At 39.9% G+C, this 144,179-nt stretch overlaps 4 protein-coding genes, 2 long non-coding RNA genes and 4 other non-coding genes across 12 annotated transcripts; 3 read left to right on the forward strand and 7 right to left on the reverse strand.

Moving 5' to 3' along the window:
* Positions 1–662: 662 nt before the first annotated feature.
* Positions 663–12,338, reverse strand: bbs2 (Bardet-Biedl syndrome 2). Its single transcript, XM_022204694.2, has 18 exons — positions 12,199–12,338; positions 11,573–11,707; positions 11,067–11,294; positions 10,567–10,692; positions 10,237–10,299; positions 9,584–9,661; positions 9,270–9,374; positions 8,927–9,013; positions 8,634–8,769; positions 8,331–8,470; positions 7,493–7,622; positions 7,206–7,377; positions 6,905–7,034; positions 6,670–6,789; positions 6,012–6,149; positions 5,191–5,303; positions 4,698–4,846; positions 663–2,294 (listed from the first exon to the last, which is right to left on the reverse strand). Exons 2-18 carry the CDS (start codon positions 11,687–11,689, stop codon positions 2,188–2,190), a joined length of 2,139 nt encoding a protein of 712 aa, XP_022060386.1. The 5' UTR covers positions 11,690–11,707; positions 12,199–12,338; the 3' UTR covers positions 663–2,187.
* LOC127535023 (uncharacterized) lies at positions 2,230–8,589 on the forward strand. The gene is made up of 3 exons (XR_007943659.1): positions 2,230–2,352; positions 2,885–2,962; positions 6,888–8,589. It is a non-coding gene; the product is annotated as an uncharacterized LOC127535023 (long non-coding RNA).
* Positions 12,339–12,370: 32 nt separating the features above from the next.
* LOC127535024 (uncharacterized) lies at positions 12,371–22,564 on the forward strand. The gene is made up of 3 exons (XR_007943660.1): positions 12,371–12,442; positions 13,667–15,776; positions 20,397–22,564. It is a non-coding gene; the product is annotated as an uncharacterized LOC127535024 (long non-coding RNA).
* On the reverse strand, positions 14,442–14,513 carry trnap-agg (transfer RNA proline (anticodon AGG)). Its single transcript has one exon. It is a non-coding gene; the product is annotated as a tRNA-Pro (tRNA).
* On the reverse strand, positions 16,601–16,672 carry trnap-agg (transfer RNA proline (anticodon AGG)). The gene has a single exon. It is a non-coding gene; the product is annotated as a tRNA-Pro (tRNA).
* trnap-agg (transfer RNA proline (anticodon AGG)) lies at positions 20,794–20,865 on the reverse strand. Its single transcript has one exon. It is a non-coding gene; the product is annotated as a tRNA-Pro (tRNA).
* Positions 22,565–27,269: 4,705 nt separating the features above from the next.
* trnap-agg (transfer RNA proline (anticodon AGG)) lies at positions 27,270–27,341 on the reverse strand. Its single transcript has one exon. It is a non-coding gene; the product is annotated as a tRNA-Pro (tRNA).
* Positions 27,342–41,192: 13,851 nt separating this feature from the next.
* LOC110968840 (neuronal acetylcholine receptor subunit alpha-7-like) lies at positions 41,193–73,544 on the forward strand. Its single transcript, XM_022218844.2, has 10 exons — positions 41,193–41,383; positions 43,232–43,371; positions 48,791–48,835; positions 52,367–52,476; positions 55,638–55,717; positions 58,273–58,440; positions 63,110–63,304; positions 66,385–66,471; positions 67,194–67,303; positions 70,949–73,544. The coding sequence occupies exons 1-10, from the start codon at positions 41,329–41,331 to the stop codon at positions 71,531–71,533; spliced, it is 1,575 nt and encodes a 524-aa protein (XP_022074536.1). The 5' UTR covers positions 41,193–41,328; the 3' UTR covers positions 71,534–73,544.
* Positions 73,545–77,003: 3,459 nt separating this feature from the next.
* Positions 77,004–109,719, reverse strand: LOC110968838 (GRAM domain-containing protein 2A-like). 2 transcript variants are annotated; one of them, XM_022218840.2, is made up of 12 exons: positions 109,556–109,718; positions 104,378–104,491; positions 96,683–96,740; positions 92,019–92,091; positions 90,384–90,487; positions 86,350–86,448; positions 84,785–84,856; positions 84,542–84,601; positions 83,797–83,932; positions 83,624–83,717; positions 79,997–80,098; positions 77,004–77,861 (listed from the first exon to the last, which is right to left on the reverse strand). In XM_022218840.2, the coding sequence occupies exons 2-11, from the start codon at positions 104,479–104,481 to the stop codon at positions 79,999–80,001; spliced, it is 900 nt and encodes a 299-aa protein (XP_022074532.1). In that variant the 5' UTR covers positions 104,482–104,491; positions 109,556–109,718; the 3' UTR covers positions 77,004–77,861; positions 79,997–79,998. The 2 variants fall into 2 exon arrangements, with proteins under 2 accessions (XP_022074532.1, XP_022074533.1); XM_022218841.2 differs by lacking the exons at positions 84,542–84,601; positions 84,785–84,856 and having other exon boundaries at positions 109,556–109,719.
* Positions 109,720–111,145: 1,426 nt separating this feature from the next.
* Positions 111,146–120,942, reverse strand: LOC110968836 (carbohydrate sulfotransferase 1-like). Of its 2 annotated transcripts, none has more exons than XM_022218837.2 (6): positions 120,661–120,942; positions 118,564–118,943; positions 116,040–116,253; positions 115,703–115,929; positions 113,655–113,872; positions 111,146–111,855 (listed from the first exon to the last, which is right to left on the reverse strand). In XM_022218837.2, the coding sequence occupies exons 2-6, from the start codon at positions 118,903–118,905 to the stop codon at positions 111,519–111,521; spliced, it is 1,338 nt and encodes a 445-aa protein (XP_022074529.1). In that variant the 5' UTR covers positions 118,906–118,943; positions 120,661–120,942; the 3' UTR covers positions 111,146–111,518. The 2 variants fall into 2 exon arrangements, with proteins under 2 accessions (XP_022074529.1, XP_022074531.1); XM_022218839.2 differs by having other exon boundaries at positions 120,556–120,942.
* Between the last annotated feature and the right edge of the window lie 23,237 nt (positions 120,943–144,179).

Genomic DNA, 144,179 nt, shown 5'->3' on the forward strand with positions numbered 1-144,179 from the left:
CTCTGGATGCAATCAAACTGAAGTGAAGAATAACATTAAGAGGATTCTGACCTTTAGAAAAAAGCATTTAATACAAATACTAATTTCTTTTCACCATGATATGCGGCTATATTAAAAAAAAAACTATGTGAATGTGATAGAAATCGAACTCTTGCGACACTCTTCTAACCATAATAATTGCCAGACACTTCACCAAAACAAGCCTGATTAATAGAGACATTACATATTAATCTTGAGCAAAAAACTAAAAAGTGATTGCTGGGGTTTAGTTGCAAAGCGGCTGCCAGTATAAAGCAGCTGTGACCAGTGAGTAACAGAACCCCGATAAATAAATATGAGCACCAGAAAACCACTCTCATAATGTCTTTAAAACATATCACGCCTACATGACTAGTTGGGTAACATTAACATCTGTGCTGCAGTTTTAAAGAGACATTCAGACCATTTATAACAGATATCCAGAGTGAGAAAACAAGATAAAAATATCTTTTAAAAAAAGGGGGGGCGGGGGGGACAGTCGTCACTGTATTTATGCGCACTAATTCTAGCTCACGTATTCAAATCCAACCAGAGGTACAGTTTGAATAAACAGTTGCGCAATTTTCTGGTAGGAAAATCATCTCTTTATGATTCCGCAACAAACTCATGCAAACAGCAACAAGTGTTTAAAATTTAATTTAATCATAATTTCTGACACAAACACATGTAAATTACATTTACAGTCTCTTGAGTATAATCTACAAAAGGTAAACAAGTTAAACCCACAGCATCGGTCGTCTGGTACATTCATGAATTTAAAATAGTTCTCTTTGGCTACAAACACCACACACGGACACACAACAGTTGGGAGCAAAGGCTCGAGAGTAGGGATCGACTGATATGGATTTTCCAGGTCCGATACCGATGTCGGTTATTGGTAATTGAGTATGGCCAATAATCGGTATTTGCTAGCGATACACATTAAATGCAATGATTTCACGGCATGTGATAGCTGAGAACCCATCTTTCATAACTAGGCTTCTTCTTTAATAAAGATGACTATACCTGAATATGTAAAATAAAAATAGTGATTAAATCCTCTGTTTATGTGGGCTCAACTGTGATTGATTGATCAGTTTGTCTCCCGGAGTTACGTTGGCTTTTCTTTGTGATTTTCTGAATATTTCTCTGTTTTATCACTTATATTAATTATTGTTTACCAGGCTAGCCATTGGCATAGTCTCAGCCACTGTGAGAGAAGCTAACTTCCTGGTTCGTGACAACAGCTTGTGCTTCTTGTTCTGTTTTTACTGCTTGAGAGACACAGAGTGAAACAGACAAAGACAGGAGGCTGCGTCCAACCTGAAGTAGCGCATTTCAATGATGAATCATCGGTCCATAAAAATACAGATATCGATAATCGGCCACGACAATCGATCTATCCCTACTCGAGAGCAAGTGAACAATCAGGGCCACAAGTGACTTTAATGGCACGACTCTCCGAAGCTGCTCGCCGTCTCGCTCCAGCTGTTCTCTCTCTAAACATCACTGAGTTAAACAGTCCAGCACATCGTCATTCTCTCCAAATGTTCGCGTCTTCGTGGAAACAGTTTGGAAGGCGTCTCCGAAGTTGAAACATTTTCTCAGACAAATGTGCAACATCACCTGCGACGCCTCCTCTAGTACATTTAACAGGCATCAGGCTCTACTCTTCCTTACTGTCTTTACTAGCGACGCTATCAGGCAGCCGACTGCATGTGAGTTCTGTGTGTGTTTTGGTCCTGCAAACAGATCCGTCTCTACCACTTGCACACACACCGATGTTAATTTTGACATTATTTACTGAGCTAAATCAAGCCCTTCCAGGCAGCCGCACTGCTACGCGGAGATGGATGACTATTTCACAACTGCACTAAGTCCACGGTCAGCATTTTGTTTCTCTGTCAGCTAGCAGAATTTCAAGTTTCAAGGAGCTGGTGCCAAATGTTGCTGCCAGGCTGTTGCTAAGTCATGGAAAACTTGGATTAAGGCTGCAACAGTGTCCCCCTTTCCTTTTCACGGTCCTAGTTCTTGTTTCAGGCTCGTCGTCCTGGTGAAACATCCTGGCTGGTAAACTGTGTCCCGTTATTCATGTGGTGTGCCTGCGAACGTCTCTCTGACTTTTCAATCTACCCGTTGGTTCCTGCATCCCTCCTCCTCGTTCCAGCCTCAGGAGGATGCAGTGCCGGCCCTCATGATCCTGAAGAGTGCGTTGACGTTATTGCTTTTGATGGCGTCTCGACAGGCAGAGATCACTTGGTTCTTGGGTTTACCCACTGAAGAGAGAGATGAATAAACGTACAGTTGGATAATTCACAATGAGCAGAGTGCCAGGTATGTAAGCTCAGACAACAAACAAAGGCTTCCTAAAATTGGTTTCAAGCTGTGAAGTTTTGCTTCCTGTCATTTGTTTCTGAAATTGGTATTAATGTGTTTTTTTTCCCCCAAAACTTAAAGTACTACACCATGATTATATGTCGACAAAAAAGCTACAGCAGACACTGAGAAAGAGGCTTTTAAATCAGACAGGTAGGATGTGATTCCAGTCTTATTTAGGAGCACTGTAAAGTATCTGAAGTTCATTTAGATCAGGAATGTCAAACATGCGGCCTGCGGGCCAAAATCGGTCCGCCAGAGGGTCCGATGTGGCACGCGGGACGACTTTGTAAAGGGGAAAAATTACAGAGAAGACATTAACTGCAAATTGTATATTTGTAAAACTAGAAATTTAAAATAATTTCTACACATTGATAAGTTGTTTTGATCATACAATAAATACTAGATTGTTCATTGTTCTTTTGTTAATTTGTGTCTGATTTTTGTCATACTTTGTCTTGCCTTTGTTGTTTTTTCTCTTCTTTTGCAGGGTTCCCACTCTTTCCCCGAAATGATTTTCCAGGACTTTTCCAGGACATTTCCAGTCGGTACAGACACACGTTATCAGGTAGGAGGACGTAGGAGGTGAAGTGAGCGATGTCACCGTGACGTCGCCATCATACGCAGGCGGACTTTTCGCAACAGAGACTTTATCTGTGTTGACCATGGACTGTATTCTATGGTGTTGACCGGCGTCATCGACTGAAAGTTTGATTTCAGACATGAAACGCTCAGCTGCACCCTCAACTGTTGTGGGAAGATGTCGTTTATGCGGACGCCACCACACACCTCGGCAGTGAGGGGGATGAAATAATGTTTCAGTAAAAGTGCGGGTGTCGCAACGCCCACACAACAGAATTCCTAATGTTGTTTTCATTCCCTTATTTTTATCAGACAATAAAACAACTGTGAACTACTGAGTGAAACGTGGCCCATACCTAATAAGCCGCCGCTATGCCGATATCAGAGTTGTGTTTCATCTCGCAAGTTACAGCCAACTCAGGGGAATGCAAATTTGATTGGCTGGTAGCGTCACATGGGGCGCTGCGCCGGCTCGAAGCAGAGAAGCGCTATTTTATATATATTATATGCCTCAATGTTGCCCAGAAAATACGATGACAACACACATGCATGCGCATAACTTGTAACCCGTTTGCATTGACAGGGGGAGGATAAATATTTTTCCAGGACAAGTTAACCGTTTCCTGGACATTTGACCTTTTTTTTCTCATTTTCCATATGTTTTCCATGACTGGAAAATTGGTCAGTCATTTTCCAGGTTTTCCAGGATTTCCGGGACGCGTGGGAACCCTGTTTTGTCAGATTTTTGCCGTTTGTCTCATGTTTTTATTATTTTGTTTCTCATTTTTGTTGTTTTGTGTTTCCTTTTTGTCTCGCTTGTGTTGTTGGTCCTTTTTTTGTCATCTAGTGTTTTGCTTTATTCATTTTTTTGCGTATTGTTTTTGTTGTTTTGAATCTTTTTTTGCCTCGCTAGTGTCGTTTGTCCATTTTCTTGCTGCTTTACTACTTTTCTGACTAATATTTTGTCTCTTTTGTTTTGTTTTGCGTCGTTTCTCTCACTTTTTATCATTTTGTTTCTGGCTTTTATCATTTTGTGTCTCATTTTTTGTCATTCTGGGTCTCATTTTTGTAATATTTTGTCTTGTTTTTTGTCTGACTTTTGATGTTTTGATCATCAAGTAAAATACTATATTGTTCAGTTTCAGATGACTAAATGTTTTGTGCCTTTGTAGACACACTGTGATCTGTAAGCTGTAATGTGTAAATGATAAACTGAGGCATAATACTATTGAAAATGAACTTATTTTTGTTAAAAAAAATTCAGGTTGTTCATAATGCTTTGTAAAAAGATTCCTGTGAACATTTTCAGGATGTACTTTTTTGCACTAAAACAAAGGAAACATTTAGAGCTGTGGTTATTCATTCATAGGATATTCTGCTGTGATTTTACTGGTCCGGCCCACTTGAGATCAAATTGGGCTGAATGTGTTTAAAATGAGTTTGACACTCCTGAACTAGATGATTAAATGATTTCTCTCAAGTAAGCAGACATAAAGACAGGACATTCTGCACTTACTGTGATATTTCCTCAAAAAAAAAAAGCTACCTATGGACAGTATTGACCAGCAGAGACAATCCCAGATATACACCTCCTCCCTCCTCTACACTAAAGCTCAACTTAAAACCCATGAGAAGTTAACAGTACTGCTACAGTAAGAAGCTGTGGTTGTTATAGCGTGTTCGACATACAGGCATGCACACACTGACACACAGTGGCCTACCTCGGAGTCTGCCAGCACGCTGTATTGCCTGGTTGACAGACTTGAGGCAGGCCAGAAGAGCGTTGTGGTTGTTGGAGCGGATTTTGTATTCGTTGATAAGGTCCCTGTTTAGATCGTACAGCTCTCTGTAGCGCTTCTTCATAGTTGTCCTACAGAGAACAAAGGAAACGTCATACTCAAATTAAGATAAGATACACAACATTTCTGATTCAAACACTGTTTGGATTGAGAAATCAACAGAATTTGCAATATAGTAGGCATTTTCACCGCACATGTTGCAGTAGGAAAAGCAGAAGTGGAACTAATAGTAATACTAACGACACTGAGTGTTACTGGAAGTCTTTTAGCTCATGAACAAGTGGAAGTGGCTAATCCAAATGGAATGCAGCCATCATAAATATTATGAACTACACATGTGGTTTTTCTACAGTGACATGTTCATATTGTTGCAAGTATTACGAAGGATTACTCAGTAAATATCGTGCTAACTCACATGTCACCCATAAGGCGAGCATCCTCCGCCTGCACCAGCATGTTTCTGATGTAGTTGGAGTGATCGGCCATAGCTGCAGTTAACTTCTGATGGACGGAGTGGAACTCATCCACCTACGACACACATGTTTACGACTCAGTATTAATACACAGAATCAAAAACACCTTCCAAGTGTACTTTAGAAGACAATAAACAGGGCTACTGTACGAAGTCGAGACATTTCTTCCACACTAGCTCATTTCACCACAGCACTGCAAGAAATAATTGGCTGGTAATGAGGGGAAAACATGACCTAACATTCAGGGTTATTAAAAACGAATGAACCGATTTCATTATGCAAGATTTTAAGAAGCAAAAGCAATAGAAAACTCCAGCCCCTTTCACAAGTATTCTACTCACAATCAACTTTTATTTGATGTTTAAGGTCATCGAAGGACATCGAATAACAACAGCGATCAACTCAGTGGATCGTGATATGCTGATACGTGTTTTAAGGGAATTCTCTTATCGCATTGATGTTGCCTGTGCTGCAGGTGGTGGCCACACTGAACACTTGCAAGACAGGAAATAAAAGTTGACTGTGAGTAGAATACTTGTGACTTTGCTGATATTTTCTATTGCTTTTCCTTATTAAAATACTGTGTAATGAAATCGGTTCATTCGTTTTTCAAGAATGATTATCTCACTTGACTGCTCTGAGCTATGACAAAGTCCTTGTGAATAAATTCTTTTTGCACTCCATTGTGAAGCTGATCATAAACAATGTATTGGACATTTTATGAAACTGGCTACATGAAATGCGTGACTATGAGAAGTCAAACCTCGGTGAGTGTAGTGCGAAGCTCCTCGAAGTATGTGGGGAAGTCTGCTTCTGCTGACAGGTCCTCTATTGCCAGGAAGGAAGCGAGTGATTGGACAAGATCTCCTGCTAAGTCAATGTCATCTGTTCTCAGGGTGATCTGATCAGGCAGATTGGAAATATAAATTATTTAACAGAGTTACATTTGTTGATTTAACAGAAATAGCGCCATTGTAACTTTGTGCAAATAGATAAACTTATAAAGAAAGTACAGCTCTAAGCTAAATTAATACAAGATGGGTTTAGTGTTGTGCAAATGATTCTATTTTTAGCTACACAGCACTATGAATAAAATTCATTACTCTCAAGTGAATAGATATGTAATCAAAGTGGAATGTAATGTGAGAACTTAAATAAGTTGACGGCATTGTGGGTAGTAATGTTAACGTAAGCAACTAGTCCACTGAGTTCATTTGTATATCCAAAGCTTATAAATCACAGTGATTTTGTGTATACAAGTGTACTTCAAGGCACAAAGCTCATGTATTTCATTTCTTCTGGTAATTTACAGTTCAATTTTGCTCTTTAAAAGTGCTGGAAAAGTCAGTATATAACAATAAACAGCCAATAATGCTGAATTCATTTAAAACTAAGCACATGGCTGTTACATTTGTGTGTACCTGTCCATTGCTGGCCATGCTGAAGGAGAGTAAACCCCCTCCTCTTAGTGAATTAAAGGTGACATCCGGGCTGTCAACTCCCTCTGGAAGCAGGAAGTTCTGATTCAGCCACATTACCACCTAGAACCAGATACAAGCGTTCAATGCACAGCTTTCAGGAAGCTATCACCTCCTAAAACTCAACAGAATCACTCTTAAAATTGTTCTCCCTCCCACAGATGTCCTGACATCCTACCCTTTGCGGTCGGTCATTGATGCTAAATGTGACCCTTCCATTGGGCAGAGCAGCTGAGGAGTCAACCGTGATGTCATACATGGAGAAACGAGGCAGCTGACGAGTGATTTCAAACACGTGGAACTGGGTGCTGGAAAGAGGAAAAACAGAAAGCGCAGAGATGAGCAGCAGAAGAGCCAGAAGACAGAATAGCAATGTTATCGTAAATGTATGGGGTGGAAACTGCAATGACTATAATCTTGACAATGCAGCATGATTTCACTGACTGTTATGACAGTTATCTTTCTCACACATATCCTACCTAGTTTTCCCTCCAACAAAAGCTTTGATGTGGAGATCCACCGGTATATCTTTCGGGGGAACGATGGGGACTCGGATACATCCTGACAGGTTCTGGGCACTGGGGTGGACAACGTGGCTTTCCCCCTCAAATATTCCCTCTGCAAAGATGAGCACTGCACGGATAATGGTTTCTGGAAAGGACAAAGAAAAGAATCGGGCACTTATTAGTGAATGCTCAATCAGATCGTAACTTATCTATATTTGACAGGCTTAAAATTCTCAGCTCAGATGCGAAAAAAATTCTACCATTTGGTGTTGAAATGCTGAGCTCCACATGAGCCTTCTGGGTTTCTGTGGCAGGTTTCACCGACAGCGCTGTCTGGAGCTGAGTGTTGGCTGGTATGACACCCACCCCGCTGTTGGTCTCTGACACACCCTGAATTAAATATGACAGTTTGTGTGAACGCTGGCATGAAAGAGCGTACGGATCATTGATGAATCCTGCAACTATCTACAATACATGAAATCTGATATTTCTCAAACACAAAAGGATTTAAAGAAATTGCATTAATGAAACCAGTAATTAAAACTAAAATAACAAACATATTCAACATAGCTGAGCTGAAGTGCTATAGAAAAGAAAAATGGAAAAACCTGCAGCCACATAGGAATAAAATGGAAGGACATTACATTAGACGGACAGATTTTGAAATTTCTTTGGCCCTATAGCATGTTATGGTTTATTTGTTCTAAAATTATGGGTAATGAAGGTTTGAACTCTGGCTGACTTGATTGTTTACCTTTTTAAATTAGTAAATAAATGATAAGCTATGTGGTTTGTTAAAAACTGCGGAAAATATTCACAAAAATGTAATACTACAACTGCATGTCTCAAAATGATATAAAAAGTTCAACTGAACCAGTGAGTGACAAAATAAATAGAAGCTCTCTCTAAAGCATCTTATGGACATCTTGAATTTAAACTAAAAGGTTATTAAGTGTAATCTTCCAGAGACTATGATTATCCATAACAAATTTCATCACGCACACATAACAAGAACTCCAAGGTAAGAGGTAAATCTACACTCAAGGCATAAAAGCCTCCTGATCCGATCAGTCTTTCAGGATGAATACGTATGTGCACCTTGGCATTCTCCTCATAGTTGCGGAGCTCAAGCAGCAGATTCTGCCTGCGCTGGCTGAGCTCTCGAACAAGATCCTGTTCAGCACTGGAGTCCATGAGATTCCCTTTCATGTCCTTACTGGCTGGCAGGTAACCACGAACTAAGGAGACACACACACATTGAAAAGCAATGAAAACAGCCTATTCTATGTTGAAGAGTTCTAAGCTGATTCTTCTAAATTATGGACACAAGTTTATTAAACTTTTACCCAAGAATGAATGTGATTAGCCATGTTCGACTTTTTCCACACACAAACAACTCACCCTCTCCCTCTGTGGAGGTGCAGATGAGCTGCTTCTGTCCATCCAGCCTGTAGTCTCCCTCCACCACTCCAGCCACAGACGAGGAGAAGTTGTCTTTGAAAATGACCTCACCTGTGCGGTCGCTTCGAGCATCAATCTGGAACAAACAGGGAATGTGATCACAGAATAGATGCAAGATGGAGAAACTACAGAGGTCTAGGTCAATGCTGTTCTCAAGAATCTAATGTAATATGACATTCCTGAATTGTAAGAGGTTGTTTTGAGAAAGAAGGTCTGCCAAATCATGCACTGACCTTTCCATTGGACCAGCCAGTAATGAGCTCCACAACCCCATCAGCATTCAAGTCAAAGGCATGGATGCTCATTGCATGATTCTTAGACTGAAGGAAGCAGAAAGAAAATATTACAAAATAATAACTGGAGACAACATTATTTATATTCAAGCCGTGGGTAAAGTCTAAAGGTTGAGGAGTCTATCAATATATCAAAGGAAATGAGACAGAAACACAAGAAACAGAACAATGACTTTTAGAGAAAAAAATCTGATAAAGAAAAATGGTACATGAAAGATGCCTGTAACCAACAAATGCAAAGGTTAGATCTGTATTCAAAAAAATACATAAATGGGTATGATACCTTGATCCTCCAGTAGCGGGCAGTGCGGTCATAGACTCCAACTGTGCCATTGGCCAGGGCATAACCAAACCTGCTGCCATGCATATGGCACAACGATGTAACTGTCTGTGTGGAGAAGCACAGAGGAAACAAAAATAGAAAAGTGTTATTCTGCACTCATGTAGCAAAACACAGACAAGAAAATCTACAACATATCACTGCCACCAGTGCAATGATGATAATAGTTATTATTCCTAGACTGCTCCTTCCATACAACATTTTAAAACACAGCAGTCAATGTCGATTCATTTACACATTTGGACGCATCTTTTTACCTCATTTTCAGTCATCTCTGACACAAGCTCATCCTCTTTGAACACTCTGATGTCAAAGTCCTCAGATCCTACCAAGAGCTGCAAATACAATATGAACAGTTTATTATATTTATATAAATGACTCTGTAATTGCATTAATAGCAATAGTTTCAGCTATAGTAATATAAAATTGATAACACTATTAAAGTAGAGACCTATAGGAAGTAGGGATGTGCGGACTAGTCGTTTAATCGGTTAATTGTCGACTCATTTATTAAACAGTTAGTATTTTACTAGTCGGTTAAACGCGAGTGTGCCCCCCCCCCAGATTGAAGTTCCAGATGTCCGCCATCTCCTGGTGTACAGTACATGAGGTACACGAGGCAGTATATTTGAAGCTATGGCTTGTTATGTTCAGCAATGTTGATTGTGGCAATATTGCGACTTTGGCGCTTAAAGGGTTAAATTGCAAGTTCAATACTAATTTCCGAACCGACTAGTCGTTAATTTTATTGGCGACGAGTCGGTTCGGAAATTAGTCGAAATTCCCATCCCTAATAGGAAGTATGTATGAGATAGAAGGAAGACAGAAAACAGCTGTCCAGCTGGAATCAGGTTATGGCCATGGAAGATACTCAGAATGTGTCTCAGACTGCCAGCTAGCCAAGACTCACCTCATTTTTTCCATCTCCAGTGAAGTCACAGAGCACCAGAGACCTGACATTATCTCCAGTAACCTAGCAAAAAGATACTTCTTGATTAATACATCCCACAGAAATGTTGATTCAAGGAAGAACAATTCTTGACAGGGCTCGGAGTGCAGCATACTTTTTCTTTAAAGATGCCAAAACAAATAAATTGGAAACCACTGGTGAAAATGTTAGATGAGATCTGTTACTATTTAATTCCTAATGAATAACAGCTAGCTGTAGTCACTTAAAGAAATCTCTTTTTTATATATTAAACTGAAGTGCAATCTGAGTTCATAGTGTCTGAAGTCTTACTGTCCAAAAGTGGTCGTTTCCCACATAGTCAAAGCCTTGCAAGGCACAGTTCCCTCCAATGATGGCAAGAGGAGAAGGGATGTCCCCGAGTTTCCCCAACACGATAGCATTGGCTCCATCGGCCACCTACATCCACACACAGCAGAAACAAGGTGTTGAAAGTCAGGCCCATTCTCTGTGTAAAGCATTTATACTTTAATCATTTTTCAATCCCAGATTTTAATGATAGAGTGCAAATGCTTAGCCCAAGGACCAGAGAATTAGGTTCTGACAGCCAGCTGTTCAGTGTTAAACACAATTATACATTATATATTCATTGTTATATTTTTTTAACTAAAAGACAATGTATTCATATAAAATCAACAGAAAACCAACTGAACTTGAACATTTTTCCAGTTTCAATTTTAAATAATCCATTATATGTCATTTTCAGATAACAGCATCGATGGGACAAATCACAACAATCATAGTTAGCCCTTATTTTTCTCAGCTTCACTCACCTCTCTGTAAAATATATCAGCATTGTCATGGACATCATAGGCCAACAGATTGGTTTGGGACCCCACTAACAGTGTGTCCCCGGTGGTATTTGGTCCCAAAGTTCCTGCAGTCAAACAAGTGACTGCCTGGTTGATGTTGAGCAAAGAGATGTCAGAGTCCTGTGTGCTCTGGCTCAGCCGATGAGCCACAGGTCTCTGACCACGAGCATGAGGGTTGTGGATAAAAACCTTTTAGTGAGAGAGAAAGTTGGGAATGCTGAAGAAGTGCAGAGAGAGGAGGATCCCACAGTGGGGAAACTGGCTGTTACAGCAGCAAAAACAGTGCAAACATTTAAGGACTGCAGTACAAAAATATGTATGTATAAAATAAGTATGAATGGTATTGCACATATTTTTTGATGAACAGAAATACTCAATATTGCACAGATTATACACAAGTAGAAAAATAACAGTATAGCATATGTTCAGAGTTATGTTGGAACAGTGAAAAAATTTCATTCACTTACCTTTCCGGCCTGTGTGGCTGCAGTAAGGCATGGGTGAACTCCATCAAATTTCCCAATAGTCACCATGCGAGGGTTAATCTTGTGGTTTAGCTTCAGAGTGAATATGGGGACCAACATGGTGCTGATTCTATAACCCTGATCACACAAGAGTCAAAAGATACAAGCCGGGGGACAGTGTGAGGCAAAGTACTATTTCCCTTCCTTTCAGATAATCATTTAAACACTGGTAAAGTAGACTTTCCTGCACATAACCGAGTGCCAATGCGTGATTTTGCCACACTAATGTAATTACAGGCTTTACCTCAGCCACCCAGTAGCGAGTTCTGTTGCCTAGCAACACAGAGTAGGAAGCTAAAGCTTCTCATCAGGCTAATCTCCCCGTCGTTTCCTCTACAAGAATGTCAATTATACAACAAAAAATACTGCATCTGACTTGTTTGCATTTTCGTAAGTCTTGCATGAACACCATGTAAGATATGAAGCTATCGAAAGAAATAAAATCGTGTATATTGCACAGTCTTGTAAACCTAGCATAGTTAGCTAGCATTAGCGTCGATGTCTGGAAACAACTATAAACTACTACAGACACTACAACAAAAACATCACTACTTAAAAAAACACCGTACCACGTATTGCAACTGAATTCTCCTCAAGTGTAAATGGTGGATGTATATAAAAACGAACCAGCCAGCTAATGGGCTAGCTGGATAAGACGACAACACACCGACAGATCCCGACCAGCCTCCTCTCTGCTGTCTTAAAAAAAAAAGGATTCTGGGTAATTTTTTACACAGGACTGCCAGGAGAGCAGGGAGGAAAGTATGCTGACTCAAGCGCTACACGGTAGTTGTGAGGAAAATGATTGATCAGGTGGTGAAATATGACACATTTTTACCCAGTATTACAAAATAAACAGGATAAAATTACAGTAGACTTGTAATCTGCAGTAAAGAATGCCTAATCTTGACAATGGTACAGGTCTCCTGAAGTGTTTTTGATATTGCAATTTTTAAAAAAAGTGTGAGGATTAGGCTCCAGAAATACTGGATCTTACACTTTTCTTAATGCAACGCTTTTATGTAGACCCTTATTTTGTTGTTAATGCCTTCTCTTTAAATCCCCTCACCTCAGCTTTGTCTGTCTGTTGGTTCTGTTACACCTGTAGCACACCTGGTAGTCATTGTGTGTAAATATTTAGTGATAATTGGTCTCCAGTTAAGAACAAGTTTTTGTGGTCTGGTTTAATTTTACCATGCCCCAAAACTCCACCTAATAAAGCAATACGTAATAACGTTAGAACTGGCCTGAAGTTGAATTAAATTTGTCACATTGGAACAGAAAGAAACCTCATTTTGTATTTAAAGTGTTACCAAAGAGGTTTAAGAGGTTAATTATGTATATGAAACTATGGTCCCAAGACCTGACATCCTCAGTCCAGAGGATGTTGTGTTGTGATCTTGACAGCAAGAATGGGCTTCAAATGCTTCTAAGGTAAATTTAGGTTTACTCATATATATGTTATCATTTGGACAGACATATACACACAGATGCTGAAACTCTCTTGTCTATTATGGTTAATTAATGTCAATGCTAATGAAATATGCCCAGGACATTTAACATGTTGTTTTTTATAGTTTATATGTTGTGGAAAAGCAACAGTCTGAACTGCATTTTTGTGTTAAAATATACCGCAGTTTGCTTTTTGAAGATTCAGACTACTACACAATGTTTTGGCAATTTTATTCAGAGCATATAGTTGGTCGCTCGGTAATTTCTTTCACTTAAATTAAACGCTTTCACCTGACAAAGCATCACAAATCAGCCTGTTGTATCATCCTAAATGTGTGGCTTGGCAAAAACCTTTACAACCAAGAATCATTTGCAAAAATGTAATATGTAAAGAAATGATTTGTTTCGTCCAAAATATGTCCAAACCCAAACACATTCACTTTGACATTATGTAAAATTCAGTCACGCTGAGCTGCGAATTGTTATATTGGGGCAACTGGTGCAAGTGAGCAAGTTTTTTTGTCATTTGTTGCATTTTCTGTGGACTGTATCTAAACAGTTTTTTGTTGTCATTTGTCATTGTAGACAAGCTGTTGGGATGTCAGAGGGAGATTCAGCACCGACGAGGTCAGAACTCTTGTAAGATCCATGTAAAGCAGTCCACTTAAAAGCAGGGGAGTAAAATCCTATTCCATTCTTCACTGCCTTTTTGTTTGTCTCTGTTACAGTCATATTATTTTCTGTACTCCTTGGGTTGTTTAAAAGTCACTCATTGTCATAATCAGCACTGTATTTTTTCTGTGTTTATTTATGATACCAGTATGAACACATTTTATAAGTGTTTTTACTGAAAGAACTGTTTGGTCTGTTATTAACTTGGATTAATAGTATTTATCTTCAAAAATTTATGTAACACATTTGAGAACCCATATCCTAGACAAGCCCGATGTGGTCCATTTAAAAATCTAAGCTGCTGTGTGTGATTCATTTCTTTAGATTGTTAATATATTGTACAGTGAAATTATATGTTGAATAATATAGTAAAAGCCTGATAATGTAACATCTTATTTCAATTCCAGTGCTGTCTCCTGCAATTTCTGCCCAGAAGTGAATAAAATAATAAAATAGTTGGTTGGATAGTTCTCTGAGTGAACTCCAGTGCACTTGGATTTTAGTTTAATGCATTAATAGTGAAAATAGTAAGCAGCATAACTGATCATGTAAAAAATCATGAATAGCAGCACAAGTTCAGGTTTTGTTCAGTAGAAATTCATCGACTGCGGTTATGGATTTTTATCTTGTGTTAGGAATATTCTCCACAGTTGTTCATCAGCTCTATGTGACCCCGAAGGTGGCAAAAGGGCTCGTCCGGGATTTGAACCCGGGACCTCTCGCACCCTAAGCGAGAATCATACCCCTAGACCAACGAGCCTCCATACTGTGTTGTTCACATCTGCAATTCTGTGCAGCAAAGAGCTGTGTTTAAATTGTTCCAACTGATGATGTGGCAAATTGGGGCTCCACTTTTTGTCTAATCAAACAGCACCCTCTGGTGGTGTTATATGTTTTTCCTGCAGTGTGCTACATGCTACACTGAACTCTAAAAAGTTCCTCCCCACAGACATCCTTAAAACACTCACAGATCTATACACTGAACCCACATTGAAGTCTGTCATATTTTCATGTGACCCAGGAAAGCAGGTCTTTACCTTGACTTGAAACTGTTTACCTTGGAGTTTGTCAAAGTTGTTGCTGCTGACAGCAATTCTCTTGTCAGATTTAGAGTCAATTATTTCCTGGCTTTCGTGAATTTTGAGTGTACTGATTGAACCCAGGGCCTCTTGCACCCAAAGCGAGAATCATACCCCTAGACCAACAAGCCACCTACAGGATGCACCTCTGTGTCAACAACATGTTCTTTCAGGGTTGACAGAACATTTCAGATTGTTGATGTGGTATTGCCTCACATTCCATCTCATAAACTGGCACCCTGTCAGCATGGTTCGTTCATGTCATGTGAGGTGTTTTGACACAACAATCAGGTCTAATTTAGTAGTGTACCAAACAATACAAAAAAAGTGCATTTACAGATAATAGTTTTTTTGTAGCATTTATTTTGTGCACTCTTTTTGAGACAGAAAACGTAAGATCTACTCAAATGAACTTAGGCAATACTGAACATAAAATGTACAGTGCAAAAACATCAGTTGCTGAAGAAACAGGGTCAAAGAAAATATGTGTAATGTTTATAGTGCGAAGGTTAACGTGCAAAACAAAGTGAGTGAGATTTGTCAAGAATGGAATATCGTAGGGTCTGTGATTAAACTCTACTGGCCGTGAATGTAGCTTCTTTTTTCCTCTTTATTGTTTCTGCTCTGTTTGCAGTGTTTGCTTAAGTCTCAAATACAGTGTGTCTGACAGGGTGTGATGAATAAGATTCACTTGAAATTATTATAATAAAGAAAACTTCTTGTTGGCCACAAGTACACTTGACATAAAGACCCAACCAATTCAACAACTAAATTCTTTCATTTTTTCATACACTGTTTTGTTTTCATTGTTGTTGACTCAATGTTTTTTATGCATTTTTTATTGTTGTTATAGATAAACTATAGGGATGTCAGTGAGACGTTCAGAACAGAAGAAGCCAAAGTCCTCATGAGATCTATTTGAAACACAGTCCTCTTAAATGCAGGTGAGTACAGTTCTATACCCTCATCTCTACCTCTTTCTGTATCTTTGGTTTAATCACATTATTTCTCTCCTTATTCAATGGATTTTTTTTAGTTTTATTGATCATACTGATAGGGCTGCACAGTTGAGTAGTGGTTAGCACTTTGGCCTTGCAGCAAGAAGATCTCTGGTTTGCGTCCCGGCTTTCCCAACATCTTTCTGCATGGAGTTTGCATGTTCTCCCTGTGCATGTGTGGGTTTTCTCTGGGCACTCCGGCTTCCTCCCACAGTCCAAAAATATGCTGAGGTTAATTGATTACTCTAAATTGTCCGTAGGTGTGAATGCAAGAGTGATTGTGTGTCTGTATATGTAGCCCTGTGACAGACTGGCGACCTTGTCCAGGGTGTCCCCTGCCTTCGCCCGAGTCAGCTGGGATAGGCTCCAGCACCCCCTGCAACCCTAATGAGGATAAAGTGGTGTATAGATGATCATACTGGTGTTTCTTTTGTGTTAGTCTGTGATAATGGAGTAATTTTTTAATCGAAGTTCGGAAGAACTCAAGGTACCTGTTGCTCTGTCATTAGCTTAGTTGTGGTTGAAGGTTTTAAATGTTTTGGATTAACTGGTCAGAATCACTTCACCTCTGTTACTACCATAGAAATTAGTACATCTAATTAAATCCGGCACCACTTTATTTAACTGAGGTTTCAGTTCAGCATCTTATGTCACTGTTCCACATTCTGACAGTCAGAATCCAGTTCATCTGAAACGCTATTTTTGTTTTGACGCAGTAATCGAGACATATTCAGGGAGCAACAATGTTTGAGACACATTCTACACAGGAAGGGCTCGTCCGGGATTTGAACCCGGGACCTCTCGCACCCTAAGCGAGAATCATACCCCTAGACCAACGAGCCACATACATTGCTGTTCACATCTGCATTTCTGTGTGCAAAGACCTGCAATTGAAGTGTCCAAAGTGGTGATGTGGCGACTTGGGGCTCCACATTTGATCTGATCCAACAGCACCCTCTGGTGAGGGATTTTATGGATTCACCTTGCTGTGCATTATAACATTGAATCCTAGAAAGTTTGGCCCCAGAGACACAGGAAAATGTATACATTGTGTTTGTCTAGGATTTAAATGTGGGACGTTTCACAACTTATGTAGAGTTTTGTAAACGTGCATCGCCGTGGTCCAGCCCTGCTGTTCTTCCCAAATCTTGCTGACAAGTTCCATATTGATTTCAACCTTTACATATCACAGTTTGAGTATTTAAGATTTTGTTTTTGTGGATGGAACTTTTCACACCTATTCTTGTGATTGTAGGAATGTTTTGTATTGCAATAGACTCTTGACGCTAGACTCAAGCGTAGACTGATTAGAATTTGGTGGTCAAATGAAAAACAAGCTGATTTCTTGTACCGTGTTCATATATCTTCCATTTTATGTGTAGTATAGGTTGCACTTTGACAGCTACTGGGAATCTGACTAGCTATGGCAAGTTTCATGCTACCTTGCTCACAGCACAGTTGTAAATCCCAGCAACTTGAGATTTCCGTTTGAAATTAGTTGTTCTGTTCAGATTTCTGAAGTTAAGGTTCGTCCAGGATTTGAAACCAGGAACTCTCACACCCTAAACGAGAATCATACCCCTAGACCAACGAGCCGCACTTAAAGTTGTTCACATCTGTAATTCTGTGCTGCTAAGACCTTAAATTGGATCTCAAAGTGGTGACGAGGTGACTTGGTGCTCTACATTTCACCTTGTCCAAGAGCACCCCTGGTGGTTAAAATGTTCTTATTGCTTTCTTCATGCTGCAGTTTAAATATCTATGTACAATTTTCTGATCTTGGCTGCTGAGATGCTGAAAAAGCTTCACCATGACAAGGTGTGATTGGTAGATGAGATCTGGATGAGATGCTGAAGGCTCAGGACACAGTTGGGATGTCTTGGCTGACATGTCTCTTTAAGTGTCAAGAAGAAGTCAGGGATAGTCAATTTGCTCATTTATTGTATTCTATCTATATAAAAACGTCAATTTTGAATTTGTTACAGATGAAGTCCTTACTATAACTTGGGTAAACATGGAAACAGAAAATACATCTCAGAAATATGAATTTTGAGGACGTTTTGTTTCAGTTAAAAGTTTTTACCAGTCTCAAACCAGTTCTCCACGTAGGTCATAAAATTTTACGACCAGTTCTTATCAGATCCTGCTAAAGGGTAGGCAACATGGTATTCCTGGGGGAAGGAAGGTTAGGTCTGGATAAGTGTTGATTAAAAGAAAACATTCACAGCATAAAGTGAGAGTCATTGTCTTTCAAATGGTCCTTTCAAAGTGTTAATGTTCTACAGGGAACTCCATCCCTTTGCAGGAGGTCTGAATGTCCTTATTTACTATAGAAGAAACATTTAATCAGTTTTCTCCAGAAACTGGGGGTTGTTGTGGCAAGAATCAGATGTCCTGCTGTAATTCAACCATGGCATTAATGGTGTTTTTCTGTAGGGACAGGAAAGAGTTCTGGACCTGTCCAGTATTGCAGTTTGATGTGGATTCTAGACCCCCATCCTAAGAGAGTGTGTTCTTGTCTAAGTTGTAATCTCCTGTGGCATTCCAAAGACCAAGCATGTACGCTACAGTATCATGTTCAAATATCCTCCATTTTTGTGTGTAGCATAGGTTACTCTGTAGCAGCTACTGGGAATCTGACAAGTTTCATGCTACCTTTCTCACAGCACAGTTGTAAATCCCAGCAATTTGAGATTTTAGGTTGAAATTAGTTGATCTGTTCACATTTCTAAAGTTAGGGCTCATCCAGGATTTGAATGCAGGACCTCTCGCACCCTAAACAAGAATCATACTCCTAGACCAACAAGCCACATATGGAGCCATTCGCATCTGTAATTCCATGCAGTGAATTGCTGCAATTGAACTGTTGAACCTTGGTGACAGCTGTATATGCTCCCTTTATATAAACCTCCACACTTCATATGTCTGTGTAGATTTTCAGTCATCCATGGTAATCCCTTTACCTTCAACAGACATCAACTGGACTTCTAGTTTAGATTCTCTCATCCAAGAGGCTTCTTCACTTGTAACTGAGTGATGAGGAGTTACAGATTTTTAAAGTAGCTTCAGTTCTTCAGTTCACATGCCTAATGGCCCATGAATGATCCAGGACTCATGTACTTCAAGTTGGGAATGTTTGTGAATCCAGGTGGTCCAACAATAACGACAGCAATCATGGTGGTGGATCTGCCAGTTTACAACAGACATGAATCTGCCATGTCAAGAGTGACTCAATATGTTAATGATAGTGAAAATTTTTGGAGAGAGACCTTATCACTGCATTATAAGTGCTTCATAAATGCTGTTGTTGACCTCCCCGTCTGTTTAGAGATGGCTGTTCCAACTTGACATAGATGACTTCCGTCACTGCTCTCTCAAACCATCTGTCCACTCTGCGGTCTAAGTTCATGTCTCTGCCGAGTGCCGTGATAAACCTATGTACAAAAGGCAGTCATTCACCACTTAAATGTAATCATACATACTGTAGTAGCAAGTACAAATATACAAGTACAGTACAAAAAAGGGTATGTAGGGATGAGTGGTGTAATTACTACAATCTGAAGAAAAACATATAAATTATTGTCTTTTTGTTGACCAAGTGTTTTTTTTTATGTTATTTAAGTGTTATTATAGATAAACTATTGCAATATCTGAGGTAGATGCAGCACAGAAGAACATCTTAAGCCAGGAGCTGGTCAAAGTTTCTCAATGCAAGCTACTTAGAGAATAGCTACCTATGACAAGGTTTGTGCCACTTTTGTCGCAACTGTGTTGAGAAACCCTGCAATTAAAGGTTTTCAGTCAAAGTTAATTGTGATGTGTAGATTCCTGTAAGCTTGAGAGGTCAGAAGTAGGGCTTGTCTGGGGTTTGAACCCAGACCTCTTACACCCTGAGTGAAATCATACCCCTAGACCAACAAGCCACACATACAGCTGATCATATCTGCAATTGTGAGCTCCAAAGAGCTGCAGCTGACCTGTTCAAAGTGGTGATGTGGTGGCTTGGAGCTGCATGCTTTCTCTTTGTGTTAGACACGCCACTGAACCCAAGAAAGTTTGGCCACACAGATGTGTACACATTCTTATATCCAACACTGGGCTCCAAAAGTCTTGAAAAATAGGTGTAGTTTCAACCTTAGTTTTCTGTGTGTGGAAGATTTTTAAATCAATTTCAGAAATGGGATACATAACATTGACAGGTTCATTATTCTGTTACAGTGATGGCATTCTGTTAATTAGACTTATGAGAGTATTTTAGAAAGGTCTCAACCTCACTACACAACGTCACAAGACAAACATTGTTCTTGCATTTATTTTAACATTGTCGACCAATGTTAAGCTCTGCTTTTGCTCCGTGTCAACTATCAATCAACTACCTTTTACAAAACATTATGAACAACCTGAGACAAAAACAAAAAACAACACAAACAAGACAAAATAGATACAAATGGCAAAAAGTAGATCGAAAGGACACAAGAAAATAGCATTTTACTGTATGATCCAAATAACTTGTAAAGGTCTAGAAATTGTTTCAAATTTACATTTTTTTCTCTGTAATTTTTACAGATTGATTTGAGGTGAAACAGACGGCTTGTCCGGGATTTCAACATGGGGCCTCTCACACCGTGAGCGATAATCATACCCCGAGACCAACAAGTCACACATACATCTGTTCACATCTGTAATTCTATGCAGTGAAGTGCTGTAATCGATCTGTTGAAACGTGGCGACTTGGAGCTCCACACTTGGTGGTCAAATGTCAGTACAGCTACAGGTGATTTCTCGTTGGTATCATGTTGAAATCCATTTTGTTTTTTATGTAAATCGGATTCTTCTGTACAAGCTCCTGTGAATCTGACCAGCTATGACAAGAATTCTTTTTGTCACAGCACTGATGGAAAACGCAGCAACTTAAGGTTTCACTTGAACTTAATTCTGTTTAGATTTCTGTGAGGTTAAAGAAGGGCTCGTCCGGGATTTGAACCCAGGACCTCTCGCACCCTAAGCGAGAATCATACCCCTAGACCAACGAGCCACATGTGCTGTTGTTCACATCTGCAACTGTCTCTGCAAAGACCACTAATTAAAGGGTTTAAATGGTTATGTGGCAGCTTGGAGCCGTACATGTGTGGTCCAACAGCACCCTCTGGTGGAGCACTTCCTAGGTTAGGTTTACAGTTTTTTTTACAATTGCTTAAACACAATTTTGAAAACAGGGCTCGGAATTTCAAAAGACTACACACAATTAGCACAACCACACACACAGTATGGAAAACACTTCAGATCTTGTGCAAAATGAAACACTATTGTGAAAACTATATACACCTTTATAAAAACCATACTATGTTACCATATGAAACACACACATTTCATCAGGCTTAGTTCTGTTTGAACCAGTTACACACTGCTGTGTTTAACTTAAAACACTTTTGGCAGTTCTACCTCTGGTATCTCAATCTCAATTCTACCTTTGGCAATTCTACCTCTGGACCTCTCAGTGAATAGATTACTGTAAGTGAAGTACACAGAGAAAGTGCAAATATACAACATGGTAAATTCAAACACATCACAAGATCAATGCTGCAGACTTTTGAAAATATGATTTAATTTTCTTCATATAACCACATTCAGTCAACATAGACAATCACAAGAAAACATCCCAACACTGTAAACCCACAAAATAGACAAATAAAAATACTGTACTACCAGTACAGGTTAAAATATGTAAAGAAAATGAAGAAAACAAAAAGAAATCTGAGTAAAATAAATTAAATACTAAACATCTCTCCGCCTAGCTGGATCTGGCCAGAGAATTTCATCTACATCACAGGCAATATCTTCGTTGGCAAGAGAACGTGGGAAGAACCGTCTTGAATGACGGATCCATCCTTGCACAGCTGCAGCGTCAATTTGGTCACAAGCCTCTTCCATGGCCTGAATGAGGGGCATCTGAGTCTGGGGCCGGAGATCATAAACTTTCCACCGCCATGCAGAGAAAATTCTTCGATGGGGTTTAGAAATGGAGAGCATGGTGGAAGGTATAGGACTGTAAACAGTGGATGGTGCTGAAACCAGTTCTGGACCAGAGCAGAGTGGTGGAATGACACATTGTCCCAGATGACAATGTAGTGGATCTGGTGCATTTGGTTATTTACTGGGAGGAGGTTGTGCAATCTGTCCAAAAATCTGATCATTTGATCTGTGTTGTAAGGGCCCATATTGGCATGACGGTGGAGGACCCCATTCAGGAAAATGGCTGCGCAAAGGGTGATGTTACCCCCACGTTTATGGAAATAATTTCCTATCATAATTCAAGAGCATTATAAAATTGATTTGAGGGCAGCATTTATCGATTTCATTCTCAGATTTCGTGATATTGTCTCTCAGAACTCTGCTCTCGCGCTCAAATTTGCTCTGCTTGTGCTCAAACTGTGTCCTCGCTCTCGGTTACGATGCTGCTCGCGCAGATTTCTTGCGCTCAAACTCAAACTCTTCCTCTTGCTCTCACAGAACTTCTGCTCACGGATCTCTCTGCTCTGCTCTCGGATTTTTGTGTTTCAACGCTGTCAACCAATAGAAGGCCAGCGAGCTTTGACCAATCACATTATCCCTGTTTGTATACGGGTGCGTTCGCTGTTTTTCCGAGGAGCGTCGCATAAGGGCGTGCACTCTTTCAACAGGTTTTATCCACTCCCTACCTCCGGGGCTGTAATAAATGTGATGTCTTTTAATTTTTTGACCACTGTTGGAATAAAATATCATTCAATGCATACAACAGCGTCCGAGCTTCTCATTAAAATGGCTATATTGTATAATAATAGCGGCATCGAACACTGCTCTTTGAGGTGTGCTGGTGGAGAAAACAATGACGTGATCTTATTTTGTGTTTTTTAATTGTTGTTTTGTGTAAAAAAGATAAATTGTTCACATTTTCTGAAGCTGAACTCAGATTTTCACCTTGTTTTTTTAAAAAATTCTGAAACAGAAAAAAAACATTCTAAACAGAATTGTGGTGTCATCAGGGCAGATAAGTGCAGCTTATAGATGATCTGTAGTCATTCTTCAGCAACACTGAGAGACACATCCACACGTTTGGGACAAGAGTGATTTGAAGACGACCAAAACTTGCGCATTCAGCAACTCTGAGGACTAAGCTTCATCTCAACCTCTCTGAAACCAGGAAGAGAACATCAGACTGAAACATGTCATCGTGGCCAACTTCAGACATCTCTGGTGCATCAGGTAAATGCAGCTCAACACTAGCATGGTGATAAACGTGTCCTCTAAATGTAGCAGAGGACAGAGCAGCTCCAGGTCAGGTTCTTTATGGGTTCTCTGAAGAAAATCCTGGAAAATCCTGGTCTGTTTTATTTAAGAGCAGCGTTTGCTACAGATTGTTGTTCAGATAAAATGAAAAAAGTAGAACAAAATAAGAGCAAATTAAAATATTAAAGAAAAAGGGAATCCACAGTTTAGTTGTTACTTCATGTGTCCTGTTGTAGAGCTGTAACTTCTAAATGTGTCACTGCAGGGTTTTCATATAACATTTTATTTCATGTGTTTTTAAGCATTATGTCTTAACTTCAGGTAACTTCACATTATAGAAGATACTGTAAGGTGATTATTTATGTTTTTTATCTGAATTTTAATGCCATTCTTTTTTGCCTGCTGCAAACACTGCTGTTTTTTATGTTTTGTTTTTTTTGGTTTGGGTTTTTTTCTTTCTGGAACCTGTGCCAAAGAAAGTGGCTGCAAAGTTTGGTGTTTCTTAACTGTTTTTGCTGTATTTTTTCATATTTTTGTCGTGTTTTGTCGGCTGCTGATAGAGGTTTTTGCTGAGAGAAGAGTTTATTTAAGAGAGGAGCTTTATTTTCAGTGAGACAGAACAAATCTACACAGCAGCATCCAATTCAGTGGGTATCTTAAGGTGTTTTAGTGGTTTCCATGCTGGTGCAAAGGTGAAGGCTAGCAAATGTAGATATAAGCCCTTTGGTCATGATGGGAAACATTAAATCTCTGCCAAACAAAAGCGGTGAGCTGGAGACACTGGTGATGACGGTTAAAACATACGGTGAATGCAGTCTGCTGTGTTTTACTGAAACCTGTTTGAATCAAAACATCTCAGACTCAGCTGTGAGTCTACCTGGCTTCACCCTCATAAGGTCAGACAGAGATGCTAAAGCTAGTGGTAAGAAGAAAGGAGGAGGTCTGGCTTTATTTGTTAACCAGAGATGATGTAACTCCTCACACAGAACTGTTCAGGAGAAGTTGTATTGTCTAAATATCAAACTGTTGGCAGTAGCCCTTTGGCCATGTTATGTTCCACAGGAGTTCACTCATATCATAACAATACTTGTATACATCCCACCCAAGACTTGGTTCCATGTGATGTTTTGCATGATCCTGTTGCTAGGATACAGACTCAACATCCTGAGCCACTTGTAATACAGTTTTTCTCAGTATCTTTAGTACGTCTTTCAGATCAGAACTGAAATTCTCGAAACTTCTTATTCAGTCTCCACATCATCGTGTCTCTGGTTCACATCAAAAATCAGTTTCTCATTTCTCTGAACCAGTTGTAAATGCTTTGCTTCATCCATGAAATGATTCTGTCCAATTCTCTGCTGTTTCCTGCATTATCAGCTGCTTCTGTCCTGCTGATCTAAACGTATTCTAACGGGTCTCTGTTGAATAGTCTCACCCCCACAACATTTAGCATTAGTTCATCACATCAGTCTTTACCTGCAGAACGGTTGAACAGGCTGTCAGAAGATGTCAGGATATTTCTGTACATTTCCACTAGACTTTCTTTCTAAATCTGTCCTGAATTGTTAAACTGCTGTCAGATGAATCTTGACTTTCTCTAAGTGTGAAGGGTTAGAGTTTTCTGAAATCGCTTGAATGAGTTCAATCTTTTTTAATCAGTTTGTTCAGACGCCTTGCATCCTTGTTCTTTATACTGCCTCCCAGCAGACTGCAGCATAAAACAGGACACCTGCTACCACAGACTGATAAAACAGCTGCAGCATCTTACTGCACATGTCCAGTGATTGAAGGCAATAAAGTCGTCTCTGGCCCTTTTTGTAGATGAAGTCTACGTTTGAAGACCAGTCTAACTTATTATCAAGGTGGACATCTAAATATTTATATGATGTCACCACCTCCATGTCCACAAGTGTTCAATGGATGAAGAGGTTTGGATCTGTGGAAATCTTTGATCATTTCCTTTGTCTTTGAGGCGTTGAGTAGCAGGTAGTTTTAGTGACTCCAGTCACTGAAGGCATTTATCAGTAGATGGAGGCCATTCTTACAAACATGGATCATCCACTTCACATCCTCAGAGAACAACAAAACATCAGTGGACGGCTCCTGTCCCTGCAGGACTGTAAGATTCAGAAAATCTTTCTACCATCAGCAATTAGACTATTTAATTAATTCTAAAGTAAACAGATGAGACCAGACAATTGAATTTCCCTTCAGGGATTAATAAAGTTATTGTATTTTTGCTCTAAATGTTCCATTTAAATTACAGTAATCAGATTTGAAGTCAGTGGTTTGACGTTTATCTGATCTCTCTTATTTCAAATGTGTTCTTCTAAAAGGGTCAGACTGTCATCAGTATTTGATATATTTCTAGCTAATGTTCATGATGTGTGATTGAATGGTCCTCACATGTTGAAAACATATTTTTCTCCACAGTCGCACCAACAGCACCTGAGGTCCAGCTGGGTCAAACGCTGCTCAGCAGCTTGTCTCGCTACTTCGTTCTGGACTTCATTGGTGAAGGCTGCTTTGGAAAAGTAGCCAGATGCTGTGACATGGACACCGACAAGACAGTGGCTGTCAAGATCATCAAAAAGAATGATTTTGCCCAGGACACCGAAAAAGAGGTACAAATTTTGACTCTTTTTGATTGTATTTCCGTACTCAGGTGTTGAATTCTCCAGCAGAATATGCACCATGAGCTGCTGATATTTTCTCTTCATGTAATGTAGACTACATCCTCCTATTTTCTCCCCAGCTGTCCATGTTGAAAGCGATCAGTGTCCTCAATCCAGACCTCACTAATGTGGTCAAGTTCTTTGAGCACTTTGAACACCTCGGGCACAACTGTCTAGCATCTGAGATGCTGGACAGAAGTCTCTATGACCTGATTGAGGAACAAGACTATCAGCCATTGTCTCTCCAGGAGATCCACCCTATTGCAAAGCAGGTTTGTTAGATTGCACTATAGAACCAATCCTCTATTTTTATGCTGATCAGTGAATATAACCATAACCCTACCTCTAATCCTGCACTGCAACATGTGGTCGACTAAATCCCAAACCTGTCCGTTCTTGTTTTGTCCCTGCAGCTGATGGTTGCTTTGGACGCCTTGAAGACTCTTGGTATCCTCCACGCAGACATCAAACCGGACAATGTCATGTTTGTCAATCTGCAGGACCAGCCCCTCAGGGTCAAATTAATCGACTTTGGTCAAGCCATGTCAGCCTCCAAAATCCAGGCTGGGCTGGAAATTCAGCCATGCGGGTACAGGTGGGTTCCTCCTGATTGGCTCAGATGTTTTTCTGGATGAGAAGTCTAAACTTCCACCTGATTCCGTTTGTCCTCAAACCTCGCCAACAGATGTCTCATATTTGACTCTTGTCTTCCTTCCTCAGGGCTCCAGAAGTTGTCCTGGGCCTCCCGTTCACTGAGGCTGTTGATGTGTGGGGTGTGGGCTGCATCCTGGCCTACCTCTACCTCGCTGACAACTCCTTCCCTGTTGACTGCCTCTATAACACCCTAAGCGAGAATCATACCCCTAGACCAACGAGCTACATAAATGCATGTACTCATTTGTAATTCTGTGCTGCTAAGACCTTAAATTGGATCTCAAAGTGGTGACGTGGTGACTTGGGGCTCCACATTTCACCTTGTCCAACAGCACCCCTGGTGGTTAAAATGTTCTTCTTGCTTTCTTCATGCTGCAGTTTAAATATCTATGTAAAATTTTCTGATCTTGGCTGCTGAGATGCTGAAAAAGCTTCACCACGACAAGGTGTGATTGGTAGATATGATCTGGATGAGATGCTGAAGGCACAGGACACAGTTGGAATGTCTTGGCTGACATGTCTCCTTAAGTGTCAAGAAGAACCAATTTGCTCATTTATTGTATTAAAATTGCACTGTGACAATGGCATCAGTGCCAGAACACAGTATATGTATTGTACAAATAAACTGCTTTGCTGTTTTATGCCTCCAACTGTGCATGTCCATCCAGATTTGACCTTAAGGTGTCATGACCTGTTTGACTCTTTTGTGCCACCTGGCATTTTTGAGAGATAATGTCAGTTAATTTTATGTGTTGTCAACACACTTTTATTTTAAGCAGTGAAACACATTTTGGTACTGATGTGAATTTCATTGCCGTTTGATTTCTGCAGTTATTGAAGTTGAGGGCTCGTCCGGGATTTGAACCCGGGACCTCTCGCACCCTAAGCGAGAATCATACCCCTAGACCAACGAGCCACATGTACAGCTATTCACATCTGCAATTGTGAGCTCCAAAGAGCTGCAGCTGACCTGTTCAAAGTGGTGATGTGGCGGCTTGGAGCTGCATGCTTTCTCTTAGAGTCCCTATATTATCAGAGTATCGACATGACAGGTCCAAAAAATTTTGGTCACGTGATCTATAGGCGCCATTTTGTTTCCTATTCATGCACGCCGGGTTCAATTCAATTCAGTTTTATTTATATAGCGTCAATTACAGTCAAATCGTCTCAAGACGCTTTACAGAACCCATATGCCTGACGCCCAGAGCAAGCCCAAAGGCGACAGTGGCAAGGAAAACACCCTTTTAACAGGGAAGAAACCTCGAGCAGAACCCGGCTCTATATAGGGGGGACCCATCTGCCTGCTGGCCGGGCGGGTTGAGAGGGACAGAGGAGGGCAAGGGGGAGGGATGGGAGGAGGGGGAGGGATGGGAGGAGAGGGAGGGGTGGGAAAGCAAGGAAAACACAACACACATTTGGATACATGTATGACAGGATATGTGACACAGACAAAGTATAAGCTGACATTGAAAACTGACTCATAGTTTACTCTGATGATGTACGGCTCTGACATTAAACATACTACATATATAGCTAGCAGTAAAATTCAAACAGTATGTAAGTTAGCATAACAAGTATAGTGAAGGCGATGCAGAGTTGACTGGTGGAAAAGGGGAGTTGGAAGCAGAGGGCTGGAGGAAGGTCAGCAGCAGCATCCCACAGTGGACATGATGGAGACTGGACCAGTTGGTGGAACATCGACCACAGATCTGAAGCATCCAGCTCTGGGACCAGGGACACTCGGAGAAATAGCACAGGGGGAAACAGAGTGAATGTACTGCAATAACGGTATACATATTAAATGTAAAGGTAGACAGAGAAGGGCTCAGTGCGTCAAGAGAAGTCCCCCAGCAGCCTAGGCCTATAGCAGCATGACTAGAGGCAGAACGAAGGGACGTCCAAGAGGGAGTCAGCTGTGCAAATGAAGGCTGAATCCCAAACCGCCCCCTACACACTCCCCCTCCACTACCGAGTGTCACTCCAAAAGAAGTCACACTCGCAGCTGTGGAGTGCACCTATTATTGAAGGGGGAGGGTATAAATACGATCGTCAGGAATGGGACGCCCTGTCGCCTCACCGGAAAACGGAAGACGTCATCGCCATGGTAACACAAAGACGCCTACTGTGCATGGCTGTAGCGCTGTGGTACAGGATGCAACTAACAAGGATCGCTGCTGCTTCCAGAAGACGAAAGCGTCCCACTTTTTTCACTCACATGTTTTCCAATCCTATTATCTGGTATTTCAAATCCAACAAATGAATAAATGAATTCTGTCAGTTGTGTTCAAATTTTAAGGTGTCAGGGGGTGCACAATTAAATCAAACGTCAGCAGAGAAGAAGATTTATTTCTTTTGATTTATCTTTTTACACCACTCTTTTTGTGATGTTCTGTCTGTGTGAAAAAGGCGTGGGAGAAATAATGGACGCATGTGGAACTCACATCAATGTGTTTGTTTCCTCCTCCATTTCGACGTTGCACTTCCTGAAAAAGTTGTCCAGAGTGAGCATCGATGCAGACTCGCTATTTAAGGGCTGAACAGTCCACTCCCCCTCCGCACTACGCGGTTTGAGACGGCCCTTAATATGGAGGACCCTCCGCGGGAACGCGCAAACGGAGGGGTAGTGTGTAGGGATAGTGTGTAGGGTGCGGTTTGGGATTCAGCCGAAGACACACGCCGAACCCCTGTGGGTCACCCAGTCAGCCCCAACTATAAGATTTGTCAAAAAGGAACGTCTTAAGCCTGGTCTTAAAAATAGAGAGGGTATCTCCCTCCCAAACCCAAACTGGGAGCAGGTTCCACAGGAGAGGCGCCTGATAACTGAAGGCTCTGCCTCCCATTCTACTTTTAGAAATTCTAGGAACAACAAGTAAGCCTGCAGTTTGAGAGCGAAGAGTTCTACTAGGATAATATGGTACTATCAGATCTTTAAGACATGATGGAGATTGGTTATTAAGAGCTTTATATGTCAGAAGAAGGATTTTAAATTCTATTCTGGATTTAACAGGAAGCCAGTGAAGAGAAGCAAGTATAGGGGAAATATGATCTCTTTTGCTAACTCCTGTCAGTACTCTCGCAGCAGCGTTTTGGATCAACTGTAGATGTTTGAGAGAGCTATTTGGACAACCCGATAATAAGGAATTGCAATAGTCAAGTAACAAAAGCATGAACTAATTTTTCTGCATCACTCTGAGACAGGATGTTCCTGATTTTTACAATATTACGCAGGTGAAAAAAGGAAGTCCTACAGACTTGCTTTATGTGTGAGTTAAAGGACATGTCCTGGTCAAAAATAACTCCAAGACTCCTCACAGTAGTACTGGAGGCCAATGTGATGCCATCCAGAGTAACTATTTGCTTTGAAAGCGAGTTTCTAAGATGTTTGGGGCCAAATACAATGACTTCAGTTTTGTCTGAATTTAGCAGTAGGAAGTTAAAAGTCATCCAGGTTTTAATGTCCTTAAGACAATCTTGCAGTCTAGCTAACTGATCAGTTTCATCTGGCTTCATAGATAAATACAATTGTGTGTCATCTGCATAACAATGGAAGTTAATACAATGCTTCCTTATAATATTGCCTAAAGGAAGCATGTATAATGTAAAAAGTATCGGTCCTAAGACAGAACCCCGAGGAACTCCATGATTAACTTTAGTATGCTCAGAAGAGTTATTGTTGACATGCACAAACTGGAACCTATCTGATAAGTAGGATTTAAACCAGTCCAGTGCTGTCCCTTTAATGCCAATTGAATGTTCTAGACGCTGTAATAAAATTTTGTGGTCGATTGTGTCAAACGCTGCACTAAGATCTAACAAAACAAGTACAGAGACTAGTCCATTATCTGATGCTATGAGAAGGTCATTAGTAACTTTCACCAGAGCTGTTTCTGTGCTATGATGCACTCTGAAGCCTGACTGAAACATTTCAAACAAATTATTCCTTTGTAAGTGTTCACATAATTGATTTGCAACTGTTCTTTCCAGAATTTTAGAGAGAAATGGTAGGTTGGATATTGGTCTATAGTTAGCTAACACATCTGGATCTAAAGTGGGCTTTTTAAGCAAAGGTTTGATGACAGCAACCTTAAAAGCCTGTGGTACATAGCCTGTTACTAGAGAGAGATTAATCAGATCTAACATTGAAGAATTAATTAAAGGTAAAGGTAAATTCTCCTTGAAGAGTCTAGTTGGGATAGGATCTAAAAGACATGTTTTCCTGTTAACGTTGTTTACACCGCAGAGAGTAATTCTAGGTCTTTTTTCGCTTCCTAAATACCTGAAAAATGAGGAGCTGTTGTGCCTTTGGGTGTGCAAATCGATCGGAGAAGGGATTCCACGTGTTTAGATTTCCTAGTAATAGTGAAAGAAGGAAACTGTGGGAAAATAAAGTCCAGAGAGTGGGATGGAAACCGACTTCATCATTGTTTATGTGCCAGGTTAGTCCCATGTATGTACTTTCATGTTATGATGTATGGGTGAATGAAAGATAGAAAAGTTTGATGTGATTTTAGGCAGTAGTGGTTATTTTGACTTTGACAATTTTCATGCATGGAGATGCATGAACCCCGTTAAACTTAAGTGGCCCGTATGTGCAAACGTATTTTGCTAAATTGACCAAAGCTGCAAACTCGATGATAGAAACATTATACGCCCATAGAAAGCTTAGATTCTCATGAATCTGCCAGTATAAACCACTTTCAGATGCGATTACCACAGCGGGTAATATAAACACATTTGTCCAACAAATAACGTAAACAGCAAAACTCACCTTTGAATCCTCATAACTAGTCGCAGATGAAAATATTCCACAAAAAACGGCCATAATCCAACCTTGGACATCCACACAAAAACAAGCCAGTAAAATATTTTGTCCAAAACATGTCTTGACAATACACAAATAGCTAGCTTTCGTGAATGTGCACCTCGCGCTGCGCATCCCATATTGAGTGAATGGAAACAAAATGGCTTCAAATCCCCAGTTGTCGCTACTCTGATAATATAGTGACTCTACTTTCTCTGATCCAACAGCGCCAACAGCTTTGTGTTAGACACACCACTGAACCCAAGAAAGTTTGGCCTCACAGATGTGTACACATTCTTATATCCAACACTGGGCTCCAAAAGTCTTGAAAAATAGGCGTAGTTTCAACCTTAGTTTTCTGTGTGTGAAAGATTTTTAAATCAATTTCAGAAATGGGATACATAACATTGACAGGTTCATTATTCTGTTACAGTGATGGCATTCTGTTAATTAGACTTATGAGAGTATTTCAGAAAGGTCTCAACCTCACCACACAACGTCACACGACAAACATTGTTCTTGCATTTATTTTAACATTGTTGACCAATGTTAAGCTCTGCCTTTGCTTCATGTCAACTATCAATCAACTATCTTTTACAAAACATTATGAACAACCTGAGACAAAAAACAAAAACAACACGAACAAGACAAAATAGATACAAATGGCAAAAAGTAGATACAAAAGGACACAAGAAAATAATATTTTACTGTATGATCCAAATAACTTGTGAAGGTCTAGAAATTGTTTCAAATTTACATTTTTTTCTCTGTAATTTTTACAGATTGTGAAGTGGGCCAGTTTTGGCCTGCCGGCTTGACTCGCCTGTGTTAAGGTTTGAGGTGAAACAGACGGCTTGTCCAGGATTTCAACACGGGACCTCTCACACCCTGAGCGATAATCATACCCCGAGACCAACAAGCCACACATACATCTGTTCATGTCTGTAATTCCATGCAGTGAAGTGCTGTAATCGATCTGTTGAAACGTGGCGACTTGGAGCTCCACACTTGGTGGTCAAATGTCAGTACAGCTACAGGTGATTTCTCATTGGTGTCATGTTGAAATCCATTTTGTTTTTATGTAGATTTGATTCTTCTGTACAAGCTCCTGTGAATCTGACCAGCTATGACAAGAATTATTTTTGTCACAGCACTGATGGAAAACCCAGCAACTTAAGGTTTTCACTTGAACTTAATTGTTATCTTTAGATTTCTGTGAGCTTCAGAGGTTAAAGAAGGGCTTGTCAGGGATTTGAACCCCAGACCTCTTGCACCCTAAGCAAGAATCATACCCCTGGCGGTACCTAGAGGCCACTCGTCTGCACACGGGGGGGGGGGGGCAATCGCGTCACCCAAATAATCCTTTCTTATGAAAACCACTCACATCGCCTGTTCAGTCTTTTCCAGACAAATCAGAGCCACCCGATCATCTTTCACCCCCTGCACTAATCTGATGCCCGGAATCATATTTTGCCCCCGTCTAATAGGACGAACGCATCAACCAATCGCGCGTTGGCATTCAAATCCCCCGTCCCCGCCGCCGGTTCTGTGTGTACGTTCGAGTAAACTGATGGAGAATTACAAGGCTGCTGAAAGCGGCAAAAAACAAAACAAAAACAACTCGAGAGATTAGGTAAGCATGTCAGTGTCTAAATTCACAGAAAATATGCATTTTAGTCGCTGCCTGTATGTAAATGTAAGTGAAGGAATGCTAATACTGTTACGTCTGTGGCATTAACTGTTTTTCTAAACAGAACGGCAAATCAAAGTTTTGCTAGTCTGACCAACTGTCCGGATAATTCGGACAACTATGCTGATGTGTCTTCAATTACATATGTGTTATGCATGCTAACTTACACACTTACTCATCCCTGAAATATACTTGTGAATTATCCTTTCTTTCTGATGTCGCCATACTTTAATTCGGTGCTGTCATGGATTGCCGATTTGAGATATAAAGAGCTTTCCATGATTGCTGTAGCATATTAATTATTGTTTTCTTATGAAACTGCAGGCTGCAAAGGTAATACATTAGCCTAATTTGGCCGTTGCTGCATATCACACATTTTTGATTGCTTGACATTTTGCCTTGTAGCACTGTTATTTCAGAAAATGGCTTCAAAAAAGACACACAAGGCCATGGATGACAGAGAGTGGCTATCTCGGCTGCTGAGGTCATTTTCCACCACAGGAGTCTGGCCATCAAGTGCTGGGAACAGGTCTGCCCCCAGGCAAAAAAAAAATGGCATGACCTCTATCATAAGGTAAGATGAGAGACCACAAATCCCTGACACAACAACTCCTTACATACTTTTGTCAAGGTATAGTCAGAGAGCAACCAGCATGACAAGTCTGCCATATTCCACAGGTTCCTCTTGCTCCTGGTGCTTCATCCACCGCCACTGGTCAGAGCTCGCATTCATCCACGAGTGATGTGTCAAGTCCAGCACACATTTCATCTGTGGTAAATTTGACCTTCAAATACTTGTGGGAAGTGCTAACAGTTTTGCACACAAGAGACTGGCCATAGTCAGTATAAGGGCAAAATATACTGCTCAAAAAAATTAAAGGAACACTTCAAAAATCCATCATATTTCAATACAAGGAAAAAACAAACTGGATATTAGCATTGATATGGATTGGATAATGTGTTAGGAATGAAAAGTGTCACATTGTTTGATGGGAATGAAAACTATCAACCCCCCAGGAGGGCTAAATTCAAGACACCCCAAAATCAAAGTGAAAAACTGATGTGGCAGGCTAGTCCATCTTGCTGAAATTCCTTGGCAGCAACTCAAAATGGTATTCAGTAGTTTGCATGGCCTCCATGTGCTTGTATGCATGACTGACAACGCTGGGACAAGCTCTGAATGAGACGATGGATGGTGTCCTGGGGTATCTCCTCCCAGAACTGGACCAGGGCATCGCTGAGCTCCTGGACAGTCTGAGGAGCAACCTGATGGTGTCAGATGGAACAAAACATAATGTTCCAAAGGTGCTCTATTGGATTCAGGTCAGGTGAGCATGGGGGCCAGCTAATGGTATCAGTTATTCATCCTCCAGGAACTGCATGAGTTCTCCTACCACATAAGACTGGGCATTGTCGTGCACCAGAAGGAATCCAGGACCACTGCACCAATGTAGGGTCTGACAATGGGTCAAAGGATTTCATCCTGATACCTAAAGGCAGTCAGAATGCCATTGTCCAGCCTGTAGAGGTCTGTGCGTCCCTCCATGGATATGCCTCCTCACACCATCACTGACCCACCACCAAACCGGTCATGCTGAACAATGTTACAGGCAGCATAACGTTCTCTATGGCTTCTCCAGACCCTTTCATGCCTGTCACATGCGCTCAGGGTGAACCTGCACTCATCTGTGAAAAGCACAGGGCACCAGTGGTGGACTTGCAAATTCCTGTGTTCCATGGCAAATGTGGGCACTAGAGGACGCTGGGCCCTCAGACCTCTCTCATTACATCTCTTTCTGATTGTTTGATTAGAGACATTCACACCAGTGGTCTGCTGGAGGTCATTTTGTAGAGCTATTGCAGTGCTCATCCTGTTCCTCCTTGCACAAAGGAGCAGATACCTGTCCTGCTGATGAGTTGAGGACCTTCGACAGCCCTGTCAAGCTCTCTCAGACTAACTGCCTGTCTCCTGGAATCTCCTCCATGCGTTTGAGAATGTGCTGGGAGACACAGCAAACCTTCTGGCAATGGCACGCATTGATGTGCCATCCTGGAGGAGTTGGACTGTCTGTGGAACCTCTGTAGGGTCCAGGTATCGCCTCATGCTACCAAAAGTGACACTTACCCTAGCCAAATGCAAAACTAGTGAAAAACAGTCAGACAATATTAGGAAGGAAAAAAATGTCAGTGGCCTTCACCTGTAAACTCATTCCTGTTTTGGGGGTTGTCTCATTGTTACCCCTCTAGTGCATCTGTTGTTAATTTTATGAACACCAAAGCAGCTGAAACTGACTAAAAAGCCCCTCAGTTACTTACTTGACCGGATCAGTATCCCACATGTTTCACTGATTTGATGCAACACTTAGATTAAAAAGTGTTCCTTTAATTTTTTCGAGCACTGTATATTGCCCAAATACTGAGACTGTAAGCAAGGAACAGTGACTGAACATGATTAGGCAGAAAATAAAGCCACTGAACCTCTAATCATTCTGTTGTTGTTTGCCTCTGAGGATTGTTGCTGTGAAGGAAAGGAAGAATACTTCAGGATTTGTAAAGGTATAGTTAGGTAAACCTTCACAAATCCTGAAGTTTTCTTCCTTTTTTCCTTTAATAATGTGCATATGTTAATGTTTCTTTGAGTGTTAGCAGTTTTATTTACCAGAATGTATCATTCTTCTAAGTTTTTGTAACATTTTTTGTTGTTGTTGTTTTATTTATTGTAAAATAGTTGTAAAATATGTCCAGTTATGTGAAATTTCAGTGACATCTAGTTTCAAATACATCTAGTTGCATACACTGGTGTGTCATCTCTCTTCTTTGTTGAAACTTTAATGGCATTAAATCTCATAATGTCAACAACAAATGTAAATCTGACTACATAATACAGATAGCATGTGGATGACTTTAGTTCCATTACAACAATTAAATCACCTACATTCTTTATTATAGTTCTACATTGTTAGTTGTAGTTGTAAGAATAAGCAATTTATGAGTGGTTAAAGTTTTAAGTCATTGAGAGAACTTGGAATTCAACACCTAAACACAAATTGCAATTATTATCCATATGGTTTTGAGCGGGATTCGAACTCACGCCAGGGTTTTTTCCCCCTTTTCTTCTTCCCCCTCTTCCCCCTTCTTCCTCATCTGATACGGACAATTGTTCCCCACCTTTGGTGCAACAAGCCACATGTGCAGCTGTTCATATGTGCAATTCTGTGCTGCTCAGACCTAAACTTGGACCATTCAAACTGGTGATGTGGAATCTTGGAATTCTGCATTTCATCTGATCCAACAGCACCCCTAGTGGAGCATTTTATATGGCCACCGGGCTGTGTTCTAGATATGATCTCCATCCATCCTCTATACACCGCTTGGCTGGCGAGAATCTGAAAGAAAGAAGAGAGTCCATGTGTGGATCATTGCAGGGAATCCTGAAGGAAGCAACTGTGGGGATCAGAATCTGGAGGAAAGCAGGGGTATGACAATCTATGGTCCAGCAACGAGTGAGTGAAGGAATGAGATTTATACAGCTGAAGGTGTGGTAGTGGCAGGTGTCCTGAGTGAGCTCATTTCTGCAGCTGACACTCATTGCAGTAATCAGCAGGTAGCAGCGTGAGAGTGAGACAGGCAGAAAGACAGAGGGAGCCAGAGGTACAAGACAAGGAGAGAGACCAGAGAGTGAGAACAATTTTGTTAACTTGGACACAATACGCTCTTGCTCCTTCAAAACTTGGAGAAGTGCATCCTTCGCGTTAACAGTCCACTCCTCCACCTCGGCGACTCGGTTCTCCACCTCCTCCACCCGAGCCTCTGTGTTCTTAAGCTCTGCCCCGATCTCGCTCAGTTTCAGGTTAACTTCTTTAAAGTTTCCGATCTCTTCCCTCACGTCACGTTTGATTGTCTCGCAGAATCCGCTCAGTTCTTTTTTCATGTCCAGATGTCCTGCTTTTATGTCAGCACGGATAGCATCTATGCTAGTTTGCAGAGCATCCATTGTAGCTCGCACATTAGCATCATTTGCGTCGACGTTTCCTGTTGCCATATCTTCGTTTTTCTCACTGTTTGTACTCGTTGTGGTCTTAGCGTTTCTTAGTCGATATTTCCCCATAGAAGTATTCACGGGTATCAGCACATATATTGCTTTAAAACAAGGGAAATGTCGGACCGCTCTGGGAGCTCACAAACTACACCACTGACCAGATCGCCGCCATACCCGGAAGTCTCTGTATCAATTTTGATCATCCTACGTATATCCCTTCCTACTTGATCTGCTGACCTCTAACTCCACAACTGAGCAGGGGACTTCAGACTGATCTTCAGTGCCAAGTTTGATCATCCTGACTTCAGCACTTGCAGAGATATCTGACCGGACATACACACACACACACACACACACATACATACATACTTACCCAGCCAGCCAGCCACATACTGAAGCGAATGCAGTAACCGCGCTGACGTACGTCAAGCGTGGTTAATGACATAATTTCAATTAATGTGAAACATGCGGAACAGGCTATTCGAGCATACATTACATACTACCAGGTATGGTTGTAACACTTTTTCAGCACTTTCAACTTACTGAATTTCTGAGCTGGAGGTCTCCAACTTTAATACCACATACCCACATTTGTTCACTAAAAAGGCACCAAGTCAAACCTCCGCACGAATATCCCAGACCTGATGAGGTGATGTTAAATACAATGGTGATCCTTTGTTACAACCTATCCCACTGCTGGGGTAAGTTGTAACAAGTAGCCAAAAAAGAAAAAACAGTGACCACACCCTGTGATAGGCTTCAACTGAAATAAAATTCAGTTCTACTCTGGTCTCCAGTGACTAACCTGTCATATGCTTACCTCACGTGGCATCAGTCCATAATACAGATCTGATGCCTGAGTCAAATAATCCGCTAACATTTCCTCTTGCACCTCAGAGAAAACTTTGTTGCTGCTCAAGTAACCAGCAATGGGAAGATCACTGGACCAGGTCTCTCATCTTCTGTAGTGATTTGCAGTATCTGCTCAGTGTTTCATGGCAGATCCCATGTACCTTTGCGACTGATCGGACTGATTTGCCCTTCTTTGTGACCTCATCAGATGTTCTTTTAAAAACATCTGCAGGCACACCTCTGTCAGTCTTTCTTTCTCACTGCCTAGGCGTTCTGTAACATGATTAAAATCAAGACAGTGTTCTTAGTGGTATGAAAGGGGATGGTTGTAATGCTTTTTACACGTGTGTTAACACCCACCCCACCAATGTCAGCCACTGTTTAGCTAGATGTATTAGCATCGTGGGTTGAAATTAGCAGGGGAAAAATGCATCACATTTTGCCTAAGAAACTACAATTTATTCTAATATAAGTCACATGGTTTTATCTGCAATAGTGCAAGTACTAAACAAAATATAGTGTTGATCAAAAAATTTACTTTCTTACCTCAAAATCATTTTTTCCCTCTATAGAATCTACATGCACCTGTTTCCCACCTTAACGGTCACTGTGTGTGATGGGGGGAGAAATGGGTAAATACTGAAATGATCATGAGACTTCCATCTTATCCCTGATTAGAGGAATTGGTGGCATTACTACTCTCCCCATGGTCTCCCTACTGTGTATACTACATATGCAGACTATATGGGCAACAGTATATAGGGTGAGTATTGTTAGTGGAACACTGCATTCTGTAACTATTTACTGATTCATCCCATTGTCTTGGCACATAACTTGACATAACCATATAAATATGAACCTCATTAGCAAAATATATAGAAGAAAAAAAAGAATCAAACACAGAATTACTAAAGCCAAAAATTCTAACTGACACATTCAAAATTCCGTCATTTTAATTCAATTCAATTTTTTTTATAGAGTGCCAATCACAGGTCTAATTGTATCAATACGCTTTACAGAACCCATATGCCTAAACCATTTTAATGAGTTTCTTAAGGTAAAGAAACAGCCTACAACACAATTATAATTTTGGTGTTGTAGGCTACTTGCATATTTAAAGATGTGTATTGTCAAGTCCACCTCTCTTTCTGTTCAAAGGACGCGAGGACAACTCAATTCAAGTTTCCAACTCAAGCTTATATTTTCCTTTTAGTTGGTTGGTCGTGTTGCTGCATTAGGTTGTAAACCTTTAAAGACAGAGAAACAAAGTTAACACCATCAAACACAGAACTACGAAGTTGACATATTAACCATTTAAATGAATCAATCACTTAAGCCTTTTAAAGCAAATAAGGAATAATCTATTTTTATTGAGTGTCCCCATTTTAAGCCTTTTAAATTGAATAACAAATAATCAACATTCTAGTAATGTTTAGTAAAGTTTTAACATTTAATAGAACATATATATTCTATATTTTTGATTTAACTCAAAATGAAATATCTTACTTCAAACTCATTTGATATAGAATCAGTGAAATAAATGCTGCAGTGCCTTCATTAACCAATCACACAGCAGTGAACATAAACCTGACCATATCAAGACACATTTCAGAACACCAAGAAAGCAAGTAAACATTTCACCAACCATTGGCATCTTTGGACTGAATCCATGAGTGGACTTGGATCTCCGTTGTTCTTTCCTTGCTTCTTCGCCTCTGAAGATTGTCTGAATGACCGACCTTCCCCCAGTCCCTCCCAGGTGCTCTAAAACAGTGATGACTGATCAGGTGTCAAGCATTTCTTTGCTGCTACCGTTGCATTCTGGGAAGTGTAGTATTTAGTCCCATGTCCTGAAATTCAACTCAACATCCATGCATCCATTCTCTATACACCACTTTATCCTCATTAGGGTCATGGGGGGGTGCTGGAGTCTATCCCAGCTGACTCGGGCGAAGGCAGGGGACACCCAGGATAGGTCACCAGTCTGTCGCAGGGCTACATATACAGACAAACAATCACTCACATTCACAACTACGGGCAATTTAGAGTAACCAATTAACCTCAGCATATTTGTGGACTGTGGGAGGAAGCCGGAGTGTCCGGAGAAAACCCACGCATGTACAGGGAGAACATGCAAAGTCCATGCAGAAAGATCCCAGGCCCAGCCCGGGATTTGAACCGGGGATCTTCTTGCTGCAAGGCAAAAGTCCTAACCATTACATCACTGTGCAGCCCTGGTCTAATAAAATAACAACAATAATAAATGACTATATACAGAAGTACTATACTTATACTAAGCACTTCATACATAAGTACCAGACATATTTTGGTACCACGTCATGCATTCTTAGGGAGTCTGATTTTAAATATGGAGATAGAAAGTTTTCTTAGTGAACAATTATTTTATTGACACGTGTACAACACTGATGGAGCATGAAAAATCTTTGCCGATTACACCTTGTCCTGATGTCCTCATACGAGTGAAGCTGAGACGGATGAGAAGAGGAGGAGAAACCTGTCACCTAATCATATTTAACAGGAAAACATGTCTACAGTTCGCTACTTAATCACATTTAACCTGAAAACCAGTGGAAAACAACACCAACACAGCAGCTTTTATAGTGGAAGAGCACGCGGTCTCTAAGACCAAAGAAAGTGCATCAGGTCAGCAGCACAACCAAGAACAAGCTTGTCACTTTGTTTGACATTCACAGGATTGTGCATCATTCATTTGTCCACCAGTCTCAGACTGCCAGTGTCTAGTTCTACTGTATGCAGTGTCCTCAGGCATCTGAGCAGAACATTTGTTGCAAATGACCTGAACTGTGAACATTCCTGCCCAACCGTCTTACTCACCAGATTTGGCTCCCTGCAACGTCTTCCTGTTCAAAATAAAATCAAAATTGAAGAGTCATTATTTTGACATAGTGGAGGTGATCCAGCACACATTGCAAATATTGCTGGATAAACTTACAGAACAGGACTTGCAGAGAGTGTCCAAACATGGCTGGAGTGCTGGGTAAAAGAAGACCACTGTGTCGGTGATGGTGGTGAAATATATATCAGATATGATATTTGCTTTTTATGGGCACAGTCTCAAAAATTTCTGATCCCACCCGGTAACACCTAACAATAATCCCAACTTAAACATACTCAGCTTTGGTCTAACCTAAATTTAATTTAAGCCATTTTTCACCCTAAACTCAGTGTGTATGTGGACTTGCAATATGTACCGAGCAGTAATCCAGTCCACACAATGTGACAGCGTAAATAGGTTCATGTTCCATGCAAGTACACACACATGCCTCTCTCTCCTCAGTGAGTCCAGCTGCTGAATCTTCTCCTTTGGATGATTTTGTGGCGGGCGGAGCATCCCCATCTCCCCCTCAGAGCAAATCCTCCACTGATTCCTCCCCTTCCCCTCCCTCTCTCTCGCTCTCTCACTCTGTCTCCAGTATTTGCCATTGGCTCAGGAGGAATTCTGGTCACTTTCTCATCTCTGTGACTCTCAGGTTCTGAGGATGGATGCGCGGATCTTCACTTGGCATGTCTTGATGCTCTGCTGCCTCATCCCCGGTAGGCTCAGCACACACACACACACACACACACACACACACACGCGCACACACACATACACACACACACACACACACACACACACCTGCACACTTATGTGGGTGCTTCTGTAGCTGAGAACACTCACTCGCCTTACTCCTTCCATTAACCTACATTTACTTTGAACCTGTAACCTAAAACTAAATCTTCACTGTCAAACAGACTAACATCATAGTCAAAGAAAAAATATTCACTCATTGACCACACCAGTATCATTTTATAACCATAATCTGTAAATGCTGTAAATGCATTTTTTTTCAGTATTCTTAATATTATTATTGTAATCACACTATGCTGCCATGAGATTTTAAAAGGTGGTACCGACATTTTTAGGCCTGATACCCTAAATGTACATTAATACTGAGACACTTTTACCTTTGGCTGATTGGAAAACCTGCAATCACATGATATAAGAATGATTCTATTATTCTCTCCCCTCTGAATTATTAATTAACCTAAACTCTATTAACACAACAGCTTTAAAGGCAAAACCTAACTTACTGACTCTAACCAAAACATGAATACTATCTGATGTTGAACACTTTTTCAACTACGAGAGATTTTAACAGAAGCTGGACCTGGCCCCAAACTTCTTTCTTGAAAACTTAAATTAAAAATGAAAATAATTCTGCAATAAGGAGACAGATGGGCAAGCTGCACAACACATGAAACTGCCTCGGACTGATGGGCTGGCAGTACTTTTAAGCGTAGCAGCAGGGTTGGTGTGAGTTGATTGGAGGTCTACACCGTGGAAGCCGGTCCAATCAGGCATTAAATCGCAGGAGACAAAGGCAGGAAGAGGCAGGGACTGGTACATGCAAGTTTTCATACACACTGAAGCGGCACAGCACAGGATATGTTCTCGTTTTCTGATCATTCTCTGTAAACCATATACATATACATATATATACACACACACGACTGTTCAAAATTTGGGATCACTTAGAACTGTCCTTGTTTTTGAAAGAACAGCATGTTTTTTTCCAACGAAGATAGCAGAGATGTGGTAAATGACTATTCTAGCTGGAAACCGCTGATTTTTTATGGAATATCTACATGGGGTACAGAGGCCAGGAACCATCACATCTGTGTTCTAATGCTACATTGTGTTAGCTAATCAATTGAATTCTATTCTATTTTATTTTTATCGCACCAATTGCAATTCAAATTGTCTCCAGACATTTTACAGAACCCATATACCTGAACCCCCAGCGCAAGCCCGAAGATGACAGTGGCTTGAAAAAAAACTCTCACCTTTAAGGGGAAGAAACCTTGAGCAGAACCCGGCTCATATGGTGGGACCAATCTGCTGCCGGCCAGCGGGTTGAGTGGGACAGAAGAGGTAGAGAGGGTCAAAAATTGTGTTGAAAGACTAATGATGATTAGAAAACCTTTGTGCAATTATGTTAGCACATGAATAAAAGCGTGAGTTTTCATGAAAAACATGAAATTGTCTGGGTGACCCCAGACTTTTGAATGGCAGTGTGCATACATATTTTTGTATCCTGTTATCCAGAGAGAATCTCGGTTGTTCACCAAAGAGCACTGAGTTTCTGGATCACTGACAAAATCAGTGTTCTCCCACTATCAGGTGGATTGTGAGGTTTGGAACACAGAAGAGATTAGGCATGTCCACTGAACACCAATAATCAGTTTTGCACTTGTGGATTTTGGAGCAAATATGCAGCTAGTAAAATGTGAGGTGACACATTTGTGTAAGGTGTACACTTATTTGAAGCACTGATAAACTACATTTGCTTTAGTTAAAATGCAGTAGCTGTTGTGTGAGCTGTATTGTTTTCTCTGCAGCCTCTCTGCAGGGTGTGTATCAGCGGCGTCTCTACAAGGAGCTGATGAAAAACTACAACCCATTAGAGCGACCAGTCAGCAATGACTCCCACAGCCTGACTGTCCATTTCACCTTCAGTCTGCTGCAGATTATGGATGTGGTAAGACCACGCACAGGCATTAATGCAGAATTTTTGAAACAACTGACTGCATCCAAAAAAGTTTAAGTGCCATCCTGATGGTAGTTCCATCACTCCTTCTATCTTTGGTCGGCCATGTAATAGGAATACTGTTTTCTGTTATTATATCATTTTCGTTGCACTGATGACTATTAAGTTTTCCTGTATTATTAGGTGAGCGGAGAAATATCCTGGCTCTTGGTTCTCAAGTTGACTTTGGTTTGGTTCATATTTGGTGTTAAAGCAAACAGCAATAACAGATATTAGATTTTAAAAAAAAAAGATAACTCATGAGGCCAATGCTGGCCAATCACAGTTCTCGTTGTCTTGTTCATGTGTAAGTAAAGGTATGTTACGATTCCTTAACACACAGCCAATGTATGTCACTTAACTGGTTGCCAAACAATCAATTATTCAGCTGATATAGAGCAGTGCGTACTTTTAGTTGAAACGGTGCTTGTGTCTACCTGTTTATGAGAAAATTCCCTTTCCCTCTAACTTTGGTTTGTGCTTCAGCAATTTTTCATATATTTGCCAGCTCGGCTCTGTCTTCATGCTGTTCAGTGCTGAGCAGGAACAGTGTTCTGATGAAAAGATGTGCCTTCTGCTGTACCTAGCTTGTTTGCCGGTCCTGGTGTCCCTGGGGCCATTTGCAGAGCCTATACTAAGTTTTCACATCTTGTTGTCTTTAAACCATTCATGTGTAGCTTTGACGATATGCTTCAGGTCATTGTCTTGCTGTAAAATAAATCTTCTCCCATGTTGCAGGTTTCTTATAGACTGCATAATTTTATTCTACATCCAGATCCCATGGGGGTTAAAGACAGTCATATTTTGCAAAAAAAAAAAGAAGAAAAAGTGATAGACACTCGATAGGGGTAATATGCAAGAACAATGAAATACTGCTGAAAATATAGACAAACTGTTCAAATGCTTTCATTATTCATCATTTCTTTGTTTAATGTGGGTAAAACAGAAACTCCACTGAATCAGTCTGCCATATCATGTCCGTACTTATCATCTCATCACATCTCACTCACTGTTCCTCAGCTAATACGAGTGCCGTCCAGTTTTTTGTCAGAGCTACTGCTCTACCGGGTATTTCGTTTTTCTGCTGACATCATCTAGATTTTTTTCCTTGATATCAGGTTGTGTGTGCAATCTGCGTTAATCATAGTCTTAGAAATAGTATAAAAACTGAACCTAACAGCACAGAAATGATAGAGCTGAGCTTTTTGTGAACTTTCCAGATACTACTGTCAAAAAATAGACACAGAACACAAGGATTGCGCACAAAACAGCTCTACTTCGGATAGCAAGAAAAACAACAAAAACATTAAAAATGCTAATTAGGGTGGGGAGGCTGTGGCTCAGACGGTAGCGCGGACTGTCCATTGATTGTAAGGTTGTCAGTTCGATCTCTGGCCCGTCTGCATGTCCTTGGGTAAGACACCGCACCCCAAATTGCTCGAGCTGGCAGGCAGGCACCTTGCACAGAAGCTCTATCACCACTGGTGTGTGTATGTATGAATGAGAAACACTGTAAAGCATTTTGAGTAGTACTAAGGTAGAAAAGTGCTATATAAGTACAGACCATTTACCATAATCATTTAAAGGGGCAAATAAAGATTTTGTGTGTTTCATAGCATAAAAAAAAGTTAATATATTTTGCGTGGGCTTGATCAATATCAGTGACTCAGCCTGGACATGGCTGGATGCTGAGGGCTTTGCTTTTACAAACTTTACTCAGTAGACTTAGGCTTAATTACCTATTCAATATTTCTCATATTACTTACTCAGTTTTGTATTTTAAAGTTAACTTTAGAGCACCTGAGTCAGTGTAATTCCTTCATCTTGTTCTTGTTGTATTTTAAGGAAAACTGAGTGCTTTGTAGTTTCTAAACCTTCTGAACTTTATTTCCAGCTTTATTTATTGTCACATTGTCACTGTTATTATCCGAGATTTATTTTTCCTAAAATGCGTAATAACCCAATAATCGCAGTGCAATTATTTTTCCACACAACAGGACAAAATGGGCAATGTTCAAATTGAAGACGTTTGAAAGGTTTGCTCATGTAAGACTAGTAAATACATCTCCTAATAAACTTGGTAACATCTCCAGTGATAGTATGTGGGCCCATCAAGTGTTTTCTTTCAGCTTCACACATCCTCACCTAGCCCATGTCCAAGAAGCATTCATCCATTGCTTGGCTTTTCTGATCCCCGGTCATTTTGAGGCTTTCTCCACTGCCTCTGAAGCTCCTAAGATGGCTTTATTTCTTACATGCATCTGTGATGTCCAGGAAGTTGTAGGCTTTGCACAGTGATTTTCCCACAAAGTCCGTCCCTCCTGCTTCAATGGGCCAGCACCTTGCACTCTACCCCTGTCTGTGGCATTCTTACAGCAGCACTGCATGCTTCTTCTTTTTTCCTTTCGATGACTTCCTCCATCCACTCCTCTGGGCATTGTAAGCCCTAGCATGAGCACCAAGAACCTGTTCAGAACCTGAACAGCTTTAGATGTCTTGGAGACCTGCATAATGTCTGGTCGAGGGCTGCACTACTCGTTGACTTTGGAGAATTTGACTTGGGTTCCCAGGTCCACTCTCTTCTGCCTGTTATGCGCTGATTCAAGAAGGACTGCGTGGGCTTTTGGTCCTGGATTTGGATGTTGTCCCACTCATGCAAAGGTGACCCCGCATGTGAATTAGAAATGAATATCAAATTAAAGTTGTCACAATAATACAAGATAAGATGCTTGATGTTACTTGGGATGTGTATCACTCTAAAGTTGTTTTAATAGGTTTCTGATGTATGGAACCATATTCTGCTGGTGAGGTTTAGACATAGTGCTGCCAGGTCACCTTTTCCTTCTTGTGCCTCTGTAATCAGTTGCATTACCACTCTACTGTGTTATAGGCAACCTGTAACTCCTGGATTTCCCTTTTTTTGCATAGAGGTGTTGATCTGCTGGTTCTTCAGGAGGCAATCTGTCGAGCATTGGGGAAAAAATAAGAAAACAGTGTTTTTCCCTTATAAATGAGCACCAAGGTGATCCAAAATTGTTTTATGTTAGTTGAGTTATCCTCCTTTGGAACTCATACACCTTCTGCAAATCTCTATTGTTGGGCTATCTTCCTTTTCTTATCCTCAAGATCCTCTCTTGGGACACATCTTGTACACCAAGTAAGACACTCTACTGGGTCCAGATGCAGAGCTGGCTCTGGTAGCCTTAATAACAGCTTGAATTTCTTGGTTCTTTGGTGTTGAAGTCAGGGTTTGGTCTCATGGATTGATCAAGGCTTGGCATTCCTACGTCTTTTCCTCTAGCTGCATCACTGTAGTGTTACTGAGATGGTTTGAGCCTACATGGTGGCCACTGTGTGTCTGTCCTTCAAGTTGTTTGCTATATCCAAGTGGATTTGCTAGGAGGGAACAGGTTTCCTGATTCTTTCTTCAGTTTGCTTCCTGTGCCACTCTACTCTATGGAGAATTATGGAGAGTTTCTGTCTGAGGATGCTAAAGAGTTCTGCCAGCCTGGTCTTCTCCTCCTTAACTGCTTTTTAAAAAATTGAATCCACAGTTATTGTCTTAGTTGCATGATCTATTCTGCCCTGTGACTCTTAAAGCATTGACCTTTGGTACCATCCTTCTTCACTATACCAAATCTATCTGTTGCGAGGCAGATAACTATAGTTGTCATTGCTTTAAGTCTCCTTTCTGCTCCTCCCTTGGTTGCTTCCAGGATGCTTTCCAAGTGCTTGTCAAACTGCCACAGCTCATTACCTCTACTGTCTGGAGGCCATTTAATTTGTAGAGGTAGTGTTTAAGCTTCTGGAGCTTGCAGGTTATGGGCACTGAGGGCACTGCTTGTTCTTTTTTATTTATTTTATGTATTTATTTATAATTGCTTTGCCATGGTGTAAGACATTTGGCAGCTCAAAGTTTTTGTTATTTTTTCCACTGATTCCACAAAATAAGGCATTATTACTGATAGACTTACCCTTAATTATATAAGTTCTTTTATCTCCTTCTGATTGTTTGTTTTGTTAGTTATGTTATTTATATGCTTCTATAGAGAAGTACTATTACCCTTTGTATTATCTATCAATTTACTCTAGTAAGATACTTCAGATTTGCATAATTCTTGTACCTCTTTATTTCTGAAGCTTTTGTGCATTAGGTGATCAGTTTGAAGTTTAGAGGTTAATGATTTCTTTAAAGCAGTCTCACATCTTCGTCAGTGTTTTTATTTCTTTGTTTAGCCATGGTAAGTTAATCTTTTGTTTTCTACATTTGAACATTCATTCAAAATGTTAAGGCTCATTTAATGACTGCAAAGCTAACAACAAGAAACAATTTAAGTAATATTTCCTTTCATTTGACACTCAATGAATAAACACATACAGTTCTAATGCACCGTCTTTTCAATCAGTTTTCCAAGGTTAGCAGCAGAAATCATTTTCCCAATCTGTCATTTGAATCAGATTTATTTAGATCATTTCTATGACACAGTCGTATACAGTATTATTAAAACCTAGCTACAACGTAATTGGTGAGGACTATACCTGACTGACTCAACATGTTGCCCTCCTGACAGTCATTTGTGTCAAGCTAAGTACACATCTCCTATGGAGTTCACCAGTTATCTGAAGCACTGTGTAATTATTAGACCCGAGATGAATTTGAAAGATATAATTACATACAAGCACTGTATTTAGTGGCTTCAGGTGAACTACTGACATTATTGAGTCTCAACCTTCCTTTAGCACATTTTCTTCATACTGCCATGCATTTCTTAATTTCATCATAAAATGTGAATCTGACCGTCTTATGATATTTTAGTTTAATCACCCACTACAGTAGTTCTTTTTACTGTTATTATTTACTGCTTCATCACTGCACTTTGTTGACTAATCATTCACTTCAAGGAGAAATCAGGAAGCTGAAAATAAATACTGATGATTTGATGTGCTACATTATGGAACTAAGACACAAATGAGATTATAAACTGAAGATGATTGGAATATAGATCTTATTCTTATCCTCCACTTTCCATCTTAACGCTTACTCTTTTCAACAGCAACTTGACCAATGCTAGGCAGCACAGGTCTGCAACTACAATTTAATGTAGTCAGAGGTCATCCTTAGGACTTATGGATGGGGATTACAGACAAAGATAAAAATGCAAATGTATTTCATTCAGAAAGTCATTTTTTTCTTTCGCTTTAATGGCTTGTAAGTGGATGTACTCCTTGGTCCTGTTTGGGAAACAGATGAATACTTTTAAGAGCTTTTGTAGAAGTTCTTGTAGAAAATCCTCTTTAATCCTCAGATCAATTGTTGGTGGGGAAAAAAATTTAAGACACTGACAGTTTTTTGATGTTTTTCTGCTTTTAGGACGAAAAGAACCAAGTACTGACCACTAACATCTGGCTTCAACTGGTGAGTTTTCCTCTGGATTAGCAGACTTGAGTTCCTCTGTGCTTTATTCACATTTCTATCTTATCTATGCTCATAAATATAATGTTATTAATCTTAGCTTTTATTCAGATTTTTGTGTTTTATATGGAAGCTTAATTTAGCAAAATGAAGCAAAATCTGTAAGAGGTACAGAAACATTGTAAAAGAAAAACTAACCACGAAGCATTAAAAAACACAAACAAGCAAAAACAGATACTAGATCAAGTGAATCTTATATAATGAGCTCCATGATCTGAATTAGGAAATGACTTCAGGGTAACTTAAAGGACAACACACACTGCTGGTGAATTGTGAATGTCAGAAGCCCCTTACCACACAATTTCTATATGAACACTTAGGAAATGGAACACTTTAGTCCAATTTTTTCCCCACTAACATACAATAACTTCCTGTGCTGTTTGTTTGGCACATCTGGACATGACTTTGAGTGATTTTCAATTAGCATGATAGCGATTGCACTTTAGTTCCTTTTCTACATTCTATGTTTCCAACATATGAACTGTAAAGACGAAAAACTTGAAAAAAAAAGAGATGTGGCGGAGATGGCCCGAATTTTCAGATCCATTCGTCTGGTCTCCCAGAAGCAAATTTTGCACACTGCCTTCGTTTTTGTCTTTAGTTAAACTGAAGATTTCCCAAACAGTGGAGGTCTTCAGCATCTTGTCTTGTGTTTATGCAACGAAGTGAAGCGTGACGTCAGAGTCGGCAGCCACCTGGCCATTCGGGTGGTAGTAAGAAACACGAATGGATGAGCCGAGATGAGCCTAACATGGCAGGATGAGCCGAAGTGGGCCGAAGGCGAAGGGAAGAGACGAGCTGTGAATATTCCTATTTTCGTCTGGGGGGATGAGGGGGTGATTGATCACATTGACATATATGTATATGTCATAGACATATGTGTATATGTTTATTTGACCACACGACGGGATGAGCCGATATGAGCCGATGTTGGCCGAAGGCGGAGGGAAGACAGTAACGCCAAATATTCGTTCTGCCGGTAACGTCCGACCGGGGGGGTGGGCGAATATTCGGATACCAAAATTAATATCCGGATACCACCGTAGCGAACAAATATTCAGATATTTGGGATATTCGGGCCCAGCCCTAATTGCTTATTCAGTCTTTGAATTTAGTTTTTCTGGGGAGAACGAAGTTTTTGTACATGGTGTAAAAAAAGAGCATTGAATCAATGTATCATCAAGTGCTTTGCTGATGTTTAAAAAAGTCTCCCAAGGATTTACTTTTATTTTTCAGATTGTAAGCAGAATTAACTGCGGTTGTCGGAGTAGTTTTCATCCCTGTTTCTATGCTAAACTAAGCTAACCAGCTGCTCTAAACATAACAGTAGTCTCAATCTTCTTATGTAAGTCTCAGTATTATAAGTGCATTTCCTAAAATGTCACTCTTTTCCTTGAACATGTTTTGCATTAAGAATGGCTGTGCTCATTTGAAAAGTTATGTAAGTACCCATGACTTAGTACCATCAGCTCAATTGTCTTATCAGCAGTATAAAATATATATAAAATATAAATCCAGCCCCCCTCTGCTGTCACACTGCTTTCCTGGGCTCTTGATTCAGCTACAGAAGACTAAACCTGAGTAACTGTGTGACTCTGGAAAGAAAGACCAAGTAAAATAAATTCAGCTTTATTTATTTAGGGCCAATTACAATTCAGATTGTCTCAAGACGCCTTACAGAACCCATATACCTGAACCCCCACACAGCAAAAAGTGGAGTGTTGATTCAACTCCCACAGAGTTAATTTTAACACTTTTTCAGGGTTTATATAGCTCCACACTCTAAGCCGTAAGGTGACAGTGGCAAGAAAAAACTACTCCCTTCTAAAGGAAAGAAACCTATAAAACACATAATAAATAAACGCATGCAGCCACATCATTCCATCCTTCTTTCAACTCTGTTTCCAGAGACTGGAGGAACTGCAGAACTCCAGCTCTGGTACTTGACCCAGAAACATTTGCTGTGTTGGAGGAAAACTCAATCCAGATGGCAGCGAAATGTGCCTCTGTTTCCACAAATACCCTGTACTGTCTCTTGCTTGACTTGCTCTATGGGAGGCAGCACTTCCTGCGCTTTTCCGCTTTACAACTTTCTGATATGAACTGCTGCTTTTTCTAAGTTCACCCGAAGTTAGTCTCATTCAATAAATAAATGCTTTTCTTTGTCTGTCTGGGAATTCACTGAGAAAGGTTCCTAAACCCATTTTACACATCTGTCCAAATTTCATTAGGTTTTAAATCAGGTTCTCTGGAATGTTTGTAAAATGGTGATGCAATAATCCGGCCAATTCTGCTTCTCTTGGATGGAAAGGTTGGTTCTTCCCTGGAGGTTCGGTATTTCCTCTCTGCAGCGGGACCAACTAGTATTTTGGCTTGATTTGATTTGGCATTCATCTTTCCTCCTCCTCCTGTTGGAGTCACTGTGGGCTTTTCTTTTGAAGAGGATGAATGTCTTGAAGCAAGAACAAAGATTTATGTACCAGGATTTAGATTTCTTTAATGTCATAATGTTACTGCAGCTCTTGGAATTTTTTTCTCTCAGCAAACTACCGAATTTTGACACATCGTAAGAATAAAACACCTCGGTATCCACATTTTGGATACTATTTGAAGGGGCTGAGATAGGGCTTCTTTTATTATAGTGACTAAATTATTTCCCTGGGTATGTTTCTTATTTACAAGCTGTTTGAGGCCAGACATATATTACTGGTTAGAAAATCGATACATAAGATAAAATCGATACATAAGATAAAATATACAAATATCATAAAATAATATTTAGAAAAGAGAAGACTACTAAAGTTTGAATGTTTAGCAATAATGTATGGTATCTAAAAAAAGTATCCACCACCCTTAAGAGTTTTCCTGTTTAATTGCTTTTCAGCTTTGAATAATGTTAGACTTATTTTGGCTTTTTGACAAAAATTTACAAAATAAAAGACTCTTTCATGTGAAAATGAAAACAGATTTATACAAAGTGATAGCAAATAATGAACAAATATCATGACTATACATTCCAGCTACATATTCTCAGCTGGATTAGGGTCTGGGTGCTGACTAGGCCACTCTAGAACAGTCTCCTAATTGTCTTTAAAACATTTCATGTAGCTTTGGGTCATTGTCTTGATGGAAAATAAATCTTCCTCCAAGTAAGACTGCATCAAGCTGTCCAACAGAATTTTCTTGTATTTATTTGCATTTATTTTAGCCTCCCCTTTACAAATCTTCCAGGGCCTGCTGTTGAGAAGCCTCCCCATATCATGATGCTGCCACCACCATGCTTCACAATGGAGATGGTGTGTTTGTGATGATGTTGGTTTAAGTTGAATTAAGCTCATTGTTTCTTTACGAATAATTAAAACCAAATGTCAATTTAGAAATTAGTTTTAAAGCACCTCAAATGATAATCTGTTACAAGCACAAAAGACCAAAACAGTATATTATTAATAATGTTGTGTATATTTGTGTCTGCAGTACTGGACAGATTTCTACTTGCAGTGGAACATGTCTGACTATCCAGGTGTAGCCAACGTCAGGTTCCCTGACAGCCAGATCTGGAGGCCTGACATCCTACTGTACAACAGGTACTTTCCCCTCACTGTTGCAGACTAACAGAACCACCCACTGAGATTTTTTGCAGTTAAATTAAAGGTTGTTGTTAGAGGTACGGACCCGTACCTGTAGCCTGTGGCCTACGGATACGGCACTTTCCATTTGCCAATCAGATACGCGAGATCTGGTCACGTGACTCCCGGTAGACGCTAGCGGTATGGACCCGTAGCATCGGTACTACAGGTACGGACCCTAAACCTAACCCGAACTCTAACCCTAACCTTTGCTTACCTTTCAACAGTTTGCAGTGGTTAGCAGCTTCTTGACTCGCGAGACTCACGTACGGGTCCGTATCTGTCTGGCAAATGGAAAGTGCCGTATCCGTAGGCCACAGGCTACGGGTACGGGTCCGTATCTGTAGACACTACCTAAATTTAAAAAAAAAACTCAAATTAGCTGTGAAAACACAGAACATTTTAGGAAGAACAAAGACAAAGCTTAAATATTGTGTACTTACAAACCAACTAAAACATACAGGAAGCATATAGTTTAGGTCTTTGTCACTTTGGTCCAATTTGTCAACACAACAAGCAAGAAGAAGCTTTGGTACACATGTTGAGAGTGGAATGTCGAAGTGACTGTCAACTGCTTTGAGTTGCGTTTGTATTTCTAATACTTTTTTAAGCTTCTTAAATCTTGTTTTTACCTTACATTGTGAGATTTAATCGATAGAAAAACTGGAAGTAATGAAAACTCAACTAAACTCAAACATGTTTTGTACATTTGAAAATATAAATGTAAAATATAAAAGTTTTATTGCCTACACCAACACAATAATCTCTCTTCATCCACTCTATTAGTCTATTACAGAGCGGGTCAGAGACTTGACAACACACTGTGAATGAATACTTTGAAGACAATAGTTTACTTACAATATTTAATCTACAGAGATACACAAGGAAATGATTAACATTCAATGAGAAATGAAGTTCCCAAAATGGCAGCAACTAGACAGACAATAATCGAGGGCGACAACTGACGTAAGCTAAATTACAAAATCACAGGATTAAATTAGAATTATACAGGAATACAAACAGTTCTTTACACAAGCAGACAGATTGAATCTTACAAGCAAGGCTACTTATTAGCAACTGACCAGAACTTGGTACCACCAAGCTAGGAAACCCAGATGGGACAAACGTGCACTGGGAATGGACATGAATTACATTACGAACGCAAAGAGGGCAGAATAATCGTAGTAGAGGGTACACTGAACTACAGGTTGACAGAATTACTAAAATGAGGTCAAACTACGAGAGGATGAGCTACCCAGCTGGCAGCTGGGTAGAGAGAGAAGCTAATGGACTGTGGATGAAGTGTGGCATGTGAGTGGCTGTCAAGTGGTGCAGGCCAGGTGTGGGTTTTGGCACGGAAGATACAAGACTGCCGACTAACTCAAGCTGGAAGCCATGATGTAGAGACGTTGTATTTTAAGTTAATTTAACAATTAAATAGTTCCTTCTCACAAAGAAAACACCTGAACTGGCAGCAAAACTGGTCTCAACACCTACAATTTAGTTAAATAAGAATTAAGCAGCACAACACAACAACGAAGTATGCTGGTAAATAAAGGACCACGACAAGAGATTCTTTTGCTGTTCCAAAGGTCAAGGATGAACTGCTTATTTATTTATTTATTTATGGCATGAAAATTCAGGTCCCTATCTCTAAAAATCGGCTGTTAAGTTGTCACAAACAGCATAAAATTCTTATTATTGCTAGCTGCATAGCTGATAATTGCTGCAGTTGTTTGAAATCACTTGTTTTTCTGAATGTTTGTCCCTGGTACATTCTCCATAATCCTTCAGCATACATTTTTAACTTCTGATCTGTAGTTCAGAGAAATTGTTAGTCTGACTTGTCTTCCTTACATGTAAAATGTCAGAATAGAAAAAGAACATCGGGATCAGGTTGTCTCCTGTTGGAGTCACAATGTTTTGGTAGAAATCAGTAAATCTGAAATCAGTTTGTCTCCTGGTGGATTGAGGATGTTTTGCTTCGCGGCTTTTTTTATTTTCCTCAGTTCTGATTCAGTAAACAAGCTGAAGCTAAAGATAGGTCCTCTCCCTGTTAGAATTATTACCTCTCTGTTAACACATCGGAACGACTGACTGTGGGAGGTTCTCTGCTGGACGCTGATGAGCGTTTCAGCTCATTAATGAAGCAGAGTGTTGATCCTCGTAAGGGGAGGAGGGGACAGGATCCCCAAGGAAATATTGACCTGACTGCTTTATATGGGGGTGGGGGATGAGGATTTCTGAGTGCATGAGTGTGTGCATATGTGTGTGTGTGTATATGTATATATGTATATTCACATTTTTTTCAAATAGCAATTTTTAACACAATAAGCAAAGGTTTTCAATTCAAATAAATTTGGGTTCATGACTGAATCAATAAATCAACATATACATGAACTTAAATAACTAAAATGTTTATGTTTCATTTATATTTATCTGCACTTATCATCTGTCTTCTACATTCATAGATTATTGCAAACTCAAAGTCCAATTTTAGCAATTATATTCAACATTTCAAGACTTTTTGTAAACTCAAGCACTTTCAGTATCTTGAAACGTGGTCTATTGTGGGCTGGCTACACTGTACCAGGACCGTCCTGACTAATGGTATGTCGCATTGCCTGGGAGCTCATTTGCATAAAGTTGTTGAACTGAAACAAGGAAAGACTCAGCAGCTTATTTCTTGCCTCAAATGCTTTCAAAAATACTTTTTGCTGAACAGTTGGTAATAAAAGAGAAAATTGGAGACCAAGTTACCATGTTGGGCCAATTTTTCTGCACTGATTCACTCTATTGCAGTTGGCAAACAGGCTTTAGGTGCATTACCGCCACCTACCGGGCTGGAGTGTACAACAGTGTTACCAATGTGCCAGAAATTAGGGAACTGAAAAAGGTGCATATAAATGTGTTTTTTTCTTAACGCGGTGTTTGTGTTAAAGTCCCAGTATTTATGAACATTTAGAAAAAGCCCATCACTTTGGTCAAGTGAGGACATCTGTACATTGTATTTTTATTTTTCCGTGCAATCTAGTAAGCACTTCTTGCACCCTTATTTCTGACAGAATCATGTGTCAATGATAGACCTTTATTATTGAAGTCTCTATGTTTGTTCGCAGTGCTGATGAAAGGTTTGATGCCTCATTCCACACCAACATCCTTGTCAACTCCACTGGCTACTGCCAGTACCTGCCACCAGGTAACATGCTCACAGGTCTTTCCCACTGCTACACACATCCCTCCTTACACTAAACAGACTCATTTGATCGGCCTTTTCCATGGTTAGATTAAGAAACATATATAGTAGATTAAAATGGAGAAAAAACACTCAACAGACCAATACATTCTTTGAATGGGAGATGTGTTTATGGGATTTGATGTCACGGTCAAGACTGAGCTATCTCAACAACCATGGTTGCATTGCTACTTCATCAGTTTCAGACATGTAACACCCCAAAATAATATACAAATATTTTAGCAATATACTGATTTAATAAGTGATATGAATAGAAGTAAATGTTATGCCTCCTTAACATAAGCATATTATCACTCTCATTCTTACCATATTAACATGCTGATGTTAGCATTTAGGTCTAAGCGTTGATGTGCAAAGGTTCACACCTCACCTCACTGACAGCATGGCTGTAGACCTCTGCTGAATGCTGCTTTGGGTTCAAATTTATATTGACTCCTGCAGCATTGGCAGTAGTTTTAACATGACTGTGTTATCAGTCGTCTGGGATTATGGCCCCATGAACCTTGATGGGTGGTCCAGACAAAGAGTTGTTGGTAGCTCCACTTCATTTTCTAGTATACTGTTTTGAGAAATTCTGGGCCAACTGAGACACTCATTTTTTACATTTCTATATCAAATGGGAATTATACTATTTTTGGTAAAATAAAGGTACATCTCAACAAATGTGAATATTGTGACCAAGTTCATGCTTTTGTAACATAACTCAAAAACTTAAACTTGCATGTAATCCATATAAATTACACAAAAAGTGAGATATTTCATGGCTTTTAGCCCATGAAAATCAGAAATCCACTATCAAAAAATATGAGGACACTTAAAGTAAATCACTATTCAGATGGTATAAATAGAGTGTATCTCTTGAAATAGTTCAATAAATACACGCACAATCATGAGGAAGACTGCTGACTTGAAAGTCATCCAGAAGACAACCACTGACACCATCAACATGAAGGATAGATTTTAGAAGGTCATTGCTGAAAATACATGATGTTAGCAGAGTGCTGTATTGAAGCATATTAATGGAAAGTTGACTGGAAGGAACATTCACAAATAATAGTGATGACTGCAGCCTTGAGAAGTTTGTCAATAACAGCTGGTTCAAGACCGTTAGAGAGCTTTAATAGAAGGACTGAGGCTGGTGTCAGTGGATCAAGAGCCACCAAGCACGGTCGACTTCAGGAAAGAAGCTAAAACTGTCACATCTCTAATATCAAGTAATTAGTGAACCAGAGACAATGTGAAGTCCAGTGTGAAGTTTCCAGTCTGTGATGTTTTCAGGTGTCATGCCATCTGCTGGCTTCTAGCCAGAAGATTTTAGAGAACTCCATGCTTCCATTTGTAGACAATCTTCATGGAGATGTCGACTTCCTTTTCAGGACTTAGCACCAGGCCACAGACCTAAAACTACTACCAAATGATGTGCTGACCACAATTTTACTGTGCTTGATTGGCCAACCAAATCACCTGACCTGAACCCCACAGAACCATATGTAGTGTTTGGTCAGAAGATAATGGCGAACATCCGACCTAAAAATAAAGATGAGCTAGATGCTACTATCAAAGCAACCTCTTTTGTCACCTTTTTGTTTTAAAATCATTTGCACACTCAGTGCACAGCCTAATGGGGAGTGAAAAAATCTGTGAGAAAGTTTCTCATTGCTTTACAGGAGGAGACAGACAATATAAATCTGCAGCTTGATCAGCAATTTAGATGCAAACCAATGGATGTTGAGAAAAGAAAGGAACGCAATCAGTTCATCAGAAATGAATAAACAATCAAAGTTGTAACAGCTCCATTTCTACTGACAGCTGACTTTGATTAGTGCGAGTTGGAACAGTGGAGAATAATGCAGACAGGAATTCTTTTTAGTTCGATAAAGTCCTTTATTGTCAGTTTCGACAAACCAATTGAAATAGGCACCACCGGACATACATACGTGTTTTTTGTAGACATTTTTGTTGACAAATGTTTTTAATGTTAAACAGCGCCATTGCATTTAATATACCTGCACCTTCAGATCAATCATTGTTTCATAACATAAATTCATACTTTTTTGGTATATTAATGTTAGAAAGAATCTTGTGCTGGATATTTGTAATGATTTTAAATGTAACCAATGAGGAGTTAAATGTGGTGACAAAAGTAAGATGTTTGGGTCTCATCATCAAGAGCGATCTACAGTATGCGTTGATAACATGATTTCAAATGAAAAAAAATATGCTGATGTGCAAATTTCACTGAGCACTTATTAGAAACCTATTGTACTCCACTTTATGCAGACTCCTTGTGGTGCGGTTACAGTAAAGAAAAAGTGCAAAAGCTTTAGGTGGTATTTAAAGATACACTCCAAATCTTGCTGAAATTTCCAAGATGGACAGATTGACATATTTTTGTGACTAGTAGCTCTGACTTTCAAACTGTGTTGAGGAATTTTATATACAAATTGTAATAATGTACTTTTTTATAATCAGCATTCATCTGAATGTTCTTTTTTCAGGAATATTTAAGAGCACTTGCTACATCGATGTCCGTTGGTTTCCTTTTGATGTGCAGCGCTGTGATCTGAAGTTTGGCTCGTGGACATATGGTGGCTGGTCTTTGGACCTGCAGATGATTGAGGTGGATGTCACTGGATACATTGCAAATGGAGAGTGGGATCTTGTTGGTAAGATGCATCAGTAACTTTCCGCATTAACAACATGAGGCTGGTAGGATTTTCATTGGTGTTGCATGAATAAAATACTAATTTTGCTGATTACGGTTTTCCTTTTGGAAGTTCTTCACCCAAGAACACATGGGCATAAACTCCCATTTATCCACAAGAACATTACTTGATGGTTGAATAACTTTTGAACCCTTCTTGTTGGTTCCTCTACTGTCATCACAGCACAATCAGTTTCTGCTGAGGCACACCCATGGTAACCACAGAGTCAACTCGGCTGGTGGTGGTGATTTTCTTGCCACACTTTGAGCCCCTTGATAACAATCAATCATAACTTGAATTCTACAGCCTGTCGGAGTCTTGTTGCTGGCTATGTGCATCCCTCTATAACCACAATGTACTGTTTTCTTGGGGCAACTATTAGCAGGATAATCTACCATGTCACAATAAACAAAACTTGTGTCATCTAACTGGTTTTTATTATGATGATCTTATGGAATCCTTGAGACCAAGAACTGATTCTGTTTTGGCTGTCTTTTCTAGCATAACTTGTAGCAGTCAAGCCCTTCCAAAATGAACTAAGTAAACCATTTCTGCATGGAGCTGACTTTGTGCATGGAACGTGTGGTCTTTTTTAAACAGGAAGTCGCCAAACACAAAATCTTGGCACAAAATTGGAGGAAAATATTTACATTTCTTTCATTGGAACTATGGATCATGGAAAACAGACACATAGTAGATGCTTTTGGCCACAATGTATACTTCAAGTTTGCCTAAATCTGCATAATGTATACAAAAAAGAAAGAAAAGAAAATACGCTTGGTCTATCTACTCCACAATTAACCACACTTACTGATTTCCTAGGAAAAACCAGGACAAAACTTTTTTAGACTCATTTCGCAGTGCGATTGCCAACTCAGACAAGTGAGTAGGAGCAAGTTTGCAGCAAAACAGACAAATATTTTTAATTAGTTTTGATAAAGTTTACATTTTATAGTATTTTTCCTGGCAGTAGAATTTTTTGCTTGAGGTGAACACAGAGCAACAAGCAGCTCAGAGGCAGGTGAGCCAGTCTGCTGTGGAGAGAAAATGCTTCCTATCAGCGTTCCCATTTAGCTTTACTCTGCTGTTAATTAAATCATCCTGCACTGCTTAGCGTGGTGTGCTGACTGAAGGTGGGAGCTCTGCTGCCACCATCGCCTTTGGGCCATTTTTATACTTCAGGCTGCTCACAAATGTCACATCATCCAACAAAGCGTGACCACTGAGTGACATTTATATCAAATTGCTTTATTGCTTAGATTGTGTTCTGAAACAAACAAACAATGAATAAACAGATTGAAACTAAAATAACATGTTGGACAGTAAGTGTGGACCTCAGCACATTGGAGAAGAGACATCTGAATTGATTCCTATATTTAAAAATCAGACTTAACTTTCTTTAACCTGTCGAGTCCTGACCCTAAATTTTCTTATATGTAGCTTGAAAATGGGAAAGAAATTTTAAAAAAGATCCCGAAAGTGCAGCATGAACAAAAAGCAGTGATCAATAAAATATCTGATGTGACATAATAAACAGTATTGAACTAATTGTTTTGTTCAGCTACATAATGCTAGCCTAGCCGCGCTAGACAACCCACGGCAACAAATTTAATTCTCTGCCAGAGTGGGTCTAGTTACCCTCCATAAGGCTCGAGGCTGGATGCTCCTAAAACTGGCCGGACGAATCACCATGAAGTGTAGAGTCAGAAGGCGGGCGTAACTAAGTGACGACAGAGGCGCGACGATTCTGACAGAAACAACCGGCGCACAATAAACAGTTATCTTTCGACTCGGCTTTGGCCACAGCCCTTAAAGATTTGAAGCTAAAATTCAACTTGAAAGATAAACAAAGGACGGCACTGAAGTGTTTCATTGAGAAGAAAGACGTATTTGGACTTATGCCGACGGGATATGGCAAATCCTTAATATACCAGTTGGCTCCACTGGTTGGGAAGCTAATGGGACTTAGCCACAATCCGCCGGTGCTCTAGGAACTACGTCAGCCTATTCGTTGCTTTGATTGGTTGTATACCTACCCAATTGCTGCAGAGGGATTTGATAGACAACCTTTTAGTCCGCCTCCCTCCCTATCGAGCTTCCCTAGACCCTTGTGCCGTCAGAAACATGAGTCTAGCGTGGCTAGGCTAACATAATGCCTTTATAGTATACTGAAAACAAATTGTACCTCAAAGCTAAGCGGCAATTGTTATACATTTCAATTGATATTTTTTCAGTTCAATGTATATATATATTAGTGATTCAGATTAAACAGTGTCTGCAGATGACCCAACAGATCAAAGCACCAGTGGAGAACGGATTGCCTCTCATTTCTGCATAACTGCTTTTGGAGAATGATGATTGCTGGATCATCCACAGTCTCAGGGGAGCTAAACTTCCTTTGTTTGTACTGGCTGATGTAGAGAATGAATTGGAAGAAATAGCAGAAAACAAATGCCAGCCTCCTGCGGAGATGCTGCTCATCCAATGGGCTATTGAAAGGGAATTTAATTAAAAAATCTCAACAGCGTGTTTGCCATTTACTGCTTTCCATCACCTAGTGGAGATTAAAACCAATGTAGTGAGCAATGAAGCGCTGTAGCAATGCACAGGCAAATGCACTGCAGCCAAACAGCTCGAGAGCAGAAGACTAAATGGGAGGCAGGAAGCTTTAATTTGCTGCTTCTTCCAGTGATCACTCAGTGAAATAACCAGAGATGGAGAATGGTGGATGGGAAGGAGAGAGCTTCCTGAAGGCAAAAACCATTAATTATCAGTCATCAAAACGTAAGTGGTCCACATGGTCCTAATCACTCACACATACCATATCTCTGTATTCAAGTGGTCATATTAGGCAGAAAGGGGTCAATTAATTTTGGTGATTACTTATCTTTAACTTTATTCTAATAAAGAAAAACATAAAGTTGGTGGTTTTTTGGGTTTGTGTGGAACTCATGTTTTAACTTTATTGAATATCACAACAGCAAAACAGTATGTGGACTTTTTACTCACAGCAAGAACATTGTTGTTTTGGAATCTTAAGATATCTTGCAACTGAAGAAATTGTGCAGATAGAAAGAATCATGAGTTTATTTACTTTATACTCATTTTTTTCCATAAAATATTGCTTCTATTTATACTTTGATTTAAAAATGTATTTTTTTTAATTGAAAAACTTTTTCACATGATGGTAATAGTGGACTGAACCAATTTGCTCAGTTTAAATTTTCTTTTCTTTATTTCTCCCAAACTGGACATTTCTTATTTTAGCAACTAACAGTAATAGAAAACATAGTATTCTTTGTAATTTAACTCCAGTTTCATTGTTGTTCTGTGTTGTGTTCTGTGTTTATGCTGACTTTGTAGCTGGCCAGAGACTGCAGATGAATAATAGTCTCTTACATAACTCTGGCCTTCTTATAGCAGTGTTTCATAATCTACACCGTCCTTATTAAATACCAATTATACAATATTAAGAGATTTTTTGTGATTTGCAAGTGAAGAGACATCTGAAACTAGAGTAAATTTTGTTGAAAAGTAGACGTGTAAATTCTGTGATGACCACATTTTCAGCACATCCTGGACAAATGTCTTGACAAACATGGTTAAATGTAAAACCCTTCACATACAGTACTTAGAATGTTTTTTTTTTAAATATATTGTATGTGTGTGTGCTGGGCGGGTGTGTTTTTACAAGAGCAACATTCTGACTTGTCTACTTCTGACATAAATCAGTTCGTCACAGTTTAAATGTTGTACACCAGGATGATTTAATTTACATATCAAAAAATGTCACTCCATACTTCCAATTATAAAATGCCCGGCCAACAGCATGAGCATAAATCATCAAAAATTATTAGTTGCACAATCCAGTACTCACATAGTTTAGAATTATCTAATCTAACTATGTCAACCCTACAATGTTGGGCCTACACTGACAAGGAATTCTAAGTGAGACTTAATTTCACTTTATTGTTTTTATCTGGTAAGACTGCATGATGCATGTGTGATCTGTTTCCACAGTTGACTGCTTTTGATTGGATGTTGCAACAGATGGTTCTTGGTCAACAGTTACTAAGCTAGGACATTCCTCATGTTGCAACAGTGCAACTTGATACAATACATCAACTGGAAGAAAAGTTAGTTGTTGCTGAAAACCTTATTGACCCTTTGTACTCCTTGTACTAGGACCAAGCCATGTCCATTATTTCAACACAACCCAATGCCATTTTAAGAAGGTGGCTCAGCGTGACATACCCAAAGAGGAGGCCACAGGGTGCTGCTGTGGAAATGGATGTAGCATTGCTGTATTTCTGTTGTATCAAATCTTGTAACACTGCAGTTTAAAATTATGTTGTTTCTTATGTGGTGTTGATCCTCATCCATAAACTATGTGAAAGGGTTATGGGGTTCTAACCACAACCTTACTAATAAATCTGTAAATAGCTGCGAAACCCAGCCCTGAGGGCTGTACAGTCCATGTTTGGGCTTCATCATAAAATGGAATAAGCCAAAGATATTAAGCACCCGCAAAAGTACTGGCTGTCAGTAGATTCAGTTTAGACATCATTTTAAGATAATGTCTGTGTGTCAGAGGTGATTCTGAAAGCCACTGTGATGGTATTCTTTGCAGAGGTCCCTGGACGGAGAAATGAGCGTTTCTATGACTGCTGTAAGGAGCCGTACCCTGATGTGACCTTCACTGTGGTGATGAGGAGGAGGACGCTGTACTATGGGCTCAACCTCCTCATCCCATGTGTCCTCATCTCCACCCTCGCACTTCTTGTCTTCCTGCTACCTGCTGACTCTGGAGAGAAGATCTCCCTGGGTGAGGACTCAGCTCCCTTTGGTTGTAAAATATATACTTTATTGATGCAGATTAGTTCTCACCTTGCTTCATCAACAACTACTCCAACTGTGAAGCTTTTTACAGAATCTTCTAAAATGTACATGATTGACTGCCCCACCTCCTTCCGCTGGGCCTTCTTCCCATGCAGTGATGAGCCTGGCCTGCTGACATTCCAAAACGAATGGTGCTGAGGAATTCACAAAGCCATAAGAAGAAAAAGCTTTTGGAAACTTGTTTCTGTTTAGCTTATTTGAATTCTAAATTGGTGCATGAATGCCTTCATTTATTACTGCATTATCATGCCTTGCATAGGGACCTGCACTTGAAAACATAGCAAAATTTGTTTAGGTAAAGGAATAGGTTTACAGGAGGTCCTCGGTTTACGACATCTTCGAACTGCAGAATTTTGTGGTTACGTCACCATCTCTTATAATTTTATCAAATCAAATCAAATCAACTTTATTTATATGGCACTTTTCATACAGTAGAGTAACACATAGTGCCTCACAGAGGATAAAAACAAAAACAGCACAATACAAAACACTGTGAAAAACCCGAAACCTTCCACCCCCCACAAATATACACACAGATACACAATCACATACACATTCACACACATACGTAGACATACATTTTATTAAGAAAGTCTTGTTCCATCATTCCACGTATGGTGATTGTGACTTTAAAACAAATTTCATGCAGGAACTGGTTGATGAGCGGAGCGGACAAATACGCCGTCACATGGTGTTGTACAAGGAAGTTGGCTTTGTTTACATTCGCCAATTGTACACCACATACATCACAGTATGTCAGTTGTGACTTACAGCAGAAATCACGTTGCATCACGTTGTAGGAACGGAATTCAGACATAAGCCGAGGACCCCTGTACAATTATATTCCTTAATATACTTTAATAATAAAAGACTGTTTATAACAGCAGAAAAATAAGACAAAATAGATAAAATATTTGAACTTGTGGAAAAGAAATCCAATAATTATTTTTATTTTTATTTATGTTAGACAGAGATCACCTACAGAATTGAAGATTTACTTAAAACTTATGTCATCCCTGTGAAAAAGTAATTGCCCCCCCAAACCTAATAAGGTCCTTTGGCAACAACAACTACAGTGAAACAAACATTTGTTCCAGCTTGTGATCAGTCTTTTACATCACCTTGGAGGATTTTTTGCACTCTCTTCTTTGCAGAATAGTTTTAGTTTGGCTACATTAGATGGTTTTCAATCATGAACAGCCCTTTTAAAGTCTTGCCACAGTATCTCAACAGGATTCAAGTCCAGACTTTGACTTGCCACTCCAAAACCTCCACTTTGTTCTTTTTGAGCCACTCTTGGTGGATTTGCTTGTGTTCCTTGGGTCGCTGTCATGCTGCAGAACACATTTGTGTTGAGCATTAGGTCATGAACTGATGGTGGATATTCTCCAGGAGGGTTTCTGATAGAGAGCGTAATTCATGGCTCCATCAATGATGACAAGTCGTCCAGGTCCTGTGGAAGCAAAGCAGCCCCAAACCATCACACTCCCACCACCATGTTTTAATGATGTTCTTCTTGTGGAATGCATCACTGACTTTACCCCAGATGTAATAGACACGTCTTCCTAAAAATTCCACCTTTGACTCATCAGTCCAAAGGATGTTATCTCAAATGTCTTGGGGCTCACCATCTAGAGATGTGTTTGCAAATGCCAGACAAACCTTTCTGTTCTTTTTGGTCAGCAGTGGTTTGTGCCTTGGAACTCCCTCATGGATGCCATTTTCTCCTACTGTCTTCCTTATTGTGGAATCATGTAGATGGACCTTAACTGAGGCCAGTGAGGTCTGCAGTTCTGTTGATGTTAGTCTGGGTTATTTTGTGAGTCCCATGCTCTTGGAGAAATGTTAGGAGGCCAGTCACTCCTGGGACGACTCCATGTTTTCTTCATCTGTGGATAATGTCTCTCACAGTGGTTTTCTGGAGTCCCACAGCCTTAGTAATGGCTTTGTAACCCTCCAGACTGATGAATGTCAATGACTTTGTTTCGCATCTGTTCTTGAATCCCTTCAGAGCGTGGCATCATGTGCTGCTTTTTGAGGCCCCTTAGTGACTTCACAATGCCAGACAGGTTCTGTTTAGTGATGTTTAGATTCAACAAGTCTGGCAGTCATCATATGTGAGTGTGGCTGGTGAAAATGAACCCAACTGCCAAATGAATTTGGTAGACTGATAGCTAGGAGGACCATCATTGGTACACTGCAGTTTCAAGCTGGAAATAATCTTTCATGGTGTTGACTGCTGATTTCATTCATGATGTGCCATGCATATGAAACACCGTATAGATATATTTACCAGGTAAAAAGCACAGGATTTCTTTCTGAGCAGTTTTGGGGTCTGTTTGATGGCTGCAGTAGGTATTTCAGATGGTCGCTTCCTCTGCCGAGCCCTCACATGACTGATGCCTCATAATCAACACTAATCAGCAGTAAAGCATCCTGAATAGCTGCCAGAGGGCTACCAGCTGCAGAGACAGAGTGTCTTTCACTGGCAATCTGTTTTACACACTTTATCCAGTCTGAATGTCAAGAGGGCTTTCACTCTTCACACCACAAAACTCAGCTGACACTCTTTTCTGCCTCTTATTGACCTAGCAGGTGGAGATTCAGCAGGACATTTTACTCATCTTTATTGTAAAAGCACACTTCAGAAAGTCTGATTTACAAGAAAATAGCAATAAATTGTGACCCTACAGAGGATTAAGTGGTGTATAGATAATGGATGGACAGATGATGAGTCACATGGAAATATTCGGAAGATTGAAGACATTTTTATGCAAATCTTCATTTTAACTTTAACTTCCTTGAGCTTAACAGTTGCTCAGTACTTTAAAACATCTTGGGTTTCATTTAAAACCAAAAAGGGTGAAACCATTCCAGTAAAACCACAATCAAATTATATAATTTACATACATTTGCTATCAGTTTGCCTCTTCTGCATGTTGGGATCCTGATTTTAAATCAGATTTTTTTTAACCTAAGATATAATCAATCACTTTCTATATGCAGGTATCACAGTGTTGCTCTCGCTGACAGTCTTCATGCTGCTGGTAGCTGAGATCATGCCTGCAACGTCAGACTCTGTCCCACTCATAGGTGAGTCTCACATTTGAGCTTTATCATTTAACATGAAGTTGTAAACAAAACTTCAAAACCATGTATATCATGCCAGTCTTGAGACACCTATAACTCACAATTTTCTATGATGGACTGATTCAAAGAAATGTGTCTTGCAAACTGTACCAATTCTGTCAAGAGGAGTGGTCAAATATACAGGCAGCCACTTGCCAGAAGCTTATGGATGACTAGTTGATGTAAAAAAAAAAATGGCCAAGGGACTTTTAACCACATAATAGCAATGCTTTTTGTATATTTTCACAGAGCAGATTTTGAAATATTCCTAGAAGACCAAAAGTCAACCTATGAAAGAACTAAAATCCATGATTGTTTCTGTGACAATGATGTATACGTTTCAATGATTCATGAAGTTACAGGAGTAATTGGAAACTCAAGACTGCTATGATATACATGGTCTTTATAAGTGTATATAAACTTTTGTTCACAAGTAAGGTATTGGTGTTTAACAAGCTGCCAACCAGCCAAGCTTACAGTTTGGAGGAACATACTGATCTTTGCCAGCTAAATGCAGAGGTCCTACCCTCACATCCCTGGGTAAAACCCATATTTACAGGTGAATTGCTAATCAACAAACACGACACAACAACGTGTAAAAAAAACCAACGTGATAGCTCATTAGTCCTGATAACTGAGCAGCATAAAGTTCCTCTGCATAATCTGTTGTTTTTTTTTTTCTTTAGCGCAGTACTTTGCAACCACCATGGTCATTGTGGGTTTATCGGTCATCGCTACAGTTCTTGTTCTGCAGTATCATCACCATGACCCTAATGGAGGGCAGATGCCACAATGGGTCAGTCACTCCCCCCTTTTCTCCTCTCGACTTTAATTATGCAGCTGTAATGTGCTAATTTCTGTTTGAGGAGTCCAATATTGTCTCTACGTTGTGCCGAGTCAGCTGTAATGAGCTCACACACACACACACACATGCACACACACACACACACACACACACACACACAAACACACGCTTCCCTTTGGGAGTTTGAACAAGAGAAATTCCATTAAAGTAGAAGTAGTAGTTTGAAGGTTAGAGCTCTTTCCTGTGTGTGTGTGTGTGTGTGTGTGTGTGTGTGTGTGTGTGTGTGTGTGTGTGTGTGTGTGTGTGTGTGTGTGTGTGTGTGTGTGTGTGTGTGTGTGTGAAGGTTAAGTGCATGGAGGTGACTGCCCTGTTCTACTATGTGTTATGAATGTGAATGTTGCTGCTGTGGGTGAGTAGAGATGCCTGTTAAGCCGTGAAGGTAAGGCCATGAGGCTGAAAGGATAAATCTGTCTGCCTCTGTGAAAAGCAGAATCCAGCAGGTACAGCATGTTTCCAGTTTCAGTGGAGCTTCAGAGCAGAAAATATTTAGGCAGTCTTCAACATCAGAAGACAATTAATCAGGCCCTCAAAATCGACATCTTTCTGGGGTCATTTTGTACCATCTGATACAACTTTCAACAATCATTCAGGTCCCCCGTCATGTGTCACCCAACCATTACTCCTCGGGCCAGATTTATCCTGACATTTTAGAAACTTAAAAACGGAACTGCTGACCTCTCGGTCTCAAGGTTGCTTCTATAACCTTTCAGCCACAACTACTCATGCAGAAAATGTAGCAAGTTCTAAATGTAGACGACCAAACGAATATTTGACAATGTTTACTGATCTGTAGATAGAATTTTAATAATTCACTTTCATTCTACAATTTCAGGTCAGCCAACAGTGGGAGCATTTGAAGAAACTTGTGTTTAAACGTATTTTAGGTGATAACGTACAGTACATAGAACTATTAACAGGTTTGTTCTTAGGTGGCATCTACAGGGTGACCCAAAAGTTTGGAAACAAATGAAAAGTCTATAATCCAAATAATATGTTATTTCAATAAATCAGTACCACAGATGTATTCAGAAGAGTAACAGATTAGTGTAAAACAAACATATTTCAACATGCTCATGTTTGTTTCTTATACAAAGTTGTGAACGTTTCCACCAGCTGGTTACACTGGTATCTTCTGGAATGTATCTTCATTCATGCATATGAAGGTTCCTCAAACAGGCCAGTAAATGTTGCCTCATAGTACTTTTGGATGTTTAAAAAAATTAAAACTGTCAGATACTTTACCATCAAGAGTTTTGAAATCTGACACTGATGGCCTGCATTTTGAAGTGAAGCTCCAGCATACCTGGACCTTATGGTTCTATTCATTTTCTTCCGAGTTATTGCACTCGGCAAATACTATGCTTTTAACTTATTTTATTATGCTATGACAAAAATGGGTAAAATAAGAGTGAATTCATGCACCCCCAACTCAAATAGACACTGCAGTTAAACTTTGTTTCCAAACTTTTGGCTCACCCTGTACAAATGATGTATTCTAGTGGATTTCTTTGTGGAATTCCTCTATTTTCTTGTACTTAGTTTCTCTTGGATATTAACAATGGCTCCATTGCGTCATAAATAGTGTTGTTAAAAATAGTAATAAAATAGCATAATCAAAAATGCTAATGATCTTTTAATTGCCATTTTTCATCATAGCAACCTGCACAGTGCAGTCGTTATTGAATGATCTGTCTCTCTGACAACCTCAGCTGCGCTAAGAGGACAAGTATTGTAGCCAAGATAACTTTCAAGCCAGGGTAGTTGCTATTTATTCAATTTTTATTGCCACCTTTTTCATATTTGGTCGTAAAACGACGTATGGGACAAAATGATGTTGGCGTTAATTAAAAAGTACCCAATTCACAACCATAACTGTATCTATAGAATTGATTCGGGGGGAGAAATGAATATCTGTCGTACATTTCATGATAATCCATTTAGCAGATGTTGAAATACTTTAGTGTGGACCAAAGTGATGGTCCTAAAAAGCAACAAAGGGAAAATGTTTGATACTTCTACACAATGATTCTCTTCTACTGCTTCACACATTCTTGTGAACATGATGCATACCAGATATTTCACAGTTACATTATTGGAAGAGATCATCTGATTTAAAAATGTTATTTTTGGTGAGACCAAAATTGAGCTTTTTGGCCATCAGACAAGACGTCATGTTTGGCGGAAACCAAACACTGCACATCACCAAAAACACACCATCCCCACTGTGAAGCATGGTGGTGGCAGCATCATGCTGTGGGGATGTTTCTCAGCAACTGGACCTGAAAGGCTTGTAAAGATAGAGGGCAGAATGAATGCTGCAAAATACACTGAAATCCTGGAGGACAATCTTTTTCAGTCTGCAAGAGAACTACATCTTGGGAGAAGATTTATTTTCCAGCAAGACAATGATCCAAAACATACTGCAAAAGCTACACAGGAATGGTTAAAAAAGAACCAGGTAAATGTTCTGGAGTGGCCGAGTCAAAGCCCAGACCTCAATCCTATAGAGAATTTGTGGCTGGACTTGAAAAGGGCTGTTCATGCCCGATACCCACGCAACCTGACAGAGCTTGAGCAGTTTTGCAAAGAATGAAGCAAAATTGCAGTGGGCAGATGTGCAAGACTGACTGAGACCTATCCACACAGACTCACTGCTGTGATTGCAGCCAAAGGTGCATCTACTAAATACTGACTTGAAGGGGGTGAATAATTATGCAAACAATTATTTTCATTTATATAATTTTCTTTCATTAACATTACTTTATAGAAATCTGTTTTCACTTTGACACTAAAGAGTTTTTTCCAATTTTTTTTTGTAATAAAAGCTAAATTTTATTGACCATGATTGATTTATGAAAGCAATAAAAGGGTAAAACATCAAAGGGGGTGAATACTTATGATAGGCACTGTAAGCACAGAACTTTTATACTGTTTTGTCATGAAGATGATGGAAGGGCATAAGGCAAGGGCCTCTGGTTTTCTTGTGACTTCTGACTGTCAAGAAAAGTTCCTCGGTCAGTTCCACAGATGAAAGCTCTTGTTGGTTTACACTTTAAAAATAACATTTTACTAACAGCAAAAGTATATTTGAAGCTACCAGTAAGTATGGAGGAGGGAAAGACTTTAAGGTGAAGACAGTTGGTAGCTGGACCAATGTCATACTTCATAGCCTTTATTTTATGATTAGAATGTTGCTCTGGTAATAAATTAAGGCAGGCAAGTTTTCCACTTTAATATAAGAGATGAGCAGAACTACTGTCCCAGAACTCTGGGACAGTAGTTCTTCAAATTGGATTTGAATCAGACTTTGTGAATGGAGGTTGCCATTTGTTGCTAGTGCAAGTGCTACATAAATAGGGGCTATTAGATTCCTGTCTCTCCCTGACTGCACTACAGTAAAGATAAAAGCATAATCTTACAAAAAGTCTCAGACAGCTGAAATGAAAACAAATGCAACGAACTTTAGTAACCATTAAAGGCATGATTTTATTACACAGGTACGCATGAGATTACCCACTGAGTACAGCTTTTAATTACGGTACCTTTTTTCTTCTTGTTTTTCTTCCTCTTCTTCAGACCCGTGTGATTTTGTTGAACTGGTGTGCCTGGTTCTTAAGGATGCGGCGTCCCGGTGAAGCGAAGGTTCGTCTGGCATGTCACAATGCTGCCAAGCATCAGCGTGGCAGCCTGTCCAGCCTGGAGCTCAACATCAGCCAGGGATCACTGCGACATCACCCACAAGTAACCAACGGCAATCTCCTCTATGTCGGCTTTCGAGGTGTGGAGGGGTTGCACTATGGCTCACCAACCGAACCAGAGCTCCTCTGCTCAGGGCTAGTGAGAGGCAGTGTTGGCGGTGAAGAGGACGTGCTTCGAACAGGAGGTGGGACCGGAGCTGGGGGACGGGGACTGGGGGCGGTTGGTGGCTTGCCGGTGGAGGCAGAGCTGAACCAAATTCTGGAAGAGGTGAGATACATTGCTGGGCGTTTCCGCAGCCAGGATGAGGAGGAAACGGTCTGCAGTGAGTGGAAGTTTGCTGCAGCAGTTATCGACCGGCTCTGTCTGGTGGCGTTCTCTCTCTTCACCATCCTCTGCACCATCGGTATCCTCATGTCTGCTCCCAACTTTGTGGAGGCCATTTCCAAAGACTTCTTTAGCTGAGGAGGACTAGAAGAAGTGTCTGCTGTCTCTATTATATTATTGTCAACAAATCCCATGTGCAGACCTACCCCCATGTGTTAGTTTGTCTCTCAGTATTTTCTGACTTTCCTACTCTTTTGTGGTTCTCGGCTTTAAACTCAAGCAATTTTTTTATTAGAGATGTCCACCTTTAAAACACCTGACAAATATATAGCTTTTGTATTTTTTAAGGCTCAATTATATAAGATATCAACTGTGTACTTTCAGTGCAAAATCAGCCAGCTTTAGTGTATTTTCAGTGGTTTCGCTGTTTACTTCCTCTTTACCATGAACAACTACTAGTTAGGTTCAGATCCCATTACTTTTTCTGTGATTTATTAGGTTTGGTTTTGTTCTATCTTGTTGTATCCTTCCAACAGCACTTGTCTGATTGCATTCTTTTCACAATTCTTTTCATTATTCATTTATTGAGTCAGTCCTTCCTTAAATTTCGGATTTATGTCGTCATGCATGCAAGCGCATACACACACAAACAATCCCTGTGGGCCAGTTGTAAATGATGGGGGAGAGAAACTGGAGAGTTGATGTATCATGAGAACAGCAGATCAGAGACCATCTGGAAGTCAGAGAGGTTGGAAAGGACTGATGAGTGTGGTTTGAGAGGGCGGTAGACCACAGCCATAACTAGCTGTGTAGGACCGGAAATGCAGCAAAGCCAGGTGTTCAAATGATAGAACAGATGCTGGTCTTTATGTCCTCTCTGAGTGTCACAATGATGCCATCACCTCGCCCCACAAAGCACTGGTTTGTTGATGTAGGTGCATCCATTTCCTATTGTTAGATTGAGTGACAAATATTCCCATGGTTTCCAGTAGAGGAGGTGTTTCAGTAAGACAAATTCTGATTTATTGTCCAATAAGAATTAGCTGAGGTTCAACAGTGTGCTCATCTGACTACAGTGATGGAATGGTTTGACTGGTCTGTGAATAAACAAACTTACTCTATGGATGGCTCTATGGATGTGTCCGGGTTGTCATAGGATGGTTGGTTTTTAGTGGAGAGGCATGTAGGGTTTAAGTGATTGTTGAATTCAAGTAGTGATGACATGAAGTATTTCACTGCCAAGCCAGCTCAGGATAATATAGCATTGAGCTCAGAAGTGTGCCACAGACCTGCTGACCTGAATGACAAACATAGGATAACACATAGCATATGATGTAAAAGGAGATGTAGAGAGTGAAGATGTAAAAAGAGGATGCCTGCTGGTGGAGGTGGCGGGCAGGTCGTCATGTAAATCTCTGGCTTGGTGACAGGAGTAGTGGAAGTGTGAAAGCAGTCCAAGCCAGCAAAAGGTTATCATGACAGGGAGGATGGTTAAAGGATTGCATCGTACCCCCTTCCTGTTTGCACATCTCAGTGATAATGTATTTCAGAAACCCTCCAGTTATCCATGTTAATAAATGCTTATGTGGTATCTATTGTGTTGAGATACGATCTTAATTGCTAGCAAGCTTTGAGTGGCACTAGTAACAAGCAATAAAAAATTACTTGCAGAAGGCATTCATCTACACATGAGCTGAATTTGCCTGACTTGAGCATGCTGCTCGCAGGGTAAACTAATTAAACTACTACTTAAACTTATCCAGATACACAGAAAGCTGTTCTGTGAACATTTGAAAGGATGAACAATTGGAAAATTAGCCACTGCAGACTAATGGGAATCAATCGCACAGACAATGTATATGCCATTTATTATTTATTGGAGATGCTAGAAGACCTTAGAGGAGCACTATGTGAAAGTGTAGAAGGAATATTAAACTAATTAATTTTTTCACTCAGTCCTGCCAGTCAGTTATATGTATTTTTTCAGTTTGATAAACACATTGATATACTTGTACTCTCAGTATTTTATGTAAATGTAAAAATATTATAAATGTTTGTAGATGTATTCCTTCTCAAAGTGTGATGTCTGACCAGGTTGTGAATTCTGGATTAAACCTGAATGATTTTGAATAAACAGTTTGTGTGCTTACTGAGGTGGATCATTCAGTTGAACACTTAACATGTTCAGGCACAGTCTACTTCCTGTTCATTCTGTTGTTTTGCAGGAAGTGTATTTTCCTACACATGATTGCCATGCCCTCTGCTCCTGTCTAGTTGTCAACTCTGTCTTTCTCTTCATCTCTAGGTGTGGTTATGACTAGTTGTCAGTGCTGGGTAGGGAGGGGTAAAGACAAATGCATGGGGGCTGGATCACCTGATTTCAATTATCTGCCATATATGCCATTAAAGAAGTTTAAGCTTTCATTCCTTGCCAGAACATAGGCTTTGTTCCAAATTGTACACTTTTTCTTCTTACTTTAGCTATGTACTATAGCTGCCTGCACATAGTACATACTGCTTCGTGCCATATGCATACAACTGGGACATACATTGTCACTTAAATGCCCAAAAGATTGTGGGTTAGAATGGCCAGAAAACCACGCTGGATTGCATATACTGCACCAGATGTAACTGGATGTGCTGGTATTTTGGGCATTATATTGTGGAGAATGGACTTTAGAGCTACACTGACAGCATTGTCTACAGATGTGTTGGCTCTGACTGCGAGTGCATTTTACTATTCTGATGGGCCAGTTCAGGTTGGCTTTTGCCGATCTGAGGGCCAACATGTTGCCAGATTTGATGGCAGCATTTTTATGCTCTTAGCATTGCTTACACCACAGTGATCATTCAGTGTTTCACCAGCGGCTCCCATGTATATTTCTGAAAATTTGGCTGTGACTTTGCTCTTTGTTGCAGAATATAGCAACTCTTAACAGATAAGGCTGTAGTACTCTGTCAATGGGTGAGGTGTGCTGATTGCGGTGCGCCGACAAAGCACTGGATTTCTGGAGAATCAAAGCACCTCTAAAGTCCATCAGTAACTACTACAATTACAACTATTTTAATGACAAATTGTAAAGTTGGTGATGATGGGGGATTTTCTTGCACAATCTCTTCTCATATTAAGTATTTGTCTTTCTAGCAAATGTGCACTTGGTGCGCTAGCAGTACGTACAGTGCAACCAGAAAGTATTCATACCGCTTCACTTTTTATACATTTTGTTATGTTGCAGCCTTATTCCAAAATGGATTTAAAAAGATTTTCTCAAAATTCGACACACGATATCCCATAATGGCAAAGTGAAAAATGGTTTGCAAATTTATTAGAAGTAAAACACTCTATAAAACACTCTTTGCTATAAAACTCAAAATTGAGCTTAGATACATCCTGTTTTCAATGTGTTTTCATTGATCATCCTTAAAATGTTTCTCCAAATTCACTGGAGTCCACCTGTTCAATTGATTGGACATGATTTGGAAAAGCACACACCTGTCTATATAAGGTCTCACAGTTGACAGTGCATGTCAGAGCACAAACTAAGCCAGTCAAAGGAATTGTCTGTATCGTCTGGGGAAAGGTACAAAAACGTTTCTGAAGCATTGAAGTTCCCAAAGAGCACAGTGGTCTCCATCATTTGTAAACAGAAGAAGTTTGGAACCACCAGGACTCTACCTAGAGTTGGCCGCCTGGCCAAAATAAGAAATCGGAGGAGAAGGGCCTTGGTCAGGGATGTGACCAATGACCCAACTGTCACTCTGACAGAGCGTTCCTCTGTGGAGTTGGGAGAACCTTCCAGAAGGACAACAACCTCTGCAGCACTCCACCAATCAGGCCTTTATGGTAGAGTGGCCAGATGGAAGCCACGCCTCAATACAAAGCACATGACAGCCAGCTTGGAGTTTGTCATTAGGCACCTAAAGGACTCTTAGACCATGAGAAACAAAATTCTCTGTTCTGATGAGACCAAGATTAAACTCTTTGGTCTGAATGCCAAACATCATGTCTGAAGGAAACCAGGCACTGCTCATCACCACCTGGTCAATATCATCCCTACAATGAAGCATGGTGGCGGCAGCATCATGCTGTGGGGATGTTCTTCAGCAGCAGGAACTGGGAGACTAGTTAGGATTGAGGGAAACATAAAGGCCACAAAGTACAGAGAGCTACTTGACGAAAACATACATGCGATATTTGAATATTTAATTTTCAATAAATTTGTAAAATTGTCTAAAATTAATTTTTAATTTTGTCATTAGGGTATTGTGTGTAGATGTTTGAGGGGGAAAGTATTTAATACATTTTGTAATAATGCTGCAACATAAAATGGGGAAAAAATGTAGCAGTATGAATATTTTCTGGATGCACTGTGCAGTGCACGTGGTCACAAATTCTAGGCTGTATGCAGACATCTGCCACAGGGATGTCATGGACCCTCATAGACTTGGGTCGATGACAGAATTTACACAGACGTGCATTTGTGGAGAGCATGAATCACCTTAACCTGTTCTTGTGCAATCATTTTACCGTTAGTCTCTCCAAAATGAAGTATCAGTAAGGTGTTACTGCATGATCACAGGATTTTTGTAACATCTGGGCCAAAACATCTGAACATACATCATTTAGATTTGCTGATGAGTAATTCACCACCTGTATGACAATTTTCAGCATTCCACACAGACACAGGCAATTATTGCTTGCGTTTGAGGAGCTGTAAACCTTGAGCAATCTTAAACTTGGCTCCTGAACTGCAGAGACAATCAGACAGATGGAAGAGCAGAGAAAACAGCACAGGAGAAGAAGATGTCCTGAGACTGCTCTGATAAAAAGCAACAAAAAGCTCATTGGCTGTGAGAGAGTGTATAACTCAATCAATATTCTTTCTGTCTGTGTAAATGGAGGGGAAATTATCTAGATTGTTCTCTGGAGAGACTGATATCCTTTCCTCTTAAACTGCATGCCAATTCTAATTTGGCCTGCTGTGGAGTCTGAGTCAAGGCAGAGTGAGTCCTGTTGTTATTCGCCCAGCACTCAACCATCACCCAACTGTCAGGACAGCCAGCAGTTCCTCTAAGGTAAAAGAAATCACCAGCTGCTCTGAGTTTTTCTTAGCCTGAATATATTCTGAAGCCAAATTTTATAAAAAACCAAACATTTGGATGGTGAAAAAGTAAAAAAAAAAAATCATCCACTACCATGCAGGAGGAAAGAGCCAACAGACAGAAGCACAGACAGAAAATATGCCGTTAAAGAGCACTTCAAATGATACATCTACCAGGAGCAGGACCCATATTAGCCATGTCTCTTCTCCGCTTTGAATGAAACTGTAGTAGAGCATCAAAATTTTGTACTATATTACTTATGACGTATTTCACCTGAGCAATGACTTGACCTGCTTGCTCATGTCTGCTGTTTTTCAGAGATAGATATTCATTACAATGCTCTGTCCTCAGCTAACATTTCAACTGTAACTTCTGCAACTTTTTCCTCACACAGCTGTTCGTGTCAAGAAAATAAAATTGGGTCATTTTAAAGCTAGAATATCTACAAACAAGGAAAAACAAGAATGCACATTTTATCAAGATGAAAATAATTCAAGTCATGAAATTGCAGTCCAAATATTTAATTTGGCAAAGAACTGACAAAGAAAGAAAGAAATTGTAAAATCGATCAGAGTCTACGACCATCTACGGCATTACTCGCAGACATAATGGTTTCTGGCAACACAAAATGAGGGTAAACACAAATTCAGCTATTGCTTCCGCACATCGAACATTTTACGACAACATATGAAAACAGCTACTGAACCTACTGTCGCGAGATTGGACTAAATACTGTTACATTCAAATTGTGTTAGCGCATGTTTATGTGACTCAGAAAGTTTTTCTCTATCCGGGAGAGATTTGTGTACATATAACTCCCTTTCAGTAATGTGCAAAAGTTTTAAGTAGCAAAAGTAAAGATGCTTTCAAAAATATTGCCATTAATTATTTTAAATTTATCAGTTGACTTCCTCCTGTAAAGTACAGTGAAAAGAGAACAACTAAATCAAAACGTTATTTGTTGTGACCGCATATCTTCATATAGCACTAGCTCTCCTAGGGTGCATGTGTTTCAAGGTAGGTTATTCCAACCTGCTCTGTCAATCTGTGAGTTTAAGCTCTGTCTCCTGTTTCTACATGTAACCCCGAACTGAAAATTTACAGCACTATTTTTCTTCAGACCTCTGACCTTCATTTGACATTGCCAAAGTCAAGGGTTAATATACTGTTTGTGCTGACTATTCACACTTTTCTATGGAAAGTGGAGTAAAGCCACTGATGGCTTCTCCTGAGAGCATCTCTTCTCACCATCTCATTACAATGGGAATCCCGTATCAGTGCAGATGTTCTCTTCGTCTCCTGATTGTTTTCAGCATCAGGTTTCTGTCCTGCAACTGGCCAATCAGAAGGCGCCTCCTCACATCTGGAAAATCATTGAAAAGCAAGATGCATATTTCTGTCAAGTCAACATTTGCAGGTTTTTATGAGACCAATAAACAATATGGATATTTTTTGTTTATGGAGAACTTCTATCTTTAGAAGATTTCCAAATAGTTGTTTTAATTTCCACAGCTGCTAAGTACTGCATGTTGAATAGTGTTTTTAAAGATGGTAATTTAAAAATTTTCTTTACAAAAAAATAAATAAATTCTTTACAGTAAATCTGACGATGTAAGTACTAAAAATGTCCATGTCAGTTCTACCTATTAATTAAATGAACTGTCACCCTTGGCCTGCCTTTAAAGGTTGGGTACACAACTCTATGTGAGAACAAGAGTCAAATGCCCATATTTATACTGAAACACATTTTGCTTGAAGTAGTAGTGTAGTGCATATTTTCCTAAATTAATGTGAAATTCCTTGTTTTTGTTTCTCCCCTTTCACTGCAGCTAAACAGGAAATACAGCCCAGTAAAACAACAGCCTGTTTACTTTATTATGTTTGCCTGGAAAATCCAGACTGACTTTATTTATGTATTAATATAAATACAAATAAAGGCAGTCTGGCATTGTGATGACAGGAGACGATTTCAAAAAGGAGGGGCTAACGAATGCAGCTTGAACGAGAAAGAACCAATCAGCGTAACACGGATGTGACGCACAAACAAATCGACCTTGAAGTCCATGTAGTCCAAACAACAATGGCATGCAGCCGAGAAAGCATCGCGGTGAATGATTACTGCCGTTTTTGTCACAAAAATCAGCCAATACATGGGGTACTCTCAAGTACAACACTTATTTTTGAAAAGGCTACGCAACAAAAGACTCCTTCCAAATGATTAGCGGTGTTAGGAATAACTTTAAATCGGAGACAAACCAAGTCGGTGCGTATGTGTAAAAGTTGCTTAAATTTACTCACACGTTTGGAATGGGATTTTCCTCTGTACAAACAATGGCAAGAAGCTGAAAGTAACGAGCCATCCACTGCCTCCTCATCGTCGGAAACGTCAAGTGAAAAGAGGCAACGACTAACGCCATCCAAAACGCCAAGAGACCACAAAAAGATTCGCTTTGGCCCCCCCTCCTCCTCCTCCGGCGCTGAATCCAGGCGCTGAAGATGACGCAGCATTAACTCCCGCCTCCCGTGCTATGATTGGTCGTACCAAACTGTCCCGGGAGAGAAACGCGATTCAGTTCGCCCAATGCCAAACTGAATCTCCTGTATCTCCTAACATGGAGATAGGAGATTACATGGAGATTCAGTTTGGATTTTCCAAGCTATTATTATGTACCTTTGGTATGCCAGTTGTTTGACTTTGCCAGTTTGCTCATTTAAATTTTAAATGGCTATCTATAAATTTTGTCATTACATCATACATAATTTACAATTTATATACCAATGTTAACACTGGTACCTCATGTGTGCACTCTTTAACTTCTGCTTTTGCAAAGACCAATTTTGAATTATGGACCATGAAGGCATCTTTGTTTAGAGCCTGCTCCTTCAAGGGACTGTTGAGGGTTAAGACTTTTTGTTAAAGGTTAAGGGGATATCAGTCTCATGTCTATGCTTTCATTACAGACCTAGAGTCATAATGCTTCCAAAGACTAGACACGGGTAGAAACAGCTTCTAGTGTGACTCTGTCTAAAGTAACACAACTTGCCCAAGCTCATTAATTAACAATCTGTATTTCATTATTTAGTCGGTTCACAAACAGAAATAAAAAGAGTGGTTTAAAACGTTAAGACTGCATCTCAGGACTTTCAGCAAATGCATTTGATAAATCTACCTTGTTTCAACTTATATGTGTCATGATCTCCATTTTAACCCCCTCTCCTGTCAGAAGTTCAATGTTTGAAGTGTAGGTGAACAAATTGCATTGCTAACATTTAGGAGGTGGGCACTTCAGTTCCCCTGGCACCTACTGCAACTTTAACAGCTTTCTCTGTGTAGAGAAAGAGTTGCAGCTTCCTAAAGTCTTGTTGTAAGTTTTGGCATCAATGAGCACGAACTCCTCCACTTTGTCCAGATGTGTCCTATTATACCAACAACCACACAGTGATAGTAACCAGGTACAGAACTGCAGCAAGGTGAGCAGTTAACTCATATTTGTGTACCTCTAGCTCAGTGTTGACTGGCTGTTCAGGAAGCTGAGTTGTTGCTCCAGACGACAAACTCTGAAGGCCAGATAGCAGGACGACAGAACCAGCAAGAAGACACTAAAAGACACAGATTTAGTGAGACCCTGACATCACTCTGAATAAATAAGCACAGATTACATCTAAAGTCTTGACAATCTACAGAAACTATCAACCCAATCTGACAACATAGTTGTATTGCTGGAATTTACTTAAAATAATGAAGTCTGTTTAATGTTAAATGCTTAAAAATATTCCCAGCAAAACGCACATCATTTTAAGACAAAATTGTTTGTTCAGCAAAGGTGAATGATATTTCTGATATCTGTTTAAAATAACCTTTATATCAAGCAGCACAAATACTTTAGGTGTCATGTTTTATTAATATAGTGAATGTCCATTTCTATGCACAGGGATCTACCATATACACACGTGGACAAAATTGTTGGTACCCCTCAGTTAAAGAAGGAAAAACCCACAAGTCTCACTGAAATCACTTGAAACTCACAAAAGTAACAATAAATAAAAATTTATTAAAAATTAAATAATCAAAAACAGCCATCACTTTTGAATTGTTGATTAACATAATTATTTAAAAAAACAAACTAATGAAACAGGCCTGGACAAAAATGATGGTACCTCTATAAAAGATTGAAAACTATTTGACCAGAGTGACATGATTAACTCAGGTGTGTCATTTAATTGACATCACAGGTGTTTCCAAACTCATAATCAGTCAGTCTGCCTATTTAAAGGGAGACAAGTAGTCACCCTGCTGTTTGGTGAAAAGGTGTGTACCACACTGAACATGGACAACAGAAAGCGAAGGAGAGAATTGTCCCAGGACATCCGAAAAAAAATTATAGACAAACATCTTAAAGGTAAAGGCTATAAGACCATCTCTAAACAGCTTGAAGTTCCTGTGACAACAGTGGCTCATATTATTCAGAAGTTCAAGACCCACGGGACAGTAGCCAACCTCCCTGGACGTGGCCGCAAGAGGAAAATTGATGACAAATTGAAGAGACGGATCGTTGGAATTGTATCCAAAGAGCCCAGAGCAACCTCCAAAGAAATTAAAGGTGAACTCCAAGGCCAAGGTACATCAGTGTCAGATCGCACCATTCGTCGTTGTTTGAGCCAAAGTGGACTTCATGGGAGACGACCAAGGAGGACACCACTGCTGAAAAAAACTCATAAAAAAGCCAGACTGCAATTTGCAAAAATGCATGTTGACAAGCCACAAAGCTTCTGGGAGAATGTCCTTTGGACAGATGAGACCAAACTGGAGCTTTTTGGTAAGGCACATCAACTCTATGTTCATAGACTCAAAAACCAAGCATACGAAGAAAAGAACACTGTCTCTACGGTGAAACGTGGAGGAGGCTCAGTAATGTTTTGGGGCTGCTTTGCTGCATCTGGCACAGGGTGTCTTGAAAGTGTGCAAGGTACGATGAAATCTGAAGACTATCAAGGCATTCTGGAGAGAAATGTGCTGCCTGGTGTCAGAAAGCTTGGTCTCAGTCGCAGGTCATGGGTCTTCCAACAGGACAACGATCCAAAACACACAGCCAAAAACACCCAAGAATGGCTGAGAGAAAAGCGTTGGACTATTCTAAAGTGGCCTTCTATGAGCCCAGATCTGAATCCCATTGAACATATGTGGAAGGAGCTGAAACATGCCATTTGGAGAAGACACCCATCAAACCTGAGACAACTGGAGCCGTTTGCTCACGAGGAGTGGGCCAAAATACCTGTTGACAGCTGCAGAACGCTCATTGACAAATACAGAAATCGTTTAATTGCAGTGATTGCCTCAAAAGGTTGTGCAACAAAATATTAAGTTATGGGTACCATCATTTTTGTCCAGCCCTATTTCATTAGTTTGTTTTTTTTAAATAATTATGTTAATCAACAATTCAAAAGTGATGGCTGATTTTGATTATTTAATTTTCAATAAATTTTTATTTATTGTTACTTTTGTGAGTTTCAAGTGATTTCAGTGAGAATTGTGGGTTTTTCCTTCTTTAACTGAGGGGTACCAACAATTTTGTCCACGTGTGTACTTTCCTAAAAAGAGGCACAGATGTGTCAGTGTTCAATTAAAGGCTACAGTCAGACATTCCTTTCATCTAATCTTTGCTCCTCCCAGGCAACAGTAAGTCCCCTAGGTGAAACTGCACCAAATCTAGAGGCAAGTGCTGTCTCAGTGACAAACTCAAATAACGAATATCCCTCCAGCTCTGTTTTGAATGATCTTTGACCTTAACAGACCACACAAACATAAATTATCCTTACACTGATGTTTGCTGCAGTATATATAATACTGACATACTCATAGACATAAGGATGTGTGTTTAAAGGAGATGAAAGTATTCAGATCAGAAGTTTTTGTTTTAAATACTCAATGCAGTGACATGCCTAAAATATCCATCCATCTATTATCTATACACCACTTAATCCTTATTAGGTCTGGAGTCTATCCCAGCTGATGCAGGGCGAAGGCAGGGGACACTTTGGACAGGTTACCAGTCTATCACAGGGCTACATATAGAGACAATCAATCACACTCACATTCACACCTACAGACAATTAAGAGTTACCAATTAACCTCAGCATGTTTTTGGACTGTGGGAGGAAGCCAGAGTGCCTAAAATATATTTCAATAATTAAATTAAAGTTACTTCTGATGAATTAGTTATGGAATTCCACAGGCTTCTGTGTTAGGACTGATACTATTCACCTTGCACATGCTTCCCTCAGGGAATATTATTAGGAAACACTGCAAAAATGTTACCCAGTTATGTTTATCTGTAAAGCCTAAAACGAATCAGTCAGTCAAATTCCAGGACGTAAAGGCCATGATGATTTGTAATTTTTTTTCCTTTTCAAAATTCAGACAAAACAAGAGTTTGGAACCTTGGTTATTATTATTATCAGTAGTAGTATTCTCAACTAGTACATATCCTTTAACTCATACATAAAGCAAGTCTGTAGGGCAGTCTTCTTTCGTCTACGTAATATCGTCGAAATCAGGAACAACCTGTCACTGAGTGATGCTGAAAGCTGGTCCATGCATTTGTAATTTCTAGGCTGAACTATTGTAATTCCATGTCATTGGGATGCCCCAATAATTCTCTTAAAATTTTCCAGATGTGTGGACTAGTTTTTCAGCATCACTGAGACAGGGTGTTCCTGATTTTGACAATATTACGTAGATGAAAGAAGTCTGTAGGGCAGTCTTCTTGTCTTCTTGCATGTACGTGATATTGTCAAAATTTGGACAAATAAAATTACTCCATGGAGGTGAGAAAATATTTTATGCTCTGTTTTTACATTATGGACAACCAAATCATTAAAATGACACAGCTGTAGTATTCTTTATTACGTGTGGCTGTATGAATATACTGCTCATCCAAAAACACATTATAGAACACTGTGAACACACCTCAGATGTTACAACCACACTGTGCTTTGTGTCTGTGTTTTTTGGGTGTCTTCTGGAAGTCCTTTTGATGATGTATTTAGCAATTCTGGTGGTATATTTTGAGTTTAGTACTTTTGAGTTCGATGTTTTCTGGATTCTCTGGGCAATGTGGGACTCACAGTAAAATGAATAGTTTCAGTAGCTGGTACTCCATCTGTCCCAGTTCAGGGACTGGTTCCGTCAGCATGCTCTTTTCCGTTTCCAGACTGCTGTCTGCACAGACAAGAAGACACAGTTTAGTATTTCCCGAGGGCTTTCCTGTGACTGCAGCTTGACAGGTGGGAAGGCCTACTGGTCAGTGTTTGAGTGCTGAAGGGCGTGTCTGTGGCAAGGCTGGGGGACGAGTTTCCAAGCAAGTCTGGGAGGGAAGAAGAGACAGCAGGCAGTGATGGTTTCCTTCCCCACTTCAACAACTCTGGATACTCATCCTGACAGAGATAAAGAGCCATTTTATTAAAACACCTAAATGGCTGACGATTTTTGTAATTTTAATCACAACAGAAGAGCATTATAGTGAGCTACAATCTCTTACTAAGTGTAAGCTAAACATCAAAACAAAGAATATTTTAGGGCAGTTTTTCTTTAATTTTCATTAAACAATACTTAATGTATCACCTCTCCTTGTTTGCCTTGTGAACAGTTAGTGCATCAGAAGTCTTTAGATTTGTCCTGAAAGCTACCAGCATTACACTACATTAGCGAAAGGGGTCAAACTGTGGACCTCACATCTCTGGGCTCCAGAGACTGAACCACTAGGAAGAGAGGAAAGACCTCAGAGATGAGGGATGTTCCCCCGTAATTCTGTCCGTAATTCATATCTTGTTGTTGTAAGCGTCAAGGAACCAATAAAGAAGTTATTTTATTCATTATATATATATTTTAATTAATCGGCTGATTAATCGGTTATCAGAATTTTTTTCTGCCAAACACCAGACTCCGCATTGGCCTCAAAAAATCCATATCGGTCAGGCCCTAACAGTTTTATTTATGCTGTAATTTTCCCGGCAATGTATGTACTTCATGAATGTGATTTTTACCATAGCTAGAGAGCTGGGCTCCTCCAGGAACTGTTTCAGACTGAGACTCTTTCCATTCACCTTAAAACAGAGAAACAGTCAGGGAGAAAATGGAATGCTGGATATGTACTATGGGATAAACAGGACATATTGGCGTCTGTCTATGCCATTTCAGCAATTAAAATTTTTCAAACAAGGCTGACTAAATTCCTAAATTACCTTCTTGCCATCAATTGATGAGAAAAATAAATATGTCCTACAAACCTGGAGGTGAGTGCAGATCCTCCTAAGAACATCATAGACACTGTCTCTGGACAGCAGGGACACAAACACATACTGAAGACAGACAAAAAGAGGATGCTGGTCAGAGTCCACTCTGTCCTGTAAAAGCAGTATGTAGTAAAGATGGAGTAAAGCTAAAGAAGTGTGCGTTTTAAAGAAAAAAAACATAAAATTTAAAAAGTCTGAGAGTGTACCACACTGGTTCACTGTCATTTGCTTATTTTTCAGATGCTATTCCATCAACACATGTGACTTGACATTTAAATGCCAAAAAAAATTTTTTTTAATGAAAATATGTAGTAGATATGTATATGTGTGTGCTATACAGTCAGGGTTTTTTAGTACATCCTATGGAAATTGTTGTCTTTTTTGACATTCTACACTCGACAAAAATATAAACGCAACATTTTTGTTTTTGCTCCCATTCTTTAAGAGATGAATTCAAAGATCTAAAACTTTTTCCACATACACAATATCACCATTTCTCTCAAATATTGTTCACAAATCTGTCTAAATCTGTGATAGTGAGCACTTCTCCTTTGCTGAGATAATCCATCCCACCTCACAGGTGTGCCATATCAAGATGCTGATTAGACACCATGATTAGTGCACAGGTGTGCCTTAGACTGCCGAGTGCTGAACGCATATGTACACGTATTTAAAGACGATGTAAAGCTATATGAAGTTTCAGTAGAACCAGTAGTGGACCTTTCAATAGGACAATGATGCTTTAGAAATGATTGTTTCATATGATTGTTAATACGGCAAAAGCTTACATTAGAGCTTATATTGGCTAACTTGACAATGGTAAGCCTAACAAACATTGCCAGTCTGTCTTATCAATAGGTAGCAGCTAGAACCACCCAATCAAATAGTGGCAGTATTACTCTAATGTAGGGAGTGCAAAGTGGGAAACAACATTTAATGGTTCACAGTGGTTAGAGTTGGTGTAACACACCATGCCACATGATTAATTGTAATTTCATTATGCACATTTTTGTAGATGAGTTGTCAGACAAAAAGACCGTGGGTAATTATTAACAATTGCAGACTTACAGGTTCATGGGCAAGTGTATTTGTTTTCTTTATTTTAAAGACATCGAACACTATAGCTTTTCGTCTTGGGCAATGGGTATTTTTAAAAAGACTGTTCAATCCTGAGGTGTCATGGTTTGTACACAGTCTACCACACAATACCTGTAGACATTGAGATTTGCCATATAGTTACCTATGAACAGCCACAATTATGTATCACTGCACGTCTTGCAAAATAAGGCTGCTGTCTGTAATGTTAGTCTTTTTTGTGATCTCTGGTGTTTACTGTAATACTTATGGCTTATGGATTTTGTCCTTTAATATGACACCTCTAAAAAAAAGTGTCAAATGCAAATATCAGAGGCATGTAAAATATCCATTACTTCAGAAATGTGTGCACTGTGTTATAGAGTTATTATGAATGACAAATATTGTGGCTGCAACCTTTTTCTGCTGTTGTCGATGGAGGTAGTTCCAAATATTTTGTGCTTGTAGACTTTATAACAGCATACCTTCTGTCCTGTGTCTGTGGTGATGGCCAGACCATTTGGCACCAGGCCAGCTGTCTTATGCTTCTTCACCAGCCGAACTGACACCACAGGTATACAGACCTGATTCGGTTAAAAGAAATACGGACTAATTTCAAGTCAGAGAAAGCGCCAACCTTAGAAACTCGATTTTGTACCGTTCTTAAGCAAGGCACAACATGAGAAGCACTATTTTACAAAAAGTAAATGACAACAGTATAATTCTACTGTGATTGACTGACAAGTAGTGATGCTATTTGGATATCTTCTTTAACTTGTACCCTAAACCATCAGATTACATAACAGATAAAACAAATGTCTAGTCCAAACAGAAAATGTCTTCAGTAGAGTCATATAGTGATCAGTTATGGCAGGGGTGTCAAGATCCGCTCCTGGAGGGCCACTATCCTGCATGTTTTAGATGTTTCCCTCTTCCAACACACCTGATTCAAATGATCAGGCTCATTATCAGGCTTCTGCTGAGCTTGATGATGAGCTGATCATTTGAATCAGGTGTGTTGGAAGAGGGAAACATCTAAAACATGCAGGATAGTGGCCCTCCAGGAACTGAGTTTGACACCCCTGAGTTATGGATATATGAAGATTGTGGTTAAATGTCTTTACAGTTGACCACTTCTTCTTCTTTTCCTTTTGGCTTTTCCCTTCAGAGGTCGCCACAGCGAATCAATTGCCTCCATCTAACCCTGTCTGCTGCATCCTCCTCTCTCACACCAACTACCTTCATGTCCTCTTTTACCACATCCATAAACCTCCTCTTTGGTCTTCCTCTAGGTCTCCTGCCTGGCAGTGGGAAACTCAGCATCCTTCTACCAATATATTCACTCTCTCTCCTCTGGACATGTCCGAACCATCTCAGTCTGGCCTCTCTGACTTTATCTCCAAAGCCTCTAACATGTGCTGTCCCTCTGATGTACTTATTCCTGATCCTATCCATCCTGGTCAGTCCCAGAGAGAACCTCAGCATCTTCAGTTCTGCTACCTCCAGCTCTGCCTCCTGTCTTTTCCTCAGGGACACTGTCTCCAGACCAAACAACATGGCTGGTCTCACCACAGTTTTGTAAACCTTCCCTTTCATTTTAGCTGAAACTCTTCTATCACACCTGACACTTTTCTCCAACCGTTCCAGGCTGCCTGTACACGCTTCTTCACCTCTTTTCCACACTCTCCATTGTTGACCACAATGCCCATTACTGTGTCACTTGAAGGTTTCGGGCACTGTGGAGTGACTCAAGGCCTAGCTTCTCCTGTATCTCACTGGTGCAGCTCCTGAGTGATGGGGTACTTGCACCATCTGTCCAGTATTCCATGCTTGTCATTTTATTTCCATTGTTGTGCACTTCCCTCCAAAAGTATTGGAACAGTGAGGCCAATTCCTATTCCAATTTTTGTTGTAGACTGAAAACATTTGGGTTTGACATCTACATAAAGATGAATATGGCACAAGAGATAAAGATTTCAGCTTTTATTTCCAGGTATTCACATTTGAATTTGATACATAACTTAGAAAATAGCATTATTTGTAGAGAACCACATTTTTAGGTGAGAAAAAGTATTAAAACAGGTAGACCTAAATAGATTGTTTTTGGGCGTTTACTCCCTTCAGTCTGTTGTTTAGAAGGTAAAATGCAGTTCTAAAGATTTTTAGTCTTGAGATTGACTTGGCCAGTCTAGACCCTTCCACTTCTTGCCCCTAATGAACTCCTTTGTTGTCTTGGCAGTGCGTTTTGGGTCATTACCTTGCTGCATAATTAAGGATCTCACAATCAGATTGGATGCATCTTTCTTTAAATTGGCAGACAAAATGTTTCTGGAGACTTCTGAGTTCATTTTGCTGCAGCGACCATGTGTTCCATCATCAGTGCAGATTAATGAGCCTATCCCAGAAGACGCCATGCAAGCCCAAGCCATGACATTACCTCCACTGTGTTTCACAGATGAGCATGTGTATACACTGAGCAGATCCTTTCTTTCTCCAAACTTTAGCCTCTCCATCACTTTGGTAAAGGTTCATCTTTGTCTCATTAGTCCACAAAACTTTGTCCTAGAACTTTTTAAGCTCATCTCTGTACTTTTTGGCAAATTCCAGTCTACCCTTCCTATTCTTCTTGCCAATGAGTGGTTTGGACCTTCTAGTGTGGCCTCTGTACTTTTGCTCATGAACTCTTGTACGAACAGTAGATTGTGAAACTTCACCCTTTCCCTCTGGAGATGGTTGCTGATATCACTAACAGTTGTTTTAGGATCTTTTTTAAAGCTTTCCCAATGTTGCCAGCTGCTGCCGTTTTCCTTGGTCTACCCGTTGGACGTCTGTTACTTTGGTCTTTAACTGGCTCACTTTTTTGGAAGGGAGTGCAAATTCAGCAGATTTGAACAGAATTAATTTAACTGATCATAATTAATGGGTAAACCTGGATTGTTAGTGCTCATACCCAACTATAACTTTACAACAACCTGGTATATGACACCCAATAAATCAACACATAAGGAAGGAAGCCAAAGTACATTCGAGGCAGAGGATGACTGCAAGACTGATGACAATGACCTTGCAGGCAATAGTAATTAAGCACAATGAATGCAACCGGCAAGGTGAGACTGTGGAAGTGCGGAAATCAGCAGACAAATAATCATAGAGCACAAGGTGAGTACTGGAAACTATGGAGCATTTTACTGAGCTATAGAAATGTGTGTGCTAAACTTAAAAAAAAAGTGTGTGTGGGGAGGGAGAAGCATGTGTGTAAAATGTGTCTATGGGAAAGTCAGAATGGTTAGTAAAAAAACAAAGACAGTTTAAATATAGGTGTTTGCTCGACATTGCTAGAGTTGGACCTTATTGGACTACTTTCAGGATATTTGCTTTTACCCTGAAAAGGAAAAGCCCCAATTGGACTGCAGATTGGGTTAGGGAGGCAGACGTTTTCTGTACTTTTAAAATTAGGTTCATAAATTTATGAACTCATGAATACATGAACTGACATCTTCAAGCACCCATATTACGCTTTTTAGGTTTTCCTTTTGCATTACCAAGTGGCTGTATTTTTTTCATGTAAAAGCTTTGCAGATGTGACCTTTCAGAGAAAACATTTTTCCTTCCCCCTGCCATAAACTCGACACTTTAAAGGCATTATGGAGGATGTTTTTTTTTTTGTTTAATTTGTCTGATTCACATAAAATGAATATACTGACCTTTAGTGGACTTGTATGTATGGTTTCTAAAAAAATAAAAAATTTAAAAAAATAACTGTGGACATGGCAGGACCTGAAAAACATCAGCCAATCAATGCGCTCGGACCGAGGCGTTTGGTTTGCTCCCTTTCCTGTCAATCAAAAATCTTCCGGCTCAGGCCTAGTTACGTAGATTACGTACGCCTTGGACTTACGTGTTTTCTGTATGTGTTGCTTTGGTATAGCTTCGTAGTTAGCTGGCGACTTGTTTTGCTCATCTTTTTTTACATAATGGCAGATAAAGATCCAGGGGGACCCAGCTGTAAAAGACAACTTCACGAGTGCTACGCAAGTTTCTGGAGGGGGGCGTTTCTTCGTAAATGTTAAGAGGGGGGAGGTTAGAGGGGGATGAGGGAGAGGTTGTATGTGCGCATGCTATGTTCAAAGTCGTAGGAAATTAAATCTCCTCTAATGCCTTTAAGTCCAGACTTTTCTGCCATTACTTACTTCCATTCCCATGCAACAGAATTTGTATAACGCTAGGCAGGAAGTTTGTCCCACTTCTGCTTACTCTGTGTCTCTGCCTGCACTCACAGATCTGGGGTTATGGTATGTAAGTAAAGCTTCGTCAGGTCAGCTAACCAGTCAGAGGAGACTGGGCTTTTCAGTAAGGTAGCGAAAGCAGAGCATTTCAGACAGAGGGTGGGCAGAGGTGCTGTAGCAATGCACAGAATGGCAACATGTTTCTTGAACATTACAGCAAAACATATAATAATAATAAACATATTCAATATTATAAACATTTATATGTGCACCATGTGTGCTCTTCAACTCACCTTGATGTCTTTACCAAACAGGTTTGCATAGAAACACAGCCAGTTCCTGGATATGTAGAGTCGTCCCTGCAGCAGGATGTCTCTCAGCAATGCACAGGAGTACACTGCAGAGGGAGAGCAAGAAAGCAGAGAGTTTCATAATACCAACAGTCAGAAATGCATCAAAGAGGGTATTGTTTAATGTATGTATGATGCATTTTAAATGATGATCATATAGTAAATATGTCCAGTATATATTTGTGAAAACTTTTTTACAATCATAAAAAAGTAAGCACAGATATTTGGCTTTTTTGATGTTTTCACAAGCCAACATCTCATCTTTGATAGAGTACCTATAGATAAAATTCTTACACATGAACAATACTACAAGTAAATTTAATTTGTTGATTAATTTCTTCAATGAAGAGATTAATAAACATTAAATTGAATAAATACAATGCATTTATAGATGTATGAGGATTATCTTCGATGTACTTCCTCCTTTAAAATCCACCACAGGCTCAGAAGATTGACTAGGGAGTAGGGATGACCACAGCCACCTCTAAAATCTCATTTGACACACCTGGAGCCACCTCAGATCCGACTGGTCAAGTTCATTCACTGAAACACCACTATCCAAGTTTTAGTGAATGCAACTATATAGTGTCCAATTGCACGTGAAAGCAGCATTAGATGACTAATAGCTATGATCTGCATGCATAGTTAGCAAGTCTTCAGTTGACATAGGTTAAAAAAAAAAAGACTGAAATCGCAAGAAACTTTCATATACAGTATATAACAAAAGTGAGTAAATCCCTGCGTAATACCACTCAAATGTCAAATGATTCCAAATTGTTTCACCTCTTAATAATTATATTGTTTCTAAGTGGATAGGTAGTGTTTGCTTGTATAAATAATGGAATTGCCTTTGAGACACTGTCGTAATTTGTTGCTAATTTTTTCTTGTTGAAAAATGGGAAGCACTAAACTTGGCTACTGTTTAACACCTGATATATACAACATATATTAGTTTTCCATTTGTTTTATATAAAGGCATCACTTCATTTTAAGTCACTTTCTGTTTGCCTTCCTATCTGACTCTGCAGAGAAACACATGGTTCATGAATGCACTTTGAAGCATCATAGAGGAAATGGCAAAAGTTCACTATTTAACTTCAGACACTGTCCTCATTAGCAATGGCTTACCTTGCTGTGATCGTTATGGGACGATCGGCAGCTGTCTGTCTGTCTGTTAGCAACATTACTCAAAAATGGATGAACGGATTTGGATGAAATTTTCAGGGAAGGTCAGAAATGACACAAGGACCAACTGTTTAGGTTTTGGAAGTGATGTGGCTTATAGTCTAGATCCATGGATTTGTTAAAGATTTCTGTATCATTGTGAGATAGCAGCATGGTGTCACTGTAACTATGATAACAAGTGAACATTGTGGCAGCTGCCAGCTGACAATCACATGATGGCAGTCCTACTGAAATTTGACCGCTGCAGACTTATCCGTCAGGAATCATATAGTCAAAAGTTTACATGGAATGTGCTTTCTTTTTTCACATGACTGTATATGAGCCGAATCAGGTCAAAGTGACAAAGACAGTACAGGTGGGGTAAAACATCTGTCCTGTCCAATAAGTTTGTACCTTTCATCAGGATCTCTTCTTTAGGAACAGTCTGGAACAGTTTGTGGTACTGAGAGTTGTATTTGCTGACAGTCTGTCAAGGCAGATAGTCAAAAACAGAATTAGCTGCATGTTTCTGCAAATATATTAACAATGGGCCCAAAAGCCTGAGACTACAACATAGACTGTATATATAGATGGACGTAGCATCTGGCTCCAGAATTGAAGCAAACCCGGAAGTGTCAAAAACTTGCAATATCACGCCGTCCGCTAGGGTTGGCTCCAAAAAGCTTTTGCTCCATAGATCCCAATTCGTTTTTGGAGAAAATAAAATTTGATAGACTGATTTTCTACAGCTCAGGATTTTTTCCCCGTTAGTTTTCATGGTCAAAATGAGAGACCAGGTGGCCGATCTTAAAATAAATCAATACTGAATTTTAAATAAATCGTTAAAGTTGGCAGAGCCAGGGGGCGTGGCTATACTTGATAGACAGCAACAGAAGCCTCTGCGGTAAAATGTGGGTGGGATAAGAGAGTCCTCAGCCAATCCTGCCCCTAGTTGCTCTCCGGTCCAGTCTGTTTGACGCTTTTTACGTCACTGGCTCCAAAAAATCCAAAACGGTGACCAGGAAGTTGCAAAATCCGGGCTTCATTTTCTCGGCGTTGAAACCAACGGGTGACGTCACAGTTAGTTTACGCCTGGACTACAAGTGGAGATGCTTCTTTCATTCAGTGAGAATTTAATACAAAGTGCTTCAACATAAATTATATATCAACTTACAACTGAAAAGACGAACTATGAAAAATGCCCACAAATTCGAAAAACCCCAAAATATTAGTAGTGAGTCGTGTTTAATTTAGTGCATTCCTGGTTTTAGTGTGGTGTATTCACCTCATGTGGGAACAACCACCAAGACAACATGGACTGGCCTTCAGTTTAGGAACATGGCTTTAGTTGCATCTCTACACGTGCCCAATTTTCATACAGTCATTGGTCACCTCTCCGTAGTGGATAAATCCACCCAGGGGTCACCCAGGCAAGTTCATGTTTCCCATGAAAACTCACTTTTTTCATGTGTCAACATAATTGCACAAGGGTTTTCTAATCATCAATTAGTCTTTCAATACCATTAGCTAACACAATGTAGCATTAGAACACAGGAGTGATGGTTGCTGGAAATGGGCCTATGCAGATATTCCATTAAAAATCAGTCATTTCCAGCGAAAATAGTCGAATACCACAATAACAACAATGTCTAGACTTTATTTCTAATTAATTTAAGGTTATCTTCGAAAAACAGCTTTTCTTTCAAAAATAAGGATATTTCTAAATGACTCCAAATTCTGACTGCTGGTGTACATCTAGTGGACTTGTTCAACATTTTCATCGTTGTCCACCTGCATCTGAAGGATAAGGGACTTTCCTTTGAGGACAGTAAAGTACACATTTTGGACAGATGGTTCGAGAGAGGACAGAAGGAAGCCATCTATGTCAAACTGAACAGCCATCTCTAAAAAGAGAAGGTAGTCTGACACTATTTGCACCTATGACACAGTGTTCAGATCTCTAGGCTTGCGCTAGCCGATCGCCACAGCGCCATTGGCGCATCGTTTTGCTGGATGGCGCAGTCATTCTGAACCATGTGAGCCACAGTGGCGCTCTATTTTTCTTGTAAAAAGCAACAAAAAAGGGTTCGACTTACTTTTTCTTCAAAACACCCGAGCGATAATATAAGAAAAACACTTTTTCTCTCGGCAGGCGTTGGAAATGGTTGGAGCCACCCGAATCTTGATCACGGGCCTGGGTCATGACCCGCTCTCAGCCAATCACAGAAAAGCATGCTCTTTTTATTGGGTCAAATCTCTGAACGGTGCGCCACGAGGCGAGTCATTTGCGATCAGGAAAAGCGAGAAAGAGGAGGTTTTAGTTGAGTTTATGCTACAGTTGTGAGATATGGTACATAGTAAGGGTTGAAGAATTGGACATAGGAGGAAAAGAAGGTAAATTGGACATGAAATCAATAATTAATTGATCATGAACATGTTTCAGGTACAGGTTTTTAAATGGCCAAATGCATATATACATGGGAATGTGTCTTCACCCCTGACTGCCTGTTTTTACGAAAAGAACATTAAATTTGGATCTGAAAGTTTAGCAAAATGATATTGACTCACACTTTGTGATGATATTTATATTCAGGACTTAGACTTAAACATTTCACGTTGTGGTGGTGGTGGTGTGTGTGTGTGTGTGTGTGTGTGTGTGTGGGGGGGGGGGGGGGGGGGGGGGTCGTCGTCAAAGACCGCCCCTGCAACCCGAACATTCACATATATGTTTTTAAATACTTTAATTGCAGCATGAAGCAAAGCAGTCTGCAAGACTCCATTTTTTCTGCTATCACTGACACAGAAATTTGTGGCTTTTTTGGATCATTTTTATTATTATGAGTGAGCCACAGTGGCTCTTCATTTCAAATTCCTAGTGCAAGCATAGGATCTCTCCATGTGAAGTTTTTCAGTCATTATTATCCTGAGTCATTCCTGTCATGGCAGATTCACATCCTTCGTTGTGTAAACCACCTGGTCTCACAACCATTGACACCCGAACACAGGTGAGTCCTTGGTTGTTGATGGGCCATTAGCTATATGAGCTGGACTGACTATATACATCTCCCCATAAGTCATCTGGAACTGAAGAAGCTGAAGGTGAAAAGCTTTCAAGAACTTAAGAGATGTCCAACTGCTTTTTTTAAACTGAAATTCTAGTCATTACAATGACCAGAATGACTAAGAATCTTCACAGACAATATGTACCTTGGTAATTTGTCAGTTTCTTATGATGCAATATAATGCGTTTTATTATTACACTTTTGTTGCCTTGTTTTGGAGAGATCACATTCTAAACACTGGATATGTTAATGCATTTCATTGCTAATGTCACAACTGCACATACAGTAAAACTCCTAATCTTATGTACTTTACAACTAGGAGAGATATGAGCATCTTATTTTCAAGGTTAAATGCAGTGTAGACATGATCGTGTTTGTCTCAGTCAACTAGTGTTGCAGTATAAACACATAGTGAACAATATTGTGCAGAGTTTGGTAACATGACAGCTGAGGGAAAGAAGCTGTCCCTAAAGCTGAATGTTCTGAAACACACATTTTAAGCACTCAGCCTCAGAATTACATCACCGCCACATTTGTTGTTGAACCTTGCACTGCACCATTAAAATGCACACTTGTGGACTCAAAAATCAAACATCCATTTGTACTCTCAGACCAATGTCTTGTAAATCTGATAGGTAGTAACCTAATGTACCGATTTGGTATATCAATATCACATCTACATGACCTCAAAGTCTCCAGGCTACCCCTCACATCTCAGAAGGTGAAACACAGCCCAGAGTCATTGCAGGGAGCCTATAAGTGATCTCTGCTGCCATCTGGTGGTGACTCAGTGACACTGTACTGAAGCTCCAGTTCCCATGCCTACTGGTTCTTTAAACTGCACAGCACATTATGACAGGGTCCAGATACCAAGTTTGAGGAAGCATTGCATAGACAGCAACAAAAGGTACAAAGACTGAAAATGGTATTTGTTGTATGTATAAGGTCTGCTGGTTCTGTCTCTGTTTTCAGATGATGCTTCACATATCACCAGGATTTGGGAAGATGGCTCCACAAAAAACTGACCTGGACTAACCTCTGTCACACAGCGAGAACGGTGATGTACACTACCAATCAAAGGGGTGGACACACCTTCTCATTTAATGGTTTTTCTTTATTTTCATGACATTGCAGATTCTCACTGAAGGCATTAAACTATGAATGAACACATATGGAATTATGTAGTAAACAAAAAAGTGTGAAATAAGTCATAAGTTCTGTATTTTAGATTCTTCAAAATAGCCACTCTTTGCTTTGATTATTGCTTTGCACACTCTTGACATTCTCTGGATGAGCTTCATGAGGTAGTCACCAGAAATGGTTTTCAGCTTCACAGGTGTACCTTGTCAAAGTTAATTTCTTGCCTTCTTAATGGGGTTGGGGCCATTCGCGGTGTTGTGCAGAAGTCAGGTTGGTACATAGTTGACAGCCCTATTTGACAACTGTTAGAATCCATATTATAGCAATCAGCTAAGGCAGTCCATCATTACTTTAAGAACTGAAGGTTAGTCAGTTGGAAAACTGCAAAAACTTTGAATGTATCCTCAAGTGCAGGCACAACTTCATATGTTTCTTTGATGTTGCTTTCAACCCTATTCAGCACAATATGACCTCTCATTGCACATTTAATATGCACACTATATACACACTAAAAGTTGAACTTAAATTGCAACCCTGACAAACATGTCTCCTCTGGCTGGAGAATTCTTTGATTTTCTCCAATTTTGACAGCACACATTCTTCACAGACAGACACTGATTTAATCAGATTACACATTTTACATTCAGCTACTGGTAGTTGTTAATTCAACAGATCATCCACAAAAACATGCACACAGCCCTTAGAATGTTCTCATAGATGAGATACACAGCAGAAATGTCCGACTTTAAAAAAAAAAAAAAAAACATTTATAAGGACTCCTGATGGTCTGTTATCTCTGGACTAAAAACTGCTATGAGCTTACTGTGTGTATGTGTTTATATAGGTTATTCATTTTATGTTCCTTGAGGGACTTACTGATCCTCTGTAACACTTCTTCACATCTTCATAGGACAAGTCGTCAATCAACTGCAGCCTGCAGAACACATTACATCAAATTAGATTCCTCAGAACAGAGAAAAACTACAGGTTCTCGAGGCAATTGGGTCACTACTGCAAAAGAAACAAGAACAATACTAAGAGAGTAGGACTGGACCAATGTGGCTTCACAGTTCTGATATAGATATAGATTATTTATCATCAAGAAAGAAAGCTAACAGATTCACATTGCAAGGTATATGTTTACAGCATGTGATAACAGCTTAGTCCAGCACTCTTCATGCTCTTCACCATGGACTGTGTCCCCACCCAGTCCTCCAACACCCTGATAAAGTTTGCCGATTATAATAGTGGTAGGCCTTTTCAGTGGAACAGAGGTAGAGAAGGTGGACTCAGTCAGATTCCTTGTCATGCACATTACCAAGGATCTGACATGGACACTTAACACCTCCATCTGGTGAAAAAAGAGGATTTTCTTCCTGAGGAAGCTGAAGCAGGCTGGTCTAGCTCCCCAACTGCTCAGAAACTTCTACAGAAGTACCATCTAGAATATCCTCTGCCAGGACTGCACAGTGTGGTAGAGTGGCTGCACAGCAAAGGACAGAAAACATTTGTCCCTGGTGGTAAAGCTGGTACAGAGAATCGTGGGAGCTGAACTCTCGGACTTAGACTCTGTGTACACCAAGCACATGCAGAGAAGAGCATGGGCCATCTGCATGGACATCAGCCACCCAAGACACTCCCTGTTTGTCCTGCTGCCATTAGGGAGGAGACACAGTCCCATCAAAACATGGACTACTAGGCTGACTAAGCTTTTTTCCCCAGAGATGTTGCTTTCATTATACAGATTACACCACCCCCTTCCCTCTATCCCGCCCACAAACATGCACAACCCAGAGCTGGAACCCTTCACCCCGCTGCTTTCCATCAGAAACTCACTGATTGACCATAATCATGTTTATGTGCATTAACATCTCAAACTAAGCATTTTACTCACATCAGACACTTTAAAGCAGACATTGCACTATTACACTCTTTACACTCTTTTATGAATAATCATATTTATTGTAAATACTTATTTTTATACTTGGCTTTTGTTTTTCATATTTGTTGTACTGTGTTATTTTTTTGGAAGTGCCAACAAAGTTCTGTTGCAGAAATGCAATGACAATAAATATCCTTGCTCCTTAAGACATGAAAGGCAGTGCAAAGCTCATCCATAATACTCAAACCCCCTTCCAGCACTTGATGGTACAGGTGATGAGGATGGAGGGGCACAGTGGGCTCCAGGGTTAGCTAATTGGGCCTGCATAGCCACAGCTGTGTTTCGTCTTGCAAGCAGGCCATCCATTATCCTGCAGTCTCTGTCAGGGCAGGTGACTGTGCCCAGAATGGAGCTGCTGGTGTATTTAATTGTTTACACACCAAATTCCAGAAGTCAGGCAGGGGAAACACTTGTGCTGGTGTCAGGGTGCACATCCACATCCTCCACAACCCAGTAGGGATGAACACTCCACAAGGTTTTAAAACAGGGCGGCATTCAGAATACTGGTTGCCTTGCCAATAACCTCCTTTAAACTGCAGGCCACAGGACAGGTCATTCTCTTTGGAAGAAAAGAGGGGGGCACAGACACTGAGGGACTAGCAGACAGGAGTAATAAGGAAAGAGTTTTATTGAATCAGAAAACTACAAAAATACATAAACGGAGAACGGAACAGGGAGGGGACAAAACTAAACCCACCGACTACTAACTTACACTATGAATTCAAAAATGGAAAACACAAACACTGAAATAATATAACAAAGACGGAGACGAGAACGGGGCTACAGACTGGAGACAAAAGCAGGGCTAGCAAGAATCCAAAAGCAGAACCAAGTCCAAGTGAGTTAAAGCCAGAGGAGGGGGAACAGAGTCTGTGAAGGCATGTAGGTCACTGTGGAGATGAGTCTTTATGATCCGTCAAGGTATAGCTGAATGAACAGGGCTTAAGTAGTGAGGAGAGCTTGTGGGCAGGTGAGCTGATTATGGCAATGTGAGGCACCTGCAGAAATCAGCTGAGTGCAGGCAGGTGTAGCAGGGAGAGCAAGAGGCAGGGACGAGTGACAGGGAGAGAGAGAGACATGAGGGAGCCAAGGAGAGACAGATCAAAACAGATAGAACAGATGAGGAATGAAAGAGAAGGAAAGAGGGAAAAGGAGGAAGGGCAAGAGCGAGAACAGGATCACAACAGAGTGCTTTGCCAAGGCCTTCACTCCCCTTTTTCCCCTAAATGGCCTCCATCTTGTTTTTTTGCTTTTTTTTTTTTTTTGAAGGGCAGAAAAATGGGGGAACCTGCATACTTTACCCCCAAACTGAACCTCTGTGGTGCCTGCAGGCAATAAAAAAATACCCATGCAAGACTGTGAGCTCTTTCCAGGTAATAGTGCACGTTGGTGACCCAAATACAGCACACACCTATCATGGCCATCCTTCAAAGTATGGAAACATCACAACCCACACATAAGTAACAGTTGAAAAACCCTTACAGACAGTCATACCTTTTCAGGTGGTGGGGACTGGCAACTATGGTGGAGGTGCTGATGTTTGAATTCAGTTAGCTTCATGCTAAGGTAGCTTTGTGGAATAACTTGCCTAAGCTAACGAGGCAATATGCGACTTCAACACAGACCACCATTAAGCCCATTAGCTGCACCTTAACAATACACTTCAGTGGTGTTCTGGGGTCGGCAGAGAGACAGTGACATCTTTGTTTTGCTTCGGAGTGAAACTTTTGAGAAAAACAGGCCAATTAGTCAGGTCAATAAATAAAAATCTACCTAAAATTAAAAAAAATAATAAAATGAATAGTGGAATGCCAGTTCTTTATGAACATATCATTGCAGAATCCTTACTGCCAGGTCATGTTTCTTTCTGACGCAGCCTATCCAACAACCAGCTTTCAGGAGTTACTTTCATAAATCTGCCAACTGAATGACACATGACACACATAGCCAATTTGTTGCTTCAGATTTCATGGTCTTGTAAATGGGGCCATGGTAGGAAGGGGCAAATCCAAGTGAAGTTCATGCAGAAAAAAAAAAAGAAAGAAACGGCAAACGTTGGCCACAATTCATACCACATGAGCAGTATTGACTGTGTATGGAAGAAATGAACTGCAAATAAGGGCAAAATTCCCATCACCCACTGGTTTTAGTTTGGCACAGTGAAGCATGAAAAGGTCGGTGCGTGTATGCTGCTGGGAGGCCGACATGGTTTTCTCTCATGCGCAAACAAGATAAAAGAATTAATTATGCAAACTGATTCACCCTGTGTGGGAAAAATGGAGCAGGAGAAGCAGGTTCACACCAATGCAGGCAAATTAGAAAATTGTTTAACTGACATTTCTAAAAGAGTACAACCTGCAAACACATTGATTCTTAAAACCCGATTTTCATGTATTTCAAGTATTTGTAATCAGCAAGTGCCTCTCTGTATAGCAGTTTTAATTGTTACTGTTATCTTTCTGCACTGAATTCTGTGGTGGAAACACATTTTGACAACACAGTCCAAAGTCTGGTTGTAGTTTAAAGACCCACCAAGGAAGATTTTTATGCTCGTAACAAAGTCTCATATTAATGTGGATGAATCTTCGTTATTTACACTTATTAATGCCCCCATTTTCGATTCATGAATCATTTTGGTTTTGTAAATATTTGTGTTTTATTAATTTTTTGTCAACTCGTCTAGAATTTCCTGTGAGAGACGGAGCGATTTACAGCAAATACGGTGCGCTGACGGAGCGTAGCAGAGCGGAGCTAGTTGTTTTTAGCAGTAGCAGAGCGGAGAGTTGGTTGAGAAGACGGCACACATGGAGCGCAAAAGGAAGCGAACGGAGCAAAGTCTGCAAGCAAAAAGGTTGTCAGATCGACAACGACGCAAAAGAAAAGTTCATCTTGGACAGGCATTTCAGAGGTGGAGAGAATTCCGGGAGCAAAAAGGAATCAAAACAGATGCCAAGCTGGCTGTGCTTCTCCTAGACAGGTACGTAACTTTAGCTCTTTGTAAGTTTGATACAATTCTTTTGTCTTTTGTGTGTGTTGCTTGCGATGTGTGGTTAGTAGAGTATGGGATTAGTTTGACTGTGACTGGTTTAGTTGACTAACTCCACCGGCTTTCCTGAGGCTCGCTCGCTTGTTTACGACGGTTTGCGACAGTGTGCGCCGAGGCTCACTAAAATCTTCCTCGGTGGGTCTTTAACAGTTACATTTTAAATACTAGCAAGAGAGGTCATCACTACAGTATCCTCTCTTCACTGGCTCCTCTTAAAACAGACAACTTAGAATCCTCACTTGTGCAGACAAAAGCTCTTAATGGCCAAGCTTCCTCATATCATGAAGACCTTATTTCACCATAATATCCCAATAGAGCACTTTGCTGTCAAAGTGCAGGCTTATTTGTGGTTTCTTGAGGTTCTTAAAACAGAATGGGAAGCAGAGACGTCAGCTATTCTGCTCCTTTCCTGTGGAAACAGCTCCCAGTTTTGATTCAGGTGTCAGGTCCTTGCCTCCACCTCTGCTTACCTGCCAGTCTCTCCTCCTCTCTCTCTGTCTCTCTGTGGGCCTGTGTGTATGACTGAGATGCAACCCAATCAGCAACAAGAGAAACTCACCTGCTTTCACCGAAGCACTCCATTTCATAAAATCCTGGTTCAGACTTTCATTTAGTGCTAGATCACCTTTCTAGACACTTTGTTCTTTCGAGACACCTGGTTCTCTGGTTCGTCCTCCCATCACCACCCTGAAAATTCTTTGGATTACTTGCTGCCCATTTCAGTTACAACTCTGTCAGATTCTTTCATTCTGAACACACCAGCTGGATCACCTGCCTGCTTCAGCCTCCCACATCTCCCCTGGATTCGCCTTGGTGTATCCTCCATGCAACATTTTTCTTGTTTCGCTTTTAGTCCCAGGTCCTTGCTTTGTCAGTAATTTGTTTCACACTAGATTAATAGCTTGGTGTGTTTGTGATAGTTAGTGTTGTGTATTCAGTGTTTCTCCACTAGCTTTTGTTAAGTTAGCATGCCTGTTTACCCTCTCTAGCTCACTTCCCTGGTTAGTTTGGAAGGTCTCTTTTCAACCATTGTACCTAGTAGTTCCCTGTGTTATTTGTTGTTGTTGTTGCTGTTTTTTTTTAATATGTATATAGTATAGTAGTTACAACACATTTCTAGAACAAGATAACAGACTGAGTGGAAATCAAAAAGAGAAGTGTGTGTTTTGCCCGTCATCAACCCATATAATCCGCTTTTACTAAGGTTTAAATTCTATTTTACGGTGCAAAGTTTTACAGACTGAATAGTTTCTGAGTTTTTACTAAATAAACTTTAACTAAATGGAGGGTTTGGGGCTGTGTGTCTATTTGTGAGTTTAACTGGACAACAGCTACATACATCTTCTTTGTCTCATCAGCCTTTCAGCCTCTCTCTGAGCTCTGCTGCCTGGAAACGTGAGCTAACTGCATGTGCAACAGGCAAGCACACTCAAACGAACACCGACTGTGTTGTGCAGCCATTGCTGCAGCTTGTTTAGTACGTGACATGAATACCAGAGCAGTGGCAGAGACACTGAGTCTTTCCTTCTCTGTGGATCATATCTTCTGCATGCTGGGTTATGTTGAAGTTTCATTCCACAAAGTGAAAATGTGGATCTTTTTCTCCCCGTCATATGCATCAACACACATTCTCAAATGTACCAGTTGAGACTACTAGTACATCGTCAAAAATAACTGAAATTCTGTTCCCATGAAAATTCTGTTCTTTTGGGACTAAACATTTCAAATGAACAAGCGCTTTCTCTATGTGTAATGAAACAAAAGTTATCTCGTTGCTGGCAATATTTATTTTTAATTCTATTGTCATCTCTGAGCTGACCAAACAGCTGATCATGCTGGAACGCGCTGTTCCAAGACTGTGTGGAAGTAGCAATCAGAGGAAACACACAATCTACCAGAGCTACTCCATCAGCTATAGAAGATTCTGAAGGTGATTTGTCAAAAGGGGAAGGTTGCAGACCAGTGGAAGTGCGCTGAGGGACTTTGTATTCCCAAAGGGGAAAACTCGAATCAGTCTCCTTTCGAAAGGCAAAAAGGAAGGCATTTTTCAGCATTGTCTCCAGAAGACTGACCTAGTTTCTCACCGAAAAACAACTACATTTCTCAGTGCAGAAAGACAGGATTCCTGGAGTTGCTTGGAGCACACTGCTGCAGTCACACAGTTGTAGGCAGTACTAGTATGTGTCATGCAGGGCACCAAAAGATGTGGGTGCTATCTATGGATTTGATATTCTGAATAACTAAATTATTAACTCTAACCAAATTACCAATAGTTAGGTTGAAGGATTTTGGATTTCTATTGGCAGCATTCACAGTTATGTACACTTGTACTTAAACCAGCAGATACAAGGGAACCGAAGGAGCAGTGCAGGCATTTACCTTCCAAAGGAAAAGCACCATTTAAATCACACAAATAAAGTAATCTGTCAGCTACCTGTAGTACTTACACAGCTCATCAGAGAAGCTTATTAAAACAAAATTGGCCTTTATGCTCTATGGTTGGACATAGTCAAGCATTTGGGACAATACCACACAAACTAGTTGAGCTTGCACAATGCCATGCACCACATTCCCCACAAGATCAAGGACCTAATCTTGAATTATTATTAAAATTTTAGGTTGAGAACCACTTCTGGGTTAGAAAAATTTAGATTGGCATCAGCTTGGAAAGGAATAATAACAGGTTGTACCATCTGTCACAACAACATTGATTCCAGGGAGCAGGTAGATCCTACAGAGACTTGACAAATTCCTGTGATCCTTTAACTTTCAGTTTGGAGAAGAGGAATAAGTCATGGGCGAGACAAATCTAGTGAGTAGTATTGTTGTAGGGGAAAAAACTCTGCATTATCACGGCGCTGTGACTGGGCACATAGTGTATTGGAACAGATGCTTGCCTTTTGCCACCAGGCCACGTGTACCAAATGTTTACTTCAGATGCCTAAGGATTTTACAGTGGAACTCTGTGTTGACATACTGACCCTGAGAGAATATTTCCTGAATTCCTGAAAAAATTACAAATGCGCACCTATTGGTAGTCACGAAAACGTGTAACATGGGTCATGCTGCTAACTCATGAGTTACTACTTAGCTATATTGCACTCATGCAGCTGCGTCACGTGCCATACTTATGAAAAGGTATGAACAGTCTCAAAAGTTTTTGATCAGCCTTCATTAGTCCATTTTCTGTGCACTGCATGTTTTAGGACATGAAAATCATTTGAAAATTTTGAAAACTTGCAGTCATACCAACTACAATTTCATGACTCAATTGCCAGAGATTGAAGGAGCTCACTACGTCAGATTGGAAAAATTAACAACAAAATGGAAGTTAATCAGCTGAAAACAACTCACACAGCTGTGCTCGCATCTCTTCCACACTTGTTTCATTTTTTGGGGGGCATTTTTCTTTTTCTGGCAACGAATAATTATACCTTAATTTTGCCTCTTATTTTGCCCCATAAAAGCCAGCCAAGCCACTTTTTGTTTTGTTTTGTTTTTTTGGGGGGATATTTTTTCCCCAAATTCCTTCACTCTATATACGGACTATTTAAATTTATGCAGTTAACATACAAGTTCTTACCTGAAGGGAAAGGGGCAGTGTCCATCCTCCTCCCTGGCAGGTTCCACCTCATGATGGGGCAGAACACCAACATCATCACTCAGTTCCAAGTTGTCTGACATCATTATAATCAGCCTGCAAATTCAGTGAAGGCAGAACCACATTACATCACAACAATTACTCCATCGGTTAAAAAGCAGTAAATATATAGATGTGGTCAACATCCAGCGAGAAAACAAGTGAGCAATGAGAGAAGATTCAACTAGACCACCAGTGTTTTAAACAGATAGTAAACAAAGCAATTACAGGATAACGTACAGCAAAAATCTTGTACACAAAGGACTGAAGCTTCCTCAAGAAGCAGAGCCTAGTTCATCTCTTCCTGTATTGTATTTTAACCTGTTGTCAAGATGGACGTCAAGGTATTTCTTTTTATCTCTACTCTACTTTCCAAATCCTCTACAAGAATGGAAATATTGTTTAAAGTCATGTCACTTGTAAAAACTTCAAAAATCACAAATGATCATGATAATTACTGACAAGGAGGTTTCAGAGAATCTTTTGACGCCAATCTTGGGAACAAAATAGAAGTGAACAAAACACGGACTGGTACAAAAGTAGATCTTGTACATTTAGCAAATCTTTGGGGATGTCTGGAAGAAATGGGCAGGGTCTGTACCAACAGATATAGCTCCATATAAGCAACACAGGAATATAGAACACTTAATGCTTGATGTCCAGTCAGTGAGTTACATCACATCTATTATAGCACCACCATACACACGTGGACAAAATTGTTGGTACCCCTCAGTTAAAGAAGGAAAAACCCACAATTCTCACTGAAATCACTTGAAACTCACAAAAGTAACAATAAATAAAACTTTATTGAAAATTAAATAATCAAAATCACCCATCACTTTTGAATTGTTGATTCACATAATTATTTAAAAAAACAAACTAATGAAATAGGGCTGGACAAAAATGATGGTACCCATAACTTAATATTTTGTTGCACAACCTTTTGAGGCAATCACTGCAATTAAACGATTTCTGTATTTGTCAATGAGCGTTCTGCAGCTGTCAACAGGTATTTTGGCCCACTCCTCATGAGCAAACAGCTCCAGTTGTCTCAGGTTTGATGGGTGTCTTCTCCAAATGGCATGTTTCAGCTCCTTCCACATATGTTCAATGGGATTCAGATCTGGGCTCATAGAAGGCCACTTTAGAATAGTCCAACGCTTTTCTCTCAGCCATTCTTGGGTGTTTTTGGCTGTGTGTTTTGGATGGTTGTCCTGTTGGAAGACCCATGACCTGCGACTGAGACCAAGCTTTCTGACACTAGGCAGCACATTTCTCTCCAGAATGCCTTGATAGTCTTCAGATTTCATGGTACCTTGCACACTTTCAAGACACCCTGTGCCAGATGCAGCAAAGCAGCCCCAAAACATTACTGAGCCTCCTCCATGTTTCACCGTAGGGACAGTGTTCTTTTCTTCGTATGCTTGGTTTTTGAGTCTATGAACATAGAGTTGATGTGCCTTACCAAAAAGCTCCAGTTTGGTCTCATCTGTCCAAAGGACATTCTCCCAGAAGCTTTGTGGCTTGTCAACATGCATTTTTGCAAATTCCAGTCTGGCTTTTTTATGAGTTTTTTTCAGCAGTGGTGTCCTCCTTGGTCGTCTTCCATGAAGTCCACTTTGGCTCAAACAACGACGAATGGTGCGATCTGACACTGATGTACCTTGGCCTTGGAGTTCACCTTTAATTTCTTTGGAGGTTGCTCTGGGCTCTTTGGATACAATTCCAACGATCCGTCTCTTCAATTTGTCATCAATTTTCCTCTTGCGGCCACGTCCAGGGAGGTTGGCTACTGTCCCGTGGGTCTTGAACTTCTGAATAATAAGAGCCACTGTTGTCACAGGAACTTCAAGCTGTTTAGAGATGGTCTTATAGCCTTTACCTTTAAGATGTTTGTCTATAATTTTTTTTCGGATGTCCTGGGACAATTCTCTCCTTCGCTTTCTGTTGTCCATGTTCAGTGTGGTACACACCTTTTCACCAAACAGCAGGGTGACTACTTGTCTCCCTTTAAATAGGCAGACTGACTGATTATGAGTTTGGAAACACCTGTGATGTCAATTAAATGACACACCTGAGTTAATCATGTCACTCTGGTCAAATAGTTTTCAATCTTTTATAGAGGTACCATCATTTTTGTCCAGGCCTGTTTCATTAGTTTGTTTTTTTAAATAATTATGTTAATCAACAATTCAAAAGTAATGGCTGTTTTTGATTATTTAATTTTCAATAAATTTTTATTTATTGTTACTTTTGTGAGTTTCAAGTGATTTCAGTGAGAATTGTGGGTTTTTCCTTCTTTAACTGAGGGGTACCAACAATTTTGTCCACGTGTGTATGTCTGACATGGGTCTTTTTTTCTGAAGAAAACTTTGACGGCTGATGTATAATATTTATTCAAGGATCTGTTAGCTTTGATTTTTCCATCATTTTTAGTTGTAGTCACAGAGTACCGATAGTTTAGCCTAGCCGCGCTAGACCACCCACGGCAACGAATTTAATTCTCTGCCAGGGAGAGTCTAGTTACCCTCCATAAGGCTCGAGGTTGGATGCTCCTAAAACTAAGTGACGACAGAGGCGCGACGATTCTGACAGAAACAACCGGCGCACAATAAACAGTTATCTTTCGACTCGGCTTTGGCCACAGCCCTTAAAGATTTGAAGCTAAAATTCAACTTGAAAGATAAACAAAGGACGGCACTGAAGTGTTTCATTGAGAAGAAAGACGTATTTGGACTTATGCCGATGGGATATGGCAAATCCTTAATATACCAGTTGGCTCCACTGGTTGGGAAGCTAATGGGACTTAGCCACAATCCGGCGCTCTAGGAACTACGTCAGCCTATTCGTTGCGCTGATTGGTTGTATACCTACCCAGTTGCTGCAGAGTGATTTGAAAGACAACCTTTTAGCCCGCCTCCCTCCCTGAGCCTTCCTAGACCCTTATGTCTTAAGAGTTGGGTCTAGCGCGGCTAGGCTACCGATAGTTTTTAATGCTGTAAAACACTTTGTGGTGCAATTTCATTGTATGAAAAGTGCTATACATATAAAGTTTGATTGATTGATTGATTTATCTTGAATCTAGAATTGCACAACATTCCATATCCTGACTCTGGACCTAACTGTGCAGCTCCTTACTAAACATTGTGTTTTGTTTGTGCTGCTGGAGTGCAGAGAGCCAAACACACAGAAGGAAACAGAAAAACGCATACTGTGACTCAAATATTTTATAATTTGTTCTTTGTTATGTTTATAGGTCTATTTGTGTTTGTAATTTGCATGTGCATTTGTTCTTGCTGGTGCGTCTTGGTCAGGTCATGTCTGCAAATGAGAACTGGTCCCCAAACATTTTCATCTGGTAAAATAAAGGTTGAAAAAAAATTCAAAGCTAAAACAGCAAAGCCAGGAGATTGTGCATGTTCAGAACTGCTAGAGTGAGCAGAGGCAGAGTGCTACATGTTAACTACTGCAGCAAAGAAAACCACAAAGGCATTAGAGCAAAAACACAAAGTTGATGTAGTAAGTTGATGATTAGAAGTCATATACCTCTTTAGATAACAACAACAAAGTGAAAGAAGCTCTCAGACTGGGAATGAAATTCTGCAGCTGTTAAAATGAATGAATTTAGGTTGTAGACAGAAGTAAATTGGTATCATTACTGCAGTAGCATCAAACTCATACTCCTGTGTGGTCTATGCAAAATATGTATGTGTGTTTGTAAATTCTACTTTTTCAGTATCATGTGCTTCAAATGGGTAGTTTGGCATTTTGTCTGGGGACAAAGACAGAATGATGAATTCTGATAATTTCAATTGGGAGCTAACAGTAATCAGAGAAATAACGACACCTTCAGACAGCAACCCACACACTGAAAGTGACAAGTAAAAGTAAAACTTAAATCCCAGAGGAAATCAATCAGAGCAATCAGCGTGTAGGTTAAATCATAATTGCCATTTTCATACACCTGGATGGCATAGCTTTGTTTTCCAGGAATAAGCACAAGTGAAGGCTCTTTTGGAAAATCACAGACTCTATCTTGCAGGACTCTGATGCCCTCTGATACTACATAGAGCTTTGCACCGGTGATTAAGGCTCAGATCTTGTGCTCAAGTAAAACCAGCAGTATCAGTCAGTATCAGCGGTCATCTGGTAGAAACTAACATCCTGCATTCAGAATCATACTAAGGTACATCAGAATTAGTAATTAAATACTAGTGCATCTTAAAAATGTAAAAATTGTGAAGAAATTTTATTTTTTTCATGTTCCTTTTTTTAAATTTTGATGATTATGGCTTTCAGCTCATGGAAATCAGAATTAGCCCTTTACTGAACTCACCCAAAAGACACACGGTATTTACAAAGTTAGAAAATAATTTCCTTAAACTGAAAATGTATATTTTTAAGATACTGTATTTCTGATTATCACGAGTGTTACAAGGCAAAAGAATCAAATTTTTAAAATAAATAAATACAATTATAAAAATATTTCTCTTTACAGTGAATCCGGAATGTACAAAATTTCCACTTTCTAAAATAACTAATGGCAAATATTTAACATTTCTTAATGATGTTTATTTTTTGAGATGCACTAGTATCTGCAAACCAAAGTGTACAACAAAATCCACTCTTTTAATCATTTTCATTACGGAATTACAAAAGTGGTAAAGGAAGTAATGGGTGGAACTTAAGGCACAAGCAGAAAACCAACATAAAAAATATATACAGCATAACATACACACTTTGGGAATAGAATATTAAGCTTTGTCTAACTTTGTGAGACAGAAATATAGTGTCCATTTATTGTCAATTCAAATTTGTACAGAGAGTTATAGTTGCCACTGCTATGATAATTAGCTGTGTGCAGTGCTTTAAAAAAGGGGAGTGAAAGTTCTGAAGCTAGAGCAACTTACTCTTCATCATTGGTGGTAAACCTAGGGAGCAAGCCATTTATTGATCCAGTCTGGAAGAGCAAGGAAAACTCTTTGCAGTCTACTAACACCTCGATACTGGTCCTTCTACCAATGCAACTGTCACTCAGGATTCTTACTGCAGCGTGTAAGTAACAGCATGAAACAGTACTCCCACTACCATCACCATGCATATTAATTAAAGACATGGTACCTGGGAGAGATCTGCAGTCCTCCATCAGTCCATCAGTGCAGCAATCCAGCAGAGTGGCTCTGTCAGCAGCAGACCTGCTCCATCTGTGGGATCCTCCATACAAGCTGAGACAAGCTCACTTCATTTCACTGCTTCATGGAGAAAGTGACTTTCAAAATAAAATCTCTAACATGCTCAGACTGAACAAAAGACAGGCAGAGCCTCCTGGTGGCAAATGTTCTTATGACAGCATGGTGAAGACACTATCATGTGCTAATCCTGATAACAGTGGCCTTACCCTAACCAACCTTGCCAAAAAAAAAAGAAAGAAGCCTTCCCTCCACTACAGGACACGTACATCACTGGGGCCACAAAGAGAGCACACATTACCAAGGACCACACCCACCCACAGCACACACTGTTCACACTTCTGCTGTCTGGAAGGCGCTACATGAGTGTGAAAGCAAGAACCACCAGACTTAGAAACAGTTTCCACAGGCTATCAGGCCAGAAAATCACTGACCCACCTGCAATATATATAAACAGCGATATTTTGCACATATCTCCTGCCTTTGCACATGTCAACACCTGTTCACAGTGACAGTATTGTATCGTTTGCATGACAGTGCTGCACAAGATGCTAGTATTTGCACAAATGGTTAATCTATGTTTATCCTATTTTTATTCAATTTTATTTTATTTGTTTTTTCATTTGAATGAATTGAATTCGCAAAATAAGAATCTTGTCACTCAGGGAAACGACTTAGTTTCTGCTGTGTATATGACAATAAAGTTGTTGAATCTTGAAATCTCACTCTCCTTGCCACGCCCTTCACACAGAACAAATTGAAACAGCTTTGGCCTTCATTTTTATCACACGTGAAGTCATTCTGAAGCAGAAACCTGCTGCGGTGTTTATGATTTTTACACGCTATAAATGCTGCTTGTGAGCTCAAATGCACACTTTTACAAAATATGTTGTCTCCTCTAATTCCTTCAAACAAAATTAACAGAAACAGTATTGTTTTTTTTTTTCACCACACAGACAAAAAGAAAAAAAATGGCATGGCAGTATGAATAAACAGCATCCCCACGGTGCTGTGTGTAGTAAATGATCATACTTTGATTGCACTTTACTTCTGCATTAAGTAGCTTAAACATGATTAACAAAGTCTGATTTAAACATTAGATCTCACCACCCTGGAATGCCATAGCTTGGGTTCTTAGTGACCTTGTACTATAAAACACTCTGTATTACACATTCATTTCTTCCAATAAGTGAATGAAATCACAGCATCAAGCGCAGAGCCATTCAGTCTGCATATCATAAGAAACAACAGTCTAAAATGCATCAATTACCAGACCCCAGAGAAGTTAATAGGAGAGCCCTCAACCCTGATCCAGTGGAGCAAGGCATGTTTTGCCCTACAACCATGCTGCAATAACCACAAGCACAGGACAGAGCTCACTCACTGTGCTGACTGCTTTGGGTTCGAGAAATGCCACTCTATGAGAAGTTAAAGCAGACTGTGTGCGAGACAAGACAAAGCCTTAAAATAAATCTGCACCAGGAAATGTAATTAATCATTTCATAAATGACAAAACCAAGCATTTCAGTTATCCATTTGTACTATATTTATTGCCTTAATGTGGTTTAATTAAGACAAATGGTACATGGGTTAAAGGCCTAAAAACGAGTCAGTTGTTTGGTCAGGAAGTAAATGAACAAGATAAATAAAATGAAAAATAAATTAAGAAAATTACGCCTGACCACCTCAGGTCCCCAGCCAACACTGATGCCAGGGAGGATTTCTGATTGTTTGAGAATTTTTTATTATAAATTTAAATTTTAAACTGATTTCTCCACCACAAACAGAGAGAATATCAGATCACAGCTTTGTTTACATAGCTCTGTTCCAGAAACTACAGTACTATCCAGTCTTGGTGGCTTCTTAAACCCACACTACATGATGTCGTCATGAGTTTAATAAAACGGGAGGAACCTCCTGTCCTGCACTAAAGAATGTGAGAGGTTTCTCAGTTCTCTGGGATGGAATACTGTTTTGTATCCAAGGAGCCCCAGCAGTGGCTGACAGGCAGTCTGGGTATAAACCACCATGTCAAAGGATAACTTGACCCTCCAGTTCTCTGCATTCGCTGCAGAGTCCCGAACTGTGGTGAACTTCTGCCGGGATGACAGGTCACTGCTGCCACGGGTGTTGTTGATGATCCAATCTTCCACACTGTGATCCAGAACCAGACCGAGGAAGCTGTAGAGCTCCCTGGTCTTTTCAAGTGGAAACCTGGCCAAGTCTTCATACCTAATCAAATAAGACAGCATAAGGGAAACAACAAAAAAGAGAGAAGAAGCCACAACAACAAATATCATCATGCCCATAAGTTGCTTGCCAAGAAAATGCAAACACATCATTGTACATGCTAATTTAAAAAAAGAAGCAATTTTCTAAAAAAAAAAAAAAAAAAAAAAAGACAGCGTGCTAACAAGAAGATGGCTACTATGACTTTAAGAGTGCCTATCATACATAGTACCATAATTTCCGGCCTATTGAGTGCACCTGAATATAAGCCACACCCACTAAATTAAAAAGAAAAAAGTTTTGTATATATGTAAGCCACACCTGACTATAAGCCGCAGGTGTCCACGTCCACATGAGATATTTACACAGAAAGATTTTTTTAAACTTTTAAAGGGGCACCGAGGAAGATTTTTATGCTCGTAACAAAGTCTCATATTAATGTGGATAAATCTTCGTTATTTACACTTATTAATGCCCCATTTTCGATTCATGAATCATTTTGGTTTTGTAAATATTTGTATTTTATTAATTTTTTGTTGACTCATCTAGAATTTCCTGTGAGAGACGGAGCGATTTACAGCAAATACGGTGCGCTGACGGAGCGTAGCAGAGCGGAGCTAGTTGTTTTTAGCAGTAGCAGAGCGGAGAGTTGGTTGAGAAGACGGCACACATGGAGCGCAAAAGGAAGCGAACGGAGCAAAGTCTGCAAGCAAAAAGGTTGTCAGATCGACAACGAAGCAAAAGAAAAATTCATCTTGGACAGGCATTTCAGAGGTGGAGAGAATTCCGGGAGCAAAAAGGAATCAAAACAGATGCCGAGCTGGCTGTGCTTCTCCTAGACAGGTACGTAACTTTAGCTCTTTGTAAGTTTGATACAATTATTTTGTCTTTTGTGTGTGTTGCTTGCGATGTGTGGTTAGTAGACTATGGGATTAGTTTGACTGTGACTGGTTTAGTTGACTAACTTTGTGGCAAAAACACTGTGTGGGTATTGGCTAATGTAACGTTAGCTCGGAGCTACCGAACGTTAGCTTTGACAACTCGGTTTTACAACATTAGACCGCGGAGTCATTTACACACGTTATTGTTCAACAATGATTTCAACTCCGCCGGCTTTCCTGAGGCTCGCTCGCTCGTTTACAACGGTTTGCGACAGTGCGCACCGAGGCTCACGGGAAATGTAGGCAACACTACATTTCCACTAAAATCTTCCTCAGTGCCCCTTTAACTAAATAAATGTTTGCCTGGAAGACAGCAGTAACACGGGACTGAAACACATCTAGTCCGTTCTTCCCACTGCCGACTCCAACATCTCACCATTAGTTCATTGATGCCAAGCTAACGTGCAGCAGCTCTATTTCCTTCTTCGGCAGGCAGATCGATTGCCTTTAACTTAAAAGCTGCATCATATACATTTCTTTGTGTGTTTGCCATGATGAGTGTGTGTGCATGAAGCGCAAAATGACCAATCTGAAGAATTTAGTGTGTGTGCGCTTGATTTGATTGATTTAATTCGAACAGTTTCATTGGTCCACTGTGACCTGTTTGGTAATTTCATTCTGATGTGACGAGACTAAACATATTGTCAGCATGAAGCTCGCCGGTAAAAATCTATACATTAGCCGCATCGTTGTATAAGCTGCAGGGTTCAAAGCGTGCGAAAAAAGTAGCGGTTTATAGTCCAGAAAGTACGATAGTTACAAAAAAAAGGCAAACTGATTAGAATGGTTCATCAGAGAAGGGCTAAGGTTACCTACTGTAAACATAAACTGTATGTCCACAATTATCTTTGTTCTTCATACCTGAGCAGCATGTACCTCCCTTTGAGCCAAGCGGGTCTGGCCAGGCCTGTTGACACAGAGCGGAGGAAATCCTCACACACTGTATTGATCTGTCCTAGGTCCAGGTTGTGGGGTCGACGTCCAGTTGCTCTCCACAGACGCCACAGCCGGTAAGTATCTCGAAATGTCTCAATACGAGAAGCCAGGATGCCACGTGGATCTCGAACAAGTTGGACCACCTGTGAAAAGGGAATGCATTTATTACAACATCAGCCACAGCACAGATGTCTGAATGTCTCCCTTCACCAGAATGTCTTTAAAAGTCTCCAGGTAAGCTCCCAATATCAAGATAAAAGACATTATTATGAAGTTATGCAGTATGAAATCAATCAGACAGACCAACCCAATGAAATCATACCAGCCATAATGCACACAAGCTAAGTTCGATCTAATCAGAATTCAGTATGTTGCATCAATGTGTCTGCACATGTGTTGTCTCTGAGGAAATACAGTTATCATTATATGTCCAATCTATACCAATTTAAATTCATTGATTGGTCATCTAGCCCTCCACCACTCAGTCTACAATGCACTCATCTAGTGAAGAGATGTTAAGTGCTGCCTCGTGACACAGTGGTACAATACTAACCAGTCAATACAATAATCAGTCACTGATTAAAGCAGCTGCTCGCCACATCTGTCATCGCTGAATGTGCTGTTTGAACCACCAAACAAGCCTGTATTCACTGGTGGTGTTTTTCTGGAGTGAAAAGCAACACCATATTTTAGTGCTCTGACACAACATTTAAATAACCTTAAGTGAAAATGTGTAAGACAAAATGTATTCTCAAATGAACTGAGAAATGTCCATACAGAAAAATTACATAATCGAACTGATATTTGAACAGTAAAAATATTAGACGTGATCACTGTAAGATACCATATATATACCGGGCTTTGCAAAAGTTCTGTTACACGGTTTCATGATCTTTAGAGACGTTTACATGTCGGAGTGAAAAATTCCATTAAATAAACTGAAAGTTCTACCTCATAGGCAGGTGTTCTTAATACAATTTTTTTCTCCGGTGAAGTTGTATCAAGATGGAAGTCAAAAGAGTTGAGATATCTGCTCTCCTTTTGGGCTCCTTCCTGCTCTCCTAACAGCCCTGGTTTCCCTTGTCTCACCTGTCAAGTTGGACCACTAGACCTCTTCCTCACTAGGCCTGCCGCCATAAAGTCATGATTCCTGGCATTCCTCCATTCCACGGCGGCATATGTCTAGCTGCGCAGCCATCTCCGCCACTCGCCTTCACTGCCTGCCTCTCGTCCCCAGTTTCCCCCTTCTCTGCCCATTTGTTCAGCTAAGTTCCCCACTTGCATCCAAGCCTGTGCAGTGTAGATATTCTGGCTCTTAATTCTGTGATGTTTACTTTCCTGACTTGGTGTTACTGTGTTCGGATTTGTTCAGTGTTTCCAGCCAGTTACTTCTAAGTCTAGTCTATTGTTACTCCACTCTCCTAGGGAGCTCTGTCATTCCTGAGCTTCATCAATCCTGTTTCAGGTTAGAGTTCATTACTTCCTGTTGTAGTTATACTATTGTATATCATCACAGGCAGCTATGCTTGTAGTAAGCAGCCAAGAGAAACAAAAGACTATATTAAAGGACATCCAAGATGTCCCACTTCTCCAAGGAAAATGTGTGCTGGTTGTACAGCAGGAGCCCGTAACAAAGAGACAGATACATGGAAATTTAAGTGGCAGGTGGGAAAACCAGTCCCATGCGGTTGTAGCCTGGCCATACTCTGACCACCCAATGTATAAGGTTATAACCTGTGCGCAAAGATGGCTCAGAACGTTGCAACGGCTTATGCCCCTGCTGCCAAATCTCACAACTAAAAAATTCAAATTAAGTCACTAGTACTCACTTTCACCATTGCCTGACTCAAATTCAAATTGCAAGTCTCAAGTCAAAAGCTCTGACCTGGACAAATAAAGTACAGCACTTACTTGTTCTAATTTAGTATAACTCAAATAGTAATTAATAATTATCATTGTAATTATTTCTCTACCTTCAAGTTGAGTCTTGGGTCTTCGATCAGCGCTCTGAGATCAGTGATTTGTGGAATCCGGACCGTCTTAATAGCTGCATGGCGCTTTGCTCGACAGGCATCGGCAGCCAGTGACACATTAAGTGGCCCACATTTCCTCACACACTCCCCCTCATCCGCCAGCACCAGGCTCTGCTCCTTTGGGTCCAGAGAAGCCTCGCATACAGGAGGGGAGCACAGAGAGCGGCCTACAGACAGGACACGAACAAAAGAAGAAGCGGTGACAAAATAGCAATGCATTGCAAAAACAGCTGCACACCATGAAGAAATGAACAGAGTGCTGACACATGTCTCTTACTCGCTCCTCGTCTGAACAGCTTATCAGTAGAGTGATTGGCAGGACGGGGTTGTATATAACTTTCCAGGCTGTTAAGGTGACAGTGGTACAGTGACCTCAACAGGTCTCTGGCAGCTCCCAGCATCGCCCTCCTTTCAGCCAGGTTTCGACTCTGCGCCAGCCGAGGAAGCAGTGCCAATTGGACGTGGTACAAAGGTTCAAACAAGTAGAAGACCTGTGGTATAAGAAAAACGAAAATAACAGATAATATATAACCATTACAGTTTACTTCCACTCACAAAACTGCAAACAGAATTTTCATGGGGGAAATCAATAAAACCACAGAGCTTTCTGAAAATATACCCAATGTAATTCAGTGGTTATCACATTTTGCCCGCATTATAGTATGATCTGTGCATTGCTGCATTTTCAGAAAATAGATGCAAATCAGAAGCAAAATCCATTTTTCCTGGTGTCTGTCTAAAGCTTACATAAATAACCTATCATATGATCTTTCTGCCATTTAAAATAAGTTTCTAAATCTTCAGTTTTCATAAGTTTGAAAATTGATTCAGTGTCACAAATCAAACACTGACTAGGCCACATAAAAGTTATCACATTTTATCTATTGTAAAACTACATTCCACTTTGTGATTACACATTTTTATTGAATTATGTTGCTGTTGTCTATTCTACATATTTGTAAAATCAAGTTGAAAAATATGTGGTATTGTGAAATTTTAAGGTTTTACATTGAAGGCTGTCAGTGGAGACATTTTTTTTTATAATTGTGTGAGGGAGATTATCTGGAATTTGGTGATATCAGACCCATGATGGTGTATGACACTGTATGACTGGGAAAAATAAGAGCCATGGCCTATCAGATATACATGTCAGAAGAAGGGATATTAATTTGTCTGCAAAGTGGGTCCACAGGGTCTATGTATTAATAAGGTGTGGTGTTGATATCTGCTAATCCATGTAATCGAAAAATCGAAACAGCTTTGTGACATGTAAAAGTGATGATTACGTCACGGACTGGTCCTCCTGAACGGCTATCTTATGTCTTTGGCATGTGTTTGTAGATGAAACTGGAAGTCGGTGGGGTCAGATACACTGTTGTTTAGGAATTTAGTATTATTATAAGTTGTCTTTTCCACTTCTTTTTTTTTTTGCAGTTGTTCAACATTACATTTCAGTCTCCTGGCTTCGGTCGGTTTTTCATGAACCTCTTTGAATGGGTCGGTATTTCTTATAATGTTCGGCTCTGTAAGGGTTTGTATTAAAAACAAATTCTCCAGAGAGTGAGCAGTTCAGCCTCAAAGACGCTATTTTTGGAAAGTGGTAAAACAGGGTGTGTTCCAATATTCTTGGTGGTATATTATTTAATATGCCAGAAAACAATCTAGTATGTTTCAGCACACGGTGTGCCGAATGCAGTATGTCACAAATACTGTTGCATTTTGCAGTAAGCAAGCCAGCATGCTTTTGTGGCCACTCTGACACGCAATCCTCTGAGCAGTAATGTCACATAAGTCTCTCATGTGAACACAAACAAGCATTAGCTGCTGGGAGTGCACAGGCAGATGACATTAGAGATGCGATGGACAACTGAGGAGGACACGATAACATGACCAGGTTCCGAGTTGTATGCATACTGCATCCAGCAGTTAATACTTCTTGAGGATAGTTATAGTAAATGGTAAATGGTCCACACTCATAGCACATTTGAAACTTAGCAAGATTCTTTTTCACTCATAGTTACCTCCACCAAGGAGGTTATGTGACACCCGGCGTTTGTGTGTCTGTCTGTCTGTCTGTTAGCAAGATAACTCAAAAACGCCTGGGCAGAGTCACATGAAATTTTGAGAGGATGTAGACTATGGTAAGAGGAAGAGCTGATTTAATTTTGGTGGCAATCCGGAAAGGATCCTGGATTCTGGATCACTTTGAATTTTTTAGTATGTTGTCCAAAATATGACAAAAACATCACAGGTTAGTATGTCTCCAACAAATTGGAACAAGGTGTCCAGACAGCTCAACTGGTTAAGAAGGTGATTCGTAAACAGAAGTGTGTCAGAGACGCAGGTTTGATTCCAGCTTGCTGTGTTAACCAGTTGAGCTATCTGGACACCTTGCTCCAATTTGTTGGACGACATACTAACCTATGATGTTTCCAGATTGCCACCAAAATTAAATCAGCTCTTCCTCTTACCATAGTCTACATCCCCTCAAAATTTCATCTGAATCTGCCCAGGCATTTTTGAGTTATCTCGCTAATGGACGAACGGACGTACTGACGGACAGACACACACAAATGCCGGGTGTCACATAACCTCCTTGGCGGAGGTAATGAAATATGTCAGGACATATTAATTTGGTTTGCCAAAGTAAATAATCTTAATCCCTTCTGAAATATTGATTTAATACTTAAGTCCTTAGCTAGTTAAAGAAGAAAGCATGGTCAGAGTCAACCTTTTTTGCAATTGCATAGCTGTAATTTTAGATTACTGACAGATCATATGAAACCATACAAAATTCATACCTCTGGATGCTGGTTGAACAGCTGACCCACAAATGAGGATCCACTCCGTGTGGTGGCCAGAATGAGGATGTGGGTTCTCTTTTTGGTATCATAGGTGGGGAGGGGGAAAGAGCGGGAGGAGGAGTTGTGGGAGAAAATGTCGTCACAGCCAAAACCGTCAAGCGTCTGCTGGGTCACTCGTGCCAGATCTTTGGGGCTGCAGTTGACGGCGTGACCTGAGGGTGCCAAGCCCACAGAGCACAGCAGGCCCAAACGGCTGGTGGAGAAGGTGCGGATGGCAGTGTACTGGATGGCTATGGAGGCTAACGCTAGCAGCACCATGAACTTCCAGGAACACTGCATGATGGTTGGACAGATGCATCAGGAGGCCATATCACTGTCTGCCAAACATGGGGGGGGAAGACAAAGACACAAGGAGGATAGAAGGCAAAGATTTTAAGATTGTTGCATTTGTTTTCTCTGCTGTTTTGGTTTACTCTTTCTGTAGTCATGAACACATGCACTGCTTCTTCCTATCTGAATATCATTTGTTAAAAAAATAGGCCAACTGTTTAAGGAAATTAAGAATCTTTGGTTGTTTTCAGTCTGTATCTCAAATAGGTCAAGTCCAGTTTACTTTTGCCTTTGTAATACTCACTAAGTTACAATGTGATTTGAGGTAAAGACACTTTTACACTGGAAAAAATGCTCCTCTCAAAACAAGAAAAAAAACTTATTTCTAGCAACCTTAAGTTTGAAATAATTGAAAACAAATCTGCCAATAGAACAAGTGAAAATGGCTTGGTAAGATTTTTTCAAATAAGATGTGATATTTACAATATTGAGATTTTAAAATTAGCTGGGAAAATTTATTTTAAGCTATTTTTTTACCAGGACTGTCAAGCTTCGGTGTACTAACCCTCCTGCTGTCTTCATTTATGGCAACAAAAAATATTGTTGCCTTGTCTGAAAAAAATCCAAAAATTCAGCAAAAAATTCCCCAAATTTGCAAAAATTTGCAAGATCTTCAGGAAGAAATTTTCTAAAAACTTTCCCTTAAAAGTTTTATTTTTTTAAAAAAATCCCCAAATTTGTCAAGAAATAAAAAAATTTAAAAATTAAAAATTAAAATTGTAAATATTTTCAAGAAATGAATAAAAATCTTCCCAAAAAATCCTAAAAATATCTAAAGTGATTACATACATATATATATATATATATATATATATATATATATATATAGCAGTAAAACTTCTAATAATTTCTTTAAGAGCATTTGGAAATTTTTTTTCTGAATGTTCTTAAGGAAACATTTTTTAACATTTCTTTCTTTCCATCAAAAAATGTTCAAAAATTTCCCCCAAAATTTTGAAATGTGGAAGTTTTCACTGTGAAAGCATACTTTTGTTCCACATTTTCAAACTTTTAAACGGATCGATTTGACCTGCAGGACGACACGAGGGCCAAGACAAGATAAGTTCAAGATTGTTTGACTTAAAAAGATATCTAAGATGCCTTGTCTTAAAACAAGTCCCTCCATCTTGGTGAAATGTCACTTATTAAGTGAATTTATCTCAAATCAAGTGGGATGAGACATTTTGATTAAAAAGAAGACAAATAGACTTAGCAGGATTTTGAGTTTTTACAGTGTAAATGATTCTTTTTACATCATAATGTGCTCCATGTTTCATTGTGGTAATTTTTGAAACTACCAATATTAGTGTTTTGATATAATCAATCATTGCTCAATATGTAACATGACATACTGTAATATTTCTTTTTGTATTTTTGAGCCTAAATTATCATTTTCTAAATATGCCAGGCCGTATTTAGCATTTTTGTTTGTTAACGATATGTTACTTAGTAATAGCTACCTTGTCTTCCTAATTAATTAGATAAAGAGGGGGAAAAAACAGTGACAACAACGCAATGCAAGAGATAAGCCGGTGAGCTATTTTGGGGCTCGAATAGAGAGACTGTCTATCTGCCACCGTGCTGCTGTGGACCATCTACCGCTGCTGCATCCACATCCGCCATCCCCTCCACGTCCAGAGGCCCGCTTCCACCCCGAACACCAGGGCACCGCCGCTCCCGGAGCCTGACGGCGCGTTCCGTTACCTCTCAGCCGTGTGTCGCTGTCAGCACTGGGCGGGCTGGATGTGGCTCCGCCGCTGTTCCAAACACCGACCTGCGTCTGTCTGTGATGGGCAGCGGGAGGAGGACATGACGCAGCGGCCAGCCGACGAGTCAAATCCAAATATGACCTCAAGCAATGTTGCACCTCTCGGTGGTTCACATCCACATCAACAGGCTGCAGCCCGGTGCTGGACAGACGTGACGACGGTCTCCGTCCACCGCCCACCGCCCACATCCTCCCTCTCTACCGCTGCACCGAGCGCTCCCCCCTCCCCTCCCGTCTCTCTCTGTAGACCAGTTTGAAGTTTATTAATATTTTCCTTCTTATCGTCGGTGCTCATACTGTTGTGAGTTGGAATTAACAAGAAATATGAAACTTGGAGGTCATTACAGAGACCTAGGCATTCATTATTATTATTACTATTAGTAGTAGTACTAGTAGTTTATTGGGTTATTGGGTATATTGGGTTAGGGTGATGACTACACTATGACTCCTGATGACTATTTGTGTTGGTGTGCTGTTGGTTTGTCTGCTTGTTAACATGCTGCTGTAACAATGTAATTGTTCAGGATCAATAAAGTTCTATTCTATTCTATTCTATTCTACATATACTACAGGAATTGTAGTATAGGAATTGCATCTGCTTCATATGCTGAATGAACAGTCAAAGGCAAGACCAGGAGGTCTCTAATGCTCTGGGTCCTCCATCAAATTTCCTCCTCCTCACCGCACTCACTGTGCTAATGTGCTGCACCTAGACAAATTTAAAAAAAAAGACAGCACCTTAATCAGAATCCATCTAAAAGGAAGGAAATACACAACTGAGGGGAAAAAAGTAGCATTAAGGACAGCACAGCTGCTAATTGCTTTTACACATGCATGCTACATCTTGCTATGTCATCGTTAAACTATATTCTATGTATTGTTTTTGTATACTGCCATCTAGTTTCAGTGTTTCAGCATGTATTAAAATTTTGGAAAAACAACTGCAGTTATTCTCCATTCTTCCTTCAGTTCAAGCTCTGTCAGGTTGCTCAGGGATCGGAAGTTAACAGCACTTTTCAAGTTCAGCCACAAATTGTCGATTGGATTGAGATCTGGGCTTTGACTCGGCCACTCCAGAACATTCACCTTGTTGTCTTTGAGCCATTTCTGTGGAGCTTTTGCTGTGTGCTTGGGGTCGTTGTCTTGCTGGATAGTAAATCTTCTCCTAAGTTGTAGTTCTCTTGCAGATTGAGTCAGATTTTCCTCCAGGATTTGGGGATATTTTTCAGCATTCATGTGCCCCTCAATCTTTACAAGCCTTCCAGGGCCTGCTGCTGAGAAGCATCCACACATCATGATGCTGCCACCGCCATGCTTCACACTGGAGACTGATGTGTTTGTTGTGAAGTGCGGTGTTTGTATCTTTATCTTTTGTCATCGTTTTATCCCACTAAGGAGATGCAATCGTACATGTGTGCGATGACAATAAAGCCATTTGATTTTCACCAAACATAACATCTAGTCTAGGAATGGGCAACTGGCAGCCCTCAGCATAATTTGGTGCGTCAACCACAGGTTTAATTTTGCTTCCAACTGCTACAGATGTAAGAGGCCTTTAGCTTAGCAAGTAGCTGCTCTCTTCTTCATGGAACACAGGAGGCAGCTAATCTATTTATTGGCGCAACCGAAATGTCTGCGCCAAAACGGAAACTTAACCAGGAAAACTGCATCTTTCAGGCAAAATGGAAAGCAGATTATTTCACAAAGTTCCAATGCCAATCATTGGGTTTAGTGTGTTTTGAAACAAAATCAGCCATGAAAGATTTTAATTTAATATAACTTCTTTTTAATTTATATTAGGCCCCATTTCTTAATGATTTAACTAAACTCCACGGGATGTCCAGTGACTTGGAAATCTTTTTGTAGCCATCTCCTGACCTATACTTTTCAATGATTTTTTCTCTCAGTTGCTTGGAGTGTTCTTTGGTCTTCATGTTACAATTGCAGCAGGAATACTGATGAACCAAATACTGGACCTTCCAGATACAGGTTGTTATTATTCTACATTCTTCTTATACATTCATTATTCTTATATTGACCATGATTTTATATATAAAAGCAACAAAAGGGTGAAACAATCATTTTTATAGGCATTGTAAATGTTATGTAAGATTTTAGTTGCTTTGAACACTGTTCAGTCTTGAAATGGATGAAAGAAAGGCTAACATCATTTAAATGTTTCTACATTGTATGTTTTTGTTCACATTACAGTCATATAAGCTCCTTTCAGACTTTGGTAGGTCACTTCTCTGTTAATGTTCCTCACAATTGCATTCAGATAAGCCCACTACATTGAAGTAGAGAGCTGCACACGATATTTGTCATCAGTGTGAGAGTAGTCAGTACCCCAAGTGATGCATAATGCAAAATAGTGCAAAACAGACTTCAACTAAAATGACAGCAGCTAATCAAAATGTCCAAATAACTAACAGTCCAGGTTATTTTGGATTTCTTAAACAGAAACTGAGAGGTCAACACTCAACCTGAGGATATAATATTAACCACTTAAAATTTTGTTGATGCTCACAAATAATAAATGTAATCTCAGTGTTTTTCCCAATAAGATGTTACAAAGAACAGAAGTTTGTGCCTTCCTGCAGCATCAGACAGTAACAGGATCCATAAATGATCGACTGAATTAAATTTTTATTCATGTATCGCCAGTTCCATGTGTAATCTCCTAGCATTTATTCCAGTAAGGCAAAGACTTTATAAGTTTTAAACAGAGATCCCATCAATCCAGAGTTCTCTTTGGATTCCCTATGAGCAAGCAGCTGGCAGCAGTGACAAGGAATGTGTGTCTCCAAAAAAAAGAGAGCTGCACACATTTACACGCAGAACAACAGCTTAAATTAATTACATTTTTCTGATTAAAATTATTGATATTTTTTTATTGGAGCATGATGAGTGGCTCAGTCAGAACCAGGATCAGACAGCAAGTGACAATATAGGATCCACGAATGTCTCAATATCTCAGTTTATGAGCTGCAGTTTAAAATTTGTTTTCATCGCAGTAAGGTCTTATTATTGTGAAATTTCAATTTCATTGCCCAAGAGATTTGAAATTGTAAAACAAAGTGCAAAAAGAAGGTGTGCTGTGATTTTTTGCTGCACAGACTGTGTATTAAGTATCTGGAATGTTTTAGGAATATTGATGCTGAAATGTAGATCATGTCACACAACTCATTGAACCGCTGCTCATGCTCGTTGTGCCGTGTTGAAAGTGATACGGAACTCACACTTTGTCTGGCCTAGTGAGATTGCTATCATGACTTTTACAGATGAGGGACCAGGGTGAACATTCACACAAACAGCCTGTTTAGTTGCCGTCTGGATAACAGAGCGGATTGCATATCTGAGAGAGGCGATAGGTCCACACATTCTAACCTCTATGTCAGTGGACTTGACCCCTGATATTCTTTTGTGTTCTTTAGTCTATAAAAAAAATATGAGAAAAATGACAAGTACTGAAAACTGGATACTGTAAACATTGTACTGAAATAAACAAAAATATGCAGCTTTAAAATTTGCCACAAGACTCGGGTAGTATTGTCTTATTTTAATGTCTTTTGCAACATGTGCAGCACGATTTGCAAAAGATTCCACACAGTAAATGTTATCTATATATATACATGCATTATAGTAGAAATACTACAATACTGGTAATCGAAATGTATGATTTTTCACATGTTTAGACTCTGGCAAAGGGGAGGGAGATCCTTCGGACACTGCAGTCAGATATGTCTGTTGATGGCACTCAGATAAACCAGTGGGTTCATGATGTGGGCTCAGTGTGGTGCAGGAACGTTGTGCTGAATGTGCTTGCCTAAACAGTTCATTGACATGATACATTTTTTGAAAGGAGTAAGGGTCCCTTCAGGGCCGGCCGCTGGCATAAACACTCTATGCCGTTGTTTATAGCCACATCCACTAGAGGGGGCCACACCACAATAAGTGTGTGATTCGCATTTTGTCCCTGTCTTTATTCCAATAAAACATAAATCTGTTAATGCTGTTAATCATGTGCATGTATGTTTTAACCCAATTACAAGCTGTGCAAGTGATTTGGTAGTTGCCCTGTGCATGTTTTGGGGCCACAGAAAAAATCTTGCTTAGGGCCACCAAAGTCCTAGGGCCGGCCCTGGGTCCCTTGCTAGATTTGCGGTCACAGATCAAGCACATTCACCTCTGTGTCAAACGGCAAAGTCACCAGACTTACAAGATAACATAATCATTTAATAATTCTTCCTGAGGATGACTGACATTGATGATAAAGGGATGAAAGTTCATGAACGTGTACGTTTTTATATTAAAATATACATGAAAGGGCTAGTATAGATCATTTATGCCACTCTGCAGTTTAGTTTAATAGTTACAGGTAGAATGTCTGAAAGTGACGTCTGGGTGACTGATAAAATGCATTTTAGGTTAACTTAGGTGTTCTTGCTAAATATGTCTCTGGCACTCAGACCTCATCAAGGACATAGTAAATGAAAAGGCCAGGGTTAAAGCAATAAAAGGACACCAGCAGATTATGTTACAAGTTGGGGTGGGAGAGATGGGAGGTGGGTTTGGCACTTTAGGTTTAACGCATGCGCTATGCTGCCATTGTGTTCTAGAGTTAAAATTATGGAGAGCCATCCTGTCCTGTGATGGCTCGCACAGGAGTACACTTTAAGATCATTTTTGTTTATTTTCTTTTCTTTTTATCAACATGATGGAAAAGTTATTTCAGGGCTTATGTTATTACACACACACACACACACACACACACACACACACACACACACACACACACACACACACACACACACACACACACACACACACACACACACACACACACACATGTGGATGGCAATAGATGTAAACCTTTTTGGAAGATACTTCCTCATTAATATCTATGCTCCTAGTGAAGATTCACCTGAGTTTGTGTTGATATATGTAACATAGCAAAACAAATGGGTAATTCATGTTTCATAATTAGGAGGGGAGGGGGGCATCACTTGACAAGTCGACACCTGCAAACAAAAGAACAACACAAAAATCTGAGCAGTGAATACTGTGATAGAAGAATTAGGATTGTTGATATTTGGAGACTCTTACACTGTCATGAAAGGGACTATACTTTCTACTCAAACCTTCATTCTACCTACTCACAAATATCAGTATGGTATGACAATTAATGCAACTGTTGGTAATATTGTACTATCAGATCATGCCCCAGTAGAGACAGCGTTTCACCTTGGGCCTATTCCTTTTTTTTTTTTTTTTAATTGGTTGTCTGCAAGTCCGCTCAAAAATGACACCAACCAACCATGGTGTCATTACTTAAGCTTCATGCAATTTTTTCTTCTCCTTGGGCCTATTCCTAGGGAGCCTATAACCCTTTGGAGACTAAATACCTCATTACTTCAAAATGAAATATCTTTTAACTGACATGCCCTCCACCTCCTCTGCTTAGCTGGTGCTCTCCCTCCTTTTACTTCCCCCTGTGGGCATGAGTGTGGTGCGTGTGTGCGGGAGCATATTACACCTATCTTAAGTGATTGGATAATCAACTGAGTGAGGACACCTGTGATGGGGAGTGTCTCAACTGTTTAGCATTCACACCTGCCATCAAAGAAAGCAGGTCGTTCTATTATTCGACGCCTGACTGTTGTACTACCTCGATTCTCTATGTCACTCCCCATTGGTGGTCCTGCCTCCATGCTGACTACTACCTACTTCTGTCTGGATTTTGGTTCATCGTACCCACTCTCTGTGCATGCCGTACCTCTCAAGATACTCACCTCTAGATTCCTGCAAGCTACGTCTCACATCCTTTTATCTGCATTCTCCTGACTTCCCCCACCCCCAAACCCCTGTCAGCTCAGTTGCTTAGTTTCACTTCCGGGTTAAATTTAATATTGTTGTTCCAGCTGAACTCTTTGTTTATTGAACATATCTACTAAGCTTGCCATCGCAACATTCCTGTGTAGGTACCTGTAGTGTAACTTCTGTAAATTGGACCAACTTATCATTAACTCTGGTGGATGCATGCTGGTGAAGCTTTCAAGTTAGTAGTTTGGCTTTTGTGTTTCTGCTTTGTTCTGGGCGACAGTTAATTCTGTAATCCCATTCTTATTAAAGCTTCCTAGCCCTGTGTAACTCGGTTCTGGTAAGTTCCTTGCCTAAGGTATATTCTGTCTTTTGACTTTTAAGTTTGCTTTGTTGTGTGTGTTTTGGGTGCATTTAAAGCTTACCTGAGGAATCAAATTTTCTTTGTTTCAATGACCTCTTTCCTTCTTATGGGTGATTTCAGTTGACTACAGCTGCTGACTCTTCTGAGTCAATTTAAATAGCGGCCATTTGATACAGGGTGTGAAGCGGTATGAGATGGCATATGCTGCAAAAAAGGTGCAAAATAAATAAATCTGAATTGAACTGAACTTCTGCTTGTTTAATTTAGACACCAATCCAGGTTGTTTTCTCCTGACTATATCTTTGCTTGTGCTGTATCTACTCTCAGATGTGCGTTGCTTTTGGATAAAAGCATCTGTTAAATGAAATTGCAGAATTGTAGAATTCATTTAACAATTTTACTTTTGGTTTTTCAATCTCCTAATGGACTAACTCCTGACTGTTTATCTGACTTTTGATTAAATCTGCAGCTTCTAGAACCCTAGGATCCTTAACACTAGTCTCTTGAATCTTCTTCAGAATAGAACTAGGATGCACAGAGATGCTTCATTGTGTTTTCGGCCTCCGACTTTGTACACACGTGGACAAAATTGTTGGTACCCCTCAGTTAAAGAAGGAAAAACCCACAATTCTCACTGAAATCACTTGAAACTCACAAAAGTAACAATAAATAAAAATTTATTGAAAATTAAATAATCAAAAACAGCCATTACTTTTGAATTGTTGATTAACATAATTATTAAAAAAAAACAAACTAATGAAACAGGCCTGGACAAAAATGATGGTACCTCTATAAAAGATTGAAAACTATTTGACCAGAGTGACATGATTAACTCAGGTGTGTCATTTAATTGACATCACAGGTGTTTCCAAACTCATAATCAGTCAGTCTGCCTATTTAAAGGGAGACAAGTAGTCACCCTGCTGTTTGGTGAAAAGGTGTGTACCACACTGAACATGGACAACAGAAAGCGAAGGAGAGAATTGTCCCAGGACATCCGAAAAAAAATGATAGACAAACATCTTAAAGGTAAAGGCTATAAGACCATCTCTAAACAGCTTGAAGTTCCTGTGACAACAGTGGCTCATATTATTCAGAAGTTCAAGACCCACGGGACAGTAGCCAACCTCCCTGGACGTGGCCGCAAGAGGAAAATTGATGACAAATTGAAGAGACGGATCGTTGGAATTGTATCCAAAGAGCCCAGAGCAACCTCCAAAGAAATTAAAGGTGAACTCCAAGGCCAAGGTACATCAGTGTCAGATCGCACCATTCGTCGTTGTTTGAGCCAAAGTGGACTTCATGGGAGACGACCAAGGAGGACACCACTGCTGAAAAAAACTCATAAAAAAGCCAGACTGGAATTTGCAAAAATGCATGTTGACAAGCCACAAAGCTTCTGGGAGAATGTCCTTTGGACAGATGAGACCAAACTGGAGCTTTTTAGTAAGGCACATCAACTCTATGTTCATAGACTCAAAAACCAAGCATACGAAGAAAAGAACACTGTCCCTACGGTGAAACATGGAGGAGGCTCAGTAATGTTCTGGGGCTGCTTTGCTGCATCTGGCACAGGGTGTCTTGAAAGTGTGCAAGGTACGATGAAATCTGAAGACTATCAAGGCATTCTGGAGAGAAATGTGCTGCCTAGTGTCAGAAAGCTTGGTCTCAGTCACAGGTCATGGGTCTTCCAACAGGACAACCATCCAAAACACACAGCCAAAAACACCCAAGAATGGCTGAGAGAAAAGCGTTGGACTATTCTAAAGTGGCCTTCTCTGAATCCCATTGAACATATGTGGAAGGAGCTGAAACATGCCATTTGGAGAAGACACCCATCAAACCTGAGACAACTGGAGCTGTTTGCTCATGAGGAGTGGGCCAAAATACCTGTTGACAGCTGCAGAACGCTCATTGACAAATACAGAAATCGTTTAATTGCAGTGATTGCCTCAAAAGGTTGTGCAACAAAATATTAAGTTATGGGTACCATCATTTTTGTCCAGCCCTATTTCATTAGTTTGTTTTTTTAAATAATTATGTTAATCAACAATTCAAAAGTGATGGCTGATTTTGATTATTTAATTTTCAATAAATTTTTATTTATTGTTACTTTTGTGAGTTTCAAGTGATTTCAGTGAGAATTGTGGGTTTTTCCTTCTTTAACTGAGGGGTACCAACAATTTTGTCCACGTGTGTAACTGTCCGCCAGAGGAGGCCAGAGCATCTGATCTTTTCAGGCGTATGTTTATGTAGATTGTCAGTAATTTTATTTTGTTGCATTTGTCTTCAGTTTTACTTTTTTATCCTCTTTGTTGGTGTAAATCACTTTGAGTTGCACTTGCTGTATGAACTGTACTATACAAATACAGGCATCATTATTGTGTTATTGTTAAACAGAACACGTGAAAGAAAACATTACGAAAAATAACAATTTATTTGCGTCATATTCTGGGGCAGAGTAAATAATCTGAAATTGAAAAAGAATTCTTACTGCATGACTAATTAGTTCTTAACATATGTTTGGCTCTGTAAAAACAAATGACTAAATGCATTATAAGATTACCAGCTAATGCTTCATCTGGAACCATTTGAACTATCTGAGTGCACAACCAATCCACACCTGTAGCCAAGTGATTGTGAATATGTAATTTTCTACTAAGGCTTTTTTTTATAGCCCTTTAAGTGGTTTAAATGCTGCTTTCTGTGTTCTTTGTTGTTTATCTTTCAGTGTATCAGTGTCTCTGCGTATGAGGGAGATGGAAAGTAAGCTGCCAGTGTTTTTTTTTATTTCTTTGATCACAAGATGGCAGTGTTGCATAATGTTGTTTCACCGAGTGCATATTGCTCTGCTTTTTTTGTTGCCTGAAGATTGGCATAGTGGATGGTGGTGTGAAAGTGTGATGTAAAACAGAGGGCGAGTACACACATATGTTGTTTACAGTTGCATATGTCAGTCATGTTTAGAAGATAATATTTTAACAAGATGTTTTATCCTTCAGATCCTATTTAATGTCCTAGAGGGCTTTTTTTAATCACTATGTTCTTCATTGCAAATTAAGGTTAGTATACTTAACTGTCCAATTGTACATTGTTACTTGGAAAATTGTTTGGTCTGGCATTCTCAAGGAAGCCCTACTTGCATTTAGCATAACTTTTTGGAATGAAAATTACACAATGTACATTTTGAGATATTTGTGGGTTGATGACTGTGGGAAATATCCATCCATCCTCTATACACCGCTTTATCCTCATTAGGGTCGCGGGGGGTGCTGGAGCCTATCCCAGCTGACTTGAGCGAAGGCAGGGGACACCCTGGACAGGTCGCCGGTCTGTCTGTGGGAAATATGAATTTGCTTTTTTTTTTTTTTTTTAAAACTTTTGTTTGGTCAAATAGCCAGTGTGCTTTGTGTATTTTTTAAATTGTTTAATTCATTTCTTTGTTCATATAAAAAACTACCACATTAGTGATCCATGAGTGCTAGTTATTGCGTGCTGTAATTCAACAGGCTGCACAGCAAACTAGCCAACGTTGCAGACAGTATTGCAAGGTCGAATGTCCTCAAGACAAACTTGAAAAGTGTTGTGTAGATCTGTACAAGCCACTTTCTTTCACCTTTCCTCTAACCTTTTCATTTCTGCACAAAAGAGACAGTGATTGGACTGTGAGGAGACACTGTATTCACTGAATTTAGCAAAAACTAGATTGGATTAGAACAACTGAATTTGCCTTTAATATCTTAATTAATTCCTGATTAACTACATAAGTGTTTATAGTTATGATGCTTTATAATAAGGTGAGCGGCCATGAACACTGCTTACCGAATGGATAGTGAAAGGAACTTTCAAAAAGTCGTGCTACATGGAACAAGCTGAGGACCACTGTGTTGTGTAAGGGACAGGCAGTGAGAATTACTGGACTCTCTGAGGAGCAGAGACTACAAAACGAACAAACACTAAACCTGAACAGCCTAATCAAGAGCTGATGCTTGTTCTCCACTGTTCCTCCTCTTTCTCGACTTGCCGCCACTTTTACAAAAGACAGGCATGCCTCTTTGCTCCCACTCGTGTGACATTTGCCCTGCTTGCCTACCAGAGAAGCACTGAATAAATACATGGCTCTTTACCTTAGCCAGGACTTCAGTCACCAAATACTTAACACAATTTTACACTCAGAGACGGCAAAGTTTATGAAGCCTTTAACCTTTTTCAAAGCACCTTCAGTTCATTGTGTAGGATACTATAGTAGGGCTCAGTGTGACCTGCTGCAGCTGCTGTGGGTATTTTAAAGGCCTGTAGCTCATCTACAATTTGCCACTCTTGGGCTGAGACTTTTTAAAGTCTAAAGTCTTCCTTCTCTTTAAAGCTTGACTGTCAGCAAGAATCCCAGAGACTAGCCAGCACAACATTGTTGTGCATCCAACATCTAGGCTGTGAGCATGTGACTTAGCAGCATTCATAGCTGATTAGAGCTGGTACACTTTATGCTAATTGGCAGCATCCAGAAGTAAGGCTATTGGTTACACATTATCTATATTAATATGGATGCATAAATTAATAGTACCATTCCTGTGGATTGTTCCATTTGGGAACTGCTTCTTGATCACTTTCAACAGTGAACAATGAAAAGATACTCTAAAAAATATGTGTTGTTATTCAAAGATTAAAAGAAAAGTACATAATGAGAATCAGTATTTGAAAATATTACACCTGATGATTCAATCCAATGACTATGGAGGACATTATAGAGCTTTCTCTGATACTGCTCATTGTACCACAGCTGAATGAAAAGGTTTAGGTACAACCCCCAGGAAGACATATCTGTTGGCAAAAGATGAAATTCATTTCCCATAGAATGTCTTGCTGTTGTGTGGCTTCTACCTTACATTTTAATTTATCCAATATGTAACAGTCCTTCATCAGTACTTTAAAAAATGAAAAGTGACTTGGTAGAAGATTGGGAACAGTGTTCTGTGGTCCTGCAGCCTTTCTAATGGCTGACCAGCTAACAGAAGCAGTAAATTTCACTAATGACTTTCCAATGGTCTTTAATTCTCCATTTAGGAGGAGAGGAAATGTCAGGGCCGATGGAAAGGTTAATGTAACTTTCACCCACTAATAAACATGCCTTGATCAAAGAATAATGCAATTAAAAGCTTTCTTTTATTCGGTGGACATACACGCACTCACGCACACACACGCACACACACACGCACTCACGCACACACACGCACACACACACACACACACACACACACACACACACACACACACACACACACACACACACACACACACACACACACACACACACACACACATATATATGGAGAGAAAGAGAGAGAGAGAGATCACAACAATTTCCCAATTAGATTTTCAATTTTGAACTAAATAAATACAGATACATTTTTCAGAGGAGAGGGTGATGAATATACAGAGGAGAAATTACTGAAATTGGTCCCCGAATAGTATAATGTATTTAATAAGTACGGCACATAAAAGAGCTGATATTAAAATCTGGCCAGAAAAGGGAGCGATAACAACAACTTGAACGGAAAGTGATTAAAGGCTAATTATGATTCTAAATAGTGGATGATGCTGTTTCAGTTGGTTTTGCCAAACTCAGGGTAAACTTAACTGTTTTGTCAAAACCAGAAGGAAATGGATTTTGGGGCCTCAGGTCAACAAAGTAAGTAATTTATTTTCTGCTTCTCTATGACCAGGGCTTCAGCTAGAGTTTTAGAAATGCTGAAGACCCAGGCTATGTTTCCCAAATAAAGACAGTCTTAGGGGTAACATAAACTATGAATCATGTGCATTCAGTGTGCATGTATGCAGCAGGTAAATCCACACTTTGACAGCATATTGACAGGGTCACTGTGCATTAATATAAGACATTACTGTCCTATATATTATAGCCTCAACTCTTTGGAACATTTCTATTGAACTGAGTTCTTGGATTTGCACATCTTGGTCTCTTTATCTTCAGCATGTCTGTCTCTGTGACATGTGTAGTGTGTGATATGAATGTAAAATTACAGAGACCAAATGGCACCACATTACACTTCTGTGTGAAACATGTCCAGTGATGGATAAGGTATTTAGATCCTTTACTAAGGTAAATACACTCAAACAAAAGCTGAATGTCTGCGCTTAAAGCACATCTTGATTATTTCATTTCAAATCCATTGTAGTGGTGTACAGAGCAGAAATGCTGAAAATTGTGTCAATGTTCAAATATTTATGGACCTGACTGTACGTCGGTAGTGTACCTGAGCAAATGGACTTTGCTGCATTTCACCTTGTTATTCTGGTGGCATTGTAAAGTTTTAACCAGTTACTTTACTCTTGAAGAAAGGTGCCCATACATATTTTTTGTGCAAACATTAATGCAGCCAAATTGTCTAAAGGCCCTGTGGAGGATGACTAAGATCTATTTTCTTCTCCTCTGAGGTCGGGTTGAGGAGGCAGCAGATGAAGCAGGTCATGTCAGACGCCCCTCCCTCTGGCAACATTTTTCTGTGGGTCCTAGGAAGTTCAAGGACACATGAGATGTATATTCCCTCCAGCAAATTCTGGGTCTACCCCGAGAGCTCCTCCCTGGTGGATGTACTTAGCAAACCTCCACAGGAAGTTTCCTTGGAGGCATCCAAATGAAATGTCCAAACCACCTCAACTGGCTCCTTTTGATATGAAGGAGCAGCAGCTCTACCCCAAGTTCCCCATGCATGCACGAGCTTCTCACCCTATGTCTAAGGCTGAGCCCAGCCATTCTCAAATCTCGTTTTGTCCGCTTATAGCCTCAAGTAGAAGTTCATTATGATCTCCATAAGCCCCCAGAAACACTGGCAGGCTGAGCAGAGACTAGAATTATCATAACCACACCTGAATTTCCGGTCAACCGATGAGCTTCAATTGTTTACCTTCAATTTGTGGGAACTAGAGCTCGATGAACATGTTCATAGCTCGATTGACGCAACTCAAGGGACTTCAAACTGATGACAGCAATGCAAGAAAAAATGTAGCCTTGTCACTGATTTGATTAGGAGCACTTTGTTGATGCAGTCAGGGTGCAAATGTAGATGGATGGCTTAACTTTTGCCCCAAGACACTCAGTGACGTCTATCAACCCTTCGTACCTGATCCAGAAAAGAATACTGATTTCGTATTTCACAGTATTGCTGCTGCTGACAACAATTTGAGGCAAACTGCTGAGCTGTTTCACATCAACTGAAGCATGTCATCCTTTCCCCCACATTGCAGCACACACATGCACATACACTGACACCCTGAGCACATGCAGCACACCAGCAGAGGGACTGTAGGAGCAGCTGGAGGCCCGCTGACCCAGAGAGATAGGGACTGCTGGAGTGTGTGCCAGCATGGATGTCTTAGTACCGTACAATCTCAGTCTGTGATAACCTTTTTTTTTTCATTTTCAAGCCAAAGAGTTGAATTTTGTTTTTTAGAGCTATATTATCAGATTATTTATAGAATTATTACCTGCAACTGCAATCTGCAGTCTTAGCATATTACACTTTTTTTTTTCTTTATTTTAACAGCATTAAAACCCCCTTTTGGTGTCAACATTGGATGGAAATATTGCTGAACTTAAAAGAATAGAATTCCTGCACAGGTTTTTTTTTCTTTTACACACGATAGCTGTGTGGAAAAGAAAAAAGAAACATGACTGGCATCGGTATATTGTCACATTCTGCCACATTATGTATTGATTTATAAGTAAATATACAATGAAATTAGGCAGCAATCCTGTCAGTGCATTCAGAAAATCGGCCACCTTTAAAAAATCACAGCATTTCTAAGTTGACAAGTAGAGTATTTCTTCTCATGAAGAATCAAAGAGATATTTTGGAAAGACTATAGTGAAAATACAGGCCTTAAAGTAGGAACTCAGTGCAAGAAAAGTAAATACACCTTAGATTACCAACTAGCCTCATTGCATAGTTTCTGCACAATCCTCTCTGATTTGCCTGAAAATTTTGCAGCATAAAATATGGGTAATTATAAAAATATCTGTGAAATTGTAGCTTAGTGTATTTTTTTTTGCTATTTTTTGAATGATGGTAGACAGCCTAATCCAAGTAGAACAGAGTTCAGAAATATCAAAATGATTCGTGCATTTTCAGTTTCTTTGTTAATGTGTGCTCTTTATTACAACTGAGCCACAATCAGAGATTATTTCATTTAGTTTCTGGTTTTTATCTTTAGCACTTCCTGAGATATTGTCATCGAGATATTGTCATCCAGACATGATTTTTTAATTTCAATGCATGAAAAAATTTGCTGAAAGTGGGTCAACGGGCTGTTTATGATAAACATGTCATGCCCTCCTGCTCCTGCTCTGCTTAGCGGCGGTTCTCTCTCCTTCCTTTCCCTTCTCCCTCTTGTGGGCGTGAGTGAGGTGTGTGAGTGTAGAATGTGTGCAGGTGCAGCTAATTGGATAATTATCTGAGTGAGGACACCTGTGGCAGGGAGTGGTCTACCTGCAAAGCCTTTTCTCACTCCATAAAAGCCAATCTCGGACCACTACTCAATGCTGAACTGTGAAACAACACCAGTTAGTCGACTGAGGCCACTATTCTGGCCTGATTTTCTTGTTTAATGCTCTGTGTTAGCCCGTATTTTCCTCTGCCTCGGTTCTGTGACCCTCCCTGCCTGCACTACTGCCTCCTGCTGAAGCCTCTGTGCTTGCTTTGCTGATTCCAACCTGGTTCGGCTCTGATTCACGTCCTGGATCCTCTCCCCTGTTTCCTGCACCAGCAGAAGTGTTCTTTCCTGCTTTGCCACACACCTCCTCCGTCAGTCTGTGTCAGCATTGTGTAGCAGTTTGTGTAGCAGTAGTAGTTTTCGTGTTACACACCATGTGCATTTTTTCAGTTAAATCTTGCCTTTACCTTTCCTAGCTTGGTCATAACAAGTCCTGGTTACTCAGCCCTCGTAAAAATATATCAGCTTTTGTAAGATAATGATCTGTCTTGTTGTTTGGTAGTTCACGTTTTACTGTCATCCTGCAGCCTCCATAGCTGTTTCCATTTGTGTGCACTTCACTTTCCAATCCTCCCCTTGGTGAAACCAGTCTAGTGATGTCAGTTCCCCTTCACCCTATATATCACAGCACTGTATAAGGACCAAATGGCTCAGGCCAATGGTAAATGGTCCACACTTTTATAGCATCTTCTTAACCTTAGCTTGTTTCTACTAAGCACTTTACAATACCTTACACACCATGTAAGGTATTCACCAGTGGGTGCAGGTTGGGATTCAGTGTCTTGGCCACACTTCAGTACATTGACGGGCCAAGGAACCACCAATTTTACAATTAGTGGACAACCCAATAAGTCATATCTGACCAATGGTTCCTGCAAAATGAAAAATTATAAGTGAGAAAAGAAATGTATTTCCTGGCAGTGTTCTGTTTTGAAACTCAACTTGCCGCATGACAAGAGCATTTTCAAGTCAATGGTGGAAAAAAAAAAATCTTAGGATCAGAGACAAGCATATTTATTCATCTATTTTACAAAACTTCAAAAGCTGGTCCTCCTGACCTGACTCAGATGGTCGGTGTGTGTGTGCATGTGTGAACATGCACATGTGTGTAATAGTAAATTGCTGACTTCATTAAGGCAGGCCTCCTCTCCTCACTCATTTAATTACTAGAGAAAAGGTTAGTGCCACAACGCAATTTACCAAATGTGATTTCTTAGCAGCTATTAACTGTGTGTGTGGGTGTGGTGTATGCATGTGTACTGACAGAGAGGGGGAGGTGGACTAAAGGGTCTTCTTGGGCTCTCCATGAGCATCTGTGTGTATGTAATTGTCCCATTCTTTGCTGTATAGCCAAAGCCACATTAAACCCACTCCTGTAAATCAATGCTGCATCATTAAGTTGGAAACATCAGCTTCAAGTGAGGATGAAAGCGTTAATTGCGGACAATACATTCTATTAGGACACATACGAACAAAGACGGAGCGAACATGAGGATAGTGAAGAAAGAAGACCTCGTTCAGAGTCTGGATGAAATATCAGCAGGTATCAAACTGACACTGAAGTGGCAGAAGACCTAAATCCTCCTTAATATGTTCAAAATTATGTGCTAAGGGCACCCCTTTCTCCTGGGTTTTATGTCATGTAATACTGAAGTTCAGTATTGTAATAAATGTGAATTCATGATCTCCACAGGATGGACGCTATAGTATGTAATCACTGTGAAATGTGGTTATATCTTTCATCCATGTGGACTGCGTCCCTCAGACTTCTGTCTGGTATGAGACTATAATACTTCCTGTGCCAAAGGGAACATACCGGTCAAAGTAATTCATTCAGAAAACATCCTTCCTCGCCAGCCCAATCGCGAAACCGAAACTAAAACTTACGTGACAGGTTCACGAATCCCCGTGAGACCGGGTTGTCCTCGCAAACATGTTGGGCAAATTCTTTTGAAAGTATATGAACTATTATTATTTTTATTTGCTGTTTTATTATTTGGAAAGCCATAGGAAATGTGGGGAAAGAGATTAGGAGAATAACTTGCAGCAAACGATCTCTGATCAAGACTCAAACCAGGGTCCTACTGCTCAGCGTAGATGTGCCCATGGGTTATGTTCCCTTCCCACTTAGTTATTGGATCATCCTATGAATGATCAAAGTTGGAAAGAACATGGATTTATTCAGCCCTCCAGTTTACAATCAACTCTGTAACTTCATCGTGACACCAAGAATAAATCTGGGTATTCACTTCATGAGTTGGAACAGTCTCATACCTTACCTCAACATCGCATAGTTTACTGCTAAAGACAATAGAAAACATGCATATATTGTCTTAAGCTTGGTAATTTAGACCCTGCTCATCTGAGTAAAGTAAGATCAACTGATTGACTTGATAACATATCAAGTGACAACAAGAATAAACTAACAAGCAGCAGTTAAAGGGTAAATGTGTTGTGTTTTCATCACGAATCCTGAATCTAGAAAAAAAGAATATATGGAAAATATGAAAATATACTTGACAAATGGTACATATAATGCACACATATAGAAAATTAATTTTACATACATTAACATGAGCAAATAGTAAAGAATTCTTATGTGTTTGGTTTCACCCGTGACTGTTGAGAGCATTTTAGTCAGTTAAACAGTATAATCCTTGGTTGAAGCCAAATACTGCAAATAAAGCCGCCAATAATAAATCCCATTTTTTGTTATGATGATACAGATTCTTCTTTTTCTTTGAGAATTTTGGTACTTTCATCTGGTTATACACACAGCAATGTACAATGTAAAAGCAATAAAACTTAAAATTTTCTGCATCTAAAATTCTCTTGAGTATTATCCCTGTAAACATCCTACTTTTTTTTTTTTAAATTACCAATTTAAACATCCACTGTGATGTGGCCTCTTAGCCCCTTTCACTGGGACTGTTAGTATGTCAGAGTCTTTATCAAATGATTGTTAATCACTGACCTGCAATAAGCCGTTAATTGAGACTCTGCAAATTAAAGATAATAGTCATTAGAGTGAGAAGAGAGATCACGCATCACACTGAGACAGAAGATGTCACAGTTCTAAAGATGAATGATGGCTCTCACTGTCAAGAACACAACAGGACAAAGCATAAAAGAGATAAATGGATGACTATGGCAGTACAATCCAGCTACCTCTCTGCAAGCCAATGAACATCATGTGCAGTACAGCAATGAAAATAAATAAAAGCCATTTTTATGTGTGTGTGTGTGTATTTGTGTATACATATATATATATACACGTGTGTGTGTGTGTGTGTTTGTGTATGTGTGTGTGTGTGTGTGTGTATAATCCATAGACTGTGTATATGTGGACGTAGCATCTGGCTCCAGAATTGAAGCCCACCCAGAAGTGTCAAAAACTTGCAATATCACGCCGTCCGCTAGGGTTGGCTCCAAAAAGCTTTTTCTCCATAGATCCCAATTCATTTTTGGAAAAAATAAAATTCAATAGACTGATGTTCTACAGCTCAGGATTTTTTTCCCGTTAGTTTTCATGGTCAAAATGAGAGATCAGGTGGCCGATCTTAAAATAAATCAAAACTGAGTTTTAAATAAATCATTAAAGTTGGCGGAGCCAGGGGGCGTGGCTATACTTGATAGACAGCAACAGAAGCCTCTGCGGTAAAATGTGGACGGGATAAGAGAGTCCTCAGCCAATCCTGCCCCGAGTTGCTCTCCGGTCCAGTCTGTTTGATGACGCTTTTTACGTCACTGGCTCCAAAAAATCCAAAACGGCGACCAGGAAGTAGCAAAATCCGGGCTTCATTTTCTCGGCGTTGAAACCAACGGGTGACGTCACGGTTAGTTTACACCTGGTATAATCACATTTTTGTCAAATACCAATATTTGACACAATAAGTTTTTCAGTTCAAAAAAATTTTGGTTGATGACTGAATCGATGAATAGACATATACACCCCCTATCAAAAGTTTTAGGACACTGTCTCATTCAAATAAAGTAGAACCTGTCCTACAACTTTTGACAGGGGGTGTATTTCATCATATGGATGTGATCAGGACAGGACTGTGATCAGGGCATGTTCCAAGATGGCGATGCCAGGATTCATGGCATTCACATTGTAAATGAGAGGTTTAGGGAGCATTGACATCATTTTCACGCATGGATTGGCCTCCACAGAGTCCAGACCTAAATTTCTGAGCCCTATACATCAGTAATCTCTGTGGGCCTTTCACCTCTTTATCAGTGTCACTCACACATCTTTTAATTTTCTTTTACAAATATTTTGGCCACTAAGGTAGTCACAAATGACCAGTTAATACCACATTGAAATGAATAATAGTAATTTAAATATGGTAATGAGTGAGTAAAATAATCTGGACAGGATCGCTGTCCTTAAGTGGTTTTGTCAGAACATAGACTGTTGGAAGAGAGTGAGGTCACTCTGGAGATCGATATTGTCCATACAAGACATCCAGACCAGGTTCGATGTTCAACATGAGCTACTATTAAAATGTACCCAAATAAGAACTAACCCGCCGCTGCAGTACCGTAAACCCAGAATTACACCTAAACTTCAGACATAAGTCCTGCTGCTGCAACCAAACCCAGTAGCTTTCATTTCTGCAGTAAAATGATGATAAAGTATCCCAGAAGTGTTTATGGAATTCAGTCATAAGTACATCTCAGCCTTGGTCATTAGAGCATTTAGTCATTAGTATTCCTTTGTAGGTTTACTCCAGGTTCCTGTTCAGCCGTTTCGGCATGTTGTTTCTTTCCAGTTGTCAGAGTATTCACAGTAAGTATTGCCATGTCTAATTCCAGTTTCCTGTTTCGACATACTGAGAGTTTTCTAGTTGTCTGTGTATTTGGTAGTAAATATTCCTCTGCAAGCATTAATTCCAGTTTGTAGTTCTGCTGTGTTGGTGTTCAGTGATCCTTCTCACCTTAAATATTGCTCAGTTAACCTTCCTGGCTTTGATATAATCACTTCAGATTGGTTGAATATTAGTGTATTTTTTGACAGGAGTTTTGTATGATCAGTTCTGCCTCGTCAGCCCCATTTGCGACTCTGTAGTTTTCCACTGTGTGTAATAAAATTGTTTTACTTTTTTTCTGTCTGCTGTGTTTCTGTTGCCATGCGCATGCGTCTCAGTATTGGCATCTAACAATTAGGGCAATTGAAAGATGAGGGGATCGGACAAAGGAAGGAAGTAAAAGCGCAGGCAGCACAAGTGATTTCAAAATAAAGGACTAAAAGAAAAGCAATGTGGAAAATGCACATTGACAAAATTGTCTGACTTTTGGTTTTGATTATATTTTGTACCAATGACATTACAATCAGCAACCCAGCAATCGGACCCTCACACTTTTTTTGCATGTTGAAGTATGGCATGCAGATGTCTTCAGGCCTTAATTGCATCAGCTATTAGACAACACCCACTAATTATACATTACGTTGCTATATATCATGTGTAGAGGACAGCATGTGAATTTCATATCAGTCGAATGATGTTTGTCACATAAAACTGACTTCCTGTTGCCAGTAAGACAGCCTATGACTATAACTCAGTACTGATGTGTTCACACCTTGACATTAAAGTTTTGGAATGGTCTTTGAATTATTCTCTAGGAGGAGTTTAATATAGTACAAGAGCTGCGAATGGCAACATCTGTGCAACAACCCAACATTAAATTATAAATGGTTGACTTGTGAAGCTTAGAGAATTTCTCAATGTGGCAATGGCTAACCTTTGGAGTCATTATGCCAGACTCATGCCTAAGATCCATTAAAAACATAACATTACTTCACCACTTCTGACCTGTGTGATAAGTCTTGGATGTTTTCAAAAAATTCTAATCTCTGAGAAACAATTTCTGTTTTCATTTCATGGTGTTAAATGAAAAATGAGGTGTTTCTCTACTTAGCATCATACAAATCAAACAACTGACCAAACTTAAGGCGGATCTGTTACAAACCTCAGTTGTGACAATAATTAAGGAGATGCTTCAGCTGTTAGGCTCACTGTCAATATGCTTTGAATATCATGTTTAATATTCATCTTCAGGAACAGTATGTGATCAAAAGAAATTCCAAGCTCAGGATTCTACTATCTGATTTGTAGAGCTTTTAGCCAAAACTATATGTGAGAACAAATACAAATATAGTAAGACCGTCACCTGATAGGGTAGTTTGGACACTACTGTGAGGAGTACTACATTAGTCAAACAACAAGAGAGCAAATGAGTCCTTCACGAACACCAGAGACTGAAAACTTTGGTTGTCTGTGAACATCAGAATGATACTGCATCCACTGGGAAAAGGTCAATTGTCACTGAGCATGAATTGTCCGAGTACAGTTGGAGAAAGAACACATTCACATTCGGCATGAAGGGCCATCTCTGAACATAGCCTATCTCTATCTCTCCCTGAATATGGCAAGAACTTGTTTTCTGTAGAGTGGGTACAGTATTGTAGATGTAAATATGTACAATTGGCATTCTCAAAATTCAGTGAATGACAGCTGAGAATGACAATTGAAGTAAATGGATGTTCCTTAAAGCCCTACAAAGTGTATGCACTGCTGTTTGGTTAAGGGCTTACCAAAGCAAGTCAAAGGCTAAGCGCTAACTCACAACATTGTAAAGACAAACTACAACCCCTCCTTCCTTCAAGTAATTACTGTCCATTTAGATGATTACCCATAATTACTTGTTAGTTGTCAGCATTAGACAGAGACCCACATTCAGAGACATGAGGAGGAGGATGGGGAGGACATGGGGGTGGAGAACGGTAGAACTGGAGAAAAAGTTGGAAGAAGGCAGAGGTGGTGGGAGTGAAGGTGACAGAAGGAGGAGGACAAAGAGGAGCAAGTGATTAAAAAATAGGAAAAGTGGGGGAGGAATAGAGGGAAGATAGAGGATGAGGTGGAGGAGGAGCTGAGGACAGAGAGCAGAATGTTGACATGTGTTTTTGTCAGCCAGGGTCGAGCGGTTACTGTGTCTTCTTTCAGCTACTGTCCATCAGAGAGTTCCACTGAATTAATGTTCTCTTCATTTGCTGAGATGAAGCACAACCCTGACAGCAGCAGTAATTGCAGGGCTACTGATCTGCTCCCTGGTGACAGTGATGCTGCTTTTTTTCTACAAACCATGTGACAGTCAGGTGGCAAAGCTTAAAAATGGCATGCTGTCAGGCTCTGTTCTTTTTCATCCCCTCCCCGTAGAAGCACTTGACTGACTGCAAGATCAAGTACCTGTTTGCCCTCAAACTTGGCTGAAGACGAATGAAAATGGGATGACCACTATTATAATGATTTCGATTTAGTGCACTTCTCCAGCATTAATTTTAGTGGTGCAACAGTCACTCATATAATAAATATTTTTCTTTATAAGCTGAAGACTTTATTTACAATATAGGATGATGATTTTTGAATTATGACAGCATTTCTTTTTGGGGAAAAGACAGTGACAGCAGCAAAATGCTAGGTACTGCATGATTCTGTTGTTGTTGCTTGGTATTTATAAATTGACATGTCAAGAATCCTGAACCCATATTGTGTTTCCTACTTATCAAATACTTTGCAGGCTTTTACAATCCCTTAGGTCTGGAAGCAAAACCATTTGATATACTAAGTTCATAGCCACTATCCAAAACAAAAATTCTTCTGAGCATGACCATGCACAGGGGGAACTAGAATTACAGACAGTGAAGTTGCAATTCATTTGCAGTTGTCTTTTAAGAGTCGTTTAATAGATGTTGTGACAATTGCATGATATCAATAATTGTGCCCCCAAGATTAGTGTCATCAAATCCACATCTGATCAAAACCTAAATATCCCCTTCCTAAGTTAAGGCATTGAGTAATGGCTAGATATGGGTTTTTGCAGAACATTTTGATGCCACAGTTACTTTTCATTTTTAGGTTATTAAATGTAATCATTGAATTGCTTGAACCTGTTTGATATTTGTATGTAGTTTGTTCTAGAATTATGCCCCAAAAATAGTTTTGTGAGCTCATTCTATCTTTGACGTGACCATAGACACAGTCTAATCACTACTTGATTAGACTGCGATTAGAAATTTCCTCCAGTTTTTCCTGATGTTTGCATTTACAAGAACCAGGTGAATGTGAGGTAACACACATCCACACTGACACTGAGTACAAGTTAACATTTCTGTAAAATATGAAGAAACTGGGTGCCCGTATAGGGGCTGGTCTCCGATGCAACGACCCGGGTTCGTTTCCCGCTTGCGGCCCTTTGCTGCATGTCTTCGCTCACTCCTCTTCCCTGTTTCCTGTCACTCTCTCACTTAGCCTGTCAAAAAAAGCCCAAAAAATAACTTTAAAAAAATATGAAGAAATTGTCTCAAACCATTAAAGAGCATTCACTGGAATGGGATGGATGGAGAGTGGTTGTATTCAGAATGTGCGTGAGCGTCAGTAAGTTACAGCAGCTCTAACTTTCCTTCTGTGTTTCTCATATCCACAAGAGTACTTATGGAGCTGTAACTGCTGAGATTAACTGGATGTGTTTTGCTGGTTATTTTACTTCTTAGATCTACATGGGATGTTTCATTCAACCACAGCTCCATTATTTACACATTGGAACAGCTGTTTGCGCTGTGAAACACCAGGATACTCCAGAGGTAGGACAGGAGATCCCTGAGGAAATCAGGAGAAAAAAGAACGGATGCAGAGCTAGAGCAAGGGACCAAGACAGGAAAAGATGGTACAACCCAGGCTTAATGTCTGTTATCATGGAAAA

This window comes from Acanthochromis polyacanthus, chromosome 8 (assembly GCF_021347895.1).
Source record: "Acanthochromis polyacanthus isolate Apoly-LR-REF ecotype Palm Island chromosome 8, KAUST_Apoly_ChrSc, whole genome shotgun sequence".
Lineage (NCBI taxonomy): Eukaryota > Metazoa > Chordata > Actinopteri > Pomacentridae > Acanthochromis > Acanthochromis polyacanthus.

Coding starts and splice junctions, on each gene's coding strand:
- bbs2 (XM_022204694.2), bottom strand. CDS start 11,689: ATGTTGGTCCCCATATTCACTCTGAAGCTAAACCACAAGATTAACCCT. Junction 9,014..9,269: donor CCCGCTACTGGAGGATCAAG/GTATCATACCCA, acceptor TGCTTCCTTCAG/TCTAAGAATCATGCAATGAG. Junction 7,378..7,492: donor CAGCATTTCAACACCAAATG/GTAGAATTTTTT, acceptor TGTCCTTTCCAG/AAACCATTATCCGTGCAGTG.
- LOC110968840 (XM_022218844.2), top strand. CDS start 41,329: ATGGATGCGCGGATCTTCACTTGGCATGTCTTGATGCTCTGCTGCCTC. Junction 52,477..55,637: donor GACATCCTACTGTACAACAG/GTACTTTCCCCT, acceptor GTTTGTTCGCAG/TGCTGATGAAAGGTTTGATG. Junction 58,441..63,109: donor TGGAGAGTGGGATCTTGTTG/GTAAGATGCATC, acceptor TATTCTTTGCAG/AGGTCCCTGGACGGAGAAAT.
- LOC110968838 (XM_022218840.2), bottom strand. CDS start 104,481: ATGATGTCAGACAACTTGGAACTGAGTGATGATGTTGGTGTTCTGCCC. Junction 90,488..92,018: donor AGAAGAGATCCTGATGAAAG/GTACAAACTTAT, acceptor CTCCCTCTGCAG/TGTACTCCTGTGCATTGCTG. Junction 86,449..90,383: donor TGTTTGGTAAAGACATCAAG/GTGAGTTGAAGA, acceptor TAACCGAATCAG/GTCTGTATACCTGTGGTGTC.
- LOC110968836 (XM_022218837.2), bottom strand. CDS start 118,905: ATGCAGTGTTCCTGGAAGTTCATGGTGCTGCTAGCGTTAGCCTCCATA. Junction 116,254..118,563: donor TGTTCAACCAGCATCCAGAG/GTATGAATTTTG, acceptor CTTATACCACAG/GTCTTCTACTTGTTTGAACC. Junction 115,930..116,039: donor GCTGTTCAGACGAGGAGCGA/GTAAGAGACATG, acceptor TCCTGTCTGTAG/GCCGCTCTCTGTGCTCCCCT.